Source organism: Mustela lutreola, chromosome 14 (genome assembly GCF_030435805.1).
Source record: "Mustela lutreola isolate mMusLut2 chromosome 14, mMusLut2.pri, whole genome shotgun sequence".
NCBI lineage: Eukaryota > Metazoa > Chordata > Mammalia > Carnivora > Mustelidae > Mustela > Mustela lutreola.
This window is the reverse complement of record NC_081303.1, coordinates 1148968-1290619: the sequence shown is the minus strand read 5'-3', so window position 1 is coordinate 1290619 and position 141652 is coordinate 1148968. Positions and strand designations below refer to the sequence as shown.

Genomic DNA, 141652 nt, shown 5'->3' with positions numbered 1-141652 from the left:
GTGGCTCAGGGACAGTAGTGGCTGGGAGTTCAGGGTCAAAGTGGAGCATGGTCCACGGTTGAGACACGAACTGGAGCACTGTGTGCGGGAACGGTAACCACGTCACATGTATGCGGATCTCTTTTTCCCTGTCACACCAGTTTAGACCACTCGGTAAATTCTAGAGTGGGTTTCAGTAAGAATCCTGGAAAGCACAGTAGGTGGTTACCTTCATCCGTGTAGATAATTTATATTAAAGAGGCTTTGTTAGGAGCTCAAATAAGTATCGATACACGGATGGGTAAAGAGGTCGTGTATAAAACATGCAGTGGAATCCTGTTCAGTCGTAAAAGGGAACAAACTCTTGCCATTTGCAACAATATGGACGGAGCTAGGGAATAAAACGCCAAGCAAAGTCAACCAGTCAGAGAAAGACCAGTGCCCTGTGATTTCACTCATTTGTGGAATTTAAGAAACGAACAAAGGGCAATAAAAAGAAAAAGACAAAACACAGCAAGACTTAACCATGGAGAACAATCAAAGGGTTTCCGAACGGGAAGTGGGTGTGAGGACGGATGTCATGGGGGAAGGGGAGTGAGAGTGCCGAGAAGCACGGAGCAGTGTACGGCATTCCTGAAAAACTGTGTTGTACATCTGGATTAAAATTTACAAGCTTGATAAGAAAAGGCTTTGGTAAAATTTATTTTCTGCATCCAGGAGATTTCACGAACGTGCTTCTGCTGGAGGCTTTATAAAATACTGGTGTGTTTCTGGGTTCTAATGACAGACTGCCATGACTGAGATCTTGGCTCTACCCTTACTAGCTGGGAGACTTGGGAAAACCTCCTGCTCTTCTGTGCCTCAGTCTTCTCGTCCACACAGTGGTCTCCGTAGCAGTTTACGGTTGTAGGGATGAGCACATTTCGCAAAGAACCGCGCTCACAAGCCACGCGGCTGTGCTTCCTGTGTCTTAGGCATGGAACTGCCCACACTCCCACCTACGTGCCTCGGGAAGAGAGAGCACTTGTCACATCTTTTTGAGTCCTTGAGGAAATTTTACTAGAACAGGTGGAATATAATTTTCCCTCAAACTAATTCCATGAGAATCTGGCCCTATTTTGTGGCTGCCCCTTTGCCCGCGGGATGGAGTCAGGGCTCGAGATAACGGAGGAGAAGGAAGAGGAGGAGGAAGTGAAGCAGGAGGAGGAAAGCAGGAGATGGGACGTCTCATGACCTTGACACGGGGGCAGATCGGCGCCCACCTGCCTGTCCCTCTGCCCCTGCCCCAAACAATGTCTGCTCGTTCCCAGTAACCGGAGATCCTACTTGGAACTATGAGTTGTTTTTATCCTGGATCTCCAAGAGCCAGGTCTGAAACCTAACCCCTCAGTGTAACGTTGCTCACACGTTATTGCGTGGGGCTGCCTCCCGCAGGAAGAACACAAAGCACAGGGCACCCGGGGGGCTCCGTGGGTTAAAGCCTTCGGCTCAGGTCGTGATCTCAGAGTCCTGAGGTTGAGGCCTGGCATCGGGCTCTCTGCTCAGCGGGGAGCCTGCTTCCTTCTCTCTCTCTGCCTGCCTCTCTGCCTACTTGTGATCTCTGTCTGTCAAATAAATACGTAAAATCTTAAAAAAAAAACCAAAAACAAAACCACAGCACAGCTCTGTAATACCCAAACCCAGTGTTTGTGTGGGTGTGGAGATGTGAGGGAAGAGTTCTTTCTTTTCACCCTTAAGGTTAAGCTCAGCAAAACAAAAGGGACAAAATCCCTGTTTTTATCTGTCTTTCTTAAATACTCACCTTGCAATTTTAGAAAATTAGAGGGTATTGTGTTCATTTAAGACAGTATTAAGACTTACAACCCCAATCAACTAATGTCAGGCAGAGAAGAACAAATGCCACAAATTGTCATTTGTTTGTAACTGAAGATAAATGTTACTCCACTGAAGTAGTTGCTGGGCTTTCCTCCCCATCTGGCTGTCCACATTCTCATGTTCCTGCGCGATATCGGAGCACTTGGACCTTCTGGCTAAATGCACACTCCTCACCCTCGGGGAGCTATTCTGTCCTAAGCACAGTCACTTGGAGCATAAGGAACAGCACGGAGGACAGTAGGGGGAGGAAGGGAGAAATGAAGGGGGAGAGCCTGTGGGGGAGACGGACCATGTCAGACGCGACTCCGGGAAAAACCGGAAGGTTTTAGAAGGGAGGGGTGGGGGTATGGGTTGGCCTGGCGCACGGACTGCATGGAGGACTGCTTGTCATACACAAATGCTGAAACATGGAACACTGCGTCGAAGACTAATGAGGTACTGTATGGTGACTAACGCGACATAATAAAAGAAAAAGTTTCAGCTCCTCGTGGTTTTGCCCCCGGCCCTGCAGACAGTGTCCCAGCATTTCCCCTCCCTGTGTGATTCCCACCTCACCTGCAGCAGTGCTGACCACCCCCAGGTTCTCTCGTGCCTCTGGCCCGTCGCTCATGCTGAGGCTTCTGCCCTGACTAGGTTCTTCTTCCAAAACTTTGACCTTCGTCGAGGCTTTTTGCAAACTCTTTCTTCCTCCTTGAGTTGCTCGCTCGGAGCATGACTTTTTTTGATACCTTCTCCCTGACAATCCCCCATCCTTACCTCATCGCACTCTCTGGAGTCCGAGCAGATATGTTTGTATCTCTTGTTCATAGTGCTCGCCACGAGGAATCCCACTGGGTAAAAGTGTGTGTGGCATGTGTACATGTGTGTGTACGTGTGCGTGTGTGCGAGTTCTCTTACCTTCAGGAAGAGGGGCCAGGTCTTACTCATTCTTGCTTCTCCAGTCCCTGGAACGGATTTTACACAATTAGGAGAAGCTCCTCATGTACGTGAGAAGAGTGAGCAATACCCGGGCCTCCTCTGCCGCTGTCCTGCCTGGTCCTGGGCCTGTGGGTGGGCGCCTTCCCCAGAGGCGCCCTTCTCTCCTTTGAGCTCCCAGACTTCCCTGCTTTCTCTCTTCTCCATTCTTCCTTGGTCGCTGCAGAAAGTGCCCGAGTAGACTTTTAAGTCCCAATTGAGCGCAGCACACAGTCCGGAAGGCGCACAGGCCAAGGCAGCCTTCCCTCTGCTGTCAGCAGAGTTCATGAGAGCATTTGTGAGCCCTTCACATACACCCTTTCTCACCCTGCCCTCAGCGGGGTTGGGGCGGCTGTACCAAGTGTGGTAGAAGTTGAGGAGAGCAGAGAATCTGTTGGGCCAGCTCTGTCTGGAATCAGGTATTGTTTTAGGTCCTTTAGAGCTTCTCTGTGTTGGTTTCATATTTTATGAGAGGGTCTGTGAGTACTTCTTCATGGCCATTTTCACTGAGTGTCGTGAGTATCCACAGTCTTGACCAAGTCTGACTTCTTTTTTTTTTTTTTTTTTTAAGATTTTATTTATTTATTTGACAGACAGAGATCACAAGTAGGCAGAGAGGCAGGCAGAGAGAGGAGGAAGCAGGCTCCCTGCTGAGCAGAGAGCCCGATGCGGGGCTCGATCCCAGGACCCTGAGATCATGACCTGAGCCGAAGGCAGAGGCATTAACCCACTGAGCCACCCAGGCACCCCCCAAGTCTGACTTCTTAATAGAAGAGGTCACATTTGTGGAACCCCAAAACCATTACAGACATTAATGTCCCCTAATAGCTTGTGATGGAGTCCCAGCCTGTTAGGTAAGAAGTTAATGACATTATTTGGTTGGTGCCTCACTGAGGTAATTAATTAATTTCCTTGCTTTCTGCATTTTCCGATACCCATGAAATCTCTATGGGATGAATATTCTACAGCAGACTTGTAGCTTCTTAATCTGGGATTCGTAGAAATCAGTGGAAATCTCATGGCAGTGAGATTCAAGGACAGAGAAAAGAACGTCTCAATCAACGTGTATTTTTTATTCTCTGATTACCCTTTTATAAGCTCTTCCAGAAATCGTAGGGGGAGAAAAAGGCACGCAGGTGTTTATGTTTTTTCTCTTTTTCTCATTTCTCTCCAAGTAAGTCGTGTCGTGTTGCTGAGTCTGGAGGCCGGAGGCCCCAGTGCGTTCGGTACGGACTGTCAACTGGCCGCCGAGAGAAGGGCGCGCTGGAAGGGTCCTGTGGACTCGGCTGAAGTGTGAGCAGCGAGCTCCCCCTTGGCCTCTGTGCGGGGCAGGGATGAGGTGGCGGCCGTAACTAATGTTCCCGGGGCTCTGCAGGCATTCATTCTGTCATATTCCCCATTTCACGGGTGAGAATCTACAATGTCTGTTGACTAAGATACTGCCGAAGCTCGTACAGCCGGTGCCTGTCAGAGCTCGGGCTCGAACCTGTGTCTGCCGCAGTCTGACCACCCTGCTCTCTTCCTACGGCTGCTTCTGGGGGACCCTGGCTCATGTGGAGGTCCTCCTCCTCCCTTCGCAGGACTCCTGAGTAACAAGGGGGTGGCAAGGGGCTAGTCGGGCAAGGGGAGGTACCAGAACATCTGTAGTTACACAGAAGATGAAATCAGGATGATCATTTGCCGAAAAGACTGACCATAGTGTTGCTCTGGGAGGAAGCTCTCCAAGGAAGACAAAATGCCGATTGTTATACAGAGATTCACACCACACCTTTTTTCTTTTTCAAGCAAAGAAAGCAAAGCATAACTGCATTTTAGCATTGGACTGAGACAGTGTCATGGCAGTATTTGTGTCCTGAAGCCGTTCTGGATTGATACTGTTGCCACATTTCTGTAAGTTGTTTTGGTTTTCTGTGGTGATTCACTGAAACCATCCTGGCGTTCTCACAGGTTTTCCTTGTATATTCTATAGTTTGGACTTGCCAGAACATTCATCCGTAACTGCAATTTATTTCTTATTTCTCTTATTTAAATAATTGCCTTGTGATGCCTGTAAGTGAGGGACATCAAGTTGTACCTAATTAAGGAGTGGCTATTTTTTGCATGTGACGTTGCAACCCTATAACTAAGTCGCCTGGATTTTATCTCCATGTCTGGACATCTGAATACTCAGACTCTGTTCAAAAGATGGTGATGGAGGCTTACTGTGTGTTTCTCATCTTGTTACCTTATCTCATCTGAAACAGCCCCCTGAATGTTAGGATTTGGCAGGTGGGAACTCTAAGACTCAGAGTAGGCTCGTGGTCTGAGTGAGGTGGTGTCCACAGCTGGGATTCCAACTTAGATCTCAAACTTTTCATCCAAGTGCTTATCACATCAGAGCTCTGTTCCCTGTTGCTAATGGATGTGTCTCTTCTTAGCTCTCTTTAAACAAGCTGGTGAATGCCTCTTAGTATCTTTATAAAACAATTACATGAATACAAATCAGATTCTACCTTATTATGTTGTTGATGTTCTCAGCATTTATCTCCAACATGACACTGGGCCCATCATGCTCATTATTCGAGTTTGGTAATCATGAGCAGATGCTTAAAGAGTGAATCTGGAGGTGGCTCAGGCCCTCAGTCCCTCTAGTCCCCATGATTATCCCTCTGAGTAATTGCTTTCTGCACTTTGGTGGAGGAAACAATAGCCAAATGGAAACAACTGTTTGTGTAAATGACGGTGGGATTATTCTTAAGGTTTTATTTTTAACCTTCAGTTTTTGAAAAGAGCACATTAAGAAGATCATCTAAAATTGGGGCTAACATTTAACTGAAATGAAAATCTTTCAGCAGGATAATAGTTTCTTTAAAAGCATGTCAACTCTTGTGCTCTCTCTCTCCTTTTCACAGGATCCAAAGTGCTGTTGGCAGCCGCCCCGGCAGTGGGTGCCCAGAGAGGGGCCAAGAGCAGGAGTGCCAGGGCAGCTCCTGGGGCTCACTCCTGTGCTGCCAGCACTAAGTGGGGACCAGCTTTGAATGCGGCGGCAGTTCAATACGCTATTTGTCAAAAAATACAATAGAGCGTGCAAATGTACGGCGCTTCCTTCTCCAGTAGAAGAGTTGCAGGGTAGCTCTTTGGCACACATAAACTTGATGTCGATGCAGTTTTGGCAAGTGTGCTTGACTGATTAATGGTCCATATTAACAATCCCAGACTTGTACATCTGATCCCTGGGTGGGATATCTTATATGGGATATTGAGCTTTCTTGTTTCCACACCCACTGCCCGCACTCCTGGACCTTGCAGACCTAAGGCCTTGATCACCATGCCCGCCAGTTGAGACACTCTCGGGGATGACTTGCCCTTCCATCTCGCTCACTGGTAGAGCCGTTCAGTTCCTCTCTCCACCCAAGAAAGGTGGACCTCTATTTGAGTATGAAGAAGGCAAGTCTTCAGAAGCTATTTCACTGCTATTGTAAATCTGTGACACTCAGTGACGTGGTCATCCTAGCTAAAACGTAAAGTGCACAATGTTCTGTGTCCCCAGCCTTGAGTCAGAAATCGCACACATAACCTTGAGACTGCATTGATTACTCAGGCTGCCTTTGTTTTTCATGGAACCCTGCCACTTGGGGCGGTGCGTGTGGGACAGGACTTTGGACTTGAAGAGCACGGGCGTCATTTGGCCACTGAAGTGCCTCAGCTGCATTCTGGCTCCAGCACTGCATTAATTATGAAAACATGGGAAAATCTCTTAACTTTTTCATTATCTAGAATTTGGGATCAGAAGTCTGTACCTGCCTCATAAGGGTATTTTAAGAACTGTTAAAAGGCAAACTGAGACATATGAGAAATATTGAGTTTATTTGATTTGATTTGAATTGCACAGTATCCAATCTACCAGACAGAAAGTCTCGCTGAAATGAAAGACTTTTATCGGCCATTTGGAGCAGGAACAAGCCAGACTGGTTGGTTCTTGCTAAATTACTTACTTTAGGGGATGGTAAGGGTCTGTCGGGCAGATTATCTAACTGGCGCTGATCAGGCAATTCCTGACTGGGTTAAGATTTCATTTCTGAGGGGGGTGGGAGGTCGGGGTACCAGGTGGTGGGTATTAGAGAGGGCACGGATTGCATGGAGCACTGGGTGTGGTGCAAAAATAATGAATACTGTTATGCTGAAAATAAATAAAAAAAAAAAGATTTCATTTCTGGAAAAGCTGAAATTGAATTAAGTCTCCGGTGACTTAGAGCTTAGCATAAGTGACTCCATTTGGGCCCGCTGTCGTGTTTTTCACAGGACAAAACAAGGTAATTCATGCAGATGCACTCTGCACAGTGTTTTTAGCATTTTAATATGTTAGCTTCCAATTCTGGAAGGGAGAATGAGGATGCCAGAGATGAAATAACTCATGAAATGATCTTTTGGTGTGACATCTGAGTTGATGAAATTTTAAGGTAGATTCTGTGTAAAGACTGACTTGAGGCTGATGACAGACAATTGAGATTATTTAAGTAACACACTTAAGATACGAGGCACAAATGGAAATGAAGAGCCAGAATTGTTAAATTTTCATCTTTATTTGAGACTTGTTAGCAAGAACCTCCACACCAACAAAGTCTTCATAGTCTTGTTTAGCAGCAGAAGGAACCAAAGATTCCTTGGTCTGTGATGGATCATTGACGCACAGCGAGTCACTTTCTTTGAACCCAGGTTTTCCATGGTGAAAAAGGAATAAGAAATCTTAGTTCACTGGGTTCTCAGGAAGTCTTGAGTAGGATTATACATATAAAACATTTTTAATCCACAAAACGGTTTAAAATTATTATTATTTTGAAGAAGATGAGGATGATGATGCTTTTAAGTAACTGAAGAGTTAAAGGATGAAATTGTGAACTCGTCTGCTGAGAACATCCAGGGGTGAATGCTGGAGTCTAGTGCACCCCGAGCTTCCCTTTGTCCAGATCTGCACCGTCAGTCACCGGCTGGACAGACGGCGTTGGAGACGTGGGCCCGTCCTGGGAGCTCACTGACGCCGTCCTCGTGTTCTTCAGCCTGTTCTCGTTGGCCACATACTACAGAACTACTCATGGGCTGAGGAAGGGCTAATTGCCCCTTTGAGTACCTTGGTCTTTTTTCAGAAAAGGTGTCTTTCTTCTTAAGAGGTTGGAATCCATTTCTTGATATGGAAGTTATATGCCTTGAACAAAACATCTGTTTGTAAAGAAAGCCTTACAAAGAAAACACGGAACCAGAGGGCGCCACTCCTGCAGATTCATTAATGCAAAACAGCTTCCCCTTTAAACAGCTGCAGTGGGGTGAGGGTCCTTGGGGCACTTGTTTGGGATTGTGGGTGACGTTCAGTATCTCAAGTTAGTAGGGATCTTACATCACAGTTAACTTTTCCTGTTTTGAAATGAGAAAACTGAGGTCTGAAACATGTGCATATACATGTACTACTTACATACCCAGTTTCATCTCTCGCCATATCCAAGGTTTTATCATGCTTTCGCAGTACAGCAGCATTTTCCTTTTAGTCTTTGTGGTATCCTTTACGTGCTCACAATTCAGGGCCTTTGCTCATTATTTCTGCGTCTCGAACAGTCTCGTCGCCTCTGTGATGTCGCATGGCTCTAGCCGACCCTATAGTGACTGTTGTTGACAGCCCCTACAATTTACCCGTCTGTCTGCATGTCTCCTTTGCCAGACTGTGAGTCTAAAGAGAAGGACCATTTCGCCTCTGCAAGTCCCCATTGTAGACCTTTTGCTCTAAGTGGCTGGCTCATTTCAGGTGTTCGATAGCTATTGCAGAATGAGAAAGTAAATGAAGCTATACCACCACCTTTATTTTTCATATTTTATTCTCTTGTGGACATTTTTATGCAGGGGCATGAGATCCTTCTAGAATATGTAGGGGTCTAGGATGCTTAAGCCCTTGTTCAATAAGATAAAACAACGAGGATTTACTATTTAAATTGGAGCAAGGAAGGAAGTAGGAAGCACAGCACCTCAAGGGCTTTAGGGCCCATGATGGACTCTGGTCTCCCACCCCTAAGAAGTCTTCTTTCCAGCCGAAGGAATAGCTCTGGGGAGCAAGCAGCCACTTCAAGTCTCCCCTTCTCTTGCCTCAGGCTGGAGTGTTCCTGGGGGTGGGGGCTTGCCTCGGTCTTTTCTGGGTTCTACAAGACTTGTACAGAGGCTAGTGCTGAGCAAGCTTTTGGTGAAGAATATTTTTGAGTGACTTACTGAATAGAGAGGAAGTGTTCACGATGAAATATTTTAAGTATTTTGTTGTATATATGTCTATGTGTACACTCTGATTGACCCTACAGTATAGAAAAAGTGGCTGGCTACTTGAAACTGGCAGCCCGGATTCTTGTAGCATCTTACAGTGTGGCTGTCCACAGAGCCTAGCAAGGGGCTCTGCTAAGGTCCGAGCTCCAGTGCCACTTCTGCGGCTTATTCACTGTGGGACCTAAGGCAAGTCATCTCAACCTCCACTGCCTTCGCCTTGCAAAAGAGCCTAGCGATACAGCTTAAACCTTAGGATGGTTACAAGAAATAAATGAGTTACGCGTGGGAAATGCTTAGCACTGTATTGGTGCGTAGTTGGCTCTCAACACCTGCGAGCATTGAGAACAATATCCAGCACTTACCGAGTACTGTTAGATGTGTGTGTAGCATGTGTAGCATGTGTGCATGTGTATTGTGCATGCATGTGTATATACATTTCCTCAAATTAGGCCCGAGAGGAAGGTACTACTAACACTAACTTTACAGAAGGAAGAAGACGTTAAGTAGCCTGTCCCTAGTTACAGAGATGGCGAGTGGCAGAGCCAGTTTTGAACCTCTGAGCCTTCCCCTGGAAGCCTCTGCTTTCTACTGTCTCTCTCCGCCCAGTGTTGCTGGTTTTAAGGGAGTGTGGGGCAGGGGATGGTGTGGGATCAGGTGCACTTTCTCATCGGGTTCTGCTGAGGGCAGTGCAGTTACCGAGACACATTCATCAGCAAAACTTTTTCCCACTGAAAGGTGACCTTTAGCATCATGTAATCTAGAGGGCTTCAAAATTCTCTGTTGAATTACCGTAGTTATTTTGGGAAGCCCCCGAGTCAGAAGCAAATAGAGCCACAAAGGAAGAGGGGCTCAGGGGCGGCCCCAGAAAGTGACGTGATGCTGCGTGCTGACCATGCTCATTTCAGGTAAATTTTATCAGAATGTACTTCCCTTTACGAGAAGCAGACCATAAGCAAGAATACCGTTTCAGGCAAGAAAAATTTGTGTTAATGAAATATGGACAAATAGGAAGGGGAAAAGATTAAGCAAGGTGTACTCACCTGAGGGATGGCAAATGTTTATTTTTAACAGATTAAATATTAGCACGTTGATTAGTGCTGTGGGATCCATCTACTTCTGCTTCTCTGAAAGCAGCCCTTCTGTTGGAGTCAGACAGTGTCGCATTCGCTTGTGGATCCCAAGTTCTCACTTCATTAATTGGAAGCAGGAATTACCAGCAGAGACCAGCTACCCCGTGGAGTGATGAATAGTTGGTCACTCTCCAGCTGGGGTTTTTGTTACCCCTTTGGAGCTGAACTATTGGAAGAAGATGATGTTGAGCCTCTCTGCTACCTCATTTCCCCCTTAGCTGGACCAGCTGCTCCCAGGAGAGGAAGCTACCAGGATCGATGGGTTTGTGAAGTGGGAGGTTGAGTGGGAGAAGAGAGCAGGTAGGGGGTGTGGATTGTGACAATCAGAGGACTTTGCAGACAGCTCCTCTTTACTCGTGGTCCCACATCAGCACGGGACCGTGGTGGGAGAAAAGCATGATCTTGGCAGAGGAGGCCTGGAGGAGACTGAGGCTGACACTGACCGCAGCTTCCTCAGGTTGAACCTAAAGAAGCTGTGTCTAGTTAGGCACCAACACACCTAGCTAGTGCAGACTCACGGGCCCTGTGGTTCGTGTCTGTAAGCGGGAAAGCTCCTGGCAGAGATGTAGATGGACGCCCACCCCAGGACAACCCTGAGCGAGCGACAGCAGTGGGAGGAGGCAACCTGGTGTAGCCAACCAGAAAGCGAGCTCTGGACACTTGGATCGTCCACGGGAAGCTCTGATGTGGCCATTCTGCCCAGAGTCTTCAGAGCTCATGTAGGTCATAGCTCTGAGACTAGATGTGACTGAGTCACAAAAGTGAAAAAAAAAAAAAAAAAAAAAAAAAAAAAAAAACTAAATTTCACAGGACACCATCAAACCAGTTTGGTGAGTAATATTTGCCTGGTGCCTTAACGCTGCTGAAAAAAACGTGAAATCAAAGGGCAAATTGTTGGGACAATACACAAAGCAGGTAGCTGGCTAGCAGGGGTTTAAGATAATCCAGAATCTGAGCAACTCTGTACACAGAACAAGCAAGCTATTGAAAAGACTTTCGTAATTTATTTAGAAAGGATCTCATGTTCTAAGGAAAGGACTCCATTTTTCTTGCTGGAGGTGAGCAAACACTTGGGTTCATGGCCATTAGATCAGACATAATTAATAGAACGCTAACTCATTAGGCTAGAAACTAAATCCAAATGCTGCATGTAAGAAAGGAAATAAAAAGCCACTCCAGCGAGAGACGGTGGCTTGTTAACATGGGGAGAAACCCACGACCATTTCTTCTCTTTGCTTTACAGGCTTTGTATTTATGTAGCAACGAATAGTTTATAATGTACTTTTTTTATGGCACCTGACAGTTTTGAGTACCTCAGAGTGAAAAAGAATGGATAGTAATTTCCCATCTGTAGATAAAATAGAGGACTCAGGCTCCGAGGCTCAGAGTGACTGCGTCACTTTCTCCCCTCGCCCCCCCCCCCCCCATGTGATGATAGCTTCAAACTGGATAAAATGGAGATAAGCAGACTGATCGCAAAGAGGGTCTGCCCAAGTGCCATCAGGGAGTCTCCTGGTAGGCTCCCTGCTTGCTAGGGGGTAACCTTAAACAGGGAAGGCACGGGGAGTCCTGTTTTGGAGTTTGATGGCCCAGAAAGTATGATTAGATAGTGGCTGGTGGGGCTGAGCACTTACAGCACTGTACTAGACTTTTCGTGTATTATCTTCACTATAATCAGTGACGCTGGTGTCATTATGACTTACAAATAAGGACACTGAGGTGCAGATACAAAGTAACTTTTTCAAGGTCACGCAGCAAGGTCGCACAGTAAATAGAAACCCATCTAGAGTTCTACCTGGGGGGCCTAACAGCTGATACTTTGTCACTAACTTGTCAGTGGTATTTATCTACGTTTGGAAGGATGAGTGCAGTGGAGAACAGCTCACTCAGAGCAGGACCCCCGAGTTCTGGAGCTAACTGTGCTGTCTAGATGTCCCTTGACTCATCTGCAAAATTAAGATTTGACTCTGTATTCTCTGTGCTTCCTCGCAAATCTAACGCGTATATTCTAGTAAAGGTTGTGTCCTGTCTGAGTCTTCATTTCCCAAACTAGATTCGGAAAATATTCTCTGAGCCTCTGCCCCTCTGAAAGGCTACACTGCTTACATTGGGAAAACTAAGTTTATAAGACCTATTTTATTTAGTCCTTGACCTTTGCAAAGCTACTAAGGATGTTAAAAAACTTGACATTCTCAGTGCTGCTGCATGGGCTTGCAGGGACCCTGACAGCCTCCAGTGACTCCTCGAGGCGGTTCTGAGAGGGGGCGGCTGCGGCTCCGGGGCAAGGGACAGCCTGCCCGCCTCTCAGACATCTCTCTCTGGATGGCCTGTGGCAGCTAAAACACTCCCAAATCATGGGAGTTTATTTAATCCTCATAACGCCCTGTGAAGTAGGTGTTCGCTTTCTCATTTTACAGATAAAAAGAAATTAAACCCCAGAAAGTGGTAGGTCTTGACTATGCTCCAAGCGCTTACAAGTAATGACGTGATCCCTAAAATTTGATTTTGACTCCAAATCTAGATGTATTCCCATTGCCTTGTATTCCCCTTAAAACCAGTTGGCTTAAATTTTCCTTTTTTTTTTTTTTTTTTTTTTAATTTTTACTTAAAAAAATTTTTTTTAACATACAATGTATTATTTGCCTCAGAGGTACAGGTCTGTGAATCGTCAGGCTTACACACTTCACAGCACTCACCATAGCACATGCCTTCCCCAATGTCCCATCACCCAGACACCCTCTCCCTGCCCCCTTCCCCACCAGCAACCCTGTTTGTTCCCTGAGATTAAGAGACTCTCATGGTTTGTCTCCCTCCATTGCCTTTGGTAAGGACGGCAGAGTAGCGTCACCCCCACCATCCGTCTGGTCTTGATGAGTCAGCCAGAGCCCCTTCATCTCGTCTGTGAAACAGGTTAGTAATACCCGCCCCGCCATGGTAGTGGCTCGGAAATGACACAGTCCGAGTTATTTAGTAGATTCGCTGGCATGAAGCAGATCCTCAGATATCATTATTGTTTTCATTTCTCCATGTTTGAAAACTTAATATCTTCTTCTGCTTCCAAGATGTTTACAATTTAATCATTGCCACCTATGTAATTGCTAAGCAAATAACCGATTGTTTTCCTTGGAAATGATTTTCTTGTCAGTAAAGAGCAAAGAGGAGGCTAAATTAAGAATTTGAAAAATTGTCAGTTTAATACATCAGAATAATCTGGAGCTACAGTTTTCTTGCCATTTAAGTCTATTCTTTTAGTGTCTAAAGCTCCCCTCCCGTCTTTTAAACTCAGCTTTAAAAAGTGAACACACAAACAATAGAACGTGTTAGGCCGCCCTGCAGGCATTAAACTCCGAAATGTAAACTCTAATGGCAAACCAAGCACTGGAGAGTCTATATTCAGCACATGCAGCTGTGTCCGTGGTGAATCATTTACTTATTCTCAGTTTACAGTGGAATAAGCGAAAGGCTAGTCCCCGACTAGAATAAGCAGGTCTCCAAGCTGGACTTGGCCATTTTTCATATTACTATTCATGCACATGTGTCCTAAAAATAAGTTTATTTTAGCCATCATTATTGTTTTCAAGTTTCAGAAGCTGGGTGCACTGCTGACGATCACAGTTGGTTTCTGGTTAGCGGATGGAAGGCGAAATCTCATTTCTTGTCCTGTTGTGTGCTTAAGGCTCTCTGCTGGATCACATTCAACCCATCTGATCCGGCAGAGGCCCGGACAGAGCTGCACAGAGCTGGCTGAGCCCAGAGTCTGTGTTCTGTCCTCTGCCTGCCTTCCTCCAGGTTCCCTGTGCTCTTTGTCAGGGCCTGTGCTGGAGCAAAACGTGGGCATGGTTTGTCAGCAGTTTCAAGAACGTGTCAACGGAGAGAAGAAGCCTGTCTTAAAGGGGAAGAGCAGGATACATTCGGCAGAGGAATTCTCCAGGTCAGGGAGGCAAAGGGGCCTAGGACGGGGCGATACGCTGTGAGCAGGACCTCTGCAGTGAGTCCGACTCCAGAGCCATACCCCTTTGCGGCTTTGGATAAATTCTAAACTCTTTCCGAGCCCCAGTTTCTTCTTGTAGCGAAACAAAGATTTGAAATAATAAATCTCCAACTTCCTTTCCAGCTTCAGGATCACATGGTCTAAAACAAGTCTTTTAAAATGACTCTAGCTATGGTAAGAACAATTCAGGCTTGAGAACAGTTGTGTTAAGTCCCCTAGGTTTTTAAGAGCTCAATTTTGGTTATGGATAATAATGGGTTCAACAAAAAATAGAAATGACAGGGCGCCTGGGTGGCTCAGTGGGTTGGGCCGCTGCTTTCGGCTCGGGTCATGATCTCAGGGTCCTGGGATTGAGTCCCACATCGGGCTCTCTGCTCAGCAGGGAGCCTGCTTCCCTCTCTCTCTCTCTCTCTGCTTGCCTCTCTCTCCGTCTGCTTGTGATCTCTCTCTGTCAAATAAATAAATAAAATCTTAAAAAAAAAATGAAATGACAAAAGATGGGTAGCTGAAATCCTCATTTATTCTTGCCCCAGGAAAAGGATTGGCAGTTTGTCAGAAAAAAATTTATTTTCTAAGCAGCATGCCAGAAAATAGAATGGGTCTGGTGGCATAGAAGGGGCAGCCGCCGTGGGATTCTTGCTTCCATACTGTGATCATATTGTCATGGTTCCACTGGGCACACCCTAGAGTTGAGCTGGGAATCAGAAAGCAGTGCCATCACCTAGCTTCAAGCTGAGACCCTTACTCAACAAGGCACCTCCTGCCAAGTGACTAGGAAGTGGCGTGAGTAGTTATGGTACCAGTAGGCAGAGGAGGGACTATCACACACCGATGAAGATGTCACAGAGGCTACAGTTCGCTCTGTTGCGGCAATGGCAAGGCGGGACCTTCTCTGAAGGTTGAGTGGGAGCCGAGTAAATGGAGAAGGGTTGGTGGCAGGAGGACAGAAGGAGATCAAGAACATAGAGCAGCTGGGAACGTGAACAGCCCAGGTTCACGGGCCACTCAGAGGTGGAGGTCTTCTGAATCAAATCCAAAATTTCTAAGCTCTAAAAAATGTGGAGTTGTGATGAATCACCGTAAATCAGCCGGATGAAAAATTTCACTTCCTTCCAGGTTTTCTTCATTTGAGTGAATTTTGTTCAGTGACAAAGAAGGTAGTTACCAAATTGGTTATGAACTTGCTTTTCAAAAATCGTGATTTCACAGAGATCACTCTGCCGAGAGTAACTGTGGTACCATAGGAATGTGCTTGTCTCCATCCACTTTGCTAACGAGGAGATTTCTACAGGAGAGAACGCTGTTAAACGTATGGTATGGCCGCTGAATCTTGTATTTCTTTAGCTTCCGCTGCTTCTATCGATTTGTTACAAGAAATCCATGTTCTCCCTCTTGAACTCAATGTACTTAGAATACAGGCCATCCTATTGCTTGAGTCGTGTGAGGCCATTTTCAAGTCTGGAAGGGCTTTACAATGAATGCTCCCCCTTGGGTCTAGGGCATTGCATGGGGCCACATTGTTCGTCAATCGAGGACAATGACAAAGGCCCACTGTACTCTGATAGCTGCTGTAGCGCGTCATCCTCTCCATGTGCTGCTCGTATGTGCCAACCGTGAAGTAATTTGCATGTGAGATGCTATGTTCCAAACTTGTCAGTATCGCAGCACTTCTCAGAAGTGTTCAAACTTCTCCAGTATCGCAAGAACGATCCACCACGGAAAAGGCCGTAAACGCCCCAGGAGTATTACACGGGCATTTGGAGCTTTCGCTGGAGGTCTTTTTAAGGTTCACATTCTTGTTTTTGTCATAGCTAATGTTTCCTAACTCTAAGCCAATTAATATTCATGAGTAATCTACATCCGTGCAAGTTTGGTTAGCTAAGGAGAACTTCCGCAGTTTCTGGCCTTGTGTATTAAAGGTCAGCTTGTCGTCAATAACCTACGGAGCACTTCTACCCTGGTTTCCATCTTGTGAGGCGCTCACGGAGTGTTCTGCAGAGATGCTCTTTAGAACCACAACACAGTTAGTGAAATGATCATTTATCGCGCCTGCTTCCCTCCCCCCTTTCCTTCCTTCAACCGCAACAGCATTTGGTGTCTGTGTGTTTTAGGGAGTAAGACCTGGGGAGTCGGAGGCGGGTTATCTCAACCGTCTGCCTTCAAGGGCTGCAGATCACAGAGGGTTAGATCTAAGTCAAGAGCTGTGTGGACAGGCCACGTGTCAGCTGAGTTAGCCTGTTCATTAGACACAAATAAGGTCAGTTCCACTCCTTACCTAGAAGTAATGATGGCCGTGAGTCTATTCAGACTTTTCAGGATAATTTTTAGAGGGGGAGGCCGAGGGAGGAGGAGCTGAGGACGACCCTTCCATCCCTCCTTTCCCGTCTGGCTGCTTCTTGCTGTTCCATTGTCATGTTCTTGCATCGCGTTGTGCAGACTGCGAACCAGGCCCCTCCACCCCCTGAAATCTTGGCATGGACAGGCACTGTTGTTCCCGTCATGGACTCTTGTGCAAGTTGGAGGGGATGGAGGGATTTCACTGGCCCCTCACTTGCCCCCTCCTCCCTACACACTCTGCTGCCTCGCTTTCTTGGTCTTCACGCATGAACACAGGAGAGAGAAGCTGAAACTGTAAAGTGGAGGAGGAAAAGAAGCAAGGACGCGTGGGTACCGGTGGGCCGCAGGGCCCGCGGCAGCAGCGCGGGGCTCTCTCTTGTCCTCTCCTGTGATCTGGCTGAGCCTTGCGTCTCTTGCCACTCTCTGCTCGCCGCTGTCCTAGCCACGGAGCCTGCAGTGTGTTCGCTCGGGCCAGCCTGCCTGTTCTGCCTCACACGTCACTGGTACCAAAGGACAGTAGAGGCTGAAATTTCCTCCTCCTCGTCCTGCTTTCCCCAGACCCTGTAAAGGGAAGGGAGCCCTGTAATGATTCATTGATATTAAATTATGCCACTTTCCTGAAAAAACAATCTTGGGTCCTCTCAATGTTACAATCTCTCCTCTAGACTTGCAGCACAGCCCAAACTAGTACTGCCCTACACCCTCCACTCTATTCTCCTGAAGTAAATAATAGGTTCTCTACCTCCCATCTTAAGCCAGGAGTCTGAAGTACAGAAGAGTCACATCCCACATCAGGGTCAGTTTCAACAGCAACTGGAAAATTCACTCCTAAATATCAACCAAAAAATATTGAATACCTAAATCTATCACTGGTAAACCACTGTTCTATGTTGTTGACATATAGTCAATACTCGTTCACCTATTAATAATACTGAAGGTAAGTTTAAGTTAAAAAAAAGAGTATTGTTCTATAGAAATTAACATGCCAAAAGAAACTTTAGTTTTCTTTTTCCCCCAAGTTTTTATTTAAATTATAATTATTAGCATACAGTGTACTATTAGTTTCATGAATAGAATTAGTGATTCATCACTTGCATACACCATGGAGTACTCACCATGACCTGCTCCTTTACCCCCACCCCCATATTACGCAAGCCCTGCCCACCTCCCTCCAGCAACCCTCAGTTCATTCTCTGTAGTTAAGAGTCTCTCTCATGGTTTACCTCTCTCTTTTCTTTTTCCCTCTTTGATCATCTCTTCTGAGAAACTTGTTTTCTGAAGTTAATCTTCTTATCCATCAAAATGACAGAATTACAAAGGCAAAGGAATTAAAGAGAAAAATTGAGACCGGAGGAGTTTGCATTTTTGTTCTCAAATGCTGCTATAGTAAAGACCATGTAAGAGTGAAATGATGATGGAAACATACAAATCATTTCCTAATCTTATTTTAGCCTCAGGCTTAAACGTCCCAGAGAGCTGGTGGAGTGCTAGGTAGTTCACGGAAAGCTGTCCTTTCACATGATCCTACTTACTCCACGAATGGAAATGCTTCTCAAGAGTAAAATGGCCAAATAAGTGAAACCATGTGATACTTGACTCTCTCTGCTTCACTGATTTCACTCAGCAGAATCTCTTCCAGTCCCGTCCATGTTGCTACAAAAGTTGGGTATTCATCCTTTCTGATGGAGGCATAATACTCCATCGTGTATATGGACCACATCTTCCTTATCCATTCATCCGTTGAAGGGCATCTTGGTTCTTTCCATAGTTTGGCGACCATGACCATTGCTGCTATAAACATTGGGGGTACAGATAGCCCTTCTTTTCACTACATCTGTATCTTTGGAGTAAATACCCAGGAGTGCAATGGCAGGGTCATAGGGAAGCTCTATTTTTAATTTCTTGAGGAATCTCCACACTGTTCTCCAAAGAGGCTGCACCAACTTGCATTCCCACCAGCAATGGAAGAGGGTTCCCCTTTCTCCACATCCTCTCCAACACTTGTTTTCTGTCTTGCTAATTTTGGCCATTCTAAGTGGTGTAAGGTGGTATCTCAATGTGGTTTTGATTTGAATCTCCCTGATGGCTAGTGATAATGAACACTTTTTCATGTGTCTGATAGCCATTTGTATGTCTTCATTGGAGAAGTGTCTGTTCATGTCTTCTGCCCATTTTTTGATATGATTATCTATTTTGTATGTGTTGAGTTTGAGAAGTTCATTATAGATCCTGGATATCAGCCTTTGTCTGTACTGTCATTTGCAAATATCTTCTCCCGTTCTGTGGGTTGCCTCTTTGTTTTCTTGACTGTTTCCTTTGCTTTGCAGAAGCTTTTAATCTCGATGAAGTCCCAAAAGTTCATTTTCGCTTTTGTTTCCTTTGCCTTTGGAGACATATCTTGAAAGAAGTTGCTGTGGCTGATATCGAAGAGGTTACTGCTTATGTTCTCCTCTAGGATTCTGATGGATTCCTGTCTCACATTGAGGTCTTCTATCCATTTCGAGTTTATCTTTGTGTACAGTGTAAGAGAGTGGTCGAGTTTCATTCTTCTACATATAACTGTCCAGCTTTCCCAGCACCATAACAAATAATATGGAGGACAAAGGGAGATGGAGAGGAGAAGGGAGTTGGGGGAAATTGGAAGGGGAGGTGAACCATGAGAGACTATGGACTCTGAAAAACAATCTGAGGGTTTTGAAGGGGCGGGGGGTGGGAGGTTGGGTGAGCCTGGTGGTGGGTATTGTGGAGGGGATGGATTGCATGGAGCACTGGGTGTGGTGCAAAAAACAATGAATTCTGTTACACTGAAAAGAAAAAAAAAAGAGTAAAATGGCCAAATTGAGGGAAACTGAAGGTCTTAGGAGCCACACTTGAGTGTGTTATTTAAAGTTGCTTATAATTCTGAGTCATGGTAGGTTGTTTCTAAAGATGACCACCATCAGTCTGTTCCTTCTCTGCACCTAAGTGCCATTTCCACGTAAAAGGGTAAAGTCAGATTGCCCTCCCCTTGAATTAGGGCTGACCTTAAGTTCTTGCTTGACCAACAGAATGAGGTAGAAGTAAAAACAGCACTTCCAAGGTCATAAAAAGTCTTGGCAGATTCCACCTGACCTCACGGAGCACTCCTCTTGGGATGCACTGGGAACTCACCCGTCATGCTGTGGGAAGTCTAAGCCAAAAGGAAAGACCACGTACCAGCTCCAGGAAACAGTCTCAGCTAGACTTCCAGCCGGTGGTTGGCCATAGGGTTTGGTTATCTTGGCTGCCGAGCCCATCAGAGCCTCCGGATGACTCCATCCCTGTTTACCATTAGATAGAACCTCCAAGGGAGACCTTGTGAGCCTAGTTAATCCATAGAACCATGAGAGTTAATAGTCAATTGTTGCTTTAAGGCATGGAATTTTAGGATGGTATATAATAGAGCAATAAAGAACAAGAACAGAAATAAAAGTATTTTGAATAATTAAGGTGTTCTTCCTTTTTTTCAACACTCTGCATGGCTTTTTGAACCAGGTCCTAAGGTGGGTGCTGGGGATTCAAAGACGGGCGAGATGTGAGGTGTAAAGCCTGATGTGTCTGCTTGAGAAACACCTAGCTGCTGACACAGACAAACGAACGGAAGAATGTTATACAGGATGGTGAGTGTTGTTATAAAAATGTGTGGGGATCTTGTGGGATCACATTGCTTTGGGAAAACGAGTCTGATTTTTGGAAGGTGATGAGCCAAGTGAGACGAGAAGACGGAAGGAGAGATCACAAGGCCTTCAGACGGGGGACCCACCTGAGTGCTAGCACGTAGAGAAGCTGGCATGTGGAATCTTCCTGGAAGTGCAGCTATTTCAGGGAAGCTGGGCCGTGGGCAGTGAGGCCTGGATGTGAGGGCAACGTGGCTAAAGATGTGGTGATGAGAAGGATGGCAGAAGGCTCCAAACAGGTCCTTGTGTCCTGTTGAAGGAGTTTGGATTTTATTCTTTTTAATTTTGTCCTTCAACAATTAAATGACAATCAAGATGTTCTAGTGTTTGTATTAGAGGGTTTTGAGGACAGGCAGAGCGTCATATTATCCAATTTATAATTCAGAATTATGGTGTCAGAAATAGATTGGGGTAGAGTAGGGAAGGCAGGATCATAGCAGAGACTCTAGGAGGCAGTGCCAGTAATTGAGGCATGGCAGTGGGAGTGAGGTTGGAAAGGAGATGGATTCAGGATATGTTAAGCAGGTGGAACTCGAGTGCTGAATTTGTAAGACAAGGGAGAGGGAGGAATCCAAAATGAGTTCCAGCTTTCTAACTTGGGAAAATGAATAGATGATGATGTCATTCGCTGAGCTGTGGCTAAGGGACAATGACACACACTTTGACTGCTGAACTGAAAGCCTATGTTAGGCATGGATGTGGACATGAACAGTAGAGCAGTGGTTGGGGAGCTCTAGAGGTTAAGAGAGGAACCTGAGCAAAGGTCTGGACTCAGAGGTCATGGGTGTGCAGGAAGGGCCTGAGACCATGGTGCGAATGAACACAGAAGGGAAGTGGGCAATATGTTAGTAGAATTCTGCCCGGGACTTCCAGGGAATGGCCATATCCAAGGGAGAGTTAGGAGAGGCCTGTAACGGGATTGAGAAGGAGTCATCGGACAAGTAGAGGAAATGAGGCGAAGAAGCCAGGGGTAAGAGAGGCGTGAGAAGGACAGAAGAGACGATGGCATAAAATGCTACAAAGGGGAACATTGGATGACCGCATGGATGACCTTGGGGAGATCATGGGGAGATCAGCTTCAGTAGAGTCCTGAGGGCAGAGGAGGAGACGCGGTGGACTCAGGACGGAATGAGAGGGGAGGAAGTTGGGGTGATACAGGCAGATGATCTAAGGAAGCAGAAGAAGAATTTTGTTTGTTTGTATTTTTTACCAAGATATAATTAACATAATGTATTATTTCCAGGCCCATAACATAGTGATTCAATATTTGTATATATGATCATATCTTTTTTGAAGATAATAGTGGTGTGAGTGTGTTTATAAACAGCCAAAAAAAATACGTTAGAGCTGAGGAGACTGAATGTGTGGCTACAAAGAGGGAGGGGCACTGACGGGCGGGCGGAGAGACAGGCCTTGGATGGGGGGTGGGGGGAGTAGCAGGGGACAGGTAGGAGCCCTCTGTGAGTACACGACAGGATGACCATCCGAGAAAGGTGGAGAAGGTGGTGGACTGGTGTCTTCTACAAGAACGATGAGGACCTGGAAAGGCTGCCGTGGGATAACAAGCTAAGGCTGGCTCAGGGCACTGAGAAGGATGGCCTCGTGGCTCTCAGGACTGAGTTAAGATGTAAAAGAATGGATTTTTTATTGTCATTAATGTGCATAGGTGTGTGATCTCTTTCTCCCTATACTTGGCAACTCAGGTATGGCAGTAAAGAAATGAGTGATTGGACTGACCCAGAGTTATGATTTCTCTGGGCAGGTGCAGTGGGTTCACAGATGGGGTGGGATAAAGTTGAGACCACTGACCGACGAGTGGTGGGGGTTTCAGACCAGGGTCCAAGAAAGGACTGGAAGACTCATTGAGGTGGCCAAATGGGTGCTAAAAGGAGGGCGCTGAAAAGACGAGAGGTTGTGGTTGGAAAGAGGGGCTGTGCGGATTCGATGGGGTTTCCTTTTGGGCGCGAAAGACACAGGTGATGCAGGACCGCTGGGGAAAGGGTTGCGAGCTCTCAGTGGAGAATGCTCTCATGTCAGGAAGTCAGAAGACCATAGGTGACAAGGAAGGAAAATGACAGAGCTACAGTGCATGAGCCTCAACGTAGGGAGAAGATGCAGAAAGTTTATAAGCAGGAACTCAGGGAGCAGTGATATTTGAGCTGGGCTTCGGTGGGTCAGTAGGAGTTCTCCAGGCAGATGAGAGCAGTGACGGAGAACCTTCAGATACAGTCGGTAGCACCTGGCAGTGCTTAAGTTCTCTTTCAGCACAGTATCTCCCGGGGCACAGAGCTCACACATACATACCCTACTTCCCTTTTTTCTTTTTTTCCCCCCAGACCATGGCCATTCTAGAAATAAAATCTCATGAAATTAACATAACCTTATCTCCTGGACACGTAAGCAAATTTGATTTAAATCTTGCCTGCGTTTGCCAGTTGTACAGTCTGGATAACCCGGTTACCACTATTTTCAAGAGAAAATGGTAAGAATTATCTTTGAAGAGTGACGCTTTGATGCCTTAACCAGTATGTGTATTTTAGAGCCCATTAGTTGTCCGTGACCTGTCTTCATCTTCTGTCCTCTGGAAGCTTCTGTGATTTGAGAAAGACTGTGGGCTTGCAGACCAGCCAGAGCTGGCCCTGAATCTTGCTGACACCATATACTGGCTGTGTGACATTTAACAGCCTGCATAACCTTCCCTGGTTGCCGTTTCCTCCTCTGTGACGTGGGGATGACATGCCTGTCCAGCGTCACGAGCACGACAGGAACTCATGTCAGTAAGGGCGATGACCCAGAACGCGCACCCGGGAAGCATCCTCCGGCTCTCCGATCGCCCCTGCCTCTCCCAGCTCTGTTCTCGGATGTCGGCTCCTTCCAAGCACTTGGCCGCTGACCCTTACTGTCTTTCTCTCAAAAACTGACTTCCCCATACTTGTCTGTCCTCTGGCTGCCACAGTTCACGCAAACACATCACAGTTGCCTGAAAGCATTTTCTTTCCTGAGTCTTGACTTCTAGCTTAGAAAGACCCAAGAGAAACAACAAGGAGAGGGAGAGTGGGAGGGGGTGAAAGGGAGCTCTTAGTGGACTCCTGGAGACCCGGCGGAGAGTAAGGGCAGAGCAGGAAACGGAGAACAGATGCTAGAACACACAGGAGACGCCTTCACAATAAAATCTCCAGCAGTACGCCTGCTGCCTCGCTTTGCTGAAGGTGACTGATAGCTTGTTATCATTTCTTTGTGTTCTTACTGCCTCCTGAAACAAAATGTTCTTTGAATAGGAAGCGGAAAATCATTTAAAAACTAAATCTCTCCAGTGGTTTGTCACGTTCTTTTAAAAAATATTTTTTCACCAAAATGTAATCCATATTTTGAATTTCTCCTACTTGCCGGACTTGTTTTATATGTTGTTTCTTTTAGAGGTCTGCGGCCAAGACAAACTGCGACTCTGTTCATCCTCTCAGAATAGAGTAGCCCATTGTCTATAAGGGAACGGTGCTCTCTGGGGTTGTGCAGCTTGGTTGCTCTGAGAATCAGGGAGGCTTGGCTGAGTCTTCAGAGACAGGACACTGAGATCCTCAAAGCTGCCAAACCCCGTGGCTCCTTCCCCTTTGCCTGTTGGTGCTTATGCTACATAGTCCGTGCACATTTCTTTGCAACTAGGTAACAACTGCAGGAAAAAAGTTCGTAATGTGAATGCGAAGCCCTTAACACAAATAATTCACAAAAGAAATACAAATGGCCAGTGAGCCTATAAGAGAAGGTCCTGCCTCTCTGGTAATGACTGTAAAGCCACATACAACAGCAAGACAAGCTGTTTGGACTGATTTGACATAAAACATGTCATTTGGCATAAACTGACAAATGACAAAAACCATTTGGCGTAAGACAATAGCCACTGCTGGTGCGGAGGTGAAGGGGGCCTGGAGAGAGTGTCCGGAATGTCAGCACTGGTCATTACTGGGCGGTGCGGCCCGGATGGCTTTCTTTTTATTCTCTCTATGTCTGAACGTGGCCCTGTCTGGTCCCAAGCCGACGGACACACTCCATGATTGTCATACATCAGGTGGGGAAATTAGGGATGCCTGAGTGGCTGTTATGCTTCCAAATCTTGATTTGGGCTCAGGTCATGATCTCAGGGTCATGGGATCAAGCCCCACCACCCCCGACCTAGGGCTCTGTGCTTGGGGCGTGGTGTCTGCTTAAGAATGTTCCCTCTCCCTCTGCCCCTCCCCACCCTGCATACATGCCCACATGTGTTCTCTCTCTCTCTCTTTCTCTCTTAAGAAAATGGGAAAGTAAAAGGGGGATGATCTAATTAATGTTTTAAAACTTTCAAATGAAAAATGTTAAATATACACAAATACACAAAAGTAGGTAAAACAGTATGATTAACTTTCTGAGAACTGTCTCTAAATTCAGTACTTAATGTTTTTTCTGCCTCTCTCCATTATTCCTTTTCTTTCCTTATTTTCCCGTTCTTCCCCCCCACCCCGTTTTTAAAGATTTTAATTATTTATTTGACAGACAGAGATCGCAGGTAGCAAAAAGAGAGGCAGAGAGAGAGAGGGAAGCAGGCTCCCCGCTGAGCAGGGAGCCCGATGCGGGGCTCGATCCCAGGACCCTGAGATCTTGACCTGAGCCGAAGGCAGAGGCTTAACCCACTGAGCCACCCAGGCGCCCCTTCTCTGCATTATTTTTAAGAAAATTCCTGTCACATTTCATCTGAACCCTAACTATTTCCACATATATTTCTTTGAAAAGGGATATTTTCTCACAACCACAATTCTATTTTCATGTCCAACAAAATTAACAAAAATCCATTAATAACTTGTGAGTCCAAATATGCCTTCACATTTTCTCAGTTACCTCAAAGAAGACTTTTAGAGTTGATTTGTTTGAATTAGGACCCAAATGAGGTCCAGTCATTGTGCTTGATTGTAATGCCTTTTAGTCTCTTTTTAGTTTGCAACGGATCTGCCACTTCCCTCCCCCGTTTTTGGTCCTTGACTTATTGAATAAACTATCTGAGTTGTCCTAGAAATTGTACCAAATTCTGGATTTGTGTATTTGCTCTCCTGCTGCCTTGCAAACTGAAGTTTAGATCTGAATCTTGACTAAATTCAAGTGTAACAGTTTTTGGCAGTACTCTTTCATAAGTGGTGCTGTGTATTTCTTATTGCATTACATTACACAGTACACAATGTCTGGCGGTCTCATTTTGAAACATGCTAAAACTGATCAGCGGTTCAGAGAGCAGCCTGATCTTTCCATTGTAAAGGTTCCTGCCATCCTTTTTCCTAATGTCTTTAGCATCTCTTGATATGCATTGCCTGAATTGTTATTTCATTACTGGTTATAAATGGTGATGTTCCAATTTTATTAATCCTTTTGCATTTAATAACTGTAATTCTTCTCTATCAAAAGAAAAATTCCTCATCAGCTAGGTCTTTTTTGATTTTTCTAAAATGTAGCCATACAGGACAGGTCAGATAAATGCATAGTTCCTAATCTTGTCCACATTAAAGTCCTACAAGCAATGACAAGCCAGTAACAAGGAATAGCCATAATGCCCAGATTGTGGTCTCTAAGTGACATTATACATCACAAGGAATTAGGGCTTTGTGGAAAAAGGGCTGATCCAAAGGCGAGGCTGGAAATAAGATAATAATGAACTGTAGTACCAGTAAGCAAAGACTCTGTCAAAAGCAAACAGACAAACAAACCGAAAACAGGACTTCATCATAAAGATCTCCCAGGAGCTGGTTTGAGGGAGCTCTTTTGGTACAAGATGGGGTACTTTGAGAATAAAAAAAAAAAAAAAAAATGGCAGCTGCGATTGATTGACTCATCTTGAATACATTTTATAAGTCTGTGAGTTCATAATGATACAGACCAAAAATAAGAACAGGTTGAGAACCACAAAACCGCCTGCTAAAAGAAAAGCGAACCCACAGGTAGCCACTGCAGGAAAGTAGGACACCAACTCCTTCCTCGGGAAATGAGTAAATTAAAGTGGAAGCTGATTGTGTTCGTGAAAGGGCACCATGGCTGCTGTGAGAAGAGAAAGTGGTGGGAAGGCGAGTGTGCAGACAGGGAGACTTGCCTTGAAATCCAGGGACTGTGCAAACGTCCGAGGTAGACAGACGAGCGAGCTGGTCTTTGATCTCCCGGAGCTCACATTTCCAGGGGCGTAGACGACCGCCTTGCGGCAGCCAGCGGACCCCTAGCAGCCATGGTCGGTGCTGACCCAGGATCTGGACGGCCTTACCTGGGCAGGGGCGGGAAGGGAACGTTGAGTGCCTGCGGGGAAGGGGCCGAGGAAGGCAGGCTGGATCTGACCCAGCCTAGCCACAGAGAGGACTCGATCACCCTGTTTTCAAGTTTTTACTTTAGCTTCAGTCAGTTCTAACAGCCAGTGTTGGGTCAGTTTCAGGGGTATGGTAGAGTGACTCGACACGTCCGCAAGCCGGCCGCCCACCACAAGGGCCCGTCTGAATCCCTGTCACTGTCTCACCCGTCCGTGCCTCCCGCCCTCCCAGATCTCTTTGGTGTCGTCTCCATCTCTCTGTTTGTGCCATCACACATGGAACTGGGGAGGAGGTGCTCGCTGGGCCAAGTGAGAGGAGATGGCCAGGAAGGTCAGGAACGGGGAGATGAGCACGAGAGAGAGCCACGGCAAGGCCCCCAGAACTGAAGGTGTGGACGGGCTTAGCTCAGCCGTGTTGTGCTGTGCGAATGCCTGAAGCATTAGACGTGATACGTCATCAAGACACTCCTAGGCAGACAGAAGTGAAAATTGGGCAGACTCTGGCTGAGGACCATGCGGAGGGTGATGCCGGAGGAGGTCACACAACCAGAGGCTCTGCAAAAGCCTGCCATCCTCAGGAGTGCGAAATAGCCTCTGCCCACCGGGAGGGAAACAATTTGGACTCGCTGTTTATGCGCAGACTTTTAGAGAAGGGTTACAGCCTGGTACCAAGCTAAGTGGAAGGATTAAGCAACTATTTCAAATAATAATCAATGATAGCAATTCAGGTCTGGCAAGAATGCAGTAAAACCACTCCTTTCACATACTACTGGTCAGAGTTAAATCAATACTATCCTCCTGGAAAACAATTTAATAACTCATTGAAGATTTCTAAAAAATGTTCTTTTTTCAACTTTATCTAAGTTACTGAGTTCACTAGCCTAGAGCTGTTTATATATCCTTTTTTATTTTTAACCTCTTAGTGTCTGTAAGGGCTATAATGTTTCCTCTCTTATGGTTGGTATTGTCAGTTTGTATCTTTCTTTGTTTCCTTTGGCTACAGGTTTACCAGTTTTATTGACTTTATTTTTTTAATCTATTTTTCTATTACCTATTTTCCATTATTTTCTGTCATTATTTCATTGCTTCTACTTACTTTTGGTTTAATTTGCATTGTTTTAATCATTAAAAAAACCAGTAAGCAAAGCCCAAACATGACTCCAGGACATACCAGAATTCTCTCTTTTTCAGGTAAAGTAAAAAGTTTCGGTTTGAATAAAGAAGAGTAGAGAGCTCCCAGCCTCTGAGGACGTCAGCATCTCCATTAGACCAAGTAAGTCAGTATTTGCTTTCCTAGAAACAAAAATTGCTAGAGAAACATTGTCCCTGGAAAGGGATAGGGGGCAAGAAAAACAATTTATTTTACTTTTCAGGTCAGTTTCTGTATTCAGTATTCCCAGTATATCTCATAAAAGTACTTTGCTTTCCTCAGTTTAGAAAAAAAGAAAGTCAGGGAATGATCTTTATCACTCACCTCCTGAGACCATCTTGACAAAAACTAATGAACAATTGTGAGGTGCCCCATGAACGCAGCTTTGAAGTATAATTGCCAATGTGCTAATTAAGAATTCACCAGAGTGTCAACATACCGACAGAGATTGAGATTCTCCAATTTACTTGAGAAAATGATTATGCTTCATAACTGAGCTGTTACTGTCATCATCCAGAGCGACAGGTGTTTACATACACAGGCCCCTGAGCCAGCTGAGCACTCGCTGCTCCGAAGAGTTCATGTCTTCACTAGGGTCCAAGGCACATGTAAAGAGAAAAGCGGTCCAGGCTGTGCCAATCTAAGTGCCAAACGAGTGGTGCAAGGGAGTCTGGGGTGCTCCATTGTTAAGCGTCTGCCTTCGGTTCAGGTCACGATCTCAGGGTCCTGGGATGGAGCCCTGCATCGGGCTCCCTGCTCGGCGGGGAGTCTGCTTCTCCCTCTCCCCCTCCTCTTGCTTATGCTCCCTCTCTCGCTGTGTCTCTCTGTCAAATGAATAAATAAAATCTTTTTAAAAAACGAGTGGTCCAGAACTTTAGAAATTCAAAGGGTCACAGAATAGAAGGGCTGTGATCCAAGATGAGTGAGGGCGTTAGGGAGAATTTTATGGAAGAGATGAAATTTATTGGTACTTTAAAGGGAAACACCAACGGAAACAAGAAAAAATGAAAAGAATCCACTGAGAGGAGTCAGAGTAAGCAAATGTGTGCAGGAAAAAGGGCTTATAATGCACTTTTGAAATAAGCAGAACAGTTGCCACCTGAGTCCCTAGGACAGTTACACGTCGTGAAATCACCAGTGCCCCGGTGTGTTTCATGTGAAATGGCTTGCATGTACCTTGCACGGAACTGGTGGGCCCATGACGCTTGGCCAGGCGTGGGGGTCGTTACACTAATATCGTAGCAGAGAAACCTGAGGCTCAGGAGCAAAGTCAGAGTGAAGCCGGCAAGTGCAGTCTCTGAACCCACCTCCACACCACAGCTCAGTGAGGACTTGGAGAAACAGCCTGAAGGGATTTGGGTTTTATCATGTGAGCAGTGCGGGTACACTGGTGGTTCGAATTCTTTGCAGGATATACTCAGTGAAGGGTTCCAGGAGGACAAACGCGATGGAATTCTGTAAGAGCGATTGCAGAGGGAGCTGGGAGGAGGAAGGAGCGATGGCCCTGCTGTGGGGCCTTACTCTCCAGCGGAAGCTGTGGGAACCGGAAGGAAAAGGTGTAAAGACACTTTTCCAAATGTCCGGGCTTCAACACATTTTTTAAAAAATTAAGGCTTTACCAGTCCTAAGTTGAAGGAGAAGGAGGGAAGGATTTGTATGTGTGGCTACCAGGATAGGCTGCCTGGGGAGGAAAAAGAATATATTCGATTTGGGGTACGGTGACTGAAGCACAGGTGAGGCGTCCAGGCAGAGACATGCAGCGGGGCACAGGAGTCCGTAGAGTGCTGGGATTTACAAGTGACCCTGAGGGGAACATATAAGTCGAGGTCAAGTTCAAGTAAGACTCTTTGAGGAATTCTCCTATCATAGCTGATTCTTCCTAAAGGATCGATTCTGCCTTATATGCTCCATATAGTTGAAGAGAAGTCTCATGCTCTGGAGAGACGATGAAAAGTTATGGAAAATCAAAGCTTTGAAGGAAGTCTTTGCATTAGCTGTAGCACCATCTGGCAGTATTTAAATTTTCTTTTTTAAAAAAATTAAATTGATTTATTTATTTTCAGAAAAACAGTATTCATTATTTTTGCACCACACCCAGTGCTCCATGCAATCCATGCCCTCCATAATACCCACCACCTGGTACCCCGACCTACCCCCCCCCCCGCCGCTTCAAACCCCTCAGATTGTTTTTCAGAGTCCACAGTCTCTCATGGTTCACCTCCCCTTCCAATTTCCCCCAACTCCCTTCTCTTCTCCATCTCCCCATGTCCTCCATGCTATTTGTTATGCTCCACAAATAAGTGAAACCATATGATCATTGACTCTCTCTGCTTGACTTATTTCACTCAGCCTAATCTCTTCCAGTCCCGTCCATGTTGCTACAAAAGTTGGGTATTCATCCTTTCTGACGGAGGCATCATACTCCATAGTGTATATGGACCACATCTTCCTTATCCATTCATCTGTTGAAGGGCATCTTGGTTCTTTCCACAGTTTGGCGACTGTGGTCATTGCTGCTATAAACATTGGGGTGCAGATGGCCCTTCTTTTCATTACATCTGTATCAGTTGAGGCAGACCGCCCGCACGTCAGACCTCCCGTCTCCCCTCTCCATGGTGCTGTAGGGGATAAAAGAGCGGCTGTCATTTGGAGAACTCCTTCACCCTTTCCGGACCTGTCACCCTTCCCTGCATTTGGGCATCATCTTAGCTCCCGCTGATGCAGTTCTCTTCAGTGAGAGAAGCACTGACCAGCAGAGTCTGCAAGTGGTTAAGGGACTTCCATGTTATGTTTCCATGAGTATTTGCTTCTTAAAGAGGGCCGCAGAGCCACGGCCATATTGTACGCAGCGTAAGTAATTGTCCACAGTAGAGTGTCACCTTCACCGCGCCGGGAGGGCAGAGGGCAATGGGGAGGAACCTTTCCTGCGGCCATCCAAATGCGGCCGGGCTCATTGCAGAGACTCCGAGCTCTGACGACCGTGGGCCTCCCCTCTAACCAAAGCCCACCCCCCACAGCAAAGCCTCAGCCACCTTCCCTGGGGGGTCGAGGGTGGGGCGGGTGAAAGAGACGAAGTACGTTCCCGGATAATGGGGTTTTCTCGTGGTTTTCCACGCTGGACTTTCTGGAGTCCATTTGGCTTTAGCGTGTCAGTCACAATAGAACACTTTTTCTAAGGTTCAGCTGTTCAGCTCTCTCTGCCTCTACCAGCCCACGGCTGATAAGATCCGGAATGGCTGGACCTGGAGTGTGGCTGCTCTAGTGTGTTCCTAGGTTGACGAGCCAAAGGACCCCCTGGGCTCTGTGCAGCCCCGCGGGGCTCACCCGGGCTCCATCGAAGGGCTTTCGCACGTAAATCCTTCCGGAAGCGGAGTGTTGGCTGGCCTAGAGGTTCCAAATTGCTTCCCGTCCAGGGGGCGTCAGAGTCATCTGGGAGGGGTCTCAGTGTTAGAAAGTGGACGTTGTCCTGTCTTTCATTTCAGCAGGGACATGACTGAGGCTGGCTCGTTTTCTAAGTCTTACTTCAGGGGAGAACATTCAAAGCATGTCCCCCATGGGATGCGCTGGTTCCAGCTGACCCTGAAAAATACCAGCACGAGTGTCTGTGACTAAGGACTCGCCTTCCCAGTGGGACCGGGGTTTGCCTTGCAGAGGCATGTTCCTCTCACCCAGAGGGACTTGCTTTGGAAGAAATCACAGACCTGGTTTCTGACTGTTTTCTGTGAGCCTGTGTTTGATGGAGTATAACTCTGTCAGGAACCAACCTTGTAAAGGGGCCCCTTCAGGGTGTCACATATTTTGGTTTTGTTTGTTTTTGTTTCTTGCTGCTGGTGACAAATTCTGAGTAGAGAGTCTGTCCACCACTTTCTGGGTCGCTCCCTCCGTGCTTGGGAGCTGGGTTTCAGTGGTACGCGGGAGAAAGCTCGCATTCCTGCCGCCTCCGGCAGGAGTCTTCGAGGTACGACGTGTTCTCCTTGCTTTGCTGAGATGACATAGACTCAGATTCGAGCATCCGCTGTGCATTATGATTTGGGGAGGAACAGAGTTTCATAAATTTCGCATGTCTGTCCCGGGTAGATGTTCCCTTTCAGAGCTGAGCAACTGGTGTGGTTTTATGGGGAGAGAGAAGAAGCCTCTGCTCCCAGTTTAATTCACTCTTTGAATCAAGACGTCTTAGAACTCTGAGTCCATTTTACAGAGAAAATGACTGAGACACGAGGGTCCAGCAGCACTTCCTCATGAGTCTGCAGTGACCCTTGGTACTGAGTTAATGATTTGTCTATCTCAGGAAGCTGCGAGCTTTTGTGGTTAAAACATTGTTTTTGACTCATCTCAGTGTCCCCTGCCCCCAGCTGGGACGTTAATGGGCATGTGAAATGGTATTTGATGGCAGCCGTTGCCATCAGTGTTATCGTTGCTGCCTTTAAACGGGGCCGCGCTCCCTGCGCAGGGGACTGTCGACACCGAGGAGTTCAGATGGTCCTGTCGGGAGCGCCGGGTGACTTCCCAGTGACATGTTCAAATAAGGGGCGGCCGCATTTGAGCCACGGGGTCTTTTCAACCTCTCACCCCCCGCGCAACCCCTATATCCAGTTGACCCTGGAATGACATGGGTCGTGTCATGGGTCATGACCTTTGAACTGTGTGGTTCCACTTACACATGGGTTTTTTCTCAAAAAACATAGCACAGAACTGTGAACATAGTATCTTTTCGTTATGATTTTCTAATAACATTTTCTTTTCTCTGGTTTACTGTGAGACTACGGATAACACACAACGCGCACGTGTTGGTCGGCTGTCTGTGGTACTGGCTGGGCTTTGGTCGCCAGTAGCTGTGAGTGATGAAGTTTGGGGGTCAAACACCCGAAGCAGACTTTCAGCTGCGTGTGGGGCCGGCATGCCTAACCGCCACGTTACCAAGGGTCACTCGTGCGTGATCCTCCACTCTGCCCTAGATGAATTCTGTAGCACAGTGTGGCAGCAGTGGCAGCAGTGACAGTGGGCCGGCTTGGATCCACTGCCCCTTTGCCTGACATCTACCCCTCTTCACCCCCATCTGTTGAATGGAGGCCCGTGGAAGGCCCTGGGGTGTTTCAGGTGCGGTTATTCCTCCAAGACCCAAGTGCAAAGATTTCTCCTGTGCTGCTTGCTTTACCTCATTCTTTGTTCCCGACCCCGATCTAATATAGCATAAACCTTTTGAGAATATTGACTGCACTTCAACATTCCTTATGTTTTTTGTTTGTGTATTTGCCCAAAACTGCACACATATTCCCCATCCCTGAGGGATTCTGGGAGATCTTCCCCAGGGTTTCCGAGCGCATTCAGTTTAATTCAGCAAACGTTCATCGAGTGCTCAGTAAATACCAGATGCAGGGTTAGACTCTGAGAACCCGAAGATGAATTAGATGTTGTATCTGCCCTCAAGACTCTCACAGCCTGGCTGGGGAAGTAGGACACACACACCGTCAGCTGTGCAAGGACGTCCCAGAGCAGAGTTACAGAGCCCTGTGTGTGGGCACACTCAGGCTGGAGGACTCAGGAGTGTGGAAACTGGGGTGGCGGGTGGGGGTGTAAGTTCGGGACAAATTATAAAGTGCTTTGAATGCCAGAATAAGTAGTGGGGATTTTGTTGTGCTGTTTATGGGTAAATTTCTGAGAGGAAAGACAGGATTTGTGTTGTAGATGTGTCCTTTAAATACTGAGGTGAAATTGGCATAATATAAAATTAACTATTTTAAAGTGAAAATTCAGTGTGTATTCACAATGTTGTACAACCCCCATTTCTTTCTAGTTCCAAAACTTTTTCATCAGCCCCAAAGAATGCTCAGTATCTCTGAAGGGATCACTCTCTATTCCCTTCCACTCATCTTCTTTCTGTCTCTGTGCGGTTTGCTATTCTGGATATTTACTTCATTCACAAGGAATCATATAGGGGCGCCCGGGTGGCTCAGTGGGTTAAGCCTCTGCCTTCAGCTCGGGTCATGATCTCAGGGTCCTGGGATCGAGCCCCGCATCGGGCTCTCTGCTCAGCAGGGAGCCTGCTTCTCCCTCTCTCTGCCTGCTTGTGATCTCTCTCTCCCTCTGTTAAATAAATAAAATCTTTAAAAAAAGGAATCATGTAATTTGTGATCTTTGTGTCTGACTTCTTTCACTTAGTGTAATGCTTTCTTGTATTATGTTTCAATCCTCCGTTCCTTTTTATGGATAAATAGTTTGCTGTCCATGTAAACCAACAGTTTATCCGTTCATCTCTCGATGGGCATTGGTTTTTTCCCCCCACATTTTGGCTATTATTAATAGTGCTGCTTTAAACATCTGTGCACAACTTTTTGTGTGGACCTATCTTTTCATTTTTCTAGAGTACATACAGGCATGGGTTTCCGAGTCACACGATAATCCCATGTTTAACGTTTTGAGGAACCGCCAAGCTATCTTCCACAATGGTCGCACCATTTTACATTCCTGCCAGCGGAGTATGTTATCTCATTTCTCCAGATTATTACCAACCTATGTTGTTTTCTCTTGCTTTATTGTAATTGTCCCAGTAGGTGTGAAGTGGTATCTTTTCGTGGTTTTGGTTTGCATTCTCTTAATAACCAGTGGTGTTAATGTCTTGTAGATCTTCTTGGGAAAAATGTCTGTTCAACTTGTTTGCCCATTATGTGTTTCTGTAAGCAGTTTTGTTGAGTTATAATCTATATACAGTTCACTTACTTAAATTGTATAATTCAATGGGGTTAATATATTGACAGAGTTGTGCAGTCACCACAATCTAATTTTGGGATATTTTCATGACCCCAAAAAGAAATTATGCTCTTTAATAGTCCTTCCTCATTCCACCGCCTCCTTGGCCCTAGCAACCATTAAGATGTTTTCTGTTTCTCATCGATTGGCCTATTGTGGACTTTTCAGAAAACGGAATCATACAATATGTGGGGCTTGTGATTGGTTTCTTTCACTTAGCACGTTTTCAGGGTTCACCATGTTATAGCATGATTAGTCCTTCATTCCTTTTTGTTGTCAGTTAATAATCCATTGTCTGGAAGGACCACATTTAGGCGTCTGTTCATTATCTGCTGGACTTCCAGGTTGCGTTCACCTCTTGGCTCTTGGGAACAGTGCTACTGTGAATGAGAGTATACCTGTATTTGCTTGAATACCTGTCTTCAATTCTTTTGGATTATACCTATGAGTGAAATTACTGAGTCATGTGGTAACTCCAGGCTTAACTTTTTGAGAACCAATGAACTGTTTCCAAAGTGGCTACAACACATACATTCTCACAGGTACTGTGTGAGCGTTCCAATACCTACATATTTTCCAATACCTACTGTTGCTTTGTGGTGGTCGTTCTAGACAGTGTAAAGTGGTATCTTTTATGATTTTGATTGGCATTTCCATATATATATATATATATATATATATACATCCTCTAACACATGAAGAAAGAGGGAAGGTAGAGAATTGTTCTGATGGCCCTTCCTAGAGGTGTTTTATCAATTTGTCCCACATTACATTGACCAGAACTCAGATGTGGGGCCCCACCTCCGCAAGGTGGCCAGGAAATGTAGCTCCCCTAAAGATGAGAAGAAAATGAGCTTGGGGATCAGCCTAGGTCATCAGGGTGTGGCAAAAACATGCACATGGAGACATTTATACAATATGGTAGCTGTGTGGAGAGATACCGCTTCTATATGAAGAGGAAAAGCCAAATGAGATTGGTTGGTCATAGAGAGAGGCCTCGTGTTGATATTGAATTCAGAGAAGGGATCTCTCTGAACCATCTCTCTCTTACTTTATAGGCAAGGAAATGGTGCCTGATTAGTAAAGTGTCTTTTCAAAGTCACCACAACACAATTGCTTAGTAGAAACTGGAACTCCTAGGTTGATCTGCTTCTTGGCATTCAAGAGTAGAATCACAAATGCCAGCATTGTTTGGAGAAGAGCCTACTTGGTCCTGGCTTCAGACCAAATTTAAGATAATCAACCTTAATTTTTTTTTCTTTTAGTGGAACCGATATAAAAACCCTTGAAGAAATTCTTCAGAACTAAAAGTAGATATTTAAAGGGAGAGAGAGAAGGATAGGAGGGAGATGAGAGCAAGAGAGACCCACTCAGAGCCAAAGAGCTGTTGGAGAAGTGATTTTATGATGGGTGGTCTGGCCTTTTCATGTTGTTGGGTCTGGGGGTTTATAAGATGAATTTTACTTCCAGTTTTCTAGTCCTAAGGAGAGCTAGCCCCTGGCGAAAACTGAAGGTAAAGACTGTCCTTAGGTCTTCTGCCCCTCCTGTGTGTGCCACTCCGACCACCGGAGCTCCAGTAGTACCTCCCAGCCCCTCGTCAGAAAGCAACGCCGTCTCTCCATTCCCTGAGTAACTCAGCCGCTCCACTCTATCATAGTTCTGTATAAAGTGCTAGTGATATATGTTCATTATCTCCTTTAACTCTCACGTATATCACAGGGCTGTTTTATTCTAATTTTATAGATGAGAAAATTATTGTTTCCAGATGCTTTATGTACATTATCAGATCTCCTACAACATAAATCATGTTATATGTCTTCCCTTTAAAATGTGAGGTGTCAGTAGCAGGTTAACTGATTCCCCCAAGATCACCAAGCTGGCAAGAGAAAGAGCTGAGTTTTAAACTTAGTTCCCAAACCCATGCTTTTTGTGATGCTTAATAATAATAATAATAATAATAATAATAATAATTACACTGATTTTATTATTTTTTACTGTAATTTTCATAGCTTTCCCAGAGAAATAATCCTGAAATGGGGTTCTGTGAGAGGATTCTTAGAGATGCAGTGCTTAAGCCCAAGACTGAATGTGGTTGTTCAGTTTATAGGAGTCTTTCAGCTGCAAGTTAAAAATAACCCAAAAAACCCAAAGACACACAAAAAACCAAGTAAGCAACAGATTGTTTCTTTTCTCTCGTAAGAAGCCCAAAGGCAGAGCCGTTCCACCGCTGGTTCGTGGCAGCTCAGGGACACCATCAAGCACCCAGGGTCCGTCCGTCTTTCTATTCCGTCAGCTCTAGCCATTTGCTTTGCTCTTGGCTGGCTTCCCTGGTGGTCCCAGATGGCATTTTCATTGTAGGTGACAATATCCAGAAGCAGAAGAGGAAACTGTTAAACTTGTGTCCTTTCTAAGAGTGGGGAAAAGTTTCCCAGAGCCTCACCAGCAGATTTCCTTACATCTCTTCAGCCAACATCGTGTCATAGGTCCCTATCTAAACTCCTCACTTTCCAGAGGCGGCGCGGTTGCCATGCTCGACCGCAACCAGTCCAGACTTAACCTCTTAGGCTTTGGTGTCCCCTGAAATAACTGGCTAGAATAACTAAATAAATAACTAAATAACTAACAGAATTGGAATTCTGTTAGGAAGAATGGTCAAGGCCCAGGGGTGGGTGGGCAGGAGGCAACAGTGATGATCACATCCAGGCACCAGGGCTTGGTAGCTTAGGGAGAGAAGTAGAAGCTTTCAAATTCAGGACAGAAGTTTCTTGCTTTCCCATGAGCCCAGCCCCTGCTTGAGACTGTTAGAGTTAATACTGGAAGTGTTTGGGAAAGAATTTTCACATTGTTTTAGGGTGTTATTTTGAAATTACAAAGATTCCAAGCTGGTTGACCGAAAACCATATGGAAAAAATCCAAATTATGATTTACTAAGGGTTACTTACACGACTCTCTTTTGGACTCAGAGATTTCAAATGACTTTAGAGTCATTTCGTTTATAATCCTCTGACCCCGTTATAATGCTTGGCTTCCTTTTACAGTGTCTTTGATCTAGACTCTGCTTGAACACATTCTGTGACCAGAGGCTCACTACTTACAATCTATTTCCCCTGGGGGCAATTCTTTTTTGTTGAAAAGTTATTTTGTTTTATCTTGGGAATTATTTACTTATCTATGTATTCGAGAGAGAGGGAGCACGCACGTGAGAGAGAATCTGAAGCAGACTCAGTGCTGAGCGTGAAGCCCCAAGCGGGACTGTACCGCGCGGCTATGAGATCACGGCCTGAGCGGAAACCACCAGTCGGCTATTTAAGAGACTGAGCCAACCAGGTGCCCCCAAAAGCTATTCCTTATTTTAAACCAAAATCAACTATAATTACCTACATGTATCTTTTACACAGACATAAACATGCTGTGTAAAGAAAACAAACAAAAAAACCCACAAAAAACAGGTTTTGGAATCAGACAAAGTTTAGAATCTCAGATTTGCCCTTGCCTGGTTATACAGTTGAGAGTCAGACTCTCCGGACTCAAACCCCAGGCTTGCCGTTTGCCAGTCGCACGACCTTCCAAGAGCACTTCGCTCGTGCCTCTCTCCTGGGCCTCTGTTTTCGTTCCCACAAGATGAGTCCTTCAGCAGCTTGTGCTTACTGGAGTGAGGTGACCCAGGTCTGGGAAGCCATCGTGCGGAGACAATGCTTGTCGTAATTACTAAAACCAACTGTGAGGACTTACAAGTATTTAAACTCTCTGATGCTCAGTAAAATTGATGTAACCATCCCTCCGTTCAAGATTTGCTATGTGACTAAATAAGACCATTCATACAGAAAACTCAAAAAAAGTTAGTCCTTCCCAAATCACTTGCCCAAGGCCTGCCTGGAACTCAGCAGCTGCCCTATAAATACCATCTCTCCCACCAGCTCCCTTTTCCCCATGAAGGTAGAGAAGTGAAGTTCGTGGGGCGGGTGGGGCCCGGGCCTCCCGTGGATGCCACGTTTCTGCCCAGAGCAAGTCTGGCTGCTCTCAGGGTCAGGGCTCCCACGGTTCGTATCTCCCAGTCCCTGACCAGAAGCTTCTCACGGACAGGGCCAAACCATAGGCATACTCTTACCTGCCGTGCTTATTCCCTGGCAGGAGTTAGTGCTCAACGCAGGCTGGTAACTGAAGTCACTTTTCTCTGGGCCTTTCTACAGGCTCTGGACTCCCAGTGAGTGCTCTGCAGACATTAGCTCATGATACTGGTATTATTACATAACAAACTCAACTGTCCGTGCAGGCGATGAAGGGCTGGTGGGGAACACAACGATTCCAGATGCCTGCGGGACCTATGTCCTTTTCTCCCAAGCCAGAACTCCCATAGTTCACTTCTCCACTCCTAAAATGCAAGTCCTGCCCACGGAGACCAGCCTTCACAGTGGGCAGGGAGGACTCAACGTCTCGAACCTGCTTCCTGCTTTCTTCACCCTGGCGGGGGCCACATTTGCAGTTCACGGTGCAGCTTGGGTGTATGCAAACTGTACTTACGGGGATTAACTAACATTAGTTTGATGATTGCTGCCCCTAAACATGTTTCACCTAAATCACTTATTTTTGCCTTTCAAATGGTAACTGCACAATACATGTGAATTGTGGCACGTGAAATCAAAACATAGATCCATTCAACCCAAACTTCTGTCTCTGCTATCTCAAGGTAAGGATTGTGGAGAAGCCTAAGGGTGCTATGGCATAAATTTAAAACACAAAAGCAATTCTTCAGAATATTATGGATTCACCATCATAGATTAATTGTATTTCCTGAGTTTTTATCAGGGAATGTCACGGTCATCCGTGGGTCTCGGGATCAGGTCTGTGCACAGATGGCGGTCTTGTGGTCACTCACTGACTTCCTGCCTGTCTTAGCAGACCTTAGAGAGCGAGTCCACGAGCTGGCTTTGTGTGGCCCCAGCTTTCAACCCTCGGTACGCTTGAACACTAAAGAACTTTTTCAGATCCTTCCTCCCTGGCAAGGAGGCACAGACCCTTTTTCCTTCAAGACACAGGAGGAGAGGTAGGAGAAGCGTGTTTATTTAAGAAGCCAGAAATCCAGAAGATTCACTTAACTATTCATTCTTTGGGAACCAAGTCAAAAATCCATCGGTTGACTCCTACTTTTGTTTTGGCTTGGCCGGACGTCTGTGTGAACAGCCTTTCTTATGACAGTTTGGCAGCGAGACTCTGGTCAGGAAGGGGAGAACATACGAATGTTTTCGTTTCTCAGCCACAATCCTCACCCACCCTCCCCTTTGCTGCCCTTTCCCTGAACCGAGACGAGAGTTTGATTGGGGCTTTGTTTTGTGTCTTGGGCAAAAGTTTTGGGTCAGCTGAGGTCAGTTCTCATTTTATCTAAATCAGTTTGCCCTCCTCAATCTCAATGGAAAACCTTCAACAAAAATACTTTTACACATAAGACTTCATTTTCATTGAGTTCTGTGTTGGCAAAGGAGCCAGATCCTTATCCCTGGAGGCACTTAACTTCTTAAACAATGTTTTATTAATTTTTTTCAAAGAACTTCTGCTTCATCATAAATAAATTGGCTCTCTTGCTTCTCAGGCCGACTCCAGAAGTTTGTGGACTTTTGACATTTCCTAATCTAAATGAAGACACTTTCTCAAACCTATAGTAAGGAGGCAGGGTCAGAGGACTGGTGGGTCAGGAAAGTTGGGTTAGTCTTGGCTGTACCCTCAGGTGTGACCTTGGGCAATTTCCTAAACCCCGTGGCTCCTCATCTAAAAAAAAAAATAGGGGATTGGATACTAATTAAAATGTCTTTGACTCAAAGATTTAATGACTTAGTTGATAGAAACAAAGAAAGCCAGGACCCAGAAATAAATCAAAAGATAAATAGATTTATTTTAGAAATATGAGACCCATAAGTAAGTCAAAAGGTGGGTATTAGATTTATTTTAGAACTCGAAATCTTCTTTGTGGTCACCAAGCAAGGAGCGCTTCTTGAGCCATCGGGACTGTAGGGATGTCGGGAGCCTGCTGGAGCTGGAAAACCCTAGAGGTTTTTCTGTCAAATCCATCCCTTTCTAAACAGGCCTGAAGAAGAGCAGTGACTTGCCTAACACTGGCTACAGAAAGCCATCCTGGGTTCTTCTCCATTGCCGCCATGGCTCTTTCTCCTGTCCTTAGACCTTTGTGATCAGTGCTGTTCATGTGTGTTCTCAGTACCTTGTTCTGGTACCTGGCGTGTGTGTCTCAGGGATTTGAACACATAACAGAGACACTTAAAATACCACCTTGTGAATTCGTGTCTTTCATCCTTTCCATTGGTTCTGTATGTTCTAATTATCCAGTGTATGCAAGCGTGAAAAATACCTTCTTGCCACAATTTCCAAAGTCTGTCTTTACCCAAAGTATCTGGATAGCTAGAGTACAGATTTATTTTGGGGAAGTGAATAATCATGATTGCTGGCTTTTGGAAGTTTATAGACTACATTAAAGAATATAAGACTATAGGTTTTGTATACATTTCCTCCCCCAATTTGATCTGTTTGCAGTGTTCCTCAGACAATAAGGATATCTCCTCGGATTATAGCAGTACGCACATTCGCTTCAGAGTTTCAGTACGCACATTCGCTTCAGAGTTTCCAACATACACTCTCCTGTAGAGAGAAAGCAACGTAGTATCTTGCTTTCCCCACCTTTGGAGGAGTAAAAAGTGTCATATACATGAATTTTTTCAGGCAGTAAGTATCTTTATAAAATCCCAGTGCTAGTTTTAAATTTGATACTGTTAAATGGAATATTTGATTAAATGTGTATTTTTAAAAAATTTTTTGGGGGAGGAGTGAGAGGCAGAGGGAAAGCATGTCCAGGAGACTCCCCACTGAGCATGGAGCCTGACACAGGGCTCGATCTCATGACCCATGAGATCATGACCTGAGCCAAAACGAAGAGTCGGACACTTAACTGACTAAGCCACTCTAATGCTAGAGTAGTTATAGATGTTTTTACATTTTTACATTTTACATTTTTTAAATGATCAAATTTCATTATGAACATCAATTACTATACTGTCCTGATAATACAGTGATCACTTCTATAGAAGTACATGGGGCCATTTGTATGTTTCTGGTCCTCGTACTACGGGTCTGTTACTGGCAAGGTCCTCCCGTGAGCTTCATGTCAGCTTTGAGCACCCCCTTGCTCACCTAAAAACACAGTGGCTTCGGGTTTCGCAGCCAGATGAGCAGATCTGTCGGAACTGCGGGGAGAATGAGAGGAACGGGAGTCTGAGCGAGGCTTGCCAGACCTTAGTGCCTGGACTCTTACTGCCCGAAGAGCCCTTCTGTTCACTCCAGCAATAACTAGGTACTGGGAGGCATTGTCCCCAGGGCCTACAACCATGTATTAGTTTCCTAATTGGAACTTTGGGTCAGTTTGTTTATGTTCTCCTAGCTAACAAAACTGACTTACGTCACTCTTGGACCTAGACTAGCTATGAATTATGAATGAGCAGATAAAAAAAATTGAGTCAAGAGAACTTGGCCCGCACAGTGCGTTGTCCCACAGCCCGTTCCGTTCCCGGGAGCAGCACATAAGAGTGCTCAAGAGAACAAGCCAGAACCAGGATGACTTAGCATCCAGTCTGAGTTCACACCTTTTAGCTCTGTGACCCTAACAGTTAACTCACTTAACCTTTTTCCATTCACCTGCAAAATGCACATGATAATAGTGCACGCCTCCTGTTTCGTGAAAGTTAATTGTGATAATGCAGGCAAGGTGTTTTGTGCATGTCTGGCAGATTGCAGATGCTAACCCTTATTTCAGCGCGCACCTCCTTGCCTTCCAAATCCCTCTCATGTCTTCATCCGTCCAGACCGGCTAACTGCAGTGAACCCCACTATGGGCGCTCAGGATAAGAGGGGCTCATGTAACAGAAGTTTCTTTCTCATCCTTGTAAAGTGCAGTCCATAGTGGGCCGAGGAGAAAGTCCGTCCCACAGTCGCTCAGAGACTCGGGCTCCCCCTGCCCGCGGTCTCCATGACCGCCTTGGGCAGGGAGCAGCGGACCATGGCCTGTGGGCCACACCAGCCTGCTGCCTGTTTCCGCGCAGTTCACGAGTAAGAATGGCTTGCACCTGCTCAGATGGCTGTGTTTTAAATAGCTATAAAAGTACATGAAATCCTCGATTTTGTCTGTTGGCCCACAAAGCTTGAAATATTTACTACCTTTGCCCTGTGAGGGAAAGTGTGTCAGTCCCTTTCCCGGGGCCCGAGAGCAGAAGCCGCTGCCGGAGCCCCTGCTTTGGGCTGTCGGGTGAAGGAGATGTGGAGCAGCACGTCGGGGGTCTGAGGCCAGTTCCGGAAGCAGCGTGTGTTATTCCTACCACGTTCCTTTGGTCCGAACTCACACCTATGAGCCAGGGAGGCTGGGCACTGTGGTCTAGTGTATGCCCAGGCGCGAAGGAAATGGGTTGTCGCGAAGGTGACGCAGGACTGCCAAACCACCGTCCTGGCTGACCTCCCTCTGTGTGGCCCCACACCTCCCCTTCTGTTGCACCCTCGCCTCTGACCCGCCTTCCTCCTCCCTAAATCCCGCCGCACTCCCCACGCCCCTCCCTGCACTTCATGGAACACTCTCGGACCGTGTCCCGTGGACGGCTTCCCGGTTTCGGGGCCCTCTGGTCCCGGTATCTCACGCCCACTGTCTGCCCGCGGTGACGTTCACGCACCTGCTCCGTTCTTGGGCTTGTTTTCTGTCCGTGTTCTTGCCACCCAAAGAGGAGACACCCCGGGCCTGTGCGTAGCAATCACTCCTCTCGGCACCTCTTCCGAGACTCCAACTCTGAGACTCTCCTCTTTGTCCGTCTCTTAAATTCCCCGTAAGCCCCTTCCCAGGCGCCCTCTGCCTTCAGCCTTCATCGCAACCTCTGGCCCCTGGTGTCTCTCTCGGACACTGTCCGGGTCTCTCTGCTTCTCCGAAGCTCTCGCACTCGCTTCACTTGCTCTCCTACTAAGCTTGGACCCAGGGATCAGTCACAGAAACGAGGCCTCCTGGCCCTGAACGGCCCCACCCCAGACCTTCTACCCATTCTCCACTGTGAGTGTCTTCACCTCCGGTAAGAGAAAGACAACTATCATATGATCTCCCTGATATGAGGAAGTGGTGATGCAACATGGGGGCTTAAGTGGGTAGGAGAAGAATCAATGAAACAAGATGGGATCGGGAGGGAGACAAACCATAAGTGACTCTTAATCTCACAAAACAAACTGAGGGTTGCTGGGGGGAGGGGGGTTGGGAGAAGGGGGATGGGGTTATGGACATTGGGGAGGGTATGTGCTTTGGTGAGTGCTGTGAAGTGTGTAAACCTGGCGATTCACAGACCTGTACCCCTGGGGATAAAGATATATGTTTATAAAAAATTAAAAATTTAAAAAAATACATAATAAATAAAAATTGTAAAAAAAAAAAAAGTGGCACATATACGTGTTTCACTTCTACTTCTAAATTGGTGAATGTAGCAAAAGAAAGTAAAATAACGCACAGGCCGTTTTCTCTGAAATTCTGATCTCAGATTCTGATTCCTGAATCTCCGTCCTGGGCTGAGTCCCCAGATACTCACCATTCCGCATGTATACGCTCACCCTGCTGCTCATGTGGAGTTTACGCTTTGCTTGCGTCTGTATTTCTCCCTCACCTGCCGCCGCCTCCTGATTTACTCTAGATTCCTTCTAGTTTACTCAAAAAGATGTAGTTTAAATGATTCACTCATTAATTCAATGCATGTTTATTGAGAAACTGTCGTGGACCCTATTATGTTTTTAGTCTGATTTTCTCTGGCCATCTAATATGGGGAATCTCAACTTCCTCTTGATTTCAAAATGTCTCTGTATCTTCTTACTCCTGTCTGTTCCTTCCTCCTCTCCCAGAGGGTGAAGAATTGCATGGAGCACTGGGTGTGGTGAAAAAATAATGAATACTGTTATGCCGAAAATAAGTAAAAAATAAATTAAAAAAAAAAAAAAAGAATTTCCCCTTCCTTCTCAGGCTGGCACATCTAATCTCATTCCTTTTCATCTCTGTCAGACCAAGTCCTATAATTTCTTTATCTTCTATTCTGCATGTTCATTTATGAGCCCAAAGTACAATTTAGTATCCTCTATTCTAGAAAAGTAAGTGCTTCTAATCCTACTGTTCCTTAAAAAAAAATCCTGCTTTCTTCTTTTCATGTCTCACCATTTTTTCCCCAAACACCTGCTTTGTATATTTTACCACAAATTAATGTATTAGTCTCCAGCCATTTGGCCACCCCCCCACTCCTGAAAATGGGTCTCTGAAAAGTAGCTACTGACATACTCATTGCTAAGCCTCTTATCTTTTCTGATTGCTTATTTCTTCTGATCTTTACTGTAAAACTCTAAAAATTAATAACCTTCACAATAAACTATATGAATTATAAGTGTCTTTATAATATGTCTCAATTTCTGGTGGTGTGTGTTTGTTCATCTTCAAGATTATTCATATTAGCTATTTCTTTTTCTGTGGGTTTTGGCACAGGACCAAGGAATTAGTGACTTCATCCAGATTATTACATTTGTGGGTATAAAGTCATTCTTTATTGTCACTTGAATTTCTATGGGAAGTAGTTCTCTTTCATTTCTTTTATTTCTGACGTTAGTAATTTCTGTCGTCTCTCTTTTCTACTTAATTACTCTGGCAAGAGGCTTATCACTTTTATTGATCTTTTGAGGAAATAGCTTTTGGCTTTGTTGTTTTTCTTCTATTAATTTCTTGGTTTTAATTTCATTGATTTCCACTCTAATTTTCATTATTTCTTGTCGTCTACCTATTTTGGATCTAAATTGTTCTTTTTCTATTTCCTAAGGTGGAAGCTTAGATCATTAATTTTAGATCTTTCTTCTTTTCTAATAGTTGCAATCAATGTTATACATTTCCCTCCAAGTGTTGCTTATGCTGCATCCCACAAATTGCATTAACTTGTTTTCATTTTCTTTTTTTTAAAGATTTTATTTATTCATTTGACACAGAGAGAGAGAGATCACAAGTAGGCTGAGAGGCAGGCAGAGAGAGAGAAAGAAGCAGGCTCCCCACTGAGCAGAGAACCCCATGTGGGACTCAATCCCAGGACCCTGACACACTGACCTGAGCTGAAGGCAGAGGCTTCACCCACTGAGCCACCCAGGCGCCCCTGTTTTCCTTTTTATTTGGTTCAAATACTTTTAATTTTTCTTGAGATTTTGTTTTCATTGACCCACGTGGTATTTAAAAGTGTACTGGCTCATCCCCAGGTATCTGGGGACTTTTCAGCTCTCTTTTATTAACTTTCATTTCAATTTCATTGTGCTCTCGCAGCACACTTTCCATGAATTCTGTGGTTCTAAATTTGCTAAGCTGTGTTGTATAAGCTGAAATGCAGTCCGTCCAGGTGAATGTCACGTGTGACCTTGGGAAAGATGCGTGTCCGCGGTCGATAAAGTCGTCCGTCCTCATTTCTTCCGTCTCGGCTGGCATTCACTTCATTCACGTGTCAGCGCACGTCATCGAATATCTTGCCTCAGCTATTTTGAATAAACTGTTATCTGTTAGATCAATTACGAAACAGAAAAAAAAAAGGGACTCCTGGGTGGCTCAGTGGGTTAAGCATCTGCCTGCCGCTCGGGTCATGATCTCAGGGTCCGGGGCAGAGCCCTGCGTCAGGCTCCCTGCTCAACGGAGCATCTGCTTCTCCCCCTCCCGCTGCCACTCAGCCCCCCTCACCCCATGATCGCCCTTGCGTGCTCCCTCTCTCTTTCTTTCTCTCTCTCTCACAAATAAATAAAATATTAAAAATAAAAGAAAAAAATACTTTTTACTTCATCTTCACTTCACCCTTCTCCAGTGGTAACTTCTCAGCACCTGACAGCTCTTCTCTCTCGATATTGTAGTTGGTTTCTCAGGCCACAGCCTCCTCACTGACTGCAGTAGATCCTAAGCCGTTCGGAGGTTAGAACCAGAGACTACTCATCTTTTAATGCCCAGTACTTAACCTAGTGGCTGCACCATTTCAACTAAATGTTGGTGGAATAAGTTAGATGAAATCAAAATAACTAGATTGCAACGGGTATCAATTTTTTGTCAACATTGGTGGAGTCCTTTCTATGCCTCAGGCGCTGAGCTAAGTGCTTTATACACCTCGTATCTTTCCCTTTGATTGAAACCCAATGAAATAAGTATATACATCCCTATTTTGTAGATGAGAAAATTGAGGTTCAGAAAGGTTATGCGGTTTGCTCAAGATTACACAGCTAGTAAATGGTGAAGCTTAGTTTCATATCCAAGCATGTGTAAATCCAGAACACAAAGGCTCGCTTCCCACAATGCGGGCTGACTGATGTGCTCCGTGGCTAATTGCTGAGAGTGGCCCCAGCTTCCCAGCGCCATCAACAATCCCCTGGATTTGAACACTGATCGCTGTGTCATCACCAGTGCAGGATTGTTTCTGGGTCGTGGTAGCCCTCAGTAAATCCTTATGAAACCATTATAAATATAAACGAGAAAATAACATTTTCACCATGTCTGAATTTAGCAGGCTTATTTCTGAGTCATCCAGTATCCCCAGGGCATTATGAGAATTAACATACAGAAATGTTAATGCAGATTCCCCTCAAGATCTAGGTGTGAATTGGACTCTTGGAGACAGAACCTGGACTATTTTAGGCCATTCATGTAGGATGTTTTAAGTGAATTCTTCAGACTGCTGGTTGAACGGAAGCATGCATATTCTGTAGGTGAAAAAAAAAAAGCTAATGCACCAAGCATGGGGGTCTCCCTTTTCTGAAAGGATAATATGGACAAAAGCATCTACATGATGTCACAGAGGCGTCTGATTGGCGAGCGAGTGCCGAGGAGCCCCAAGAGGTTGCCGAATCTGGGGCAGCACCTCCTTCCCCCCCCAGCTGTGGGCACCGTAGGCCGCAGGGTGGTGCGGGCCAGGCCCTCAGAGCCTGCTTCGCGCCCAGGAGGACCGCGCTCTGCTGGAAAACCCACGATGTGTGTGCTGTGCTTCTGTGGCTCCGTGGGGACCTGGACGCTGTCCTTGGGCGCCTTCTGGATGCGGTCTCATCAACAAGCCGGGGAACACACTCCTTGGCCTCGGCGGCGGCAGAAGCAGAGAGGGGGCTGCCGCCTGGTGGCCTGGTGTCCTGCCGGCCTGGGCTTGACCTTCCACACACGGCCCTTTCGCTTCCAGCCGGCCCGGCTCCAGAGCACTGCTGTCCTCACCCGGCAAGTCAGGAGGCAGACGGCCCAGGCGGGAACCGCTGCTCGGCAGGGAGCGAGGCCGCTGCTCCCTGCGGGGACGAGTGTGGGAGGGCGTCCCACGCAGACAGACGCTGCGCAAAAGCAGAACATTACTCTATTGATATTGCTGTTTGAGGGGTAATTGTCGAGCTGCAGCGTCCTGGCCTGTGGCTCCCTAGTGATGTCACAGAGGTTAAAAGAATTCAGAGATTGAGACGGAAACGCAAGGAAATAAGAATAACAATAGGCTTGGGCGATTAGGAAGAATGTATTTTAATCTTTACTTGTTGCAGGGTATGAACTCACAGTGCTACTACAATTTGCACGCTCGGCTGTACTTTTTAAAGCACTTAACATCGCCCTCGTCCGGTTCGATCCACCTAGTGACCGGAGGAGGAGGCTGGTGACGTGGCCCTCTTGTCTGGGTGAGGAAATGGGTATCCAGGTGCTGCCCTTTGTCTGTGACCTGTCGTCGCGTGCCTGCCCGGTGACGCCAAGACTCAAGCTTCTGGTTCTCAGTCCCGAGGCTTTCTACCCAGGGAGAGTCAGGATCAGAGCTCGCCGGCTGTACGTGGGGCACGGTGAGAAGGTTCAGCCAGCGAAGCTGTGTAGGCTCCAGGGGACTTGCTGTTGACCTGCAGAGCTCGTGGTGGGTCACGTGCCGCCATCCCTGGGGTCGTGTTTAATCACGCGGCAGTGACTGTAGGTGCGCCCCAGTGCCCAGACTGCAGACCTGCACAGACACAAGTGCTGCCCCGTGACTCAGCCTTATCCGCCCCCACCCCCACCCCCGATGGTGGTAGAGCAGGTTTGGTAAACAAGTGTGCTTTGGGCTGCGGTGCTGGGCACCACTGGGACCAGAGCAGAAGTTTGTTACAAGCTCTTTGCTCCCCAGAGGCAGACATCGAGACAAAATAAATGCAGGCACAAACAAACGCGTGGTGCCAGTTGTCCCTGAAGCAGCATTTCAGGGAAAGGAGCTGCCAGTGGGAGCAGGGGTGCCACGGGAAGCTGCAGGAAGGCGGTGTCTGTGCGGTTAGAACAGGCCAGGTGGGGACGAGCAGTTGCCTAGACTGAAGGGGAAGCTCTTGTTTGCAGATGGCGAGACTTTCTTTGCAAGAGCAAAAGCTTCAAGGCGAGGATAGCTGTGGGTGTGTAAGAGAGCGAGGGAGCATTCGGACCGGACGGCAGACCACTCCGGCCGGCCCCGTACGGGAGGGCAGACACGGGGGCCGGGCAGAGCTGGGGGCAGGAAGCACGAGGAGAGGCGAGTCAGCTCAGCGATGGTGGAGCAGGGACCCCATCCCCTGTGTTCATGATGTTGACCAGGATGGTCCCCAGTGAGATTGTGGATTGTTGAAAGGGGAGGTGCCGGGAAGGTAGGAGACAAGAGGAAGAATGCTTTAAGGTGAGGAACATGGAGGTTTCCACCGAACCCAGGGCCCTGCAGGAAGACGTTCTCCATGAGCTCAGCCTCCTTCCTGGTCTTTGCAGGCTGAGTCCTGCCGATAATCTTCCTTTGGGAGAGTTCCCGTTTGCTCTCCCCTTTCCTGCTGGGTACACACTTCTTCTTCTTATGGCGGATTTTGTATTTTTAGCCCAGGCAGTTGCTGTGGCAACCACTAGAGCTGAACATTTTGTTTCCCAAGAACAAATGCATGTTTAAATATTCCAGCAATTTTTCCGTTGTTCAAAGGAACTGAGATTTCAAGCATATTATTCAGACCATGTGAGATAAATTGCATTTTCTCTTCTTTATTTTAAGGGTTCCCACAATGTTCACACTTTTCCAGGGTTGGGATAGAGGTCAGGGTTAGTGTTTCCATCAAATGTGGTAATCTCTCTTGGAAAGGATAATGAGGAATAACTTTATGATGTTTTATTTCCCTCTATGACATTTTTGGGGAATGTTTTAGCCATGAGTACCCCAGACAGTGAGGAGAGAGAGCTCATTTCTTCCCTCCTTGGGAAGGAAAGATTCAGAAACGGGTACTCTTTCAACAAAGAGAGGCCGTCGCTCCCATTTCTGACTCGCACCGACAATGCTGGCATGGCAATATGGCTTTGGTTCCATCTTTCGACCTTTCCCTACATTAGAGAAATTGTAGAAATTGCGTTAACTGTGTCTGAGTAATCTTGTCTTCCTCAGATGCATATTCTAGATTGTGGATTGCAAACATGTGTCTATTTTAGTAATGGAGCTTCTGAAGCTCATCCCAGCCTCCAGATTCCTTTCAAGTATATTGGAGTGTGGAAATGGAGCTCCCACACATCTAGACAAGGAGTTCTTAACCTTGGGTCCGTGAACTTTGATGGAAAAAATTATATCATCGTCTTCACAGTCTTCTTACTGGGGTTTATCATTGTCTTCCATTATGATTCTTGGTAACGAACCACAGGTCACCACCAGAACCCCTCTATGTGGCAACGGCTGAGCCCTACCCGAGCTCTGTGCGGACCCTTCACCACTTGGGAGTTGCTTGATGCACGGTGCAGCCCAGTCTGGTGTCTTGAGTTAATAAAGAATATATGCATATATTCATTCACATCGCAAATTTGATTTTTAGTATTGAGAGCTGTATTTAAATTGCTTTTCTTTGTAATAAATTCTATTTCATTTAAAACATCCTGAGAAGGGGATAAGTAGGTTTTTCCGGACTGCCAAAGCGGTGCACGGCCCACGGAAACGAACCAACCTCTAACCTACACGCATGTGCTCTCGTGTTACCATCTTTGTGTCCAGGCGAGCTCAGTCTTCAGAAGCAATCTGATGGATGCTTTTCGCTATATTTTTAAAAACCCCTTAAATATTGAGCCATGTTTCCCAGTAGCACGATTTGGACCTCTTTTAGGGAGCAGGTGAAGTCTTTGGGTTTTGTGGGGGTTTTTTTAAGATTTTATTTTAATCGAGTTAGTCAACGTGCAGTGTTACGTCAGGGTCGGTGTACGATGCGATTCGGCTCTTCCGTAAGCCGCCAGTGCTCCTCACTCGGCCAGTGCTCCTCACAGGGGCGTCCGCATCCCTGTTCCACCCATGCCCCACCCACGTCCCTTCTGATAACTGTTGGTTTGCTCTCTGTCGTCTGGAGTCTGTCTCGTGATCTCTCTCTCTCTCTTTCTCTCTTTTCCTTTGCTTGTTTGTTTGGTTTCTTAAATTCCACATATGAGTGAAACCATGGGGTTGTCTTTATCTGACTGACTTTGCTCAGCGTGACACTCTCCAGTTCCGTCCATGTCATTGCAAACGACAAGATTTCCTTCTTTCCTGTGGCTGAGCAATATTCATATGTACATGCAGTGTATACATATATGTACTCATGTATGTGTATATATACATGTAATATATGTGTATTCTGTTTTCACACACGTGTATAGTATATATATGCCACTTCTTTATCCGTTCATCAATCAGCGGGCACTTGAGCTGCTTCCATTTCTTGGCTATTGTAAATAATGCTCCTGTAAACAAAGCGGTACATGTATCCCTATGAATTAGTGTTTTTGTATTCTTTGGGTGAATTTTTTAACTTTTTGAGGAAGCCCCATACTGTTTTTCACAGGGCTGCATCAGCTTGCATTCCCACCAATGGGCGAGAGTGTTCCTTTTACTCCAATTCCTCTCTAATACCTGTTTCTTGAGGTTGTTGGTTTTAGCCATACTGACAGGTATGAGGTGGTATCTCCTTCTGGCTTTACTTTGCATTTCCCTGATAGTAGGTGATGAGCATCTTTTCCTGTGTCTGTTGGCCATCTGGATGTCTTTTTTGGAGAAATGTCTGTTCATGTCTTCTGCCCATTCTTAAATTGGATTATTTGGGTTTTGGGTGTTAAGTTTCATGAATTCTTTATATACTTTGGATACTCTATCAGATATGGCATTTGCAAATTCTTCTCCCATTCAGTATGTTGCCTTTTAGTTTTGTTTGCCTGAGGAAGCTTTTTATTTTGATGAAGTCCCCAAAGTTTATTTTTGCTTTTAATTCCCATGCTTCAGGAGTTGCTATGGCTGATGTCAGAGAAGTTGCTGCCTATGTTGTCTTCTAGGATTTTGATGGTTTTCTGTCTCACACTCAGATCTTTAATCCATTTTGAATTTCTACCTGTGTGTGATGGCAGAAGGCTGTTCCAGTTCCATTCTGTGGCTGCTGTTCAGCCGTCCCGGCCGTCTTGAAGAGCCTGTCCTTTTCCCATCGCATATTCTTTCCTGCTTCGTTGGAGACTCATTGACCATGTAGTTGTGGATTTATTTCTGGGGTTTCTATTCTGGTCCATTGATCCTTGTGTCTATTTTTGAGCCGGTGGCATACTGTTTTGATGACTACAGATTTGTAATATGACTTGAAGCCCAGAACTAGGATGCTTATAGCTTTACTTTTCTTTTTCAGGATTGATTTGCCTATTGGAAGTCTTCTATGGTTCCTTACAAATTTTAGGACTGTTCTAGTTCTGTGAAAAATGCTACTGGTATTTTGATAGGCATTGAATTAAATGTGTACCTTGCTTTGGGTAGCATAGACATTTTAGTGATATCTCTTCTTCCAGTCCATGAACATGGAATGCCTTTCCAGTTCTTTTTGTCTTCAGTTTCTTTCATCAGTGATTTATAGGATTTACAGTATAGTACTTTCATCTCTTTGGTTAGATTTATTCCTAGGTATCTTGTCATTTTTTTTTTTAAACTTTTTTTTTTTTTAAAAGATTTTATTTATTTATTTGACAGACAGAGATCACAAGTAGATGGAGAGGCAGGCAGAGAGAGAGAGGAGGAAGCAGGCTCCCTGCTGAGCAGAGAGCCCGATGTGGGACTCGATCCCAGGACCCTGAGATCATGACCTGAGCCGAAGGCAGTGGCTTAACCCACTGAGCCACCCAGGCGTCCCGGTATCTTGTCATTTTTGATGCAATTGTAAATGGGACTGTTCTCTTAATTTCTCTTTCTGCTGCTTCATTATTGGTGTATAGAAATGCAATAGATTTCTGTAGATTGATTTTGTATCCTGCAACTTTACTGAACTTGTTTATCAGTTCTAGCAGTTTCTTGGTAGAGTCTTTTGGGTTTTCTGTGTATAGTATCAGGTCATCTGCAAATAGTGAAAGTTTTATTTCTTCCTTAATTATTTGAATGCCTTTTATTTCTTTTTGTTTTCTGATTGGTTGGCCAGGACTTCCAGCACTTTGTTGAATAAAAGTGGTGAGTTGTGGACATCCCTATCTTGTTCCTGACCTTAGGGGAGAAGCTCTCAATTTTTCCCCATTAAAGATGATGTTCCATGTGTGCTTTTCAGATAAAGACTTTATTATTTAGAGGTAGGTCCCCCCGCACCTGAAGCCTACTTTGTTGAGGGTTTTTATCATGAATTAATGTTGTACTTTGTCAAATGCTTTTTCTGCATCTATTGAAGTGATCATATGGTTCTTATCACTTTTCTTATCATATTGATTGATTTGTGAATATCAAACCACCCTTGCAATCCAGGAATAAATGACACTTGATCATATTAAAATTATTTTTTGATGTATTTTTGGGTTCGGTTTGCTGGTATTTCATTGAGGATTTTTACTTCTATGTTCATCAGGGATATTGGCCTGTAACTCTCTTTTTTAGTGGTGTCTTTATCTGGTTTTGGTATCAGGGTAATGCTGACCTCATACATGAATTTGGACATTTTCTTTCCTTTTCTGTTTTTTAGAAGAGTTTAAGAAGCAGGATCATAGTTATTAATTCTTCTTTGAGTGTTTGTGAGAATATATTTATATATTTCTAGGAATACATTCATTTCTTCCAGGTTCTCCAACTTGTTGACATATAGTTTTCCTTGATATTCTTTTATGATTGTTGTATTTCCGTGGTGTTGGTATTTCTTCCCTCTCATTTGTGATCTTATTTATTTGTGTTCTCTCTCTTTCTTTCTTGATAAGTCTGACTAGAGGTTTCTTAATTTTGTTGATCTTTTCAAAGAACTGGTTCTTGTTATCATTGATCTGTCCTATTGTTTTTTTATTTTTGTTGTTATTGTTGTTTTGAGTAACTCATTATTTTTTTAAAATTATGTTCAGTTAGCCAAGTCATTAGCCTTTGATGTGGTGTTCCATGATTCATTAGTTGTGTACGACACCCAGTGCTCATCACAACACGAGCCCTCCTTAATGCCCACCGCCCCGTTAGCCCATCCCCTCGCCCCTCCCTTCTGTAACCCTCAGTTTGTTTCCTGGAGTCCAGAATCTCTCGTGGTTTGTCTCCACCACTGAACAGCTGCATAAATATCTATAATTGTTTTATCTTCTTGTTGAATTGTCCCCTTAATTATTATACAGTGTCCTTTGTCTCCTGTTGCAGTTTTTGTTTTAAAGTCTATTTTGTCTGAAATAAGTATTGCTACTCGAGTTTTCTTTTGACATCCATTTGCATGACAGATGTTCCTCCAGCCCCTTACTTTAGGTCTGCAGGCGTCTTTAGGTATAAAATGAATCTCTTGCAGGCAGGGTAGAGATGAGTCTCGTTTTTTAATTCACTCTGTCACCTTATTCTTTTGATTGGGGCATCTAGTCTATTTTACATTCAATGTCATTTTATTACTTGTTTTGTGGTGGTTTTTTTGAAGATTTTCTCTGATTTTTCCTTATCTTTTTCTTTGATTGTTTGCTTGTTTTCTTTAGTGATATATTTAGATGTATTTCTCTTTATTCTTTGCATGTTGTGACATATAGTTATCATCAGGCTTGTATGTAAGATCTATATAATATCTTCTGCATTTAGTGGTCCATATTAAGTTGATGGTCATTGAATTTTGAATCCATTCTTTCCTCCTCTCTCACCACATTTTAGGGATATGTCACTATATTTTGTATCTTTTTTTAGTTCCGTGACTTATTTTTTTACAGAAATACTCATTGCCACTGCTTTTGTGTTTCTAAAATGTCAATTTTGCTCTCTTCTTTCCACTGAAAATTTCCCCTTCAATATCTCTCGCAAGGCTGGTTTAGCGGGCATGCACTCCTTTAGTTCTCGTCTTTCTGGGGAACTCAGATGAGTGATGGCTTTGCTGGATAGAGTATGTTTGGCCGCAGATTTTTTCCCTTCAGCTTCTTGAATGCTGTGGATGTTGTGGTATCTGAGATCTAACCCTGACTGTGTGACGTTGGGTAACTCACACTTGTCGGTTCTAGGACTCAGCTTATACGTTTTCAAAGGTTTGATTTTTAAACTAGACTGCATTATGACTGTGGATTATGGATCACATTATTCACTATTTCAGGCCTCCATCCCACTGGTTCTGGAAATGTAGCTGTGTGGAGTCCAATCCCTTGATACGAAGATTGACTTCTCTGTTCATGGATGCTGATGAGTGCGTGGGCCTGTGAGGAGAAACTTTCAGGCAGCGGGCTAAGGAATTCTAGAAGGATTCTTAAGATTTGTCTGTTTTGTAGAAAGAGGATTCCTGTCCTGTTCAATGCCACCTTGTACCCCTGAACACCCCACCTGCTGACATCTTCCTCTACAGCTCGTATAACGTACGAGCTGGGAAACAGTGAAACTAATTCCACAAGCTTACCTGAGGGTTTGACTGCTTTATCTGAGTCTCCTCACTCTGGAGCGTTCCTATGAGAGTGTTCTAGAAGTAATTTCTTATTGACCCACAGGCATCTCTGTGTGATACAATCCTCATCTCAAAGAGTCTCCTGCGAATCTTGTTCATCTTCACCTTTGCCACTTAGCCCCACTCCGCGTCCTCAGAGTCTTGTCCAATGAGGAAAAAAACAAAATAAGATGAAAAACAGATCAAGGGTACAAATGTCTCAAACACTCCAAGCAGATCAAAGCAGGATGGGTTGGACAAGAGACATTTTGTTGCTACTTCCCAGAGGCTCTCGCTCAGATGTTCGAGGGACATCCCCTTCCCTCCCATAGGCGGGGGTGTTCTAGAGACCAGAGCCTCTATAATCAGAAGAACGAGCTTATTACCCAGAGGGACCCCAGGTGCCATGCTGTGACCAGTCAGGTCAAGGTCAGAAGGAGGAGGTTTTGAATGGCCACCATGAATTCTCTGAGCTTTTTCTTCCCAAAGTGAAAGGATTATGTGCAGTGGAGAAAACTGGTTTAGCAGGAATTTTCAATATGAAGGGACTTAATATTTGACCTGTACTCTTTACAAATGGCAGGCCTGGTTTCCACAGCATGTCAGCCATTCTGCCCATGTCCTGATGGGGAGGCGGTGGCTCTGGGAAGGTGGGGGCAGAGCCAGAGACCCAGGCAGGATCCCCGGCATCCTTGGCTCTATTGAGAACGGACAACTGGCTAGAGAGCTGAGGCAGAATGCAGCTTGGGGATCTCTGCTTTACACCACCTGTTTCCAGCCCTAGAGTGACGAGGAAATCAATTGAATTCACTTTCTAAAAGCATCTATTGATGCGGATGTGTAAGGATCAGTGCTGGAGCTACTGCGGATTCAGGGGTGAAAAGTACATTGTTTCTGACTTCAGGATTTCATAAGCTGTTTAAAATGACTAACATGTCTAGATCACTTTGCTATAACTCTGGGATGACTGGTAAGGCTGGTTACGGATATCCTTTATGGGAGAGAGAAGTTTTTCTTCCTCTTCGAATCTGAAGAGACCTCTTAGAAGATGGAAGATTTGAGTGGACCCTGAAGAAAACTCAACAAACAAGTAGGTAATGGAGAAGACTGACAAAGGAACAGAAAACATTCCACATAGAAGCCAAAACTTAAACCGAGGCCGGGAACAGACATGTGAAGGGCCTTATTTTAGAAATAAGGTGGAGACCTTTCTGATAGCTTCGCCATCTAACTGGAGGAGATGAAATCACATAGTTGAAAACTGGCCTGTCAAAGGCTGGGCTGAATGGTTTGGGATTTATCCTGTAGATGGTATGGAGTCACTGAGGTTTTTGATCAGGCAGTGACATAGTTAAAGCTGTTAGTGGTAGAAATGTATGGATTGACATTGGAAAAAGGAAAAAGGAAGAGACAAGTGTCAACTGGAGGTGAGTGTCATAAACGGACAGAGGGAGATAGGTCTGAAAAGTGTCATAGACAGTAGAGCTGCTAGGGCAGAAGGATTGGCTGCCTGCCGTTAGCCTGTCTAATCCAGTAAACCAGAGACATACACCTGTCTTGTGAACTCTGAGGGCTACACAGTCTTAGGGATAATCTAGTCTTTGCTTTATTTGACAGGGAACTAAGACTCAAGTCAAGTCCCAATTTACAATGTATTTTAGCAAAACTGTTTAATTCTTCATGTTAGTTCTTCAAATAACCTGGAAAGGTAATTTCTAATTCAGAATATGTTCTTGTTTTGTAAAAAGGCCAACTGAAGCATGAACAGTTGAAAAAGCGGCTTCTAAGCAGGTCCAGGATATCCAAATGGGTTCCTTCTACCATATCATCTCTCCAGCAGAGGAAGATCTGTTTGACATTTAGTCATTAACACCAACTGTCTTTCGTATTCATTTTCCTTTCCCGCCTTGGGATCTACTGTTTGGTGTTTGTGTTCTTTTTTATCCTAGAAAATACTATGGTTGAAAAACTGGGCCAGCCTGTAGTTGTGGCCCATTTAACTCCAGTGGAATCCAGTAGAGAATTTTTGGTTGAAAACCAGAGACCGGCCTTGGAGAGGGTGTTTCCAGCATCCTGAGGCAATTGGGCTAGACTGTGATTAAGGGCTCTGTTCCATTCCTGCCGTGATCCCTGGTTAAACCTTTACTTTATTTCCTTCCATCGTCTTAACCATGAGCCCAGCTTTCATGCCCTCAGCCTGTTAAGGAAGGCAGCGACTGGCTCGTGGGAGCTTGCTGGATGTCTCAGTTCTGAGCTGTCCTAGGAGGAGGACGTTGCTGTGTAGTTCCAGTTTTGCAACCTCTGCTCCTCGGCCCAGCTCAGGCAGACAACTTTAGCCGCTCTTCTTTAGTGGCAACTTTAGCCGCTTCTGTTCACAGTGGGCAATGGACCCGGGCACATTTCAACTCTGGGCAAAAGCACAAAGAAGGACATCTTGAAAAAACAAAACGGCTCTTACCTGTGTTTTCAGCCTGAGAGAAACCCACAATTTAGAGGCAAAGAGAACTGGTAAGACTAGAAATTCATGAGACTTCAAGCATTGTGGCATGGCCTCAAGAACCTAGGAGAGCTTAAGTAGCCCAGAGACACTCTTTAAACTCCTAAGATACGAGCAAAAATTGTTCTAGTTTATATTTGTTGGACGCTCATTATGTACCTGCCCCTAGGACAAGTTGTTTTTTTTTTCCTTTTGCATGTTTTAGCTTTAACATTTGTTTCATTGAGGTGTAATTAGCATTGTGGGGGGATTCCCTGTATCCACCACCTTACACTTTCACCTTTTTATTTATTTATTTATTTATTTATTGGTGAGAACATTAAGTTGTGTTCTATTAGTCAACTTCCCTCGTACAATGAATCATCAGGTATAGTCGCCATGTTCTCTGTTAGATCCTCTACACGTTTCTTAATCCTCACAGCAGCTCTTTCAGGGATGTGCTGTTAATGCCTTTATTATCTGATGAGAAGATGGAGGATCAGAGATGTCAGGGAAGTGGCCGAAGTTGCCAATGGCAGAGACGGGCTTCGAGAGCGGGCAGGCTTCAGGCGGGCGTGGCACTGCGTCACACCATCCCAATGGACCATGTCATCCATCAGAAAACAAATGAATTAACAAGTGCTGAAATATTTTGGTCATTTCCCAAAGTCTGCCTTAGGCATAGCATGACAACAAGGCATGAATTTGAGGTTTGCCAAGAATAGTCGATCTTTATTATTGATGGCTCTATATTTGGAAATTCACTTACTTGCTACAATTTATTCGTAACCCCAGAATCAACACTCATGGTGGTTTCACAGTCATTCATGGACCTGTTCAAAGCTGATCAACCTTTGAGGCATTCAACACACACATTCCCCAAGATCATACATTCCTTGAGAGCCAACCAAACGATGTTCCGCCTCTTTGTTTTAGCTCTCTTTCTGCACGTAATGTGTCCTTTGTGCTGCATAATCAGTGCTGTGTTTCTGTCTTTTGTGCTTCCTGCTGGCAATTTTACTGTTTAAAAGGGCTGCCAAGCCTAGTGCTGTAGTACCGACTCATGTTCCTGAGAACAAGACCGTGACGCGGGCTCCAGAGAACATATGTGTGGGTATGATGGGTTCATACGGTCGAGTTATAGTGCTGTGAGGTTAATGTTAATGAATCAACAATAGGTATTAGGTAAGGCATCTTTAACAGAAACACACATAAAACAAAACTGTGTACTGATTGGTTGACAAAAGCACTGTGGCCAGAGGCTCATAGGAACCTAACCCTATATTTTCCCTAAGAGCTCAAAATCAGGCAATGTGATGCCTCCAGTTTTGTTTTTCTTTTTCAATGTTTCCCTCACAATTTGGTGTCTCTTCTGGCTCCATACAAATTTTAGGATTGTTTGTTCCAGCTCTTTGATAAATGCCGGTGGAATTTTGATCAGGATATCACCAAAAGTACAGATTGCTGTAGGCAGCATAGACATTTTAACAATGTCTATTCTTCTGATTCATGAGCATGGAATGGTCTTTCATCTTTCTGTGTCTTCTTCAATTTCTTTCATGAGTGTTCTGTAGTTCCTTGAGTACAGATCCGTTACCTCTTTGGTTAGGTTTATTCCCAGGTATCTTATGGTTCTTGGTGCTACAGTAAATGGAATCAATTCTCTAATTTCCCTTTCTGTATTTTCATTGTTAGTGTATAAGAAAGCCACTGATTTCTGTACATTGACTTTGTATCCTGCCACGTTGCTGAATTGCTGTATGAGTTCTAGTAGTTTGGGGTGGAGTCTTTTGGGTTTTCCATATAAAGTATCATGTCATCTGCGAAGAGAGAGAGTTTGAATTCTTCATTGCCAATTTGAATACCTTTTATTTCTCTTTGTTGTCTGATTGCTGTTGCTAGGACTTCTAATATTATGTTGAACAAGAGTGGTGAGAGTGAGCATCCTTGTCGTGTTCCTGATCTCAGTGGGAAGGCTGCAAGCTTTTCCTCATTGAGGATGATATTCGCTGTGGGCTTTTCATAGATAGATTTTATGAAGTTGAGGAATGTTCACTCTATCAAGAAATGGGTTAATATTCCATAACTCATTGTCTGCAGAGACGTTATAGAACACAGCTTTGGTGAATAACAAGAATCAACTGTGTGGGTCATCCCTGCACTAGACAATAACAACAATAATTGCTACATTTAATGACTATGTACTGTGTGTGTTGGGATTTTGGTAGGTGTCAGGGACACAGGACAAAGAGACACAGACACAGTCCCTTCTCTCAAGGACTTTATAGTTCCAGGGGAATATGGATGCTGATCTACCCATTACCAAGGCAGTGGGTATGAGGAAAAGGGAAATACAGCATGCGTGGGAGCACAAAACCGAGAAGAGCTGATCTCCAGAGAAGTACTGTACTCCCCATGCACGGAGGACTGGGAGGTGCAGAACGGCTGGATGACCCGTCCCAGGCTCGCTCCTGCCCACTTTGCAAACTGCCTTGAGGGGTGGGAGATGTTGGGGGATTGGAAGACAGAAATGATGAGTCTTACTGTTAACGGAATCTTGATTTTATTGAGGTTCACTTTAAGTACATGGCAGAGAAATGCAAAGCGTCAGAAGGCATTGCAGAGGAAGAGAGAAACACAGAACTGCAGTGGTTCAGTTTTAAGAGCTGTCCATGAGATGCAAGTCAGTTTTCTAAGCATTTCAGTATTCACAAGGTTCTGTATCAATCTGCCACACAGAGCAGGGTATTCTGGGCGAGTCCATTCCAATCTCTAAAGTAGGAAATCTGTCGTAGAAAAGCATTCTCCCTTCTTTCTTTTTCCCTGCTTTATCCAGCTCTGTTGCTTTTCTCTGGGGATCCTGGTTTCTCAACTGAGCTGTATTCAGTTTTGTGATTACGTTCAGTATTGATATTCCTAGTTACTGAGGAGAGGAGGGTAGAGGAAAGGAGGGCGAGAGATTAAATTTGTTTCTGGTCACGAGCGGCAGCTCTGCGGGGATCTTGGTGAGGCAGGCATTGGAAGTGGAACGATCTATAGGGAAACTCTTGTCTTCCTTGCTTATGTGAACACAGCAGCACCTCTCTGGCCTTGGGCTTAAAGGCAGTAGCACTTCCCAGTGACAAGGTACAGAAGAAGCTAGAGGGGGAAGAAATGAAAAGTTCTACAGAGAGAGAGCCTTCCCTGGGGCATAGGGAGGGGACACCTATTGACAGGGACCTGAATGAACAGCCTGATAAAGTAACACTATTTCCAGACCAAGAAGGACCACGTCTGGGTCCTTCAAAAGGGCACAGAATCAATTTGCCTCTTCTAGTGGCGTAGGTCCCTGTTCTGCTTTTTTGTGTATTGGGAACCTTTGGTGTTTCAGTTGGGGTCCTAGAGACCTATCCATTTGTTGGTACCATGCTCTTCCCCTTCACAGCACAGCAGTCCCTGGCGTGGGTGGGAACGATTACTTATAGACGTTCTGATGCAAAACAGACTCTTGGAAGAGAAAGTTATTTTTCCAGGGTTCTCTAGCCATTTAGTGACACAGCAGTGACCAAAAAGCCTGTGACCATCAGAGGCCACAGAGGAGTTGGGAAACAGGTAAGGAAAGATCCCTCTCTGAACATGGACTTCCTGACTTACTATGTGCCTAAGGCTCCGTCAGCTTTCTCTCAAAATCAGGTGCCGCGGAGGATGTCTGAAAGTCTTACACTCTACTGCTGTCTGTGCAGACGTGGGTAGTTCAGTCTATAGGAACGATACACGAAACAAAAGTGATGCCTGGATGTCAACTGCAGGACTGAGCCATTCGACTGAAAGATTCCTATGCCTTGAGCAGAGATTTTATATGAAAATATTGCTAAGCTTAGCTTTCTGGCTTAAAATAGAACACTGGCAGAGTCAGACCTCCTCATATGTAGGGGATTTTTCACAAATGCCTGTTACTGTTCAGATTAGAAGAGGTGGACCCAGTGTAGGGTTGGTTGTCGGATAAAATGCAAAATGCCCAGTTAAATTTGAATTTCAGATTAACAACAAGTCATTTTTTTTTTTTTTTGGTATAAGAGTGTGCCAAATATTACATGCACTAAAGACTTCGTGGCACACGCTCATGATACAAAATTATTTGTTGCTTATCTGAGATTCAAATTTAATTGAACTTTAATGTAGTGTCCTGTATTTTTATTTGCTAAATCTGACGATGCTAATCCAGTGACTTAACACCAACAGTTGGTCTAGATCTCAGAAGTTGAAATAGTTATCACAGATAGGAAGCCTTCCAAAAGCATTTGCTCGATAAATAATTACACAACTTGAATCAAGTAGAACATCTACCAATACAGTAAATGTATCTGTTTCACAATACTTCTACAAAGCAGCTATTTTTTTATCCTTATGTACCATATGAGGAAACTAAGGCTAGGAGGACTTACTGAGTTTTTCAGGGTCACACAGTTCCTAGGAGGCCCTGATGACATAGCTACCAAACATCTTTCTGTCATAAAACCCATGAGTTTCAATGCAAAAATCCAGAAATTTTGAGATATCTCCTAATTTTAAAGGAAAAAGGTTTTAAGATGATAGAATCAATTTTGCAATATCAGAAACGGAGCTCATTAGACCAACTGGAAGTTCATTAGACACCAGGAGCTCGGGCTAAGCCATCAGCAAGAGGAGCTGGGGCCGAGCTTCAAGGGGCTGCAGGGGTTTTTCTGGCTGTACCGAAAACCTCGAGGCAGCCCACCCAGGTAAGGGGCCGCCCAAACTCTAGTTGGAAGACAACGGAAATTTAACTGAGCGAATGTCTTCATTCTCTCCACATGAAAAATCTGGACAAAATATGCTCATGAAAGTTGTACTGCTAAGCTCGGAAGGAGGGAAAAGCCACAGGTAGCAGAAGGAGAGAGAAACTCGAAGTCAGGGAGGGAGTGGTCGCCTGAAGCTGCAGCTGGTTTTGGAGATGAGTTTTAGTCTCCCACGTAGAGTAGGCTCTATGTTGGCAGAGGATGGGCTGTCAGACCGGAAGCCGCCTGAGAGGAGCAGCTGTCACGCAGTCTCTCCTACTAATTGCTGAGGATTTCGAACGCATGTGTGTCTGTGGAAAGGGGATTGATTAGGAAAACTACACTAACCCAAGGTACTGACAAGGAAGTGGCTCCCCGCTGGGGCCCTGGATGGAGAAAATGTCCACCATAAGGATTCAGCATCTCAGCCTTACATAAGGAATGGGTGCTGGGTCTAAATTTACCCTACCCATGTGGTACAGAAACCCCGAATTTAGAAATTAGCACAAAACTCATCCAGCTCCGGTGAGAGCCCTGAGGTCCTGGCAGAAGCGAATGGGAGAGTGCAACAGACTCCCCCTGAAACCGTCTCCAGGCGCAAGGAATCCAGGGATAAAGTTATCAGGAGCACAAGTAAGACTCAGCAACAACATGCACTGAAAACAGTCAGGAAAATGAGAGCGAGAACACAAACGCATCTAGAATGTTCATTTTAGACAATCAAACAAGGAATAGAAGTCAGAAGACAGAAAAATAGTAGAAGAAAAAAAAGCCAAAACAAATACAATCTTTAAAGTTAAGAATTGTAGTCATTAGAGTAAAATACCCAGAGGGGTTGACCGGTGATGAACATGCAGCTGAAGACAGAATTAACAAATGGAGGTTGGACATGGAGGAGTCTCCCAGAGTGCGGGAGAGTGATGGAGACAGGGTCTAGGATAAAGAGATTCAAGCGAGGGACGCTGCAATAAGATACCAGCTAGAGAGTAAGGGAGGTGAGATAGTACTCACAAAGAGGCTGGCTTGGAATTTTTCTGAGCCGAAGAAAGATTTGAGTCCTCGTACTAGAATCGCCCAGGTAAACGCAAGGAGGACGACTTCGTTTGTTTGTTTGTTTGTTTGTTTAAATTTTATTTTTTCAGTGTTCAGATTCATTGTTTATGCACCACACCCAGTGCTCCATGTCCTCCTCAATACCCACCACCAGGCCCTTCCAGCCCTCCCCCCGCCAAAAACCCTCAGCTCGTTTCTCGGAGAGGAGGATGAGTTTCCTAGAGAAACTGCGGAATAACAAAGACAAGGAAAAGTAAATTTTTTAAGGCATCGAAAGAAAGGCAGATCACCCGCAAGGAAGATGAATGGCTCAGCATCTCCTGCAGTAACAACGGAAGCCAGAGTAAAACGGAGTAAGAGCCTCAAGGTGTTAAACTAAGTCACCATCGAACGATAGGCCAGAGCAAAATCTCTGCATGCAGAAGAGGCTGAGTTTACTAATCACATTCACTGAAAAACTACAAAGGGGAACTTCAGGAAAAGGGAAATTATTCCAGAAGGAAGGGAGAGATATAAAAAGAAGGAGAAAGTAAAGAAATTGGTAAGCAGGGTAGTAAATCAAAATAATTGTTGATGGGGGCGCCTGCGTGGCTCAGTGGGTTAAGCCTCTGCCTTCAGCTCAGGTCATGATCTCAGGGTCCTGGGATCGAGGCCCGCGTCAGGCTCTCTGCTCAGCAGGGAGTGTGCTTCCCCTCTCTGTCTCTGTCTCCCCACTGTGACCTCTCTCTGTCAAATAAATAAAATCTTAAAAAAAAAATTGTTGATGGTATAAACAGCAACAACAAGATTATTTGGGGAAGTTTAAAAACAAGATGGATCAAATGCTTTTTCTGCATCAATTGAGAGGACCATGTGGTTCTTCTCTCTTCTCTTATTAATTTGTTCTATTACATTGATTGATTTGCGAATGTTGAACCATCCTTGTAGCCCAGCGATGAATCCGTTCCTGATTAAAACGCTTCAAAGTATAGGGATAGAGGGAACATTCCTGAACTTCATAAAATCTATCTATGAAAGACCCACAGCAAATATCATCCTCAATGGGAAAAAGCTTGCATCCTTCCCATTGAGATCAGGAACACGACAAGGATGCCCACTCTCACCACTCTTGTTCAACATAGTATTAGAAGCAACAGCAATCAGACAACAAAGGGAAATAAAAGGTATCCAAATTGGAAATGAAGAAGTCAAACTCTCTCTCTTTGCAGATGACATGGTACTTTATATGGAAAACCCAAAAGACTCCACCCCCAAACTACTAGAACTCGCATCAATTCAGCAACATGGTAGGATACAAAATCAATGTACAGAAATCAGTGGCTTTCTTATACACTAACAATGAAAATACATAAAGGGAAATTAGAGAATCGATTCCATTTACTGTAGCACCAAGAACCATAAGATACCTGGGAATAAACCTAACCAAAGAGGTAACGGATCTGTACTCAAGGAACTACAGAACACTCATGAAAGAAATTGAAGAAGACACAAAAAGATGGAAGACCATTCCATGCTCTTGGATCGGAAGAATAAACATTGTTAAAATGTCTGTACTGCCTAGAGCAATCTATACTTTTAATGCCATTCCAATCAAAATTCCACCGGTATTCTTCAAAGAGCTGGAGCAAATAATCCTAAAATTTGAATGGAATCAGAAGAGACCCCGAATTGCTAAGGAAATGTTGAAAAACAAAAATAAAACGGGGGCATCACATTACCTGATTTCAAGCTTTACTACAAAGCTGTGATCACCAAGACAGCATGGTACTGGCATAAAAACAGACACATAGACCAGTGGAACAGAGTAGAGAGCCCAGATATGGACCCTCAACTCTGTGGTCAAATAATCTTCGACAAAACAGGAAAGAAAATACAGTGGAAAAAAGACAGTCTCTTCAATAAATGGTGCTGGGAAAACTGGGCAGCTATATGTAGAAGAATGAAACTCGACCATTCTCTTACACCGTACACAAAGATAAACTCAAAATGGATAAAAGACCTCAATGTGAGACAGGAATCCATCAGAATCCTAGAGGAGAACATAGGCAGTAATCTCTTCGATATCGGCCACAGCAACTTCTTTCAAGATATGTCTCCAAAGGCAAAGGAAACAAAAGTGAAGATGAACTTTTGGGACTTCATCAAAATCAAAAGCTTCTGCACAGCCAAAAGCTCTGCACAGCCAGTCAAGAAAACAAAGAGGCAACCCATGGAATGGGAGAAGATATTTGCAAATGACAGTGCAGACAAAAGGTTGATATCCAGGATCTATAATGAACTCCTCAAACTCAACACACATGAAACAGGCAAACATATCAAAAAATGGGCAGAAGATATGGACAGACACTTCTCCAATGAAGACATACAAATGGCTATCAGACACATGGAAAAATGTTCTTCATCACTAGCCATCAGGGAGATTCAAATTAAAACTACATTGAGATATCGCCTTACACCAGTTAGAATGGCCAAAATTAGCATGTCAGGAAACAACATGTGTTGGAGAGGATGCAGAGAAAGGGGAACCCTCTTCCACTGTTGGTGGGAATGCAAGTTGGTGCAGCCTCTTTGGAGAACAGTGTGGAGATTCCTCAAGAAATTAAAAATAGAGCTTCCCTATGACCCTGCCATTGCACTCCTGGGTATTTACCCCAAAGATACAGATGTAGTGAAAAGAAGGGCTATCTGTACCCCAATGTTTATAGCAGCAATGGCCACTGTCGCCAACTTGTGGAAAGAACCAAGGTGCCCTTCAACGGACGAATGGATAAGGAAGATGTGGTCCATATACACTATGGAGTATTATGCCTCCATCAGAAAGGACGAATATCCAACTTTTGTAGCAACATGGATGGGACTGGAAGAGATTATGCTGAGTGAAATAAGTCAAGTAGAGAGAGTCAGTTATCATATGGTTTCACTTATTTGTGGAGCATGACAAGTAACATGGAGGACAAGGGGAGATGGAAAGGAGAAGGGAGTTGAGGGAAATTGGAAGGGGAGGTGAACCATGAGAGACTATGGACTCCGAAAAACAATCTGACTGTTTTGAAGGGGCAGGGGGTGGGAGGTCGGGGTACCAGGTGGTGGGTATTAGAGAGGGCACAGATTGCATGGAGCACTGGGTGTGGTGCAAAAATAATGAATACTGTTATGCTGAAAATAAAAAATAAATTTAAAAAAACCCCAAGGGGCGCTTGGGTGGCTCAGTGGTTAAGCCGCTGCCTTCGGCTCAGGTCATGATCTCGGGGTCCTGGGATCGAGCCCCACATCCGCATCGGGCTTTCTGCTCAGCAGGGAGCCTGCTTCCTCCTCTCTCTCTGCCTGCCTCTCCGCCTGCTTGTGATCTCTCTCTGTCAAATAAATAAATAAAATCTTTCAAAAAAAAACCCAAGATGGATCTCATGTAGAATGCCATGAAAATGGAAGAAGTATGGAGTTGAAGCATCCTAAGCTCCTTCTCTTAGTGAATGAGAAATATTGATTAAATTTGGGCTTTATTAGATATCCATGTTAAAGAATAGAAATAAAATACCTATATATTCAAAAGGAGAGATCAATAAAGGTGGGAAAAAAGAAAATTTCATAGTATGTAACACAAGAGAAAAATTATTAGCAACATGGAAAATAGGAAACATAGAAAAACATAGAAATAATTAGTCGACATATCAGTAATTGCAAATAGCAAGGGATTTAACTCACTGATCAAAGGCAAAGAAATTGAATTGAATTATAAGAATCTATTATTCATATAATAAAGAACTAAGAATAGAGAAACTTTTGAAATAAAATATGTACCAGGAAAATAGGAAGCTGCATTATAATATTAACATTGGGCAAATTTAGATTTTAAGACACAACCATTAGCAGTTTATAAATGGGGTTATTTCTTAATGATTGAAAGTGATTCATCAGGAAAATATAATAATCATTACATATCATCAAGAGAAACTGACAAAATATCAAGCAAATAATTGGTGAAAATAAAAATATTTTCATATTAGTATTAACAGTTGACCCATCAAATAGAGAATTTGACATACTCTTCATCTTATAAGAACTTTTCCAGGGAAAAGGAAGAAAAGGAAAGCTTCCCAAGCCAATTCATGAAACTGTCCTCACTTTGATGGCAAAACAAGACAAGAACAGTTTCAGAAAGGATGCTTGAGGGCAAACTCACATTTAGTGACATAAATACAAATTTCATAAAATATAAGGAAACTGTATGTAGCCATTTATTATTTTTTTAAGTCCGTCATGATCAGGGAGGGTTTATTCCAGAAATTCAGGGATATATAAACATAAAGAAATCTATATGCTACTGTAATTTGTCATATTAACAGATTCAAGGAGACAAGTAACTCAATAGAGACAAAGAAGACGTTTGATAAAAATCCAACTTCTCCGTGGTTAATGCAACCACTTAGCAAACTGTGAAAGAAATAGAAGTTCCTTAACTTAAGAGACTCTGAAAAATGCACACAGTGGACATCACACTTGCATCTTCGCAGCTTTTCCTTTGAAGATGTGGAGGCAGCATGGCCGCGAGCTAATACTGTCTCTCTCCGCGATCGTCCTGGCAGTCTGGGCCCGTACGGAGAGGAAGGAAAGTGAGACGGGAGGAGAAGGGTCAGTTTGGGAGAAACAAATTTTCTACGTGTGGATAAGCTGTTAGAACAATTCTCTGAGATACTCTGTAACTATCATGTAACTTTGTAAGTTTTAAGAGCAACATCCAGAAATACACTCGAAGGTGGGGAGAAAAGAGTAATTTTCAAGATGTAGGTCTCCGCGCGCGGGCATGGTGGTCTGAACACACCCCAGTTCCCACCGTCCCTGCTCCAGACCTGCGTTTGGTTCGGGTATTTTTTTTTTAATTATTTTTTATTATTTTTTATAAACATATATTTTTATCCCCAGGGGTACAGGTCTGTGAATCACCAGGTTTACACACTTCACAGCACTCACCAAAGCACATACCCTCCCCAATGTCCACAATCCCACCCCCTTCTCCCAACCCCCCTCCCCCCAGCAACCCTCAGTTTGTTTTGTGAGATCAAGAGTCACTTATGGTTTGTCTCCCTCCCGATCCCATCTTGTTTCATTGATTCTTCTCCTACCCACTTAAGCCCCCATGTTGCATCACCACTTCCTCATATCAGGGAGATCATATGATAGTTGTCTTTCTCCGCTTGACTTATTTCAGAAAAGTGAAATTAGACCATTTCCTTACACCACACACAAAAATAGACTCAAAATGGATGAAGGACCGCAATGTGAGAAAGGAATCCATCAAAATCCTTGAGGAGAACACAGGCAGCAACCTCTTCGACCTCAGCCGCAGCAGCATCTTCCTGGAAACATCACCAAAGGCAAGGGAAGCAAGGGCAAAAATGAACTCTTGGGACTTCATCAAGATCAAAAGCTTTTGCACAGCAAAGGAAACAGTTAACAAAATCAAAAGACAACTGACAGAATGGGAGAAGATATTTGCAAATGACATATCAGATAAAGGACTAGTGTCCAAAATCTATAAAGAATTTAGCAAATTCGACACCCAAAGAACCAATAATCCAATCAAGAAATGGGCAGAGGACATCGTTCGTGTATTCTAAGCAGCCTGTCATCGTCTATGACAGATTCTCTCTTGAGTGCTGTTGCCTGCACTGACCACGGAACTGCATGTTTTCTCCCTGTTCTTTTACTTACAAATGTGTAGTGTCATTGTGGCAGGACCATCAGAAAATTTGGGGCCACCACCAAACAGAGGGCAGAACCTCATGGTCCAGCTAATCCCTCCTTCCCGTCAGCACACGGGAGGATTGAAGCCCCGTATTCTCCAGTGAAAAAACGCTCCCGAATTTCATAGAAGGTTCAATATTTTTATGATTCCCTTTCAGGGACTAATGACAGAGACGCTGCCAACACATCTTACCCTGCTGTGAGACTGCAGACACAGGCCCCCAGGGCTGAAAGACATCCCTGTCCCTGGGGGGAAAGTAAATAGATACTCAGTAACGTTAGGTCCAGTCACCAAAGACTGAGGTAGCTCAGAGAGCGGGAATACATTTTCCTCCTCTTGAGAGTTAGTTTGTCCCTTTCTCCTAGACTTTCTTGCTTTCCCGCGGCCTCGGGAATGTGTGCTTCTGCAGAGTGTGTGTGCTTCTCTACGAAGGCAGCAAGTAAGTACAGACGTTTGCAAAATGTCTCAGAGTTTATGAAGCGATTTCACGGACATTATCTCGCTAGAGCAGGTGTCGCTCCTGTGTGGGGAGGGTGCTGGCCTGGCCCGCAGGACGGTTAAGTGATTATCCTCAAAGTCGTACAGCTCGCGAGCCAGTAGGCTGTCTGGTTCCAAATTTAGTGTTCTCAGCCGTGCACTGGAACTCAGGGAATAATGCGACCAGTAGCAGGAAACAAGGCATCAGGAGCCATAGGTTCAAGGTAATAGCTTTCCCGGGAGCCCAGATCTCTGCAAGGACAGAGGGACAGAAGACGATCCCTGGGGACCTTTCCATGGGCTCCATCCTCTGCAGAGGTCTCTAGCTGGGTCCCTTGAATTTTAATCTTGACTAGTCCACTGTGTTTGAAATCTTGGGCAATATATTAAATCTCTCTGGCCTTAGTGTCTCTGTTTATGAAATGCGTTAGTAACAGTCACCCTAATAACATCACGATTATTATGATAATAAGGTAAATAATGAACAACATCTAAGAGACCTTAAAGTGCAATGTACAAATGAGAAAAGTATTATCCTTGGCAAATAACGTTATAAACAGCTCACCTTTGACACACGTTCCCGGCTTCCCAGGGAAACGCTGAAGCAGCTGACAGGTCAAACATACACTTATTTTCTTAGTTTGAAAAGCACTACTGACATATCAATATAAAAATCATCCATATTTCTAATATTGAAAATTGACCTAGAGGAAGGCTTTGAGGTCTCCTGGGCCCCTCTGCACCCCACCTTTCCCCTGGCCCTCAGAGTTCATCACTGTCGACTGTGTCTCAATCCCTTCCCTTTGGTTCCTTGATTTTCATGGCTTGTGCTACCCTGAGAAATGATACCACTCGATAAAGGATGACCACGCCTTAGCATCACACAGGGCTTTACGGTTTCTGAAACACTTGCTTGAATATCGTCTCCTTCGAGCCTTCTGAGAGCCCTTGAGAAGAGCTTCTCGGCGCATGTGCTGTGGGTCAGAGAGGCGAGGCTCTGATCGTTTCCAGAGGGTGCGCGTGAGCCAGTGCCGGGCAGAGCAGGGCGAGGCAAAGCCACCGGCCCTGGAGGAGACATAGATGATTAAGGGAGATAAAAAGGGTATCTTGACATGTCTTCGATACAAATCCATACAAAACCCAGGAAGACCACCGAAGAAGGAGTGAACTAACTCTGCCCGGGCCTGATAACAAAAGAGAATTTGGGGATTTTTCTGTGGGAGAGTCTAATGAAGCACAGTTTGGAATTACAGTAAAATCCAGAGAAGCAGAGAGGACTGAAGGTCACACCACTAGAAAAACTCAAATTCAGATTCTGTTGTTCCAAGTCCAAGGTGCCTTTTCCTATCCTCTACTGTGCATTTTATGGGTTTGCCCGTTTGAAACAGGTGGGGGTAATGTTTAACCAGAGTTTCAGAAACCTCCTAGCTTCAGAGACCGCACAGCCGGCGGAGAGACGTGATCGCCTGACTGGCTCCTGCGGTTCGTAGAGTCACCAGTTACTGGAAGACTATGTATATCGTGTGTGTGTGTGTGTGTGTGTGTGAGACACGATACTTACCAGCCTGCGGCGGAACCTGTGTGTGTGTGTGTGTGTGTGAGAGACACGATACTTACCAGCTATGTATATCGTGTGTGTGTGTGTGTGTGTGTGCACGCGCGCGGTTCGTAGAGTCACCAGTTACTGGAAGACTATGTATATCGTGTGTGTGTGTGTGTGTGTGTGTGACACGATACTTACCAGCCTGCGGCGGAACCTAGCGCGAGCTAGCGTGGAGCGGTCAGGAGCTCAGACTTGTTGGAGGTGACAATGTTTAGTCCAATGGATTAGTCCATTTAGGACTGGGATTTGTAGAAACTACAATTCCTTAACAAAAAACCGTAACTTTCTAAAGGTACAGGTGAGGCGTCTGCGGTCGGCAGGAGGGCGTTGGAACTACGGGCTCCGGGTGGCGGGATTGTCGGCCTCCCGAGCGCCGCGGGAGCTCTGACCGCGCTTAGCTTCCTACGCCGGACTGACCGGCTCTTCTGGTGGGAAGGGAGGGAAGGCTTTGTCCTTGGAGCAAGGACAGCACCCGCTGTTTCAGCCCAGACGGGCTTGTTCCCTCGGCCTCGTGTCTTACCAGCCTCTGGCAGGAAGGAGGAAGCTTGCTGGCACTGACGGCTTTGGCAGACCACCTCTGAGGTCCTGTTCTCCGGGCGGCCACAGTGGCAGGGGACAGGCAGCGGCGGGGGGCACCGGCTGCCAGAGCAAGGGAAGTCAGTTTCGGGAAGTCAGTTCGGAGAAGAGAAGCCCGCCGGAAACCCGTCCTGTCTGACTGTGGCAGCCAGCCCGATTGTTTGCACTGCAAGAGCTCACAGGCCCTGCCACGGGGCCTTCAGCCACGACGACTCGGATGAGGAGAAGCGGCCGAGGGAGTGGCAGAGGGGAGGTTTGCTGAGCCAGCCACAAGTTTGGTCAGCCTCTGCCTGTCCCCATGACACCCTTTTATTTCCAGGCCTTCCCATCTCCACGGGAACCTGCACGGGCAGGGGCTCTGCCTGCTCTGTCCCCTGCTTCAGCACAGCCCTTAGCACCGTGCCTGACACAAAAGAGAAAATCCGTAAATATTGATGAGTGACGACCTCCTCGAGGTGAAGTTCCCACTAAACCACTGTCTTCTTTACTTTCTAAAAACCATTCAGGCTTCCACTTCGGCTAACAAATAAATAGAATTTTTGCATGGGAAAAAAAGGCTGGAAGGAAAAAAAATGAAAGTATCGATAATAAATATCTGGAAGATGTAAATGTGTTTATTTCTCTCCGTTCTGTTTTTTCCAACGTTCTATAACAAAAAAAAGGCTAATTTTTATAATGGAAAACCCCTTAGCAAACTTTTCCATTTGTTGGAATCCATTTACTTTTCTTTTTTTAGAGATTTTATTTATTTATTTGACAGAGACACAGAGAGAGAGGGAACACAAGCAGGGGGGGTGGGAGAGGGAGAAGCAGGCTTCCCACCGAGCAAGGAGCCCGATGCGGGGCTTGATCCCAGGACCCTGGGACTGAGCGACCCGGGCGCCCGGAATCTCTTTTTCTATTTTTCTGAAGCAATAACGTCGACCTACTGTTTTCTCCCGGTGTCTGGGCGGGACGGAGCTGTGGGTGGGCTTACGTGCATGCATGTGTGTGGATACGCACACAGTTATACATGTACGTGAACGTGCACTGCTTCAGCAGAGCTGGTGACTCGTTCTTCCAAACTAACAAAATAAGAAGGACAGGGGCTGTACCTGGTAGGTTCTCCTGGAACAGTGTGACCACATAATTCGTCTAGGAACATTGGCAGAAGTGACCCTCAGCCGATTAGTTCTACTGCCTCATCTGTCGCTGGACCCATCCCCCCACCATCCCTCCTCACCCCCTACCCCTGCCATACTGGATCGCTTGGCTCTCGCTGATGAGGCTGACCTGTACACAGTTGTGTCTCCGCTAGACTATGACTCCCAGAGAACAGGCAACAGGCCCAATGGCCAGCACCCAGCCCAGTCCTCGGCGCATGGAAGGCGCTCAAGGGGTGTTTGGTGAATGAAGGAACAAATCTAACGGCAACTTCTCAGTGACAAGGAGCAACACCAGTGAGAGGAGAGAACCACATGGGTGTGTGGGTCTAAAATCACAATACAGGCAGAGGAAGGAGGATTCACTGTGGCCAACTTTTGGAGATGCAAGAAGACTCGCCCCTTGTTTTGGATCTCCCAGTGCTTTAGTTTGTTGTTTTTGTCTAGGAATGTCATCGAAGATGAGGCTGCTTGTGTCTGGTATACCGCAGGCTCTGTGGTTTGGTCGTAAGAATGCAGAAACTAGTTTTTACACTGCCATGGCAATCACTGTAAAAAAAAACCAACCAAACAAACAAACAGAAAAACAAAGCAACTTTTCTCCTTGAGCCTGTTTAAAAAAAAAAAAAACAACCACTTTGAGATGTTGCCTAATTAGATGTAAAAGTTCATGCCAAATACTTTAAGATAATTGTGACAATGATAAGAATATATTCATCGATTGCCAGACACAGTGTGTGAATGCGGGCATGGCTCTCCCCGTGGGGACGGGGGCAACGGGTGTTCCCCACGATGCTGCTGCTGGACTGGAGCCTTCCCTCCCACCGCTGTCCCATGGCGCGCCGTGCTCTGACCCCAGCCCGAGAAGGGAAGGGCCTTTACCAATACCAGAACCGGTGCAGGAGGGAAGCCTCTTCCCCTCTCCTAAGGTCTTTCTAACCGGTGAGAGATGCCGCAACCCGGGGGCTTCGGATAATCATGTAAGCCAGGGCTTCTCGCAGTAGGGCAGCGAGGGAAAGAGGCCTTCCTATGCTGAAGAGAGGGGGAGGGACAGGGAGACGAGATTTGAGGAATGGGAATTGCAAGAAGGAGAGATCAAGATGAGAGATGTGTGAAGGAAAGGAGGAAGGAGATGGAGAGAGACGAATGTGCAGAGAGAGACAGAGCGGGAGCCAGAGAAGGTGCGTTGGGCAGAGAGGAGACGGGGCTGTCCCTGAGCTGTGTCTGCGGCCTGTGCTCTTCCTGGCGAGTATGGACGGCTCACGGTTTAGACACTCACACCCAGTGCGAGAGCCAGGCCTGCTGTCCTCTCGGACCCGGGTGTTCAGTCTCTGTCCTCTTGTCTTAGTTGCCACCACTACTGTCTCTTCTTGAGGCTTCCATCCCTCCGGAGTGGCCATGGTTTCACAGGAGATTTCTCAATCACTTCCCATTCCACAGCCTTTCTGGTGCCATTCACTTCAGGGAAATGAAGGAAAATCATTCATTCACTTAATTTGATTTATTTGCCAACTGACAGCTTATCAAAATCTAAAGAAAATTCCTCTGTGGTCATACTAGGGCATAATATAGCTCTTGACTATCTCCAACCCCACCCCACCCCCCATCGCTCTGCTCAGGCGGCACGGGGTTTCTGGCTGTTTGTTGAGCGCACCAAGCAAGCCCTCCTGCTCGTGCGGCTGCTTCAGCACCAGTGGTAGTCAGGCAGGCTCGGAGGCAGGGGTTTCACGACCGTCCTTCAGTTATTCAGATCTCTGCTCAGATACGACCTTCTCCTAAGAGCCTTCCCTAACAACGCTGCGGAAAATAGCCTGCCTTGTCCATCTTCATGGCCATACTCGGATTTTTCCTTTCATATCACCTGTTACTGTCTAGTCCCACTCATTCATTCATTCATGTTTTTGTCTTCATCACTAGAATACAGTGTGTTGGGAGACATTCACACATGAGTCTCTCATGGTTCTGCATGTCCGGATTATCTTTTCTAGTACCTCTGGAAGACAAAGATCATGTCTTCCTCTAAAGCAAAAGTCAGGAAAGTTCACCGCACATTAGAAAACACATAAGTCCCCTATGCTCAGGACACCTCTTCTGTAATGCAGTCCACTGCAGGTGTAACTGTCACCTGGTACCCTAAAACAGTCCCCCTCGGGTGACAGCAGTGCAAGAAAATGCCTGTTCTCCTGTATCCATGAGAATGAGGCAGGCTTACTTTTGTCTTGCAAGGAGGGAAATGCTTTCCTTAACTACATCCTTTACAAGCGGTGACACGCAGCTCTGTGTCCGTATCTAGGTACAGCCCTTCCTGCACTCATGCACCACGCGCGCGCACACACACACACGCTACCTGTGCTTGATCCCCATTTGGGGATCCAGTTGGGCACATCTGTGCCTAACAACGGATGGAAATGCCCTCTGGGAAGCATCCCAAGACCTAACCAGGACCACCTCCTATGTCATAGCTCAGGGAACTTTCCAACCTGCGGCCGAATCTCAAGGCTCCCACTTCCCCAGTTTTGGACATAGAATGCCCACTTGGCAGTCCCCCAGCTTTTGCCCAAGGCTTGCAGAGATTTGATTTGATTTGAAAGGGTTCTTTATAGAGTTTTCATGGTTCATAGGCAAGGCTGAGAATTTACAAGTGTGTTTTTGGTGTGTCTCTGATCCTCAGCTGTCTGGAGAGCGTTTGATTCACAGGGTAGTGTCGTAGCTAATCAGGAAGGATCCGTTTGTGGGTCTGGATTGCCATTTTGCCTGAATTAACCTATGTTTTTAAAGAGATATAAGTATTCACATTAATAATCGAGGTTCATGCAGCAAACTACAGCCCCAAAGGGCTCATTAACTAAATTTTAATAGATGAAATTGTATTTTCTCATTCACTTACATTATAATTTTAGAGATAATGGTATTTATCAATAAATATTGCTTAAAGCAGGCTAATGCAAAATTTCTGGGCAAGAGTCTAACATTTTAGTAATTGTGTATGCAAGTGAACAGATGAATGGGGCACCTGGGTGGCTCAGTCACCTTTGGCTGAGGTCATGACGCCTGCATTTGGCTCAGGTCATGATCCCAGCACCCTGGGATCGAGCCCCGCCCACAGGAACTTCACTTGACTGTGGCGGGGGTGTCTGGTTCTCCCTCTGCCCCTTCCCCTGCTCATGCTTGCACTGTCTCTCTCTCTCTGTCTGAAATAAATAAAAAATAAAATCTTTTTAAAAAATTGTGAACAGATGAAGTTCTCTGCCTTTAGTCTCTTTATAGTGACTTTTCATGCCTGTGTTCTCTCCTTCTCCACTTTTTACTAAATAGTCTGAGTAATGATATTGATTTTAACTAGCGGTAATTATTACTGATCAGTGACATTTCTTATCATAACGTGTTACTCATTATTGTTTTCTCTTTTCCAAAGAAATAATTTCATGATGACTAAGGTCTTTTGTACGTTGTCAGAGTAGGGTGGGAACCGAGTCCGCTCTAGGAGAAACTGAAGCAAGGAATTCATCACTAGCTTCTCTTGCCCAGGAAATGTGTATATTCTGGAACACAGTATTTGTATTAGTATAGACTGTTTTGGGGTCTTAATTCTTAACCCACTGTCTGCTGATGCATAGCTAATTTGCTTGATAAACAAATGGCCAAAAAATTATATTGAGTTGTTTGTCTCTGCTGTTACTTATTTAAAGGAAGCAGCACCTGGCCAACTTAAAACTCATGGTTGTAAACAGTGGTCCCAATAGTGGGAATTCTGTTCACCGTGACAAGCGGCCGATCAAAATATGTTCTACTGCATGTACCTGCGTTTACATGGTCTCCTTCAGTATGACCAAATTTAGGGCTAAAGGGGATCTTGGAAATCATCTGATCTAATACTTCCATCTAAAAACAAAGAAGCTGAGGCCTGGAGAGGTAAAAACAAGCACGTAGGTAAGCGATGAAGCAAACAAACGCAGCTTACCCGAATTCATGAGTCAAGCTAGCCGCTGAGCAGCACCAAATTACATGAGACTAAAGTTTAGTTCTTCTGATATGTGAGCGATCGTTCTTAGCAATCGCAAGAATTATCCCTCATCTGCTGTTCTGAACTAATTTAATGTCTGAGAAATGATGTTAAACCGATATTAATGGATCTCATGATAGGAAGGGAAGTAATCCTGATTATTGTTCAATTATGTATTACAAGTTTTTATCGAGTTACATAAAAAGAGAGCAATTTCCAGTCTACAAAATAGAAAAACTAGTGGTTTTTAGGTGAAGTGACTGATCTAAGGTCACAGAAAATACCTCTGGTCCAGCTGAGCCAAGGACTCAGGCTATGGGTCTTCTCCTTGAATCCTGGTCCTTGAGCCCAGAACCTCTTCGGTGGGCACTTACTTCACACAGCCCTCCCTGTCTGTGTGTGAATTTTAAACTGGTAAATTAATCCTATCCAAGAATTTATGAATGTCTCGAGAATTGCCCTCTGAGACACAAAAGGAGCAGGATCTCTACCCCAGAGTTCCCATCTGTTTGGGAAGAGTCTCGGTGTATGTTCCATCAGGATCAAGGGGGTTACATGAACCTATGATCTGTAAGTTTCCATAGTGGTCTCAGGGTTATGATCTGAAGTGTACACCTTGGAGCAAGGAATAATAGGTGAGAGTAAAATAAACAAACCAGAGCAAAGCTGTTGACTCTAGGCTCTAAATGCTCGCAGGTTTTCTGTCTGGCATTTTCATTCCCTTCAAACCGCATATTAACGATGCTGACCTTTTTAGTAATTTGATTCTGACAGTGGCACAGCAGCAGCAGAGCTCAAAGTCTGACAGCCTGATGTGGGCAAGCCAAGGAAGTAATCACGGCTTTAAATGAAAGAACTGTTTGCGTCTCTCTAGCAGGCCAGTTTTATCCTCCACTCTTCATGCCCTATCACACCCACCGTCTTCCGGTGGGTTGACTTCCCAGAGCTCAGGAAAACTGGCGTCTGGTGGGTGTCCGGACCTAACGCCCATACTGGCGGCCATTTTGTTTTGTCATGGAGGCTTAGGTTTGGAAGAGTCCACGCAAATCATTTGCTCTAAGTGTCAACTCTAAGTAGTATTAACCCTGAGAAAAAGGACCCCCAGACTGCTTGGATGTTTCTGGTGATGGAAAACTCAGCCCCTGGTTCAGTGAAGCAAGGGCCCCATGAATATGCACGGTCAGGCAGGGCATTCAGGTTAACCCTGCACAAGTAGAGCTCAGAATCACAGCCTCAGCCCCCTTTTCTTCAGTTCTTTCTTCTTTCCTCCACATGGGCTGCATATTCTTCCTTTAAGTTACAGGGTTTTCTAAGGACCCGTTGAACATCCGAGATGCTGATTCACAATTAAATGAAGGGCCATATGGAAATGTGTTTTGCCCACCTAACCAGCAGGCCGTAGTTTGGATAAGACGGAAAAGGACACATTAAAGATTATTTTTAGCTTAAAATGTGTAAGCTGACTCAGTTTACAAAGGGCTCATTGAATTCTCTGTCTAGCCATTCCTTATTTCCCCGTGGCATTGTACTTTTCCCGGAACAATTACATCAGGCTGGAAAATTGAGCTTTTGGTTTGTGACCAGATTCATCTCCTGTCCCTCCTGTGTTTTATCAGAGTTGGCTTTTAAATAAGGAAGGGAAATCTCATTTTCTCACCCTGAGAGCCAAGATTTTAAACCATTTTCCAAACATCGCTGACTACTTCAATGATCACATTCGCTTCTTGAGCACTGTGCTGGACTGTTCAAAATTATCCAAGTTCTTGTATCTCTGGATGGCACATCCAAGAGGGCAGAGACTTGCTGACCTTCCTCATTCACGGAGACAAGAGTAATCGACAGTTAATTCCTGTAGGGCCATCATTAACCTATAAATCGCCTTTGCATGACCTGGCAAAATATTCCATCTGGAGGAGATGCAGTCCAGAGCTGTGTAATTTGACTGGAAGAAAGATACTTTTGAGAAGCAAAAAAGAATTCCTTCCTCTGAATACATTTTGCCTGTGCCATGCCTGTGTTTTGGCTCTGCATGATAAGCACGGAAGTGGTAGTTCAGTTAAGACCAGCTGCTGTAACAGATAACTAAAAATCACCAGTGGCTTATGACAGTGAAAGTTTGTCTATTGTGTACACTGAAGCTGTCCATCCACCTCCGACAGGCAGGTGGGAGAAGACAGAATGGGGAACGTCAGCCAGCTTCTTACCTTCGCAGCAACCCTTCTGCTTATATTCTGTGGGTATGAACCAGTCACTCGGAGGGACCAGGGGAAAGGGAGAGAAGAGCTGGGAAGTGCGGTTCCTCTGTGGGGAGCCACTTTCCGGAGGCAAAGCGATTTCTGTGCCTGAGGATTTAATAAAATGCATTTTAAGCAAGTCAAGGTATCATTGTGCCTCGCAGTGAGGAAGCCAAGGAACAGCTACTGGCCAGGATGGGAGGCTCAACAGTAGTTGCTTTCCAGACCCCAATTGCTTTGGGTCAAAAGTTGATGTGAACGTGAACTTGGAAGCCAGTCAGGACCGGATTTTAAAATCTCATATATTGTTTAGCCACTCATTTTCTGTTTCCTAACTTACAAAATACAAAAGAGAGGTGCAAACAATCTCAGTTAAGCATATGAATTGAATGACTTGTTTGCCTCCGTTCCTTTCTGAAATCTTAGTAAAATAGGTGTGAAATGTAAAAGCGTTATAATCTATGCACATAGGATGACAGTGACAGCAGGTTAGAAATGTCAGTGCAATTTTAGATGATGCATAGTGAATCCATGAAGAAGTGATTCGATATTACAGAGAAAATAAAGGTTCCCAAAGTAAGCTGGGGGCGAGGAGAGTCCACAGCAAGCAAACTCTACTCAGAACCCTATAAAGGCTCGGCTCTGGAAGGACCAATTACTTTTCCAGGGTGAGACTGAAAACAGGGTTGCCTGCAGACGCCCCGGGAGTCAGGGAGGGATGCAATGCCACACAGAACAAGAGGTTGAAGAGAAGACTGCGGCGAACCGAGCGGTGAGACTCCTGCTCAGTTTGCAGACTTCAAGAAGTCAGAATTATATTCTCCCCTTTCTGGAGAAACTTCTGGGCAGAAGAGAAGGTCTACACATCCTTCTGCTGGGAGTGCATTAGTTCCGACTGCTGCTGGAACAAATGACCACAAGCCAAAATGGGTCTCATTGGGCCAAACTAGAGGCAGTGGCCTTCTGGGCACGCAAGGAACAATCTGTTTCGTGCCTTTTCCTGCTTCTAGAGGTTTCTCACATTCCTTGGTTCATGACCTTTTTCGTCCAGCTTCAAAGACAGCAACATCAGATCAAGTACTTTCCTTTTTAAAAAAATTTAAATTCAGTTTCATTAACATATATGTATTATTGGTTTCCAAGGTAGAATTTAATGATTCATCAGTTGCATACAATACCCAGTGCTCATTATTTCAAGTGCCCCCCCTAATGCCCATCACTCAGTTGCCCCATCCCCCACCCTCTCCCCTCCAGCAACCCTCAGTTTGTTTCCTATGATTAAGAGTCTCTTATGGTTTGTCTCCCTTTCTGATTTCATTTTGTTTTATTTTTCCCTCCCTTCCTCTGTGATCCTGTTTTCTTCTTAAATTCCACACATGAGTGAGATCGTATGATAATTAGAGTCCTCTGATTGACTTATTTCACTTAGGATAATACCCTCTAGTTCCATCCACATCATTGCAAATGGCAAGATTTAATGTTTTTGTGATGGTTGAGTAATATTCAAATATATGTTTTATATACACACACATACACACACACACATACACATCTTTATCCATTCATCTGTCAGTGAGCATCTGGGATCTTTCCATAGTTTGGCTGGTTTGGACATTGCTGCTATAAACATTGGGGTGCATGTGCCCTTTTAAATCACTATGTTTGTACCTTTGGATAAATACCCAGTAGTGCGATTGCTGGGTCATAGGGTAGTTCTGTTTTCAACTCTCTGAAGAACCTCCATGCTGTTTTCCAGAGTGGCTGCACCAACTTGCATTCCCACCAACAGTGTGGGAGGGTTCTCCTTTCTCTGCATCTTCGCCAACATCTGTTGTTTCCCCAGGTGTTAATTTTAGCCATTCTGACTGGTGTGAGGTGGTATCTCACTGTCGTTGTGATTTGTATTTCCCCGATGCTGTGTGATGTTGAGTATTTTTTCATGTATTTGTGGCCATTTGTATACCTTCTTTGGAGACATGTCTGTTCATGTCTTCTGCTCATTTCTTGACTGGATTTTTTGGTTTTTGGGGTGTTGAATTTGGTGAGTTCTTTATAGATTCTGGAATCTAGCCCTTTATCTGATAATACATTTGCAAATAACTTCTCCCATTCTGTAGGTTGTCTTCTGGTTTTTTCAACTGTTTGCTTTACCGTCAAAAGGTTTGCATGATGAAGTCCCAGTAGTTCATCTTTGCCTTTGTTTCCCTTGTCTTTGAAGATGTGTTTAGCAAGAAGCTGACGTGACGAAAGAGAATGCTGTCTGTGTTCTTCTCTAGGATTCTGATGGATTCCTGTCTCCCATTTAGGTCTTTCATCCATTTTGAGTCTGTTTTTGTGTGTGGTGTAAGGAAATGGTCCAGTTTCATTCTTCGGCATGTGGCTGTCCAGTTTTCCCAACACCATTTGTTGAAGAGACTGTCTTTTTCCTATTGGACATTCTTTCCTGCTTTGTTGAAGATTAGTTGACCATGGAGTTTAGGGCCCATTTCTGGGTTCTCTGGTCTGTTCCATTGACCCATGTGTCTTTTTTTGTGCCAGTACCATAATATCTTGATGATTACAACTTTGTAATACAGCTTGAAGTCCGAAATTGTGATACCACTAGCTTTGGTTTTCTTCTTTAACATTCCTTTGGGTATTTGGGATTTTTCCACACAAATTTTCCACACAAATTTTAGGATTGTTTGTTCCAGCTCTGTGAAAAATGCTCATGGTATTTTGATAGGGATTTCACTGAATGTGTAGATTGCTTTGGGTGGCGTAGATATTTTAACATATTTGTTCTTTTAGTCTATGATCATGGAATGTTTTCCCATCTCTTTGTGTCTTCCTCAATTTCTTTCATAAGTGTTCTATAATTTTCAGAACACAGATCCTTTACCTCTTTAGTTAGGTTTATTCCTAGGTATCTTATGATTTTTGGTACAGTTGTATAAAAGGGATTGATTCATTGATCTTTCTTCTGCCTCATTGTTAGTCTATAGAAATGCAACTGACCCTCATGTTTTCCCATTATTCTTTCAATCTTTATAATTTGACTAATTAATAAGCATAATAAACTAATTTGTTATAAGGAATGGATGATCAGTAATGGCTTACAATATTAACTCTTCTTGAATAATATATTTTGTAGGGGCGCCTGGGTGACTCAGTGGGTTAAAGCCTCTGCCTTCAGCTCAGGTCATGGTCTCAGGGTCCAGGAATCGAGCCCCACATCAGGTTCTCTGTTCAGTGGGGAGTCTGTTTCTCCCTCTCTCTCTACCTGCCTCTCAGCCTACTTGTCATCTCTGTCTGTCAAATAAATAAATAAATAAATAAATAAAAGTCTTTTAAAAAAATAATATATTTTGTAAATATATTCACTACATTCTTCAATTCTCAACTCAAAGCATCTTTAAAGTGGAAATATCAACCACTTGGCAGGTCATTGGGTAAGGAATCTGTGGCGAGACTTTCTGTCAAGTGTTCCTTCAGTCTTATCATGTGGTATATAATTTTCTCTGTCAGGATGTCTGTGAGGGCTCATGGCAGCAATCTGCCATGGTAAAGATACTGACCTTCTGAAGATGGCCAAATTCCAGTCAGATCTTGGCTTATTAAATTGACCGTATCCACAAAAGAATTTCTACAACTATGGATTGCATTGCAAGCATATCTTCCACTGGGATACTCAGTATATAAGATTACATTCATTCCTAGGTTTATATTGTGGTCTTCTAATGTGACCCTTCATCACTCAAAGTGACCACAAAATGAGTTCAGAGGAGGTGTCCTTTTCCTTGCTGGAAGGGGACCAGAAGTTCAGGTAGGAAGATGGTGTATGTCTTAGTGCATTTAAAAAAATTATTTTTAATTTTTTTTATTAACGTACAATGTTTTATTAGCCCCAGGGGTACAGGTCTGTGAATAGCCAGGTTTACACTTCACAGCACTCACCATAGCACATACCCTCCCCAATGTCCATAACCCCACCCCCTTCTCCCAACCCCCCTCCTCCCAGCAACTCTCAGTTTGTTTTGTGAGATTAAGAGTCACTTATGATTTGTCTCCCTCCCTATCCCATCTTGTTTCATTTATTCTTTTCCTACCTCCTTAACCCCCCATGTTGCATCTCCACTTCCTCATATCAGGGAGATCATATGATAGTTGTCTCTCTCCGCTTGACACTTATTTCACTAAGCATGATACCCTCTAGTTCCATCCACGTTGTCACAAATGGCAAGATTTCATTTCTTTTGATGGCTGCATAGTTTTCCATTGTGTATATATACCACATCTTCTTTATCCATTCATCTGTTGATGGACATCTAGGTTCTTTCCATAGTTTGGCTATTGTAGACATTGCTGCTATAAACATTTGGGTGCACGTGCCCCTTCGGATCACTACGTTTGTATCTTTAAGGTAAATACCCGATAGTGCTATTGCTGGGTCATAGGGTAGTTCTATTTTCAACATTTTGAGGAACCTCCATTCCCACCAACAGTGTAGGAGGGTTCCCCTTTCTCTGCATCCTTGCCAACACCTGTCATTTCCTGACTGGTTAATTTTAGCCATTCTGACTGGTGTGAGGTGGTATCTTGCTGTGGTTTTGATTTGTATTTCCCTGATGCCCAGTAATGTTGAACATCTTTTCATGTGTCTGTTGGCCATCTGGATGTCTTCTTTGCAGAAATGTCTGCTCATGTCCTCTGCCCATTTCTTGATTGGATTATTTGTTCTTTGGGTGTTGAGTTTTGGATACTAGCCCTTTATCTGATATGTTGTTTGCAATGTCTTCATGTATTCTGGCTGCTATAACTGCTCTAACAAAATACTACAGAGTAGGTAGCTTATAAACAACAGAAATCTATTTCTCACAGTTCTGGAGGCTGGAAGTGCCTGCATGGTTGAGTGAAGGCTCTCTTCTATTAGAGACCTTGTTGTATCCTCATATGGTAGAAGGAAGTGAGGGATCTATCTGGAGACGGTCTTATAAGGGCATTAACATTATTTATGAAGGCTCTGCTCTCAAGACCTAATCATCTAAAGGCCCACTTCCCAGTTTTTAGTATTTCAAAGTATCAATTAGGTAGGGGACACAAACTTCAGATAATAGCAGGGTAGCAAATAAGCCTAAAGAGGTGAGAAATGAAAGGTAGTGAGGCCTCTTATCATTAGAGAATTAGGGGTTCAGAAAGTACCAGAATTTCCTAGTTTACTGGTCCATATCCTGACACCAATTTACAGAATAGTTTTCTTCAGTCTGCTAAACATTTCCATCTGAAGTTTCTTAATTTCTAAAATCTGAAAATGGCCTGGCAACCAAAGTGAATATATCGTAGCTTAATTGATAAGTGTGATTTTAATTTCACTTCAGTTATAAATGATAAAAATACATTTAAGTAGCTTAAATTTAAAAAAAAATCTTTTTTATGATTTTATTTATTTATTTGGCAGAGAAAGAAAGATCACAAGTAGGCAGAGAGGCAGGCAGAGAGAGTGGGGAGCAGGCTCCCCACTGAGCAGAGAGCCCGATGCGAGGCTCAATCCCAGGACCCTGAGATCATGAACTGAGCTGAAGGCAGAGGCTTAACCCACTGAGCCACCCAGGCACCCATATGTAACTTAAATTTTTATTGAAACATTTGCTCTGTCTCTCTATATATATAACATAGACACATATACTGTATATATAATATGTACATTTATTATTTTATATATTCTCTTTATATGTTATATTATATATCATATATTGAATACATACATACATATATTCAAACCATTAAAAATTCCATAGATATATTATGTATATATGTATGTATTACATATATTTTACATATTATATAATGTTTAGCATACATAAACATAAAATACATAAATGGAAATTTTAATGGTTTAAGTAGGTATTTTCTTATCCCACAGTATAGTTAAATTTGGATAAGTAATCTAGAAGAGTGGTTCTCAACCTTGGCTTCAAATTCAAATACTCTAAACATTCTTCTTTAATAGACTTGGGGTGCAGCCTAGGCATCTGGGCTTTTAAAAACGTCCTAGTGATTCTTGTGCACAACCAAAGTTAAAAATTACTGATCTAAATCATACTTTTAGCTCTATAATCACACCATCAGTGACTATATATCCATAGTAATCCCATTAGTGACTGTATATGATATTTCTTGTGATTTCACTATTATATTTTAAATTGTAAAATTCATCATCTTAGTGCAAACATGACAGGCATGTATTTTCCTCTTCATTTAACAGATAAAAGAAACAACACCCTGAGAAGTTAAGTAACTTGCTCAAGGTCACATGACTAGTTAAGTGGAAGAATTTGGAATCTAGGTGGGGTGGGTACGGTAATTGAAACTGCGGCCATCTGAGTCCATGCCCAATGCTCTTGCCAAATTGTCACATGATGTCTTCTCTCCTACAAACACCTCAAGGTGCAAAATTAAAATTTGAAAGGCCATGGAGAAGATGATTCCACAACACAAAAACAACATTTTCTTTTTTTATAATTCACATCTTTCCCATAACTTTTTTTGTGGTTGTTCAAACCCACTGGTCTGGGTCTCACCCCTTGTCCTGCCTGTTCAAGGCCATCTTGAATTTTGAAGATTTTCCTGGACAGATATACTTAGTGATCTCCATTTACAAGATTAAAGGACAAAAACATACACTCGTGTTCTTGGTCTTGGCCTCCCCCATCATCCTCTACCTATCAGCAACACTTTATTTTTTTTTAATTAATTTCTTTTCAGCGTAACAGAATTTATTGTTTTTGCACCACACCCAGTGCTCCATGCAATCCGTGCTCTCTATAATACCCACCACCTGGTACCCCAACCTCCCACCCCCCACCCCTTTAAAACCCTCAGATTGTTTTTCAGAGTCCATAGTCTCTCATGGTTCACCTCCCCTTCCGATTTCCCTCAACTCCCTTCTCCTCTCTAACTCCCTATATCCTCCATGTTTTGTGGAGCATAACAAATATCAGCAACACTTTTGATAAAAATTAAGCATCTGATTTTCCTCAGTTTCTTGAAGTCCTGCATTCTTGTATTTTGGGTGACAGTAGGAGGGGAGAAGCACACTACCAGGTAAAAACAGTGGAGGGAAGTGTAAGGAAACAAGAAAATGTTGCTTAGCTGGTGTTATGGATTGAATTGTGTCCCTAAAAAAAAAAAAGGAATATGTTGGAGTCTGAACTCCCAAGACCTCAGAATGCAACCTTATTTAGAGTCAGAGTCTTTACAGAGAAAATCAGGTTAAAATGAAGTCATTAATTTAAGCCTTAATCTATTACTTCTGGTGTCTTTATAAAAAGGGGGAACTTGAGGGTGTCTGGGTGGCTCAGTGGGTTAAGTGGCTGCCTTCACCTCAGGTCATGATCCCCGGGTGCTAGGATGGAGCCCCACATTGGGCTTGTGGCTCAGCAGGGAGCCTGCTTCTCCCTCTCTGCCTGATTGTGCTCTCTCTCCCTCTCTCTCCCTCTCTGTCAAATAAATAAATAAAATCTTTAAAAAAAAAAAAAAGCCAGGAGTAGAGTGGAATTCAGATGGAAAGACACACTGAAGACAAGGTGAAGAAACTAGGAAATAGGGAGAAGATGGCTATTGACAAACCAAGGACAGAGGCCTGGAAGGAAGCTTCTCTTATAGCCCTAAGAAGGGAAAATCCCCATCAACACGTTGATCTCGGACTTGTAGCCTCCAGAGCTACAGGATGTCAAATTCCTGTCATTTAAGCCACCCATTTTGTGGTACTTTGTTGCAGAAGCCCTGGAATACGAATGCAGCAGGTGAGTCCAAGGCAATGAGGCTCTAGGAGAGCAGCTGGATGGGGCTCATGTACTCAGCTCAGAAGACATTAGAGGCAGGGAATGGGGTCTCCATGGAGGCCCTACAGAGCTTACATGCGTGGGACTCTCTCCCTGGATCACTGGAGGAAAAGACTTCTTGTCTGAGCTGCCAGCGTCTGGCTATGCCCCCACCTAGGGACAACTTAGTCTCCCTGTTGCTCTGCCAGCCCGGGGTGGGGGGGGGGGGGCTCTCTCTTCTGCCAGAAGGCCACCATTTAAGCTCTTCATCCATCAGGAAAGCCCGCTGTCTTAAACTTTCCATTCTCAGGAACACATCTGTGAATCTTGGAAAATTCACCACAGTGTATTTGGGCAAGTTCATGAAGTGTTTTGGTTCTTTGTTGTATACAGAAAGGTGATACCCCTCAGGCTTTGAGCCAATAAATGCACGTCTTTCATTACCTGACATCACACACACACACCTCTCTTTGGCTCTCTCCTGCCTGCTCCACCCTCCACCATCACCAACCACACCACCACAGGGAGCTCGGATGCCAGACTTCAGGCTGTTTATTTTATCACTATGACATGACAGGGCTGTAGTTATTCATGTCTCGCTGCCTGAACAAGGGGAATAGACAACACATACTCTGTCCTTGTGTCCATAAAGCATAGAGACACACAGGCAGATAGAGCACCATGGGAGGTCATGATTGAGGCTTTTTGGGTGGCTTAGCAGCTGAGTGCCCAGGCTTCGAGGAGATGAAGTAATATTTATGATCTGATGAAATTCATGTTCACAGTGACTGTGAACATAGGTCATGTTTAGGAAGTTCTCAAAAAAGGACGCATTTAAAATATTTTTTGACAGGGACAAGAATAGTGGGAGGCATGCAAGCAGGAGGAGTTGTGCCAGAGTGTCGCCACGGCAGCCAGAACACCCAACATGGTGGTGGTGACTTACTTTCCACCTACTTCTGTCTTCCGTGATTGCCAACAGAGCTTATAACCACCATAGCCTAGAAGGAGTGGATAGCAGAAGTAGTGAGTGCACCCATACCAAAGTCATTTGACATTTATACTAAATAAAAGATCATTTTTCTCCCAACTCTTCTTTCTATTCAGTTTTTTTGGAGAAAGGTATAGAATTACATGAACACTCTCAAAAAGACAGTGTTGTGTAGACAAAGTTAAAAAAGAAGTAGGGCATTATAGGGCTGCTGTGTTGGTACAAGAAGTTTAATAATACCAATGAACACAGCTGTGCTTCCACTTTAAATAACTACTGTCAATGACCCTAAATTAACCTTCGGGAACTTCAAGCCCTAAGGCAGGCAGATATTTTCTGAGCAGTGGAAGTGAATGAGTGTTACACTTGTGAATGGCAGTGAGTGAGTTCCACTCCCAGTGTGATACAAGAGCACTGAGGAGGGACAAATGGAATTCAGTTATTTAAAGCTTATGACAGGTAGGTCCTCATCTGACGCAGGCAGTGCCGAGGCTGCTGAAGAGTAAATGTCTGTGTTAACCTTGCCCATCAACAGATTAGCAGAAAGCCCTTCCTGAGGGGCTTTGAAAAGCATCTGAACGCCACCTGGGCTAGTGGTTTACAAGTGAAAATGTGACAGGATGCACAGGAAGTTTGGAGCTGGAGTCAGAGCTCTGAGCATGAGTTTTGATTCTGCCACATATGATTAGTGGGAATCTGTGTCTTCATGAGTAGACTGGGACTAATCTCACCTCTGAAGATTTTTTGTGAGGATTAAACTCTGGTTTAATGTGGAAATGCCTAACACTGGGACAGACGTTATGATAGCTGATCAGAAACATTAATCATATCAGGATCTCATCTTTTGAATTGCATTACTTTTCAAAGCTGTGAAGGCACAAGATCATGGCACCACCAACGTACCTGTCAAAACCTTCATCTTCATATTCCTACACAGGAACGGCAGTTCTCAATTTACCAGAGTCCACTCTCAGAATTGGGCTTCAAGAAGCTCACATGCCCATTGGTCATGCAGATAGAGAAAAGGAATTAGCTTGTTTTTATTGGCAAAGACAAGCATGAAAAGTGACTTTTTTAATGTCTAGACAAATATGTAGAGAATTACAGTGAAGAAAATGAGGTCTGTGTATCTCAAGCTGGAGAATAAAAAATGGGCCTTCACTTGCCACATTGATATTATTGAGAAGGAAAGAGGATAAGAAATTTTGATAAGGATATGAAGGGAGAATACTCGGTAAATGGTGACAAACCAGCAGAGCCAAAGGGGGAAAGCAGTAAGATCTTGATTTTGTACTTCTGTTCAGTCACTGTGCTCCTGAAAAGCCAGTGTGTAAAATGAATCTCTAACTGAAGGAAGTGCTATGTGTTTAAAAGAAGAGCTTTAGGGGAGTTACATACATATAAAGCAAATATTCCTATTTCACTTAGGATGTTTGGCAAATATGGATTTTTGACATTAAATGTGCTTTGAAAGCAGCGTAACCCTCTGTATACATAGAGAGGAAATAAGCACATGAAAATCAATAAATGTATTTTGGCAAGGATATTGGCTACCCTAGTCAACAGAACTCAACAGTACTTTAAAAGGATTACTCACCATGACCAGGTGGGATTTATTCCTGGGATGCAAGGGTGGTTCAGCATTCACAAATCAATCAATATGATAGAACACATGAATAAAGGAAGAGACAAGAACCATATGGTCCTCTCAATTGATGTAGAAAAAAAAATTGACAAAGCATCCTTTCTTTATTAAAACCTTCAAAGTATTAGGATAGAGGGAATATACCTCAATATCATTGAAGCCATCTAGGAAAAGCCCACAATGAATATCATATTCAGTGGGGAAAAACTGAGAGCTTGTCCCATAAGGTCAGGAACATGACAGGGATGCCCAGACTCACCATTACTGTTCAATATGGTACTAGAAGTCCTAACCTCAGCAATCAGACAACTAGAAGAAATAGAAGCATTCAGATTTGCAAAGAAGAAGTCAAACTCTCATTCTTCAAAGATGATACTTCATGTGGAAAACCCAAAAGACTCCACCCCAAAATTGCTAGAATTCATACAGGAATTCAGTAAAGTGTCAGGATATAAAATCAATGCACAGAAATCAGTTGCATTTCTATACACTAACAGTGAGACAGAATAAAAAGAAATTAAGGAATCTATCCCATTTACAATTGCACCAAAAACTGTAAGATACCTAGGAATAAACCTAACCAAATAGGTAAAAGATCCATACACTAGAAACTACAGAACACTTAGGAAAGAAATTGAGGGAGACACAAAGAAATGGAAAAACAGTCCATCCTCATGGATTAGACGGATAAACATTGTTAAAATGCCTATGCTGCCCAGACTAAACTACTTATTCAATGCAATCCCTATCAAAATACCATTCACATTTTTCACAGAACTCGAACAAACCTAAAATTTGTATGGAAACGAAAGAAAACCCTGAATCACCAGGGGAATGTTGAAAAAGAAAACCAAAACTGGGGGCATCACAATGCCTGACTTCAAGCTATCTTACAAAGCTATGATCATTAAGACAGTATGGTACTGGCACAAAAGCAGACACATAGTTCAGTGGAACAGACAACTCAGAAATGGGGCCTAAACTCTGTGGTCAACTAATCTTCAACAAAGCAGGAAAGAATATCCAATGGAAAAAAGACAATCTCTTCAGTAAGTAGTGCCGGGAACATTGGATAGCCACAAGCAGAAGAATGAAACTAGAACACTCTTTCACACTATACACAAAGATAAATTCAAAATGAGTGAAAGACCTGAATGTGAGACAGGAATCCATCCAAATCCTAGAGGAGAGCATAGGCAGTAACCTCTTCTATATTGGCCACAGCAACTTCTTTTAAGACACATCTACAAAGACAATGGAAACAAAAGCAAAAATGAACTGTTGGGACTTCATTAAGATAAAGCTTCTGCACAGCTAAGGAAACAGTCAACAAAACCAAAAGACAACTGACAGAATGGGAGAAGATATTTTCAAATGACATTTACAGATAAAGGGCTAGTATCCAAGATCTATAAAGAACCTTCTCAAGCTTGACACCCAAAAAATAATCCAGTCAAGAAACGGGCAGAAGACATGAACAGACACTTCTCCAATGAAGGCATACAAATGGCTAACAGACACATGAAAAAGTGTTCATCATCACTAGCCATCAGGGAGTTCAAATCAAAGCAACATTGAGATACCACCTTACACCAGTTAGAATGGCCAAAATTAATAAAACAGGAAACAACAAGTGTTAGAGAGGATGTGTTACACTGCTGGTGGGAATGTAAGTTGGTGCAACCACTTTGGAGAACAGTGTGGAGATTCCTTAAGAAATTGAACATAGGGACGCCTGGGTGGCTCAGTTGGTTGAGCAGCTGCCTTCAGCTCAGGTCATGATCCCAGTGTCCTGGGATCGAGTCCCACATCGGGCTCCTTGCTCTGCAGGGAGCCTGCTTCTTCCTCTGACTCTGCCTTCCACTCTGTCTGTCTGTGCTCGCTCTCGCTTGCTCTCTCTCTGACAAATAAATAAATAAAATCTTTAACAAAAAAAAAAAAAAGAAAGAAATTGAACATAGAGCTTCCCTATGACCCTGCAATTGCACTGCTGGGTATTTACCCTAAAGACACAGATGTAGTGAAAAGGAGGGGCACATGCACCCCAGTGTTCATAGCAGCAATATCCAAAGTCGCCAAACTGTGGAAGGAGCCCAGATGTCCTTCAGTAGTTGAATGGATAAAGGTTTGCATTATATATACCATGGAATATTCCTCAGCCACCAGAAAGGGTGAATACTACCATTTACATCGACATGGATGGGACTGGAGAGAATTATGCTAAGTGAAATAATCAGAGAAAGACAATTATCATATGGTTTCACTCATGTGGAACATAAGGAATAGTGCAAAGGACAACAGGGAAAGAGAGGGAAAACGGAATGGGAAGAAATCAGAGAGAGAGGCAAAACATATAAGACTCTTGACTCTGGGAAACAAACTGAGGATTGTGGAAAAGGAGGTAGGTGGGGGGTGGATTAACTAGGTGATGAGCATTAAGGAGGCACATGATGTGATGAGCACTGGGCATTATATGCAACTAATGAATCATTGAACATTATATCAAAAACGAATGATGTACTATACATTGGCTAATTGAATTAAAATTAAAAAAATAAATGTGATAAATTCTGTTAACAGAATAAAGGGCAAAAATCATGATTTCAATAAATGCCAAAAAGCGCTTGACAAAATTTAACATTTTTTCATGATAAAATTTCTAAACAAATTAGGCATGGGAGAATGTTTCTTTAGCTAATTAAAGCCATATATGGCAAGCCTAGAGCCAACATCATATTCAGTGGTAAAAGCTGAAAGCTTTTCTTCTAAGATTGCGAACAAGACAAGGATACCTACCTTCACCACTTGTATTCAACATCATTCCGGAAGTCCCAGCCAGAGAAATAAGGCAAGAAGAAGAAATAAAAACCATCCAAACGAGAAAGGAGAATTAAAATCATCTCTATATATAGAGAGTCCTGAAGACTGCATCTCAAAATGTTAGAACTAGTAAACAAATTCAGTAAAGTTGTATGATATGAAAGCAACATAGAAAAATCAGCTGTGCTTTTTATACACTAACAAAGAATTATCTGAACAAGAAATTGAGGAAGCAATCTCATTTGCAAGAGCACCAAAAACAATAGTGAATACTGTCCTACTCTCTCTCCCCACCGCCTCTACACAGAAATGGCAGCTCCCTGACCCTGGAGACCGATATAAGGAACAACTGTGCCTAAGGGGATCACGTCTCCAGTGCCATTTGCATTTTAACAGGAGGCTTCAGGAGATGCAAAACAGTAATCCACAGGAACCTATCTCTAATAACTAAAGAGGACTCTTCTAGGAATTCCCCCAAATAAACCATCTGGGGAAAAAGATTAGTTAATGCACTGCATTGGTCTTTCTATAACACTAAAATTTAGAAAACATCTCTAACAATTTGAAGAATGAGGACCAATCAAGGTAGCCAATTTATTGAATACTTGCTATTTAAACTCCCACTTATGTAGCATACAGAGGGGCTGAAATAAAACCTTTAGTTATAGGGTTTTATTATTTTCACTCAGCAGATATGTTACACCTGTTATATCACAGCCACTGCTCTAGTCTCTTAGGACACATTGGGCAACAGCATGGACAATGGGTTCTACCATCAGGGAGCTTACATTCTAACTGGGGAGCCAGACAATACACAATACATTGAACAAATGTAAATATATTGTATATTCATATTTATGTTGTGTGTATGAAGAAAAATAAAAGAGCAGGATGAGAGAGTTTGGATGTACAGAGGGGTGGTGGGAGTGTGGGTGGCAGGTTGTAGCATTAATGAGTTGGGGTAAATTAAAGAGGGAGATGAACCATGAACGACTGTGGACTCTGGGAAACAAACTGAGGGTTTTAGAGGGGAGAAGGGTAGGAGGTTGTGTCAGCCTGGTGGTAGGCATTAAGGAGGGTATGTATTGCATGGAGCACTGGGTGTGGTGCCTAAACAATGAATTCTGGAACACTGAAAAGAAATTTAAAAAAAATAAAAATGTTTAGGGTGCCTGGGTGGCTCAGCAGGTTAAGCCGCTGCCTTCGGCTCAGGTCATGATCTCAGGGTCCTGGGATCGAGTCCCGCATCGGGCTCTCTGCTCAGCAGGGAGCCTGCTTCCTCCTCTCTCTCTCTCTCTCTCTCTCTCTCTCTGCCTGCCTCTCTGCCTACTTGTGATCTCTCTCTTTCAAATAAATAAGTAAAATCTTTAAAATAAAATAAAATAAAATAAAATAAAATAAAATAAAATAAAAATGTTTATAAAAGGAAAAATTTAAGAAAGCTAAATTAGGGTTCATTGAGCAGGTGAGAGAAAGGAGTGGGCCAATGAGATATCTCAGGAAAGAAGTTCCAGCATATAGAAGAACTAGTACATATCCCTAAGGAGGAAGCATTTTTGAAGAATGCAGGATGATGAGAGTTGTTGAAACAGGGTCGACAGGGGGAAAATGACAGGAGAGAAGTTAGTGAGGTGATATCTGTATAGAACAGGTCATTTGGGGCTTGTAGGCCGCAGCAAGGACTTGTACATTCACTCTGACTGGAAGGGTGAGCCAATGCATATTTCCATTAGGACAATGACATGATCTTATTTATATTTTTGATGTATTATGCTACTGCTTTGTTGGGACTGTACAGAGGCAATGGTAGAAGCAATGAGAGCTGTTAGAGGACTTGCAGTATTTCCAGCAATTGATGAAGGCCACCTGGAGGGACCATAGTGCTAGAGGTGGTAAGAAGCAGTAGAGTCTGGCTATGTCCTGACAGGTGAGTCTCTAGGGTTACCTGGCATATTATTTAAGCGTGAGAGACACTATGGTGAGTGCTGTGAATTGTGTAAGACTGATGAATCACAGACCTGTACCTCTAAAACCAATAATATATGTAAATTTAAAAATTTAAAAAAATAATTGAGATATCATACTGTAAAAAAAAAAAAAAAAGAAAGGAAAAAAAAAAAAGAATGAGACAAAGAAGAATCAAGGTTCTCTCCAAAGTTTTGCCCCACCCGCTGGAAGGAGAATTGTCAAAACTGGAATAAGGAAGGTCATGTGCGCAGTAGTTTTGGGGGCTGAGAAGGACTGGAAGCTCCTTTGGGATGTGTTGACTTGGAGATATCTATGGATATGTGAGACGTTGAGCTAGTAATTGCAAGAGGATTGTCAGGGCCTCCCCAGTGTACTCCTGCGTCTCACATACAGTGGACCAGCTCCGCCAAGAGCCTGGTGCTAGCACAGTTACTTCAGAGGAAAGGTGGTAACTTTCCCAACTTGTAAAACCATCTGGTGTCCGATTTCATTCCCAGCAGAAATTTCAACAAACAGAAAGAACAAGGGACTTGGATATGCCCCAAAGGTATGAGCATCACTTATCAGATATAGTGTAAGTTTACATAGAACATGTGCAACCACCAAGTTGCTGTAAGGAATGTCTTCCCACTGCTGGAGTTACTGACCAGCGGAATACCACAATCAGTACTTCCAAATCTCAGTTTTACTTGCTTTTTTGTTTGGTTAGACTATTGTGATAGCATACTCAAATAAAAATATGAAGGGGAAAAATCATGTATAATCTTGTCACTCTATTAGGATGACTAAAATTTTTTTATTTCTTAAAGATTTTTTAAAATTAATTTTATTTATTTTTTCAGTGTTCCAGGATTCATTGTTTATGCACCACACCCAATGCTCCATGCAATACGTGCCCTCCTTAATACCCATCACCAGGGTTACCCAACCCCTCACCCACTTCCCCTCCAAAACCCTCACTTTGTTTCTCAGAGTCCACAGTTTCTCATGGTTCATCTCCCCCTCCAATTTGCCCCAACTCACTTTTCCTTTCCTTCTCCCCATGTCCTCTGTGTTGTTCCTTATGCTGCACAAGTAAGTGAATCCATATGATAATTGACTCTCTCTGCTTGACTTATTTCACTCAGCATAATCTCTTCCAGTCCCGTCCATGTTGGTACAAAAGTTGGGTTTTCATCCTTTCTGATGGAGGCATAATACTCCATTGTATATATGGACCATATCTTCTTTATCCATTTGTCTGTTGAAGGGCATCTTGGTTTTTTCCACAGTCTGGTGGATTGTGGCCATTGCTGCTATAAACATTGGGGCAAAGTTGGCCCTTCTTTGCACTACATCTGTGTCTTTGGGGTAAATACCCAGTAGAGCAATTGCAGGGTCATAGGGAAGCTCTGTGTTCAATTTCTTAAGGAATCTTCACACTGTTTTCCAAAGTGGCTGCACCAGCTTGCCTTCCCACCAGCAGTGTAAGAGGGTTCCCCTTTCTCCACATCCTCTCCAACACTTGTTTCTTGTCTTATTAATTTTGGCCAATCTAACTGGTATAAGGTGGTATGTCAATGTTGCTTTGATTTGAACTCCCTGATGGCTAGTGATGATGAACACTTTTTCATGTGTCTGTTAGCCATTTGTATGTCTTCTTTGGAGAAGTGTCTGTTCATGTCTTCTGCCCATTTCTTTTTTTTTTTTAATTAATTAATTAATTAATTTTTTATTTATTTTCAGCATAACAGTAGTCATTATTTTTGCACCATACCCAGTGCTCCATGCAATCCTTGCCCTCTCTAATACCCACCACCTGGTTCCTCCAACCTCCCACCCCCCGCCACTTCAAACCCCTCAGATTGTTTTTCAGAGTCCATAGTCTCTCATGGTTCACCTCCCAATCCAATTTCCCTCAACTCCCTTCTCCTCTCTAACTCGCCATGTCCTCCATGCTATTTGTTATGCTCTACAAATAAGTGAAACCATATGATAATTGACTCTCTCTGCTTGACTTATTTCACTGAGCATAATCTCTTCCAGTCCTGTCCATGTTGCTACAAAAGTTGGGTATTTATCCTTTCTGATGGAGGCATAATACACCATAGTGTATATGGACCACATCTTCCTTATCCATTCGTCCGTTGAAGGGCATCTTGGTTCTTTCCACAGTTTGGCGACCGTGACCATTGCTGCTATAAACATTGGGGTACAGATGACCCTTCTTTTCATATATATAGAACATTCCACCCTAAAACAACAGAATACTCATTCTGCCCATTTCTTGATCGGATTCTTTATTTTTTGGATGTCAAGCTTGAGAAGTTCTTCATAGATCTTGGATACTAGCCCTTTATCTTTAAATGTCATTTGAAAATATCTTCTCCCACTCTATCAGTTGTCTTTTGGTTTTGTTGACTGTTTCCTTAGCTGTGCAGAAGCTTTTTATCTTGATGGAGTCCCAAAAGTTCATTTTCACTTTTGTTTCCTTTGCCTTTGGAAATGTGTCTTGAAAGAAGTTGCTGTGGCTGATGTCGAAGAGGTTACTGCCTATGTTCTCCTCTAGGATTCTAATGGATTCCTGCCCCATGCTGAGGTTTTAGGATAACTTCTTTTTAAATTTGTTTTATTTTCACATCCTTCTCCATTCCTTTCTAATTTTATGTAAAGACATTGATTAGGATATTTGTCAACTGTAGAACTCTCCTCACTGTGCTGGTAATTCAGAGGGATCTTTGGGGCAAAATGTAGCAGGATTCGACACATAGTGATAGAGGTGATTTGAGCTAATGGTGTCGCTAAATAGAATTCCACTGAAATACTTTCTGTTTTAATAATTTTTAAAAATACATGGAAGATTTATTGGATTTCTGGCGATTAATAGCACTTACTGTTGAGAGTTTTGTTTTCATATGCATCTAGTGTTTGCTTTGTTTTGGATTGTTTTTTACCATTTATTCTGTTTACTTTTTTATTCTAAGGACTACCCAAATACATTGTGCATACTCACACATTCTCATTTTATTCTTGATTTCATAGTTATAGTACATAGGTAAGATAAAACCCCTTAAGAGAGTCCACGATACACTGCATCTGGCAATACCTAATCATTTTCACTTCCCTACAAATTCCTAATGTCATCCAACTCAGTTAAGAGTCCCCAGTAAATTGTAGCTTCCTCTATATTTTTGAAAATTAAATATTTGAAGAGCTAGCGCCTAAAATATACAGTGACCAATTACAGAACACCAATAGATGTTGGTAGTATTTTTGCAAAAAAAAATTATCATTAACAATAACAAAGAGTGGCCAGAAGACAGGACTCTGGAATCTGAGGAACTTTTTCAGAAACAAAGAAAGGTCCTCACCAAGAAATGTGTACATTAACCTGAGAAAAAAACCCCAATGATCTGCAAACTTACTTGAGTATGCATCCCTATTAATAAAAAGGTTTTAGGTTGTCCCCTGCCCCTGGCAATGTGTGTATTTACTTATAATACATGCACAATTGGGCGAATATACTATGTATCGTAAAACACACATAAAATGGAAGTTAAATGGAAGTTCATATAAATAGCATCCTAATAATCTCAAACCTGCACCGTTCTGGAACACCTTTACTCTTGGGGAGCAGGCACCCCACTCGAGAGACCACTGAACATGGCAGTTACACGCAGCAGGATCTTTCCAGCTAATGGCGGCCTCTCTTGGTCCTCGCTGTATTTCAGCTCCAGATGCCGTCTGGCCGCACCGAATACAAAACCGCTGTGGTCTGCTCCTGTCACAGTGGCCTGAAAGTGACCACGCCAAGCGGCCAGTCAGCCTGACACTGGAGACAGGGCGGCGTCATGTCAGTTTTCAAGGACTGGAAGGGAGAAATGCCAGAGTCCCAGCCAGCTCCTGCCAAGCTCAGAATACACCACGCTTTTTGAAGGGCCTTTGAACAGTTTGAATGAGTAGCCGTTCTTGCCAACAGCAATACAAAAATTGCCCCTCTCAGAAGCAACACTTTGACATTTGCACAAGGCATTCCCTCTTCCAGAAAGGCATTTCCACTTGATCTTCTGCCAGCCACTGGCAAGCAGATGACTGCCTACACTACACATATGCCCGGGTCCATGCTATTTGGTTGTTTCCCACCCAGGATCCCTCACACAGAATTTGTCCTCTTTTCTCCTGGATAGAACGTGTGTTTCAGTCCATACCTGCCCATATGCATTCATGCTATTCGAGGGAAAACGCCCAGGGTTCAGTTGATACCCAGAGGAGGAAATAAATGATTCTGTCTTTATTGTAAACAAATGACAGCCTACATAATTGGCAATAGAATAATTGACTTCCCCTTTCTAAAATGAACCTAGACACCGAGTTATTGATAAGGCATCACATTCCTGAACTTAGGACAGCATCATGGTTTGTCCGTTGTTTTATCCTTTGCAGTGATTTGTGTGGTAGATGATAGATCAGCTGAGCTAAAAAACATCTAGTAGCAGAACCAAAGACCAGAAAAGTGAGCAGCTTAGATGGTTTTCTTCCTGTGTATAAATATCTTAAGGAGACAGAACAATCCAGATCATACATCTAGACCATAAAGAGCCTTTATTTATATCTGAATATGAAGAATAATCATTTCTTGGCTTAATTAAGTCCCTGCAATTATTACCAAGTTTCATCAAAGTAAAGTGCAACTTAACTTCTTACCTGGCATGAAATTTGTATAATAAAAATTAAATATGCTGCTGACCACACTGCCATTTTACAGAAATCACTACTTGTTTTCTATCTCAATAGAACATTTTAAGATTATTATAATTAACAATTTAAATGTTAATAGAATTTTAGTTAATAAATACTTGAATTTTTTCTTGACAGAAGCCATTAGCAAATTTTCACCTTCTTCCAAGTTATAGATTTAATCAGAGCATCTTCCAAGGCTAAGTAAAGGAATTCAAAACAATTTTTTTGAGTTAAAAAATATAGATTTGACTCACAGTGTTGGCACATAAGAGTATTCTGGATAGCTAGTTTAGTATCCTGGCATATACAAAAATGTATTATGTACTATTTAGTATGAGTACCGTATGTGTGTTTAAATCTACAATGTTCGTGTTGCAGATCTGTGAGGTTTAATTATCATACATATTCACACTACTTGTCCTACTCACAAACACTAAGAGTTAAGATATATAAAGGTACTTATATATGTGTCTCCAAATCCCTTTGCAGACTAAAAACTGTTCAAAAAGAATAGAAACTACTTCAAAGAACCTTTGAGTTTAAACGGGTTGTAAGAACCCTCTATTCCAACCCGTTTATTTTGTGGTTGAAGAATTTGAGTCTTGTTCCATAGCCTCACAGCTCATTGATGGGAAGGACAAGACCAGGAGACAGAAGGTCTGACTCTTTCCCATTCTCTTTAATCTTTAAGGAAAAATGGGCCTAACCATGGCTTCCTCCAAATAAACAACAAAGAAGGAAATTTTGAAGTTCAATAAGAGTTTAAAAAGTTAAGCTTTCTCTGGTAGAGGTGATTCACTATTAATGTATATTTAAGTACATAATAGGAGGCTATACTGATAATATTTTATACTGATTATATGGTTCTTTGTTGGGCTTGTATTATTTATTCTAATAGTACAGATGTTCGAACTCATTGTATATTCCCAGTCATGTACCTTCTATTGCCACCAGATGGTCTAAATCATATGAACTACATAGAGTAGATGTGTTACCTCTTATTCCTGGGATGACAGTTTTCCAGCAGACTTCCATTTCCACACAGGTAAAGGACTAAGCTCCTTCCCATAACCCTGTCCATATATTTTCAGCTTCATCATTTGCACTGTCTGCCTCAGTCTTTATCTTCCAGCAACAGAGCTGTCTGTGGCTCCCGTACACCTCATACTGCTTGTCAATCTGTGCATTTGTTCCTGCTCTCCCCCTGTCCACCCCGCAACATCCTCCTCACCGCCCTCTCAGCCCCACTCCACCCTCTGGCTCATTATCCCCCTCCCTTGGCCCTGCTCTGCCAACTGGCCCATGCTTGAGGCTCAGTACTCATGTGACACCTTCTTCAGGAGGCTCTCCCTGATACCTCCCCATTAGCTGTCCCTAGGATTATATAACCATCCTCCACGATTCTGTACTTCCCTCTGAATACCTAATCACTGCTTTTAGACCTATCATTATAAGACATGGTAAACATGTCTATTGCACCTAATTCATCCTGAGTTCCCTGAGGGAAGGATAATTTTAAGAGAGCATAGGGTCTGCTATCTCATAAGAACTCAATATAAGTTCATCAATTGTTACTGGGATGATTAAGTGATTAATCGTTAAATGAATTAGTCTGTGTGAAGTTCACAGAACAATACATGACATACAGAACATGAAGAATGCCAAGAAATAAATGAGTGAGTAAACTTTACGATCCGCCACAATCCTGTGTTCTTCTGACTGGTGAACATCGTGCTTCAGTACGGTCAGATGGTAGGTAGATGATCACAGGAATCTGCCAGAGGAATTGGAAAAAATTATGATTTGGGAAACTTCTATGAGGCATCTTTAAGAGTGGGCGTGTTTCATATTGGCTCTGCAGAGAGTACTAAAAACGAACTGCAGAGAAATCAGCCTCACCAAATAGCTCTTTCAGTGTACAAAGAATGCTGTTGGTGGATCTCTGTCCTAACTCTTTGGCGTTCACAATGTTTGCCTTCAGTTTATGACTTAGATTTCATGCCTGATTTATCCACTAGGGGTCAAACTTTTAAATACAGTGCATCTCATCACAATAGTATGGCTGGTCCAAGGGCGGAAATTTCACTTCCTTCTAAGTTTGAGTAAAAAACTGCTGTTATTGGCATGTGGAATGCATAATCAACCAATCTCCTCTCATAATTTGCGGAATAGGAGTAAATCAAATTTTTTAAAGAGAATCTTTTTCCTCCTGTCTTACCTGCTTCCATTCTAACCAGAAATGGGTGACTGTAGCATTGGCAATTCAGACTGTACATTTGTGGAATGGTGTATATAAGTTGCCACCTTAAAGCAGCCAGCAGACTCCATCCTTTCTAGTTCTGCTTTAATTTCTTTTCTATTTTATTTTTGTTACATATCCATTGCATGCTATAAATTTGGTGTATTCATGAGCCTTCACTTTCCCCTTGAGCTACATTAACTAATTTATTTCTGAATAATTAGAATTAATATTTGCCTAGTCTTTTATAGCCGGCAGTATTTTTACAAGCATTGTGCTATCTGATCTTGGAATACTCCACTTATTTCGATAATGTAATAAAATAATTTTATTACATTCATTTTATAGTTGAAGAAATTAAGGTTTTGGTGGTTAAGTAACTTGTTCAAGATCATACAGATGGAGCTAAAATGAAAGTCCCATTGGTGAAATAGGACACCTGAGAACTTACTCGCTTGAAATTCACTTGCAGTATCAGTTTATATTGATTTTCAAGATCCTTTAGGTACCCTAAGAAGTATTTTTCATATGTTGTCTTCATAAATGGATACATTCTCAGAAAGAAGAGTTCAGGGGATAATCTAGTGTAATCTGCAATCTCTGGGAAAGTAAGTATTTGCAAACCTGAGAAAGTGAGTCATTTGTTTTCTTGAAGGCTTTAGGCACTAAGCTCTTAATTAACATATTTTAATCACACTGATTATTGAAGTTATTCTTTACATAAAACAAAAATCCATCCTGATTTATCACTATTTTCTCATGCCCACACTTCTTATATAGCAGAAAATTAACATCAATCTTTTCTGTTTTGGAGAAGAAAAAATAATTCTTCCCCATTTCCTTTTTTCTCTTTTCCTTCTCCTTATCCTCGTGCCGGCTCTTACTCCAAACACTTGCCGGCGGCATTCTCATCTCATTTCTGCACGATCACCATGGCCTCTCCTGTGCCACAGGAGGACTGCAACGAAGCACAGCTTCTTATCAGGTCTTCCTGCTGGCAGAAATCTTCTCTGTGTATCATAATCAAATTGCTGCAGACTAACGACCTAGAGAAAAATGTGGAAACACCCAGGGAGTTGGGGAAAGGCATATGAAGTGCAGAGAAAAGAAGATAAGAAGGACAGAAGATTTCTATTCGGAAACAATGCAAGTGTGAAGACAGTAGAACAAAAATCTTCATTGTGCAAAATACACTTGATCTTAGCCAAAAGGCTGAGAAGGGATTACATTCACTGTGGCAAAATAAAAACAACAAAGCCTGGGAAGGGAGAACCGGGAGGATGCTTCCATCCCTAACACTCTATATGAAGTGATACAGCATTACCAGAAAGCTTACTTTGACAACTTAAATGCGAATACTATAAATGTGAATGCTAAAACCAAAAAATAGCAAATAGTTATAACTAATAAGCCAAAAAATGAGGTAAAATAGAATTATAGGAAGATTAATCCAAAAGAATGTAGGAAAAGAGAGAAATGGGGAAAAAAATGAATGAGACAAAAGGAAATCAAATAATATTATTTGTGAGTGAATACCAACCATATCAAATGCATTAACTGCAAATGAGCTAGAGACACTGATTAAGAAGCAGAGGTTGTATCAATCAACAGACAAGGAAGCTGTGATTACACAGCCACAAAAGAAGGATGAGATTGTACTATTTGTGACAACATGGAGGGACCTAGAAGGTATTGTGCTAAGTGAAGTAAGTCAGAGTGAGAAGGACAAATGCCATATGATTTCACTCATATGTGAGATTTAAGAAACAAACACATAAACTAACAAAAAGCAAAATCAGACCTATAAATATAGAGAGCAAACTGAGGGCTGCCAGCGGGGAGAGATGTAGGGGGATGGGCAAAACAAGTGAACGGGAGTGGGAAATACATGCTTCCAGTTACAGAATGAATCAGCCATGAGAATGAAAGGCACAGCATAGGAAATATGTTGATGATACTGTAATTGTGTTGTATGGTGATAGATGGTAGCTACATTTGTGATAAGTACAGCATAATGTATACAGAAGTAAAATCACCATGTTGCTCACCTGAAACTAATATTACTATTGTGTGTCAACTCTACTCAAATAAAAAAATAAAATAAAGAAGCAGAGGTTGTCAGATTTTATTAAAAAGCAAGATTCAGCTATTTGCTTCCTATAAGAAATCCACTTTAAATATGTTAAATATAAAGACATGAAGAGGTTAAAAGTTAAAGGAGGTATCCCGGGTGTGCAAGCCTGGTTCCACATTCAAAAGTCAATTAATGTAACCCATCACATCAACAGACTAAAATAAAAAAGTCACGTGATCATATTAGTAGATGCTGAAAAAGCATTTGATGAAATCCAACACCCAATCATGACAAAAACTCAATAAACTAAGAAGAGAAGGAACTTTCTTAACTTTCTCAGACTATCTACAAAGAACCGACAGCAATGCATCATACTTAATTGTGACAAATTCCAAGTTTTCCCAATAAGATAAGGTGCAAGGCCATGATGTCAGTCCTTCTCAACACAGTACTGGAAATACTGGAAGTTCTTGCCCAAACAACAAAGCAACACAAGGAAATAGAAGATATACAAATTGGGAAAGAAAAAATAAAACTATCTTTGTTTACAAATGTCATTTTGTACATTTCTTCATGTAGATAATCTGAATCAACAAAAAAGCTTCTGAAGGTATAAGCAATTATAATAAGTTTGAAAGATATAAGGTTCATGTACAATAAGTCAATCACTTGATAAACACCCTCAATGAACAAGTCAAGTTTGAAATGAAAAACAATAACATGGAGAGGATGTAGCGAAAGGGGAAGCCTCTTACACTTGGTGGGAATGCAAGTTGGTGCAGCCACTTTGGAGAACAGTGTGGAGATTCCTCAAGAAATTAGAAATAGAGCTTCCCTATGACCCTGCCATTGCACTCCTGGGTATTTACCCCAAAGATACAGATGTAGTGAAAAGAAGGGCCATCTGTACCCCAATGTTTATAGCAGCAATGGCCACGGTCGCCAAACTGTGGAAAGAACCAAGATACCCTTCAACAGGCGAATGGATAAGGAAGATGTAGTCCATATACACGATGGAGTATTATGCCTCCATCAGAAAGGATGAATCCCCAACTTTTGTAGCAACATGGACGGGACTGGAAGAGATTATGCTGAGTGAAATAAGTCAAGCAAAGAGAGTCAATTATCATATGGTTTCACTTATTTGTGGAGCATAACAAATAGCATGGAGGACAAGGGGTGTTAGAGAGGAGAAGAGAGTTGAGGGAAATTGGAAGGGGAGGTGAACCATGAGAGACTGTGGACTGAAAAACAATCTGAGGGGTTTGAAGTGGTGGAGGGTGGGAGGTTGAGGGAACTAGGTGATGGGTATTGGAGAGGGCACGGATTGCATGGAGCATTGGGTGTGGTGCATAAACAATGAATACTGTTACGCTGAAAAAAAAAAAACAAAAAAAAAACAATAACATGTATTTTAACACCACCAAAATGAAATACTTGGGTGTAACTTAAACAAGTATATACAAGATCTATGTGAGGAAAATGACAGAATTCTGATGAATGAAATCAAAAGACTAAATAAATAAATATTCCATGTTTGCATATAGAAGACTCGATATTGTCAAGACGTCAAGTCTTTCCAAAGTGATGTATAGATTGGATGAAATTCCAATAAAAATCCCAGCCAGTTGTTTTGTGGATATTGACAAACTGATTCTAAAGTTTATATGGAGAGGCAAATGCAGGGTATTCAACACGATATTGGAGAACAGATACTACTCCACTTCAAGACCCAATATGAAGTGACACTACGTAAGACAGGGTGGTGTTCGTGAAAAAAAAAAAAAAAAAAAAAACCATCAGTAGAGCAAAGGGACAGCATAGAGTGTCCAGAAACAGATTCACATAAAAATAACCTACTGATCTTTGACAAAGGAGCAAAGGTGATTTTTTTCAACAAATGGTACTGGAACACCTGGACATCCACGTGCAGAAAGAACTGAATGTAGACACAGAACTTACACCTTCCCAAAATGGATCATGCGCCTAATGTAAAATGCAAACCTATAAAACTAGAAGGTAACATAGAGGAAAACCTAAATGACCTTGTGCATGGAGATTCCTTTTGAGATATAACATGAAAAACATGATCCAGGAAAGAAATACTTGATAAGCTGGACTTCATTCAAATTAAAAACTTCTGCTCTGTGAAACATACCAAGAAAATTAGAAGACAAGCCACACACTGGGAGAGAAAAACAAAACCCAAGTGTTTTATCAGCCACATCAGATAAAAGACTGTTACCCAAAATAACAAGGAACTCTTAAAACTTGACATATAAAATGGGTCAAAGATGGGAATAGACACTTCATGAAAGAATAAATGGAGATGGCAAGTAATCACAAAAGATGCCGCCCATCATTTGTCGCGAGGGAAATGAAATGATAGCAACCAGGAGAGACCACTACTACACATGTGTTGGAATGGCCAAAATCTGGGCCGCTAACAAGGCCAAATCCTGGCAAGAAAGAGTAGGAGGAACTCTCATTCATTGCTGGTGCGAATGCAAAAATGGACAGTTCCATAGTTCCATACAAAACTAAAGATACTCTCACCATAGGACCCAACCATTGCAGGACTTGCTCTTCACCTAAAAGTTGAAGACTTTTGTCCACAAGAAAACCTGCATATGGTGATTTATAGCAGCTTTATTCATAGTTACCCAATCCTGGAAGCAACAAAGATGCCCTTCTGTAGGTGAATGGATAAACTGTGGGACACCCAGACAATAGATTATTTAGGGCTAAAAAGAAATGCTCTGTCAAGCTGTGAAATGGCATGGAGGAACCTTGAAAGCACATTGCTAAGTAAGAAGCCAGTCTGAAAGGCTACATAATGTACGACTCCAAGTACATGACATTCCGAAAAAGGCAGAACTATGGGCACAATAAAGACAGTAGTAGTTTCCAGAAGCGGAAGGAGTGAAGTAGGGAGATGAACAGGAAGAACAGGTGATGTTTAGGACCTTGAAAATACTCCGTGTGATATTATCATGATGAATACATGTCATTATACATTTGTCCGAACCCATAGATCGTACAACACCATCAGTGGACTTTCAGGTGAACTACTGTCTCTGGGTGATTCTGATGTGTCAGCGTGGGTTCCGCTTTCACAAAAGTGGTACCATTCTGGTGATGGGTGTGGATAACAGGGAAGGCTATGCGTGTGGGGGCACAGGCTATGTGGGAAATCTCTGAACCTTCCTCTCCAATGTGCTATAAACCTGAAACTGCTTGAAAAAAAGTAAAATCTTAAAAATTATCACAGTATTTTTTTTAATTTTTTATTAGGTTCAGTTATCCAGCATATAGTATATTCTAAGTTTTTGACGTAGCGTTCAGTGATTTATTGGGTGGGTATAACACCCATGTGATGAGTCACTTACAGTATTAATTCATCTGTGTAACGCTTTCAGAACAAAAATTTTACAGAGTTTGAAAACAGATGAGTGGTTTCCAGAGGCCAGAGGTGGTAGGGAATTCGAGTGGATCTGCCTACAAAAGAGTAGCACGAGAGAGATCTTTGTGGTGAGGGACTACTTTTGTATTTTGGTTGTGGTGACGGTTACACAAACCTATGTAAGATATAAAAAGACAGAACTACACATACTTATCATTAAATCCATGATTTGGATGTTGTACTACAATTATGTGGTCATTGGAGTAAAAAGGCTGAAGGATGCTTTAAAGACTTTCTGTATTACCTTTGTAGCTTCCTGGAATCTATAATTGTTCCAAATAAAGTTTTAAAGTTTTAAAAAAGATGCCAATTATTCTCAAATTGAGGTATAGTTCCATAGGGTCCCAGTAATCTTGGAGATCCTTTTTAAAGAAATTATCGAGCTGATTCTGAAATATATCTGAAAGTTCATAGGACCTAGAATAGTCCATACAACTTTGGACAAATAAAACTTACACTATTTGATTTTATTGTAAAGTTACCGTTGTCAAGGTAATATTGATGAGAAGATAAACAAATAGATCAATGAAGCAGAGTCCATAAATGAACCCATGTAAACATGGGAAACTGATTTTTGACAAAATTTCAAAGGTAATTTAATGGAAAAGGTAGTCTTTTCTGTAAATGGTCCTGGCACAACTAATTATCCAAATGTAAAAAAAAAAAAAAATAGAAACTTAGATCCAAATCCCATAGGATATACAAAAATTAACTCTGCTGCATAAACAATGAATTTTGGAACACTGAAAAAATAAATTTTTTAAAAAAGTGGATTATAGACCTAACTGTAAAACTAAGTCTATTAAATCTTCTTTTAGAAAACAAGAGAAAATCTTTGTGAACTTGAGTTAGACAATATTTCTTAGATATGACACCAATAACTAATTCATAAAAGAAAGCAATTGCTAATTTGGACTTCATAAAAGTGAGAGATTTTATTCTGTGGAAGACATTGTTAAGAAAATAAAAAGACAAGGTACAATCAGAGGGAAAATGTTTGCAAATGAAATATCTGATTATGGTTTTGTATTCAGGATATATTAAGAAATCTCAAAACCCAATAATAAGGAAAATAAATACCATGGGGGAAAGACCTACACAAAATTTCACCATCAAAGATATACGGATCAAAAATAAGCCCATGTGGGCGCCTGGGTGGCTCAGTGGGTTAAGCCGCTGCCTTCGGCTCAGGTCGTGATCTCAGGGTCCTGGGATCGAGTCCCGCATCGGGCTCTCTGCTCAGCAGGGAGCCTGCTCCCTCCTCTCTCTCTCTCTCTCTGCCTGCCTCTCTGCCTGCTTGTGATCTCTGTCTGTCAAATAAATAAAATCTTTAAAAAAAAATAATAAGCCCATGAAAGACGTCCAATATGGTGAGTCCTTGGGACTTACAAATGGAAGCCACAGTGACATCCCCTTGCACATCTGTGAGAATGGCTGCAGTTTTTAAAGACTGTCCTTAGTGTGTGTTCACGCGGAAGGAGAATGGGAACATGGCTGAGTCTAAAGTGGCATAAGCACTTTGGGGGAAAAAATCACCAGTATCGTGAGTAGGTAAAAAGTAAAATGGCTGTTCCAGTCATCCCACTCTCAGGCACTTACCCGGGAGAAATACGAGCATACACCCAGAAAGCCCTGCTGCATGAGTATATTCAGAGCATCTTACTTGTAATAGCCTCAGACTGGCAAGCAGGCCATGTCTCTCAGCAAGCCAGTGCATGCACTATCAGTGGTACCTCCATGAGATGGAGTACTATTCAGCACTGAAAAGGAATGACTTCCTGATACATGCAGTGTATGGACTTCAAGTAGTCATGCTTGATGGTGAAAGTGAGTCAGTGAAGCCAGACGAGAAAATAGAACATGTAATATGACCATAATATATCCATCTATATATGTCCATATATACATACGTCTATATATATATATATATATATATATCCATAATATGTCCATCTATATAAACATCTAGAAAATGCAAACAAGTGTACAGAGACAGAAAATACATCAGCATTTGCCTAAGTAGGCTGGGGTACGGGGTGGGGAGCTGGAGGAGCAATCACCCAGGGACACAGAAAGCTCAGATGGTGATAGCAGATAAGTCATTGATTCTGTTCTTTGTCTTGCTTGTGGTGACGGTTTTAGGGGTCTATGTACATGTCAAAATTTATCAGACTGTGTGTTTTAAGTAGGTACAATTTGTTGTAGGTCAAGTGTACCTCAATAAGGCTGTAAAAACAGAACAAAAAGGTTAAGTGGTGGCAAACAGACGAAAGGCAACAATAATAACAAAAACCTAGCTAAAGGCAGACACTGGAAGGGTCACTATGAGGTCCCCACACCTCCCCTGTCACCAGCGGGCTCCCCTCTCTGGGATGCAAGGATCTCCTTTGGGACCCACCCTTGACCTTGGCCAGAAGTTGTCTCCTTAGCCGTCTCTCTCCCTCTTATCATTAGTCTTCCCACCGGAGCACAAATGGACTTTTCTCATCTTACATTTAAAAGAAAAATAAAATGTCCTTTTTAACTAAATATATCCCCTAGATACTGCCCCCCCACGTACATACCCATACATACAACATACAGTCTCCCAGATCTGACCACAACACTCTTTATAATTTCCCCAAGCCTAGTGACCTTGAACACGACATCTCTGCACGAATAAGCTAACAGACTAGGATAAAAGCTACTATGAAATGCTTATTCTGTTAATACACGCTGGCTCTGGGTTTGGAGACCAGATAGACCTGCCCTGCAGCAGCTAGAGAGGGTAACTTGGAGGAGGTTACGTAACTCCCTTGGAAGTGTTCACTACCTGTAAAATGCATTCATGAGACCCGTCCGAGCGGCTTCGGAAAGCTGGTGTGAGGATTGAGTGCATTGTGTTTCCACGTGTGCCAGCAACCCCCAGGGAACATACAGACGCTGTCCATGCTCTGTTGCCCCACTTCTGGCCGCCTGGCCTCTGGAGACCATCTTCCTCCAGCTTCTCTGGCTTCTGGGGGTTAGTTCGTTTCCACGGGCCTGAGTCAGCGCAGCTCAGCACCCCACACCGATGGCTCACCTGTTCTCCTCCCATGCGCCGGTCTCTCTTCAGGCCCAGTGAGCATCGCTAGGCAGCAGGGCTCGCCCCCGCACGCACCCCGGGAACGCTGGCTGGGCGCGGAGCGTGGCAGCCCTGGCTGACTCACAGCTTTTAAATAGCTCTCATTCTCCAAGCCTGACTTAATGTCTAATATCTCCCTGAAACACTGATTTCTTTGGAGCAGCTTAATCTCCACGCACTCTTACATCCACCTTTCCCTGCAGCTGATCAGTACACCCACAAAATAAAATATAAACCAGTAGAAATAAAAGCCCTACACCTATAGTACTTATTCGTGTCTCTCACAGTAGGGCCACTGTTCAAGTATTCTCTTGGTTTATGTTTCTGTTCCCCTGAATACTGCATAATCCTTGAAGGTAAGAAGTTTTCTTCTGAATTATGTAGAAGTACAGACTATGGTGCTTGATTTAAATTTGTTCCATCAATTATGGTGATGCCAACTGGAAGGTCATAGATCCCCAGGCTACCACCCACCTCACAGATTTCCCTGCTTCTAGATTTCTCCTCTCTCTAGAATTCCTTTTCTTTTCATTTCTGTTCCAGAAAGCAGAGGCTGGGCTCAGACCATACGTCTTCCATGGGCTTGCTAATATTGCTTCTGTTTCAACTCTTCTCTTCCCACCCGTCCTTCTCTCGTACTAGAAACAGGATCTACGAGACCCATATGCCAGTTACTGGCTGTGGGAACGTGGGCGAGACTTTGAATCTCTCTGAGCTGTGGTTATCTAGGACTCTCAAATGACAGTGATGCCACCTGTCTCAGGAGCTCATGTGAGGGTCAAATGAGGTAACGCACCTGGGATTTCTTTGTGAACTGGTCCAGGATGAACTGATGAAAGGGGTAATTATCTGTCAGGGCTCTTAACTCGGTCTGTCTCGTGTCGTACTTGTCGGTGCATCTGTCTCCTGAACTGGTTTGGGAACTCCTGAAGGAGTGAAGACGGTTCCGCTCATTTCATAACTCACGCCATGCTGCGCTCACACAGATGCACAGTGGGGTGTGTTGATTCGCATGTGGTAAGTGTGTACTGCAGCCAGGCCCTTCCTACGGAGAAGCAAAGGCCGACCATGGCGTTTGTCCTTTTATAGACAGAAAAAAAAAAAAAAAAAAAAGAAGAAAGAGAGAGAGAATAATTAAAAAAAAAAGAAAAAGAAAAGAAAAAAAATCAAAACACACGCAAAATAAAACATATTTGCCCGTTTTTATGCACCAAAAGATGCTTTTCAACGGGGAAAGAGGCAGTTGTTTCCCCTGATAATTGCCACATGTTCGAAGACTGCAGAACAAGTCACCAACACAATTCATCAAACGAAATTATAGGAATTCAGGAAACAGCAAGTCCTAATTAAGCCAAAACAACCATCCACAGCAGACGCACTCTATTTTCAAGCCACGATCTTGTATTTTAGTGTCCCGCAGGGTTTTGGAGTCAGGACTTAGGGCCGAGGGGCTGAGCTAGGAGCCACAACTGGGTGATGGGACAGCTCTCGTGGGGGAGTTGGCGCCAGAAGGTCAGATGTTCATGCTCAAAGTCGGGACGTCTTCCAGCCGAGGAGGGGGTGGAGCTCTAAATGGACCAACTTACTGCCTGAGTCCAAAGATGGAGGATAATGTTGAGAATTCAGTTACCCATCATTCTCTTCCATATAACTGCTCTGGAGGTCTCTTCTGACCCTCCTGCCAGTGTTGGGTCATTTCTCTCTGTGTTTCTCTCTTCTTTGTTCACGTAGCCATAATCCCTCCTTGGGAACAAGAACAGCCCCCACTCCGTGTCGGGCCAGTCAGACTTTCAGGGAGGCTTTAAAAGAGGCTAAGTTAGTCCGATGATGTTAAGCTCGAAATCCCCAAGAAATGTTGACCATTTCTGGTCTGGATGTGACTTGGGAGACTTGAGAAGAGCTGTGGGCTGAAAATATGCGTGTGTTAATCCTCATCGTGCAGATGGCTGGCCATGTGGAAGGAATCTTCCAGGGCAGGAGATTATGCCCGTAAGAGAAGAGCAGAGTGGAGGGGAGGGCAGGAGGCCCCGAGACTCTGATTTACTGTTTATTTACTTGGCAAGGGAGTTTGGGCAAAGACCTTGATCATCCTGAGTGACAATTTCACATTCTGAAAAAGAATGACTCATTCTGTTATTCATTCAGCTGACAAATAATTTTCTAAAAGTTTATCATAAGCCAGATGCTGAGCAAGATATTAGGTACACAGGGGCAGACACGGCACAGATGTAGGCTTAGTACAGGTATGTAAATCCAGAGTGAGACCGAGACTGATGACAGGGACAGAGACAGGATGGTTGTGGTGCCCTCTCAGGAGGCAACCACTCTAGTCCTGGAGGATCAGAAGAGGCTTGTGGAAGAAAGCCATCTAAGAGGAGACCTGGGTTATCTGGGTGAAGGTTAGGAAGTGAGAAGAAGTGACCAGGATGGGGGACAAGCGCAAAAGCCCACGGACAAGAGGGGACATGGGGAAATTTGAGGTGTAGCATTTCCACATGATTCTGGGAAAGAGTGCCTGGGGAGAGATGAGAGAGGCGGGCTCCGTCCAGCTTATGAAGCATCTTGTAGGCTGGCTGTAGGAGGCTGACTTTCATCTCGAAGAAAGCTAAACAGGGGTTTTAGCCACAGGAATTCTTTTAATAGAATTGTGTTTCGGCAGTAGAATTCTTGTTTCACTCTGCCAGCTGGGTTGGGAATAGGAGGGTCAGTTAGGAAACCTAGTTTAAATAATCTGCATGAAGGACGGTGAGGCCCTGAACCAAACCAGAGGCTGCAGAGGTCAGGGAGGGAGGAGTCTGGCTCTACAGGCAGTGAAAGGGCCGGACATGGCAGCTGCTAGCGGCCCCAGGCCCCAGGGCGAGCAGAAGCAGGAGAAGCAGCTGCAGCAGGGAAACGGCCTTTGCTCTAAGCTTAGCAATGAGGAGCTACCACGACGACCTGTGACTCTTGTGAAGTTTCGTGTGTGTGTGTGTGTGTGTGTAATTGTGTGTTTGCCGCAAAGAAAACCATCAGCGAAAGCACCCTTTGCTTTGCACCACGGAGACTCTGAACTTCCTCACATCAGCATCTGACCTGGCCTCCTGTGCGCCCTAACTCCCTCCAGTCCTGCCCTCTCTCTTGCCCTAGGCCCTTCAGCTTTTACCTTCTTAGGAACAATTTCTCTTCTGTCTCTTGCACATTCAGACCGTCCCTCTCAATGAGCTTCTTCCTACGAGCGCTTAAGTACGCTCATGTCTTTCCCGAGCACAGGACTCAGCCCCGATCCTTCTGCCCGTCCATCTTTCTCGTCCCCTTTCCGGCCAAATGTCCCACAAGAATGGACCAAACTTACTGACCCCGTCTCTCCCCTTCACCTCACCACTCATGCGCCTGAGTCTGAGGTCTGGTCAGAATTCCTGTTATTTGTGTCTACAGACTGTTTTTCACATTGAAAAATACAGAAGAGAACCGAGAATAACAAAAAGCTGTGTAATCAACAACAGAAAATTTTTAAAATGTTAACTGTTTCCCCATTTACTTGAGAAGGAGTTTTTCGAGAAACGAAGCTGCCGTTGAGGCCGCAGCCCCAGGCCCTTCATTCTCTCTTCGGGCAGGTGTTACCAGGAGCCAACCAGGCAGCCTCCCTGTCCGTGTCCTGCTCTTCGGGGCTAGCGCACATGTTGCTGAAGTCACGAAAAAGTAAAAATAAAAAGAATAGTTTATATTTAAGTGCTTAGGGGAAACGGGGAAGATTATTCTTTTTCTGAGAATAAGATAGGGAACAGTAAGTCCCCTGGGGACTCCCTGGGGGAGATACTTTCTGTTGAAAGAGGCGGGTCTCAGATTCCCCTTTGGAGCTGCAGGAAATACAGTGCCTTCTGCTGGCTTGGTTACAAAATCCAAGCTTTTGGTTAGCAAATCCAAGCTTTCAGGTGTACACTTCAGTGACACGTATGACATTGCTTCAGAAAGTAACTCATTCCATATTCCTGGCTTAGACAGAAGATTGTTTTTTACTTTGAGTTCTCTTTTCAGGTATTTCCATGCAACCACTACACACGACACACGTGTGGCTCAAACAGACACATTCTCCTTTCTAATAATGATGACATGTCTTGGGGCAGGGGGCAGGACTTGAAAATACCACGCCCGCGGTAAAGTGATGCACCAGAGCGAGCGAGGGCGGGGAGAGGAAGGCAGGGAGAGGGTGGCTGAGTGAGGGTTAGTCACAGACATGCTCCGGTTATCATCTTTGATGCCTGCCACTCACACCGACACACGTACACACGTGTACATCCACACACAGATGTACACATGTAAGGAAAAATGTGTGCAGTTGGGGGGAAATCAGATCTGGGGCTCTACCTTTTCCTAAACCCTGTGTTTCAGCAGAGTGTTGTGTACGCCTGCTGGTTGCTATGGAAACAGTCTGAGGAGCTCGCCCCATGCCTTGTGTCTAGCGTCACGAGGGAGACACTCAGAAATGCAAATAACAAGGTGGTTTAAGAAGAGATTAGAGAAGCAGTGTAACCTGTTTTTTTTTTTTTTAATTTTTTATTTCTTTTCAGCATAACAGTATTCATTGCTTTTGTACCGTACCCAGTGCTCCATGCAATCCGTGCCCTCTCTAATACCCACCACCTGGTACCCCGACCTCCCACCCCCCACCCCTTCAAACCCCTCAGATTGTTTTTCAGAGTCCATAGTCTCTCATGGTTCACCTCCCCTTCCAATTTCCCTCAACTCCCTTCTCCTCTCCATCCACAGACTCAAAAACTTCTTAAAGCTACCTATCTAAAGAGTCTACGTAGCCACAGATAGGACTAGATCTGTCACTAGTTTTGTTAGTGAAAGGCTGCCAGGCATCCTAGTTCAGCTAGAAAATAACATCAATCTATATAGTTTTGAGGGCCAAGAAGTTTTTGAGAAAAAAACAGACCAGAAGACAGAAAGTCTGTCTTCTAGTACCAAATCACAGCTGTGAACCTATTTGCCCTTGATTAGATCATATTTCCCCTCGTTTTCTCAATGCTCTTTGTAAATTGAGAAGAAAACACCAGGTAATTCCAACAGATTGCATCACTTAGGAGGCTTTAGGTTGGAAAAAAAAAAATTAAAATTGGCTTCAAAATAAAGGAAATGTATTGGATCATGAAATGGAAAATTCCAGAAGTGACCTAGCTTCAGATAAGGTTTAATTTAATGCTCAGCAATGTCACCAAGGACCCAGTTTTGATATCAACTTCATCCTGAGGCTGGTCCCAAGATGGTGGCCAACAGTCTCAGAGCTCCATGGTACCTCATGGAACAGGAAAGAGAGTGTGTTTGCACTGGAAAGCCAAGAATCATTCTGAAAGTTACCAGGGTTGAAGCAGCTTGGGTAGCAAACCAACCGCTTTAAGGATGAAATGTATTTACTGCCTGAATATAGGGCATACATGCTCCAAATCTGGCACAGAGACAGGATTCAGTTTCCTTGGAAATACATGAATCTGTAAATGGGAATCAGAAACAGTTGGGAATTCTGAGGAGATAAGCAACAAATGTCTAGTCTGGGGTGTCTCTAGTTCTGATATATTTTATTTGCATTTTCTGTGCTAGTGGAGATGTAAGTTGACTTTGAGCATGAAAGGAAATGCTATATATGAAGGTGCTTGTGCTTGGAAGTTCCTACTGCCCTTGAATTTTTCCCTAAAACTAACCCTGAAAGAAAATTGCCCAATAACTTCTTAGTTCAAGGTTTTTTGATCTTCTAATAGTTAAGAAAAAATGAAGCCTGTAGAAGAGGAGGGATATTACACATACACACTTCATATGGAAGATATTTCCATTCTACTAAATAGTACTTGTCCTTCCTCTGTTTTGAATTTCTGGTCCTCAAAACTCATCTGAAATTTTTCTCTATAGATTTATAAATCTTTGATTCTATTAACTTTCTAAGGATTTTGATAGGAAGCTTGATTCTTGGTGGATAGAAACACATTTCTCCTTCCTTCATGTCCCTTCGATACATACACACACACACGTCTACACAGACACTAGTGAAGAGAGACCAGTATCTGCAAGGAGGCAAATCAAGAGTTTTGTCAGTTTGGACATTCCGGGTGGAGGTAACAAAAGCCCAATTCCAAAATGCTTTACACATAGTAAGTAGAAATCTAAAGTTAAAACAGGGCTAAGTTGGTAAATTTATCAGCTGGACTCTATCATCAAGGACCTGGGTTCTTCCTACAGTGCCACCATGCTTTCCTCAGCACGCTGGCACTGGCATATCTTTTTAGGATGACTAACCCCATGGTGCCAAGACGGCTGTCACAACTGTAAGCATCACATGATGATGGCAAATCTAAACATTAGAAAGTGTGGCTTTTCCTCATGCTTTTTTAAATGCAAGATGAAATCTTTCCCTGGACCATTACCTCCCTCCAAACAGAATCCCCCTCATGACTGGACAGAACAGTACAACATGCCTGTTCTTCTACATCTCTGGAGAGACGAATTACCCCAGTTGGTTACCTGTCAGGTTCATCTCTGGAAGCACAACAATGCTAAGCATAGCATTGCTGATGCTAACTGAGTCTGCGACACTGAATTTTCAGAAGGAAATGCTCTAGGGAGAAAGGGTAGCACGAAGCCCGCCTCACCTCATAGTAGACTTCGTCGTGTGTCGTTGGGAATAAGGGGGTTACACACCTGTTCCGAAAAGGCCACTGTATTACAAATACCAAAAATGTGTACTGCAGTCACTCCTGTGTTCAATTCATGTTCCTCCTCTTATTACTGGCCGTGGGAATAAGGGTGAGTGTTTTATCATCACTGTGCCTTCATTTACCCCTCTGTACCGTGGGAATAGCATCCCAGCATTAGCTTCACCATGGACTTCTGAAAGCTAGAGGAAATGGCACGTAGATATGCTCGTATTTCATGAAGAGTTCTTCCGTTCCTATTTTCCGTTTTTTTCTCACAAAAAACTACTAAAACAATGAAAAACTACTAAAAATTTAATCAGGGAAGAGGCATGATTTGATATGTGTTTTGATAAGATAAAACTCAAGGTGGATAAAGTGAAGGTTTGGGTGATTTTTTTCTACTTATGGACACATTCCCTAAGCTCCAAAAATGCCATTTATTCTATTAATTGTTAAAATTTAGAACTATTAAAATTCAGGGGAGAGTTTTTATTAAAATATGTCCTTGGGCTATTCCCACTCTGCACTTTAGTTTACCATCCAGGAAAAAAAAGTTTAAATAATTGAGTGAGCCAAGGTTTTCCTGGCAGAAAACAGGCTACTCTCCTCTCAGGAGGTTATGCTTGCTTACTTCTCCAAAGTCTCCCTTTATCGGAGATTCTGTGTCCTTGCTCAATATGGAGTTGAGCAACTCTTCAGTCCCTTGTTGGGAAATGTCCTGTAGAGGGAAGAGAGCTTTCTGCTATGGAGCTGTTGGTCATGCTTTTTGGAGGATGGTTATGGTTTTAGAATGTTACCCTGAGTGGAAAAGAATTTACCATGCTAATGGACATCAGAAGAAAGCAGGAGTGGCAATCCTATATCAGATCAATTAGATTTTAAGCCAAAGACTATAATAAGAGATGAGGAAGGACACTATATCATACTCAAAGGGTCTGTCCAACAAGAAGATCTAACAATTTTAAATGTCTATGCCCCCAATGTGGGAGCAGCCAACTATATAAACCAATTAATAACAAAATCAAAGAAACACACCAACAATAATACAATAATAGTAGGGGAATTTAACACTCCCCTCACTGAAATGGACAGATCATCCAAGCAAAAGATCAACAAGGAAATAAAGGCCTTAAATGACACACTGGACCAGATGGACATCACAGATATATTCAGAACATTTCATCCCAAAGCAACAGAATACACATTCTTCTCTAGTGCACATGGAACATTCTCCAGAATAGATCACATCCTCGGTCCTAAATCAGGACTCAACCAGTATCAAAAGATTGGGATCATTCCCTGCATATTTTCAGATCACAATGCTCTGAAGCTAGAACTCAACCACAAGAGGAAGTTTGGAAAGAACCCAAATACATGGAGACTAAACAGCATCCTTCTAAAGAATTAATGGGTCAACCAGGAAATTAAAGAAGAATTGAAAAAAATCATGGAAACAAATGATAATGAAAATACAACGGTTCAAAATCTGTGGGACACAACAAAGGCAGTCCTGAGAGGAAAATATATAGCGGTACAAGCCTTTCTCAAGAAACAAGAAAGGTCTCAGGTACACAACCTAACCCTACACCTAAAGGAGCTGGAGAAAGAACAAGAAAGAAACCCTAAACCCAGCAGGAGAAGAGAAATCATAAAGATCAGAGCTGAAATCAATGAAATAGAAACCAAAGAAACAATAGAACAAATCAACGAAACTAGGAGCTGGTTCTTTGAAATAATTAATAAAATTGATAAACCCCTGGCCAGACTTATCAAAGAGAAAAGAGAAAGGACCCATATAAATAAAATCATGAATGAAAGAGGAGAGATCACAACTAACACCAAAGAAATACAAACAATTATAAGAACATACTATGAGCAACTCTATGCTAACAAATTTGACAATCTGGAAGAAATGGATGCATTCCTAGAAACATATAAACTACCACAACTGAACCAGGAAGAAATAGAAAGCCTGAACAGACCCATAACCAGTAAGGAGATTGAAACAGTCGTTAAAAATCTCCAAACAAACAAAAGCCCAGGGCCATACGGCTTCCCGGGGGATTCTACCAGACATTTAAAGAAGAACTAATTCCTATTCTCCTGAAACTGTTCCAAAAAATAGAAATGGAAGGAAAACTTCCAAACTCATTTTATGAGGCCAGCATCACCTTGATCCCAAAACCAGACAAGGATCCCATCAAAAAAGAGAGCTATAGACCAATATCCTTGATGAACACAGATGCGAAAATTCTCACCAAAATACTAGCCAATAAGATTCAACAGTACATTAAAAGGATTATTCACCACGACCAAGTGGGATTTATTCCAGGGTTGCAAGGTTGGTTCAACATCTGCAAATCAATCAATGTGATACAACACATCAATAAAAGAAAGAAGAAGAACGATATGATACTCTCAATAGATGCTGAAAAAGCATTTGACAAAGTACAGCATCCCTTCCTGATCAAAACTCTTCAAAGTGTAGGTATAGAGGGCACATACCTCATATTATCAAAGCCATCTATGAAAAACCACCGCAAATATCATTCTCAATGGAGAAAAACTGAAAGCTTTTCCGCTAAGGTCAGGAACATGGCAGGGATGTCCATTATCACCACTGCTATTCAACATAGTACTAGAAGTTCTAGCCTCAGCAATCAGACAACAAAAGGAAATTAAAGGCATCCAAATAGGCAAAGAAGAAGTTAAACTATCACTTTTTGTAGATGATATGATACTATATGTGGAAAATCCAAAAGACTCCACTCCCAAACTGCTAGAACTTGTACAGGAATTCAGTAAAGTGTCAGGATATAAAATCAATGCACAGAAATCAGTTGCATTTCTCTACACCAACAAGACAGAAGAAAGAGAAATTAAGGAGTCAATCCCATTTACAATTGCACCCCAAACCATAAGATACCTAGGAATAAACCTAACCAAAGAGGCTAAGAATCAATACTCAGAAAACTATAAAGTACTCATGAAAGAAATTGAGGAAGACACAAAGAAATGGGAAAATGTTCCATGCTCCTGGATTGGAAGAATAAATATTGTGAAAATGTCTATGCTACCTAAAGCAATCTACACATTTAATGCAATTTCTATCAAAGTACCACCGATCTTTTTCAAAGAAATGGAACAAATAATTCTAAAATTTATATGGAACCAGAAAAGACCTCGAATAGCCAAAGGAATATTGAAAAAGAAAGCCAACGTTGGTGGCATCACAATTCCAGACTTCAAGCTCTATTACAAAGCTGTCATCATCAAGACAGCATGGTACTCGCACAAAAACAGACACATAGATCAATGGAACAGAATAGAGAGCCCAGAAATGGACCCTCAACTCTATGGTCAACTAATCTTCGACAAAGCAGGAAAGAATGTCCAATGGAAAAAAGACAACCACTTCAATAAATGGTGTTGGGAAAATTGGACAGCCACATGCAGAAAAATGAAATTGGACCATTTCCGTACACCACATACAAAAATAGACTCAAAATGGATGAAGGGCCTCAATGTGAGAAAGGAATCCATCAAAATCCTTGAGGAGAACACAAGCAGCAACCTCTTCGACCTCAGCCGCAGCAACATCTTCCTAGGAACATCGCCAAAGGCAAGGGAAGCAAGGTAAAAATGAACTATTGGGATTTTATCAAGATCAAAAGTTTTTGCACAGCAAAGGAAACAGTTAACAAAACCAAAAGACAACTGACAGAATGGGAGAAGTTATTTGCAAACGACATATCAGATAAAGGGCTAGTGTCCAAAATCTACAAAGAGCTTATCAAACTCAACACCCAAAGAACAAATAATCCAATCAAGAAATGGGCAGAGGACATGAACAGACATTTCTGCAAAGAAGACACATGAAAAAGTCCTCCATATCATTCGGCATCAGGGAAATAACAATCAAAACCACAATGAGATATCACCTCACACCAGTCAGAATGGCTAAAATCAACAAATCAGGAAATGACAGATGCTGGCAAGGATGCGGAGAAAGGGGAACCCTCCTACACTGTTGGTGGGAATGCAAGCTGGTGCAACCACTCTGGAAAACAGCATGGAGATTCCTCAAAATGTTGAAAATAGAACTGCCCTATGACCCAGCAATTGCATTACTAGGTATTTACCCTAAATATACAAACGTAGTGAACCGAAGGGGCACGTGCACCCAAATGTTTATAGCAGCCATGTCCACAATAGCCAAACTATGGAAAGAGCCTAGATGTCCATCAACAGATGAATGGATAAAGAAGATATGGTATACATACACAATGGAATACTATGCAGCCATCAAAAGAAATGAAATCTTGCCATTTGCGACAACATGGTTGGAACTAGAGGGTATCATGCTTAGCGAAATAAGTCAAGCAGAGAAAGACAACTATCATATGATCTCCCTGATATGAGGAAGTGGTGATGCAACATGGGGGCTTAAGTGGGTAGGAGAAGAATAAATGAAACAAGATGGGATTGGGAGGGAGACAAACCATAAGTGACTCTTAATCTCACAAAACAAACTGAGGGTTGCTGGGGGGAGGGGGGTTGGGGAAAGGGTGGTGGGGTTATGGACATTGGGGAGGGTATGTGGTTTGGTGAGTGCTGTGAAGTGTGTAAACCTGGCGATTCACAGACCTGTACCCCTGGGGATACCAATATATGTTTATAACAAATAAAAAAAATTAAAAATTAAAAAAAAAAAAAAGAATGTTACCCTGAGGGGAACTCGGGTGGCTTTGTCGTGAAGCGTCTGCCTTCGGCTCAAGTCATCCCCAGGTCCTGGGTTTGAGCCCCTCATCGGGCTCTCTGCTCCATGAGAAGCCTGTTCTCCCTCTCCCACTCCCTCTGCTTGCACTCCCTCTCTCGCTGTCTCTCTCTGTCAAATAAATAAATTAAAAATCTTAAAAATAAAAAAAGAAAGAATGTCACCTTAAGTTTCTTCAATTTGGGGGCGAATTTCACATAAATTCAGTGATTTACTTACATTATTTGGACAGTTTAATCTAGAAAGGCCTGTTTATTCTCAGTCCTTTTCCAGCTAAGAATGAAATGGTACTTAGATTATCTTCCCTTCATTCCTTGAAATCAACATCATTTGGTGGATGGAATGCGGCAGCTGGGATCCCATTGATCTGTGCTCTAGAAAACACGGAAGCATCAATCAATACAGTATTTGAACTTCTACTCACTGGTAGTAAATCCCCGGATTCACTGCTGACTGATCCGTCACATGGAAATGGGAAGGATCTTCGAAAACCAACAGATGAGGTGGCCAAAATCATTAGACTGGAAAACGCGTGGCTCCTCTGGTTTTGACCGCCTGAATGACTGCATGGAATCAAAGACTCCACAATCACTTTTCAAAAGCTGGAAGGAAGCCTGAAGCTTGCCTACTTTAAAAGTCTTTTATTTATCATACTTGCTGTGTAGCTAATTTAGTGCTAAACTTTTAGATTAAGTTTCCAAAGGGACAACTGGGGTCATATATGTTTGCAAGTTCCATTCATGCATTCATTTTATTTACTCAGTCACAAATGCTATCTGTTATGTGTCACCTACCACATGAGGACAGAGAATATAACCTGCAACATGATCCTGTTCTCAAGAAACTTAGATAACATTAAGTATCATGGTAAACTTGAAAAAGATACAAATATGGGCAAAGAATATTGCTAAGGAACATCAAGTCACACTGAACACTTAGGAAATGTTTCCTAGAGAAGGTAATGATTGTATTTGTTTCTAGAGGATGATTAGGAGATGGCTCGATTATGAAGGCAGTGGTGCCAGTGGGAGGGGAATTACAACAAAGTGAGTATCACAAAGGCCCCTGAGGTAGGTAGCAGCAGAAGCACACAGTTCTCCCCACAGGGTGAGTGGGCGGGGGTGGTGACTGGATTGCCGTAGGTGGTCTGGGAAGAACTGGTAGATAGAAGGAGGTCAGAATCAGAATGGAAAGAGTTTTGCATTCCAAGCTAAAGCACTTCCATTTTACCTGAAAAGACACTTCTTTGGGAAACTTCTTTCTGGCTTCTGTGATGAGGGGAACTTCTCTCGGAAGTGCTTATACCACCATGAGTCTCTTCTGTGGAGCTTATCACAGATGTTCTTTGAGTTCACCTACAGGAGCAAGGGCTTGGTCCATGTCTTTCTCCTTGGCCACATTGCAAGCCCACTGTGCTTCTGCTCGTCTACCACGCATACCTTTGTTTATCGTGGGTGCTCGACCAGCAGCTCCATGAGCGCAGGGACTCCATTCGTATCCTTCAACTTTGTGTGGCCGGAATTACAGTGCCTGGCACGCGGTGGACATTTAGTAAATGGTGGCTGAGTGAACAAACGAATGCCAACCGTGGGGAGCCGCTGGAGATTCTCAGGAAGTGAATGACTTGCCAGATCAGTCTTAAATGAGGAACTGGAGGAGGATCATACCAGAGGCAAAGGGACTAGCTAGGAGGCTACAGGAGTAGTACTGTTGAGATGAATACAGGTGTCTGAAGTAAAGTTCTGTCAGAGGAAGTGGCTGGATAAAACACACTTCAGAGCAGGAAACAGATTTATTGAGGAAGAAAACATACTTGTAGATACTACAAAGCTTGGTATCTGTATCAGTTGGTATTTTATTGGCTGGGGGAATAAATGAAATTGAGATATCTAGGATGGCTATCACAGGTTGAGTTCCCACAAAATAGACTCAGGTATATGAGTTTTATGAGGAGGTGCTCTTGGCATTAACACCTGTGACGGGGGAGAGGCAGGGAGGGACTGGGAGGGGAGGAGAGGAGACGGAATAAACCAGGTTTTGCAGAGAAGGAAGCTGGGGTTGGATGCAGTCTCATGAAGTCCTCAGCCAACACTACGAAGAACTCTGACACTGAGATGGCCCTGTGAGTAGGCCTGAGTTTGAGGAGAGGCTGATATTTTATATTTTTGTGTTGGTCCTTCACTGAATGAACACTGCCCAAGACAGCGGCACAACCTTCAGCAAGGCAGTCCTCTTCAACTCCAGCCGCTCTGAAGAGGCCTCATGGAGCTGCCCACCACCAACACTCCCACAGGGAAGGAAGCACCTCTTTCGGTCATGAAGGAGAATCCGGGTGGCACATCGCAGCAACCACTGCAATGAATCCCCATTCTGAGCAACTGAAGGGACAGTTGAAGGTGAATTTTGAGGGTAAACTATTAATTCAGTTTTTTAATATAAAGGCTAGAGTCTGTGGATCACCTGTAAAGAACAGCCCCAGAAGGTCTGGGTTGCAGTTGTGGAATCATTATAGTGGAAGCAGTGGTGAAAGATAAAGGAAACAGAGAAAAATTGGACCTGAGCAAAGGGAGGGATAATAGGATGAGGCCAAGAGAAGATGGAATTTTAGACAAAGAAGCGAGTGACCATCCCTAAACCTACCAAGATAAGAACCCCAAACCATAGGCTGAATTTAGCAAACTTGCTGACTTCTGCCGAAGTGCTTGCACAGAATGGGGCAGGGGCAGAAACACGGTTGTAGCACGTGAAGGCCAAGCCGGTAGCAAGTGCCGTTGCTGTGTGAGGATGGGGAAGACTGTTCTCTACAGACCCCGGTGTGGGTAGGGAAGCTGGGTCACAAGGTAGTGGAGAGAGGGGGACACGGTGGTCAAGCAAGGTTTTGTTTGGTTTTGGTTTAAGACAGAAAGGGTAAAATATCTTTATGCCAAAAGAAGAATAGCCACTACAACGTCGAGGACCAGCAGGAAGGGCTCGAGGAGAGAACGTCAGGAGATGAGCAAGGATAGGCTCAAAAGCTGTGGGAAGGAGGGACGTTTGGAGGGGTGGGAGGGACTAAGGGAAGCGGTGGGCATGTGGAACTGGGAACTCACGCCTCAGTTTTCTCACAGAAGTAGGTCAAAGTGTCACACAGGTGATGACAGGGGTCCAGAAACAAGAGATGATGAAATTAGTGAACAAGAACATTGAACCCTCTTCTACAAATATGTTCCATATGTTCAAGTAAGGAAAATCCAAACATAGTGAGGAGATAAATAGAAGATATAAAAAGAACCAAATGCAATTTCTAGAGATGCAAAATGCAATATCCAAAGTGGAAATTTAACCAAATGGAATTAACAGTGGCTTAGACCCCAGGGAAAACTCACAAGACTCAAAGAGCAGCTGTTCAAAATCGATCACAGGGAGGGAAAATAACAAACAAACTAGAAAAAAGGTGAGGAAGGAAAGGTTTGCAGAGGCACAGAGGAAATGCCTCCTGGGAGATGTTCGGAGGGCATAAACCTTGAATGACCTTCAACCTGACAAGACAGAGGTAGGAGTCAAGGAGATGCAGGTGAAGAGCTGATCCCAGGGTCCGTGGTGGAGTAGGACCTTTCATTTATTTATTTTCGATGCACTTACCAAAGCATGCTACCATTTCTGTGTCCTTTCTGTGTGCTATACTTTGTCCTCCGCCCTAAGAGATACAAAGAGGTACCAGATGCTGTTTACAGTCTGTAGAGGGAGGCAGGCAAGTTAGCAAGCCATTACAGAACAGGATGCTGAGTACAAGGACAAGTCTGTGGACAGTTAAGAAGGTCTCTGCTTCCCAGGCCATGCAGAGTCCATGCCCAGCTGACCATGAGCGTGAGCGCCTCCTTAAATTTCCCACCCTGATGCGTCCCTGGTCTTATTCTTCCTGGCTGCTGGGTAGGACAAGTCAATGATAGTGGGGAGAAGTACTGGATTTAGGTTTCAACTACCCATGGTTCCTCCTGTTGGTTCAGTGTTCCTACCTGCTTTAAGGCGCAATCCAGCATTTGAGGGAAGCCCGAGCCTTTGGATTCTGGAGTAGAACTGCTCATTGCTGAAGCTTTGGTCTAGAGGTCTTTCCTAGCAATAACACCACTAACAAACCAAAAGTGAAAATTAGAGCTACCCTACGACCCAGCAATTGCACTATATGAGGTATTTACCACAAAGATACGCATGCAGTGATCTGAAGGGACACCTGCACCCCAAGGTTTATAGCAGGAATGTCCACAACAACCAAGTAGGGAAAGAGCCCAGAGGTCCATCGGCAGATGACTGGAAAAAGAAGAGGTGGTGTATGTACACAGTGGAATACTATGCAGCCATCAAAAATGAAATCTTTCCATTTGCAATGACGTGGATGGAGCTAGAGGGTATTACATTAAGTGAAACAAGTCAGAGAAAGACAATTATCATGGGATCTCACTCATGTGGAATTTAAGAAACAAAGGATCATAGGGGAAGGGCAGGGAAAATAAAGCAAGATGAAATCAGAGAGAGAGGAAAAAACCATAAGAGACTCTTAACTGGGCACCTGGGTGGCTCAGTCATTTAGCATCTGCCTTCGGCTCAGATAATGGTCCCAGGGTTCTGGGATCGAGCTCTGCATTGAGCTCCCTGCTCAGCGGGAAGGCTGCTTCTCCCTCTCCACTCTCTCTGCTTGTGTTCCCTCTCTTACTGTGTCTTTCTCTGTCAAATAAATAAATAAAATAATAAAATAAAGAAATTAAATTAAATTAAAGACTCTTAACCATAGGAAATAAACCGAGGGCTGCTGGAGGAGACGAGGGTAGAGGGATGGGGTAACTGGGTGGTGGGCGTTCAGGAGAACACGTGATGTGATGAGCACTGGGTGTTCTATGCGTCTCATGAATCACGGACCTCGACCTCTGAAGCTCATAATGCACTATATGTTAGCTAATTGAATTTAATTAACATTTAAATTAAAATTAATAAAAGGTTAAATTTCTTTCATACCTTCCTCCTTTGACCCAGCACCCCCTTTTTATTTTCTACCTTCTCACCAATGACCCTGCATTGCACATGTCGTCTTTTCTACTGGACTGTGAGCCATCTGAGGACCAGGACTACCTTATTCAATGTTGCGGGTTGGTTTTTTGTTTATTTGTTTTTGTAAAATATTTTAATTATTACAGTAATATATATATATATATATACATATATATATATATAACAAACTCTTCCATTATAATCTTTTTTATAATTAACGTATAATATATTATTTGCTCCAGGGTTACAGGTCTGGGAATAATCAGTCCAACACACTTCACAGCACTCACCAGAGCACACACCCTCCCCAGTGTCCATCACGCAGCCACCTTCTCCTGACCCCCTCTCCCCAGCAACCCTCAGTTTGTTTCCTGAGATTAAGAGTTTCTTATGGTTTGTCTCCTTCCACGGTCCCATCTTGTTTCATTTTTTCATCTCAACCTCCCATGACCCCCCCCTGCCCTGCCTCTCAAATTCCTCATATCAGACAGATGATATGATAATTGTCTTTCTCTGATTGACTTATTTTGCTCAGCATAATACCCTCTAGTTCCATCCATGTCGTTGCAAATGGCAAAATTTCATTTCTTTTGATGGCTGCATAGTATTCCATTGTATATACATACCGTATCTTCTTTATCCATTCATCTGTGGATGGGCATCTAGGCTCTTTCCATAGTTTGGCTATTGTGGACATTGCTGCTAAAACATCTGGGTACACGTGCCCCTTCAGATCACTACATTTGTATCTTTATGGTAAATACCCAGTAGTGCAATGACTGGGTCATAGGATAGCTCTATTTCCAACTTTTTGAGGAACCTCCATGCTGTTTTCCAGAATGGCTGCACCAGCTTGCATTCCCACCAACAGTGTAGGAGGGTTCCCCTTTCTCCGCATCCTTGCCAACTTCTATCATTTCCTAACTGGTTAATTTTAGCCATTCTGACTGGTGTGAGGTGGGGTCTCACTGTAGTTTTGATTTGTATTTCCCTGATGCTGAGTGATATGGAGCAATTTTTCATATGTCTGTTGGCCATCTGGATGTCTCCTTTGCCAAAATGTCTGTCCATGTCTTCTGCCCATTTCTTGATTGGATTATTTGTCCTTTGGGAGTTGAGTTTGATAAGTTCTTTCTAGATTTTGGATACTAGCCCTTTATCTGATATGTCATTTGTGAATATCTTCTCCCATTCTGTCAGATGTCTTTTGGTTTTGTGGACTGTTTCCTTTGCTGTGCAATAACTTTTGATCTTGATGAAGTCCCAATAGTTCATTTTTGCCCTTGCTTCCCTTGCCTTGGTGATGTTTCTAGGTAGAAGTTGCTGCAGCTGAGGTCGAAGAGGTTGCTGCCTGTGTTCTTCTCAAGGATTTTGGTGGATTCCTTTCTCACATTGAGGCCCTTCATCCATTTTGAGTCTATTTTCATGTGTGGTGTAAGGAAATGGTCCAGTTTCATTTTTCTACATGTGGCTGTCCAATTTTCCCAGCACCATTTATTGAAGACTGTCTTTCTGTCCATTGGATATTTTTTCCTGCTTTGTCAAAGATTAGTTGACCATGGAGTTGAGGGTCCATTTCTGGGCTCTCTATTCTGTTCCATTGAGCTATGTGTCTGTTTTTGTGCCAGTGCCATGCTGTCCTCATGATGACAGCCTTGCAATAGAGCTTGAAGTCTGGAATAGTGATGTCACCAACTTTGGCTTTCTCTATCAGCATTCCTCTGGCTATTTGGGGTCTTTTCTGGTTCCATATAAATTTTAGGATTATTTGCTCCATTTCCTATTTTAAAATATGTAATTCAGGGCATTAATTACATTCACAATGTCGTGCAACCATTGCCAGGATTTATTTCCAAACGTCTTCTCCAATCTTTGTGTCCTTATCCCTGTGCCTGCCACAAGTGTGATTTTGATCAATCTTTATTGAATGAACTGTTGAAGAGATGCATGAATTAATCTGACAGTCTAGAGACTGACTATAAATACACAGCAATTAAGATTTTCTTTTCCACTGTGCAGAGTCATGATAGAGAATAGAGGCTAAACAATTTAAACAAGCTGTAGGAGTAGGAGTGTCTCCATCGAAAGTAGTGTCTTTAGAAAGAGAAGGAACGAGGAACTGATGAGGAAGGAGGGTGCGTCTTTGATGAGGAAGCTACCGAACGGAACTCAGTGACCTCCACAAACAGGTGACAAATTCCTTTGCTAAGAAACAGACTTTCAGAAGAGGTGGGCCTGTTAGCCTTTTGCAGGTGGTTTGACTTGTGACGATGTTTACAAAGTACTCCACAGATTTTTCATGTTTTAATGAGTTTTATTTTCTCTCTCTAAGAAGAGGACATCTTGGTTCTGTTATTGTCTTTGGACATGAAAAAAGATTAGCAGGAGTCCCTGTCCTCCGTGCCCCATCAGCATGTGAGCGCCAGCCCCGGGCATAGATAAGAGGCGAATCCTGGCCTGATTTCACAGTGATGGGCCAGTTCCGTCTAGAGGTAGGGAAGGAAGGGCAGAGTAGTAATCAGGTCTCTTAGGTCACATGGAAAAATCAATAGCAGCTTGTTTCATTCTAGTGAAAATTTGTTAGGCATGCTGCCTAGTTTGCTAACATTCCCTGCTTCAAATTCTCCTGTGAGGACATTATCTGTCACCCAGGAGGGCCTGGTGTGACCTAGCCCAGAGACTGAAGAGTAACAATGACGCAGGACAGTCCTGATAGTGGGGCCCAGTGGCAAGGGTCAGAAACACAACTCTAAGCACCTTCTCAGTGTCCTACTGGTTCCATGACTCTTTCATGTGTGTGTGTTTAGGTTCATGCAAACGTATGTAACTCTTAAGGTAATTACTATAAAGCAAGCACCATAAATCGATTCCAACTAACTTTTTCTCCCCCTCAAAGTAACGGGTCTACTCCCAACCTCCAAACAAATCTAAGAAGAGCTCACGGGACCTCCTTCCAGGGCAGGCGTGTGCAGGTGTGGAACAGGAACGAGTCTTAGTTTACCTTCACCCGAGTGAACGCGTTCCCGCTGTTTCCGGAGGAAAAAAACTTCACCCAGTGTGTTCTCAATTACTGGGTTCACTTCTTGACGGGAAAAAACCTCAGTAACTATGGCAGTTGCTGTCAAGGGAATAATGGTAACTAGGAGGAAAGAAACGGTCTTTAAGGGTTTTGTCAAGCAATCCAGCCGCACTCAGGAAGAGCGAGTGGCCGACTGATTCCCTCACACGGGCTCAGGAGGCTTTTTTTTTTTTTTTTTTTTTTTTTTTTTTTTTTTTTAAGCAAAAACTCAACCATCTACTAACTCTTTCCCTTTGTGTATTTCCCCACTCCTGTTCCCAACTAACTTCAAAGAATGAATCCGGGATCCACACTAAACAAACAAACAACAAACAAAACCCACAAAACAAAATATCTTAAACTTACTATAAAGATTCATGTTATTTATCAGTTAAAATTCAGCTCCCATAGGCAATAGAAAATATCCTATAAACTTAAACGAAGACACTTTATAGTTCCTGTAGCTCAAATTGTTGCCCCTGAAATAGCCCTGGGGGGTGACATGGGGAAGACACGGGAATGACAGGGGTGACACGGGGAAGATGGGGGTGACACGGCGTCACGGGGTGACAGGGTGACAGGGTGACACGAGGATGACATGGGGCTGACACGGAGATGACAGGGAGGTGACACGGGGTGACACGGGGGTACTTGCAAGCAGGGCAGGGGCCAGGACCTCCTTCAGCGACACGCGGGTGGCGCGGAGGCGATTTTCCGAGCTGCCTTCGAAATTCCTCCCTTCCTCTGGCCCCTTTCAAAATGTAAATATTTTGTTGGGAAATTTACTGATTCACTCCTTATTCCTCGCTGAAGCTCCAGCTCGGGCTTCTCCCTCAGACCCGGAGAGGGACGCAGGGACACCAGGAGGGCGGGGAAGGTCACCTCGGAGCAGGGCCTCCCGGGCGGCGGCCGAGGGGTCCGCGTGGGTCAGGCCGGGCCGCCGCGGCCGCCGAGTCTGTGGCCCCGGAGGGGCAGAGAAGCCGCCGCAGGGCCGCGACCTCCGTCCGGGCCTCCTCGCGCTGCCTCGTCCCTCCGGGGCCTGCGGGGCTGGGGGCCTCGGGGCGTCCGCTCCGGCCCGGGGACGTGGGGCACGGGGGGCACGGGGGGGGGACGCGCGGGAGGCTCTGTCCCGGCCCCACGGGCGCCTGCCAGCTCCGGACCAGAAGCACCCACTTTCCTCCCGAGTCCTTTTGTTTTCTGCCCGTATGTCACCTCGAGAGTCCGACACTTCAATATGACATAATCCGAAGACTCTTCAGTCGCCGCAGAGGGTGCAGAAGCTCTCTGGGGTTGGGGAAGTGGGCGACAGGGGCCGCGGGAAAGGGCACAGACAGTGAGCGGAGCTGGGAAGTCACACACCCTCAGGACAGGGTCTCTGGCCCCTGGTGGCCAGCTCCGCACCTCTTCCTCCCTGGTCAGCGCCTGTCATCGGCTGGGGGTGTGCGCGCGTGTGTGTGTGTGCGCGTGTGTGTGTGTGCGCGTGTCCTGGCCCTGTGTTCCCACGGGCGCCCACTCTACCGTGCACCGTGGGTGTACAGCCCGTGCCGAGTATTCCAGAATTCGCCTCTGTCCAGACACAGGTGTAGCTGTGATCCCGAGCCCGGAGCCCGGAGGCAGCCTTTCCTCTCACTTCAGCAGCTGCTCAAAGCTACTGATCTCCCTTCTAAACTGAGAAACTTCATTTCTCTCACAAAATATTAAAATTGTATCCACAGAGCTGACCTCAAAACAGAATTAACTGCTGTTCTGGAAGCAACCTGACACATTTTCTAAGATCTTAGGAGAAAGGGACCATCTGGTGTGACAGTGCTGACGGCCTGTCCCAGGATGTGAGGCGTAAACCGGTTTGGGAGCAAACTGCGTACCTGCAGCCCAAGACAAAACACCTTCTTCGCAGGGGTGAGGGTCGGGGAGGTGGAATGACTCGGGTGACACAGAAGAAAAGCCAGAAGTAGAACTTGCAGGGCCTCTTGCTTCCTGCTTATGAGTGTCTCCTAGGGCTCATCCTTGCTCTGACACCTTCGGGAAGTTCGTAGGCCGAGTGTTTCTTCTCACATTTGTTGCTGCCACAGAGACACTGAGTGCCCCGAGGTGGAGATGTCCTCCAGGACAGCCTGCACACACAGCTCCTCAGGAAGCCTTGCTGGGCGCAGGGGACCAGGCATCGTCAAGCTTCTGTTAATCCACTCCGCCCCACAAGCAGGTCTTAAAACTCTACTGTGCTTATGGCTGACTATTTCTCTTAGAAGGAAAAACCCATGCTCTATGATTTTTCAACTCTGAAAGTAGCGTCTATATGTTTTCCAAACCCTCTTGGGCCTGGAATCCATCAACCATACCTCTTTGCAGACTTAGACCTAGATGATTGGAAGTAATATTGGCTCTTTCTTTGATTGTTATGAAGAAGTCCCAGAGATGAGACTAGATTCTCATTCGTATCTCCTCAAGTGAACATCTAAATTAGGAGTCGGCACTTTTCCTGTAAAGGTCACTTAGTAAATATTTTAGGGTTTCAGGCCAAATGGTCTCTGATGCAAGCTCTCAACTTTGCCCTTGTAGCTGGGAAGCAGTCACAGGGCCTAGACAAATGCACATGGCTGTGATGTAATGAGGTTTTATTTGCAAAAACAGGCAGCAGCATGGGCTTGGCCTGGGCCACAGTGTTTTTCTAAAATTTTCTAAAATACCTCCTTTAAAAATTGTCATGTACTTCCTATTACCATTATCTGAGATTTAAGAATGTTGCTAAACTCGCATGATCTATGCAGTGTATATACAACGGAATGTTACTGAGCCATCAAAATGATGACATCGTGCCATTTGCAGTGACACGGATGGAACTAGAAGATATTATGCTAAGTGAGAAAAGTCAAAGAAAGACAAATACCGTATGATTTTACTCATGTGGAATTTGAGAAATGAAACAGATGAACATAGGGGAAGGGAAAAAGAGAGAGAGAAAGAAGCAAACCATATGTGACTTTTTTTTTTTTAAGATTTTATTTATTTTTTTGACAGACAGAGATCACACGTACGTAGGCAGAGAGGCAGGCAGAGAGAGAGGAGGAAGCAGACTCCCCGCCGAGCAGAGAGCCCGATGCGGGGCCTGATCCCATCATGACCTGAGCCGAAGGCAGAGGCTTTGACCCACTGAGCCACCCCGGCTCCCCCCTATGTGACTCTTAACAGAGAACAAACAGGGATGTTAGAGTTGGCGGGGGGGGGGGGGAGGTTGGGGGGATGGGCATTAAATAGGGCACTTGTTGTGATGCGTCAAGGCTGTTATATGTGAGTGATGAATCACTGAATTCTACACCTGAAACCAACTTTACTGTATATGAGAATTTAAATAAAAACTTGCAGTTGTGGGGCGCCTGGGTGGCTCAGTGGGTTAAGCCTCTGCCTTTGGCTCAGGTCATGATCTCAGGGTCCTGGGATCGAGCCCCGTATCAGGCTCTCTGCTCAGCGGGGAGCCTGCTTCCTCCTCTCTCTCTGCCTGCTTGTGATCTGTCAGATAAATTAAAAAAATCTTAAAAAAAAAAAACGTGGAATTGAAAAAAAAATTTTTTTTAAACCTATCCATACATTTATGTGATTTTCTTGAAATCACAACATAAAAATGTACTTTTTAATTTTTTTAATCATAACCTTACAGATTAAAAAGCACAATACATTCTTCCTGGCTTAATTCGAATTCTTTCTCTGAACACATGGCCATATTTTTATTTGGTTGTAGTTCGTACCTGCGTCCCATTTGCTATCTTGTTGCTTATGCCCCATTCTCCTGTAGTGCCTCTGTTACATATTGATCTATTCTGCTTACTTATTTTTAAAGATTATGCAAGAGCTATTTCACTATGCTTATAAAGCTAGCTTACTAAAAATTCTCCTATTGTTAAATATTTGGATTTTTTCCCATTATTTTTCCATGAGCTAAATAGGGCTGCTATAAAAATCTTTGTACAAGTGACATCCAAAAAAGTTAAAATCCAAATGTAAAAGCAATGTTACTTCTGCTAGCTCTGCTAATTATTATGCTTGACACATGGTAACATTATACACTAAAAAATACAGCCAGAGGACTATTTTTTAAAAGCGACCAGATAGTGAATTCATGGAGTCACCCTTCTTGTTGAATGATGTCAGAAGACGGTCTTATGCAACTTTTTCTAAGACGTGTGATTTGATCTCAAATATATATTTTTTAATTCTGTAAATCTTCACAGCTATCAGATGTTCCTTCAGAGATTTGATGATGTAACTCAATATTACTGTGCATGCTTTCCTGGGCCAATGGCTTAAATCAATCTATGCTCAAATCGGGCACTTCAGGATTCTAAATCAAACAGTTTCATGAACTTTGTCAACATCAACATAATTAACCTCCTGTTACGGTTAGGCTCAAGCTCATAATCTGCTTTTTCGAAACAGGATAGAGTAGAATCTAAAGGTTAGAAGTTGCCTGTTAGAATAAAAGACTTTTCCTTAGCTCAAAGTTCAGACATGGCTTGGTATTTTCTGGCAGTAAATTCTTTGCCCAGATGCATGGGACACGCTGAGGTTGGAAGCAGCAGAGGGCTAGGTAGGATGCTAGAAGGAAGTGTTCTCAGGCATTCCTCTGTAGAAAGGGCCTTTCTCAAGACGCTCTCATTCAGTTGGAACATTTCAGAAATACAAATCTAAAACAAGGCAACTGGCCAGCAAGCTACAGACTGGTTCAGAATGTTTGGTTCCCTGTTTACATCTTCGGGCACTTAACCCAGTGAGAGGCAGTGCTGAAGATCAGTCTACTGAAACTGTCAGTGGTAGAGAATCAGTTTGTGCTTTTTTTTTTTAATATTCAAAATATTCACTTTCATAAGATACAATAAAGTAATTATCAGAAAGATAAGCAAAAAATAAGGCATGCAAAATACCTACCCCCAGTTACACATTTACTATTAGAGATCATTTTTATTTTTTAGTATTACAATTAATATAGATATACATATTATAATTATGTTACAGACCATATTAAATTAGAGTTAAAGAAATGCAATCAGAACAAACATAGCAAGGGTCGATTATAAAAGCTGAACCCATTTTTCATTAAAAGTGTGTATATTGATGAATAATACAGACTTTACCTTGTTTGTCGTAAATGAGTCGAAGGCCCAAACGGAATGCAGTTCCATGTTCAAGGGTCCGGGCTTTAGAGTCAGATACCTGGTGTTGTCTCAGTTTCCCCCTGGCTGTGGGACCCAGGACAACTTGGCTGTCTTCGCCTGCATTTCTTCCTCTGTAAAGTGTGGATATCAATACGATCAAATAAGATAAAGTAAGACAATACATGGAAAGTTCTTAGGGTAGCATCTAGCTTAGTAATTGTTGCAAGTGATCTCCAGCAGGTCAACCAGCATGAAAAAGCTTCGAGGAGGTTGAGTGATGAGAACATGAAGAGCAAACATGCATCTGGCTTCTGGGTACCACCTAGTAAAGGAGTCAGAGCTGCCGTGAATGGCCACTGCCTAATGGACTCCAGACGCGTGAGAGTTCAGCAAGGCTGCCAGACACAGATTCAACGGACACCGTCAATAACCAGCCAGGAGCTCCGGTGGAACACGAGCTGCCACTCATATCATCCGACACCTCTCAAGTTTCTGGGAATGGAAACGAAAAGGAAGGCATACAAGTTTATGGATAAATCATTCAAATTCTATAAAAGGCATAGAAGACATGAATAATGAATGAATGGAATTATCTGATATTGTGAATCTGTCAGTTCTCCCCTAAATTCATCTATATATTCCATATGTTCCCAGAAAGCCCCAGCAGAAGTTTTTGAGACAGACTGATGCTAAAACTGACATTAAAGAATTAAGTTTCACAAATAGTTGTCAATTTTATGCACACACACACGCACGTGCACAAAGAGGAGCAAGGAGAGGAGGGCATATACTAGCAGAGCAGCAGCACAACATGTGCAACAGATAAGAATGCCCGGGAATAGAGATGTGTGTAAGGAAGACATCCTGCAGAAGTGGGGAGCAGATAAATTGTTTAGTATATGGTGCTAAGAAAGCTGGCTCCTTGAAACTAGGAAGGAAAAAATATGCCCGTAGGGTAGAGGGAGATTTTTTGCAACAAGACCATCTGAGCACAGACGATAAGGGAGGAGAGTGTTGGGTCTGACTACACAAATGTTACAGATCTCTGTTCATCACGGGCACAGAAAATGTTGTTAATAGGTGTGTGCCATTCGAAGAGAATGTTCAAAGTTTAAAATCATTAGGATTAATGTCTAGATTAAAAAGGAATGCCTATTGGGGTGCCTGGGTGGTTCTGTTGGTTAAGGACCCAACTCCTGATTGCGGCTCAGGTCATGATCTCAGGGTTGTGAGATCAAGCCCCATGTCAGGTTCCATGCTCGGTGCAGATTCAGCTTGAGATTCATTCTCTCTCTCTCTCTCTCTCTCTCTCTGCCCTGCTAGTGCTCTTGTTCTCTCTCTCTCTCTCTCTCTCTCAAAAAAAAAAAAAAAATCCTATTAATCATTGAAAAGGCAGGAAAATGGGTAAAGTATATGAATAGGCAACCCACAAAAGGCAGAAATCTAAATGCCTAAAGCTCAAGAGATTCCCAACCTCCCCTGTAGTGAGAAGCATCAGCATTAAAACAAAAGTGTCTTGCCGCTTAATAGCCACTCAATGGAAAAAATTTAACATTAGAGGACTGCAGGATTTCAACAGGTTGAAAGAAACCAGAACACATAAGCTGGCAGGAGTGGGCCTGGCACAGTCTTTCTGGAAAGTAATCTGGCAGCTCTTCGGGGAATTAGAGCTGGGTATCCTACAATACAGCGTCTCTCTCCTGATAACCTATGTCATCTTGCATGACAAAATCTTCCCTAAGCCTATATGGCTCTGCAAAGAAAATGTACGCTGCAGACTTCTTCATAGCAGCAAGTAGCTGCCCGTCATCAGAGGGAACGTCACACGGCTGCTAGAAGCAACACCCTAGGGAGCATAGCTAGAAGGAGCAAGTAAAAAAGTAAGAAACATAATGAGATACTATCATGTAAGCTAAAAGCACACACATGCCAAAAATACCGCTACACGTAGCACAGATATACGGAGAACATCTATCAAACATCCTAGAGGGCTGCCTACTTAACGTTAGTGTATATTAATGGGAAATAGGGGAACCTGAAGCAAAATAAGAAAGAGACCTTGTGGGAGGAAATGTCATAGTGCACCATCAACTCAGAGAGATGTCTCATTAAATCAAAGCTTTGCACCTAAAATCCAAAGAGTTTAAAAAAAAAAAAGGAGACACCCAATCTAGAACAGAGTGTTACCGAAGGCGCTCTTGGAGCTCAGCAGGCGCTATTCCTGAGCATGTGGAAACGCATGAGCCCCACGGGACTGAAAAGGCAGATTGAGTCCCTGTTCTTAAATTCATGAACCATGGTTCTTCCGGAGTGTTCTTTCAATCTCTTGACGTTCTTTTCCATTCTGCAACACTAGGGAAGATGAGCCACGCGGGGAGTGGAGGGCACGGTTTCTCCATCCGGAGAATCTGGTGATAAACTCCTTCCTGACTGCGGTATCCTAGAAACGCTCGCTTTGTGTTCTTGCCTGAGTGATGGAGTCCGTGTTTTTCCTTTACATGCTGGCAGTAGCAAATGTCTTACCATGGCTGCTGTCCAGAGAATTCGAAGCCAGAGCTTTGCTCTGGGCGAGCCTCCAGAAGAGTAATTTGGATCCCGTAGCTGAGAAGCCCTCAACTTTAAGGAGGACCCAGAGGCTATGCTAACTGCCTCTTCAAGCCTTTATAAGTTGAGGAGGGAGAGAGAGGGGCAGCCCTCAGTCATTCCCAAGTCAGCCTTTCCCAGCCATCGTGTGCTGGCCTTACTTTGATTTCTGTTCTTTTTACAGGATCCCCATGTGCTTAAGAGGATTTCAAAAGCAAGAGGTGAAACATTACCCGAGATAGTTTATGTTTTTGTTTTAGATCTTCTCCTATCTCCGTACTGGATATGATTAGTTGGGTAAACATTTCCTCGTGCGTGTTGTATTGGTGAGAACTTTTCAGTGTGGGAGAAACACCAGTGCTGGACAGAGCAGGCAGGTTCCCCCATGAGGCTGTAAGAGGCCTCGGAAGGCCTGCCAGTCCCACATCCTGTGTTCTTCCGAAGCTGAAAGTCCTGTTTATTCTTATTAATTCTATTCTTCAACCATTTTCAGTATCTTAATGTAGTATGCTGTTTATAAACAGAGTCTCCTCTCACAATTTTAACAAAACTGCTAATTAGCTATTCTCATTCCTAGTTTACAAGTAAAGAGTGGTCTCAGAGAGGCTCCTGCCTTCCACAGGTGATGCCAAATATGGCAAACCTATGAGGCTATTCTGTTCTATGTGGGTCCATGTGGGAGCCGTCTCCATGCTGGTATGAAAAGCTTCTGTTAAGATACAGATACATTTTGGAAACTGAGTCATCCTCAGTACCTTGGTCTTATTCATTGGTTCAGATTAGGTAGATGTGGCCTCAAAAGCAGGACCTTGAAAGGATGAAGCAGAGAAAAATAACAAGGCTCCCATACTTGGGACACTCACCAGCTAAGGAGAGCAACATAGTGGCCAGCACACAGGAGAGGACCAGTCCCTAAAATCCCCCTCCCTTCCTGTCTAGCACAAGGTGCATTGGGGAATGTTCAGGGGAGAAAGCTGGGCACCAGAGACTGGATTCCAGAAGAGGTGGCAAAAGAAAATTGCAGACACTTGGGAAGGGTGGTGAAGACTGTCCACGGCAAACATAACCGATCTTTCCAGTCCCAGTACTCGCACCAGGTCTGTTCTCTGTGCCATTTTTCTAGTTAGGGCAGATGGTACTGAAGCAAGGTATAGGTTTTGATGCCTGCTCGCCGCCTCTAAGTCTGCTTGAGGACCCTGTGAGAAGGAGCCTATGGCTTGTCAGTTATGGGTCAGGGATATTGACTTTCGATCGATTGCCCAAATGGCCTGTGATAACAGGTTAATAATAATTGTACTTGCAGTGATGGCAACTTACTATGTGTTAGATGCAGCACCAAATGCTTTAAAAATATCTCATTTCATGTCTTCTGCCCATTTTTTGATTGGGTTATTTGTTCTTTGGGTGTTGAGTTCGATAAATTCTTTATAGATTTTGGATACTAGCCCTTTATCTGATATGTCGTTTGCAATATCTTCTCCCATTCTGTCAGATGTCTTTTGGTTTTGGTGACTGTTTCCTTTGCTGTGCAAAAGCTTTTGATCTTGATGAAGTCCCAATAGTTCATTTTTGCCCTTGCTTCCCTTGCCTTTGGCGATGTTTCTAGGAAGAAGTTGCTGCGGCTGAGGTCAAAGAGGTTGCTGCTTGTGTTCTCCTCAAGGATTTTGGTGGATTCCTTTCTCACATTGCGGTCCTTCATCCATTTTGAGTCTATTTTCATGTGTGGCGTAAGGAAATGGTCCAGTTTCATTCTTCTACAGGTGGCTGTCCAGTTTTCCCAGCACCATTTGTTGAAGAGGCTGTCTTTATTTCATTGGACATTCTTTCCTGCTTTATCAAAGATTAGTTGACCATAGAGTTGAGGGTCCATTTCTGGGCTCTCTATTCTGTTCCATTGATCTATGTGTCTGTTTTTGTGCCAGTAACATACTGTCTTGATGATGACAGCTCTGTAATAGAGCTTGAAGTCCGGAATTGTGATGCCACCAACTTTGGCTTTCTTTTCCAACATTCCTCTGGCTATTTGGGGTCTTTTCTGGTTCCATATAAATTTTAGGATTACTTGTTCCATTTCTTTGAAAAAATAGATGGGATTTTGATAGAGATTGCATTAAACGTGTAGATTGCTTTAGGTAGCATAGACATTTTCACAATATTTGTTCTTCTAATCCACGAGCACGGAACATTTTTCCATTTCCTTGTGTCTTCCTCAATTTCCTTCATGAGTACTTTACAGTTTTCTGAGTACAGATTCTTTGCCTCTCTGGTTACATTGATTCCTAGGCATCTTATGGTTTTGGGTGCAATTGTAAATGGGATTGACTCCATAATTTCACTTTCTTCTGTCTTGCTATTGGTGTATAGAAATGCAACTGATTTCTGTGCATTGATTTTATATCTTCACACTTGACTGAATTCCTGTACAAGTTCTAGCAGTTTCAGAGTGGAGTCTTTTGGGTCTTCCACATAAAGTATCATATCATCTGCCAAGAGTGAGAGTTTGACTTCTTCCTTGCTGATTCAGATGCATTTAATTTCTTTTTGTTGTCTGATTACTGAGGCTAGGACTTCTAGTACCATGTTGAATAGCAGTGGTGATAATGGACAACCCTGCCATGTTCCTGATCTTAGCGGAAAAGCTCTCATTTTTCCCCATTGAGAATGATACTCACCGTGGGTTCTTCATAGATGGCTCTTATGATATTGATGTATATATCCTCTATCCCTACACTGTGAAGAGTTTTGATCAAGAATGGATTCTGTATTTGTCAAATGCTTTTTCAGCATCTATCGAGAGTATCATATGGTTCTTGTTTCTCTTTTATTAATGTATTATATGATTGATTGGTTTGCAGATGTTGAATCAACCTTGCAGCCCAGGAATAAATCCCACTTGGTCGTGGTGAATCATCCTTTTAATGTGCTGTTGGATGCCATTGGCTAGTATTTTGGTGAGAATTTTTGCATCTGTGTTTATCACGGATATTGGCCTTTAATTCTCCTTTTTGATGGGATCTTTGTCTGGTTTTGGGATCAAGGTAATGCTGGCCTCATAAAATGAGTTTAGAAGTTTTCCTTCCATTTATATTTTTTGGAGCAGTTTCAGGAGAATAAGTATTAATTTTACTTTAAATGTTTGGTAGGATTCCCCTGGGAGGCCATCTGACCCTAGGCTCTTGTTTGTTGGGAGACTTAATTACTGCTTCAGTCTTCTTACTGGTTATGGGTCTGTTTAGGCTTTCTGTTTCTCCTGGCTCAGTTGTGGTAGTTTATATGTCTCTAGGAATGCATCCATTTCTTCCAGGTTGTCAAATGTGTTGGTGTATAGTTGCTTGTAATATGTTCTTATAATTCTTTGTATTTCTTTGGTTTTGGTTGTGATCTCTCCTCTTTTATTCATGATTTTATTTATTTGGGTCCTTTTTCTTTTCTTTTTGATAAGTGTGGCCAGGGGTTTATTAATCTTACTAATTCTTTCAAAGAACCAGCTCCTAGTTTTATTGCTTTGTTCTACTGTTCTTTTGGTTCCTATTTCATTGATTTCTGCTCTGGTCTTTATTATTTCTCTTCTTCTGTTAGGTTTATGCTTTCTTTGCTGTTCTTTCTCTAGCTCCTTTAGGTGTAGGGTTAGGTTGTGTACTTGAGAGTTTTCTTGTCTCTTAAGAAAGGCTTGTATAGTGCAATCATATCTTAAGTGTCATTTCCTCCATAACTTATTGCCTTCTACTTAAAAGCCTTCTTTTATTTCCTCTAAGCTGGGGATTCATAACCTTTGGTCCCAAAGACTCATGGATAGAATTTTTGGGTGGAAAAGGGAGGATATATATATATGTTTGAATTTAAATCGGAAAAAAATGACATTTTTGCTATTGAGGGTGGAGAGTTTATTGTGTGCAGTAGTTCTCCCCTTGATTTACATTAGAACCCCCTGGGAGCTTTTAAAATTTATTTTATTTTGTTTTATATATTATTATTTATTTGTATTAACATATAATGTATTATTTGTTTCAGGGGGACAGTTCTGTGAATCAGCAGTCTTATACAAGTCACAGCACTCACCATAGTACATACCCTCCCCAATGTCCCCACCCATCACCTCCCCCATCATCTCCAGCAGCCCTCAGTCTGTTTCCTGAAATTAAAAATCTCTTATGGTTTGTCTTCCTCCCCAGTCCCATCTTCTTTCAT

General features: G+C 43.5%; 1 long non-coding RNA gene across 1 annotated transcript; it reads left to right on the top strand.

Annotated features, from left to right (window-relative positions):
* The first annotated feature begins 20058 nt into the window (after positions 1 to 20058).
* LOC131814765 (uncharacterized) lies at positions 20059 to 126757 on the top strand. Its single transcript, XR_009347446.1, has 4 exons — positions 20059 to 20180; positions 22574 to 22719; positions 27736 to 27817; positions 126662 to 126757. It is a non-coding gene; the product is annotated as an uncharacterized LOC131814765 (long non-coding RNA).
* The last annotated feature ends 14895 nt before the right edge of the window (positions 126758 to 141652 follow it).